A 128,351-nucleotide genomic window follows, 5' to 3' on the forward strand; every position below is an offset into this window, starting at 1 on the left:
AAAATGGTAGAAACCTCAGGAAGAGCAACTGAGGAAGGATCCCTCTTCAAGGATGGACAGACAAGCAAGGAATGACGAGCATGAGACAAACAGGGATTTTTGTTTACAGAGCTCTGGTTTTTCCTGAAGTCCATATACAAAATACAAAGTCCCACATCTCTAACCAAACATGTGGCAGACTGCAGGGTGACAAATAACATTTAACAGCCTTTGTTAGTCCCTTTCCTCAACTTTTTGTTTGTGTTTTAGCAGCTTGAAGCTCTTCTGGAGGTATCTATCTATCTACCTCTTCTTCAGTTTCTGGTGCTTCTTGGGTGTTGATCTGCATTTGAAGAATTTATGGACTTCCTGTGAAAGCACAGTCTTTCTTTAGGGTACAATAAATCCTTACAAGCCTTCGGTTCCTCAGCAAAACCCCAAAAAATAATATTGAGAACAAAATTCAACCAGATTGTCACCTCCTGTTGTGAAAGGTTGCAGGATGAGTTTGTTCTTTCCAACTTCTAACACGTTTATGATCATGTGCTGTGTTTTCATGTTATTCTATTATTCTGCAGGCTCAGTGGGCTTGTGTTTGAAGCCTGTAAATTTCTGCCAAACATTATCTAACAGACTGTAAATGCCAGAGGAATGCTCTCAAAAGATCCATAATCCTCAACTTCACATGTATACAAATTGTTGACCTTGAAGGGAAAGACATTTTTTGGAAAACAATGCTATAATGAGGCAATATAAAAAGCTAGTAAAAACATCCCCACAGACAAAACAACTACAAATGGGACACAAAATTACCACAAGGAGACACAAAAACACTACAAAGGGGCACACAGCAACTTCAGAAAGATGCAAAACAACTTCGAAGAGAAGAGGATATTGTTTGATAAAGATGGGTAGAGAAATAATTCTTATACCTCCATATCCTGACGTGGTTCCTCATGATCCTCATATGAATCTTTACTAGAAACATCCAGGTGTTCAAAAGAGGACTCCTGTGCAGCTGTGGACCAGTTGGGGTAAAAAGATCACCAAATTTTCACCTGTGGGTCAAAATCAGCTGATTCCTCCTTTTGACCAGAAGATGGCGACAGATCCCTGTAAAGCACAGGTAAGAGTTGTTGAAAGTTTTAACTTCAGATAACACATTGCTCATGTTATACCCTCTCCTCACACTTTAAATTCTTTTTCATTTTACAAAACACTATGATTGCTTTTAACTAAAGCCACTGTTTCCCATGATTCTTTTAAGTTTGGAGGCTTGGAGCCTCCATGGATGAGGTTGCATCTGGACTTTTGTGGCCACATGTTTGGGACGATGTTTCTGATTGTCACTGATGCTTACTCAAAGTGGATTAAGGCACATCTGATGCAGTCCATTACTGAATCTACAACGGCAGAGAAATTGAGAAGCATTTGCCACCCATGGACTCCCAGCTGTGCTGGTCAGTGATAATGGACCAAGTCTGGTCAGTGCAGAGTTCAAACAGTTCCTGAAAAAGAATGGCATTAAGCATGTTACCACAGCACCATACCACCCACCCTCCAATGGCTGTGCAGAACGTGCTGTGCGAGTGTTCAAGGAGGGCATCAAGAAGATGGGGGAGGGTAGCGTGGAGACAAAGCTGTCCAGGTTCTTGTTCAAGTACCAATCAACCCCTCAAACCACAACTGGAGCCACGCCTGCTTAGCTGCTCATAAACTGAAGGATCAGGACCCAGCTGGATCTTATGTGTCCATCACTAGCCAGAAGGGCTGGACAAGACCAGGGCAAAGAAAAGGCGCATCATGACAAACATGCCTGGGACTGGATGTTCATAGAGGCTGACCCAGTGTACGTGAGGGGATGTTCAGGACAGAAGTGGATCCAACTCTCCTCAAGAGGACAGGCCGAACATCTTTCCCAATCTTCAGTACATCTTCCCTGACCAACCTAACAGAAAACATCTCTCTTCCACCTTCAACCCACACTTACACCCATTCATCGTGACTTCAGCAAATTACACAACGACATATTGTTGTGGTGTAGTCCTTACTAGTGAAAAGCCCTGTATAGTCCTCTCCCTACTCCTAAGAGTTCTTCACCTTCGGAGCTTCCTTAAGGACTGAGATGTTTTGTGAATAAATGTTATCTTTACCAGGACCTAGTCTAAACTTAAAGGGGAAATTCTTAGAAAACATCATAAAAGTTTTCTTAGAATTTTGTCACTGGGAGCAACTCAACCCCTGACCTTTTGTACAAAGAATGTAAGGTCGTCACTGCCAGAAATTTGCTAAAATTTGCTAGCTGACCTGAAATGGTGCAGCATTTTAAACATTTCGTCTTCGTTTTACATACCGTCTTGTGTTTGTAAATGTTTCATAATCCTGACTTTTTAACTGAATTAAACAGATTACAGATTTTCAATTTGGTATATTGATGCGTTGGAAACTGAGCAATGGAACCATTTCAAATATTAAGAATTGCTATGTATGCTATTTTGGACAACACTAGTGCAAAGACACAACAACAGCACAGGAAGACGTGGTGATTTCAAAATAAAGGATGGGTTTTATCAGCTGTATAAGAGCAAATGACAGGATTCTTAAAAACGTCAAGAGGTAAGTAAGAGTAAAAAGTATAAAAATGTTGACTTTTAATGTCTATGTTTCTTGCAAGTAGCATCGGTAAGCAGAAATATAGGCAGGGGGGCATGATATCATATCATATCACAATGCAAAATGTTATGCTTCCTGCAATTATAATCCAATTAATCCACACCCTCCAATGAATGATGAGGGAAAAGTAAAGTCAAACACTGATAAGAAATCACTGCAATTTATTACATCACAAGTCAAATCATGATCTGACCCCTCTGTCAGATGGATCGCACCATTTCACAATACCTGCTGGGGGTGGGACTATCAGATGGCATGTTGAAATGTGTTTTAATGATAAAAAATACATTTATTTATCATGTAAATATATATAAACTGTATTGTCGGTGATATATTGAATACTTTAGAATGATTAAACCTCATAATACTATGACATGCTACAGGTGGAAAGGAGGAACTGGGGATTGTACTGCCAACCTTGTGAATAGTAGACAACCTGGTCGACCAACTCATATGAGTTTAGTACTCCACTAGTCAGCTTAATATTTCAGCCACGATTGCTTTTAAATAATTGTCTCTTATTGTTAATAACGTCTTGTTTTAATACTGTTTTGTATGAAATTAGTGTGTTAATTATCTCTGTGGCTTCCTGTTGTGCGCATGCGCCCTCTAGCGGAGCCCCTGCAGACGTGAGTGGGGCGCCCCGTGATTGAATGCTAGTCTGCTGCCAAGGCTAATCTCGTCTAGCTAGCTAGCCTGCTGCTAACGTCATGGAAGTTACAGTTGGCCTGTTAGAACACTGTAAAAATAGTTTTTATCGGAATAAATGTTTTAAGCGGGACTTCAGGTACCACAGCAAATATCTCTGTACCCATGTTGGCTGTGAGTAATTTGTTGTAATTTGTAACGCACATGATATCGGTGACTTGGCTATCTAGCTTGTTTCCGTTAGTGGCGCAGTTTTCAAAATGGATTCTCTGTGGTGAAGCTCGGCAGCTAACAAACAGTTTCTCTGTAATTTACACCGCAGTCGTCATAAACGTAATGTTATTAGAATTTTGTTGCTTATTTTAGTTGTAAAACATGCAATGGCTTAATATAGTCACACAATCCGAGTTTTATTTTGAAGGTTGTAACCGGAAGTTGGGTATGTTATTCCTAAACTGACTTAACATCTGCCCCTTCCTGCTCTCAAGCATCACTCACCGGCTCTCAGCTCTCCGCAGAGCCGAGAAGGAGTGCACCGCCGCGGGGAAGATGGCCTCAGTTTTCACTAATAAGCCGAGCAGAGTGCGGTGGTGGTGAATCCTGGCGGGTTTCGGGTTTCCTCTCGGTGTTTCCCCTTCCTGAGCATGAGAAGACAGCCTGCAGCAGCGGTCGCCCTCAGACTACTACAGGACAGACTGCACTGCGTGATGCAGATCAGAGTCCAAGAGTTGACATCCTGCTGCCAGGAGGTGATGGTCTCCTCCTCCTCTCTGCTCTGCTCACCTGCTCCTCTGTCGAACCTCCAAACGACAAGATGTTAACAAGTTATTCATTTGATTTTTGTGCATCTCGGTACATCAGACTGCGCCTTCACTGGGACTGCTGAGTGGTTTTAGCTTTTTTTTACAGGACACCCAACACTGGACTGTTTGTATTTAATCACCGGAGGAGTTCAGCTATAATTCAACGATGATCTGACGGCTGTGAAGTGAGACAAACATCAGCAGGAGTCACCTGGCGTCTGCGCAGCACACGATGGCCAATAACAACGAGCTACAAGTGAGTTTCCCAACTTTGTGTTCGTCATTACTTACTGCGTTAACGCTGCTGTATTAATGTGCATATTAGAGCTGAAAACCTACACACGGAAACATCTGGAGGTGTTTTTAATTGACCCCTGTTGATATCTACAGTGGTGGAAGGAGATCTGTGATGGAAATACTCTGAAGAGACTCTAAAAGGCTGTTCCTGTGATTTAGTATTACATCTCCATAAGGTTGAGGCATTTGCAAAAGACAGCTTTCAAGACAGCCTGACTTTTAATCTTTAGAATGAAAAAATGCAGGATCCTACAGCTCCCATAATGCAACTTGATAGTAACTTTCATTAGACTTTCCATACGTGGTAAATGCCCACCTCACTGACAGTCCCTTCACTAAATTTGTACCACAATTGTAGTTTTCAGTGCCACAGACTAAAGGTAGATATGAAGGATTCTCATGTTTATGACTAACTTAGGAGTTGCAGCCCTAATGGACTCTCTGCTTTTGGGCTTTTTTTTTTTCAAATCTTTTCTTCCTTGTTGAAATATTGGAGAGTTTTTCATCTAAGTAAACCACCTGAGAAGTTTTGAGGGGAAAGCTGTCTTTGGTGGAAGATACAGAAACCTGAAACAAGACAAGTAGCACCAGCTGGACACTGCTGTTTTTAAGGGGTGTTTCATTTTTAACAATATGCTTATTATGTTTTAGTGCAAAATATGAATATGAAAAGTAAAATAAAGTATTTCCGTCTGAATGTAGTGGAGTAGAAGTTGAACATAACATGTAATAGGGGCGGCAGTAGCTCAGTCCATAGGGACTTGGGTAGGGAGCCGGAGGGTCGCCAGCTCAAGCCCCCATCCAGCCCAAATATAGAGTGAGGACTGGTAGCTGGAGAGGTGCCAGCTCACCCCCTGGGCACTTCCAAGGTGCCCTTGAGCAAGGCACCAAACCCCTGACCACATGGGGCGCCTGTCCATGGGCAGCCCCCCTCCATTTAATGCATGTATGTTTCCTGTTTGTGCATGTGTGTGTATTTTGGGCCTGTGTGTATAATACACGAGTGAAGTACAAGTGCCTGAAATTGTACTTAAATACAGAACTGGTAAATAAGTAAATGAAGGTAGTTACTTCCACTACTGGACACTGAACACTGTGGAAAGACAGCAGTGAGTTGAAGAGATAGTCAGTGTATTACATACAGTAGATCTCAGTTGGCTGCCCCCAGTTTGGAAAAGCAGGACCACCTGGATGTGGGCAGAAGCAAAACATTTTATGCCAACTAAAACAATCAATAATGATTTAAGTGTTTGCTATATTTAGAATATTTTCTAAGCTTCACCTTAATGTCAGACAGCAATTTCCTACAGGGCACTGATAATGCTTTCTTCAAAGCCAGACCCCAGTGAGAAAACAGTGACTACACATTGTTGGCGTTTAAAAGGGTTGGTCTGGATTCACCAAAGTGATGCAATAACACAAACTAACAATCTGATCAAGGCAGCGGTAGACCAGCAGCTCCTGTGTACAGTGAGACAAAATTGCTGTTTTTGTCAGTGGAGACAGGTGGCTTTGATAAGAGCATAGATGTGAGGGCTGTCCGACATTAAGGCAAAGCAGCAGAAATATTCTCAGTATACCGTGCACTTAAACTGATATTGATGTGGGGTTTTTTTGGGTGGGTTATTTTTTTAGGTAGCTAAAATACATTTTGCCTCTTCCCCCTTCCACAGCAGTGCATTACTTAGCTTCAGTGGTGGTACTCCTGCTGCTTCTCCAAAATGGGGGAGTGCTGACAGACACCTACTGTGGGTAATACACTATGGATAAATATCTTGTATAACCCTACTTCAAAAAATCTGAACTATCCCTTTAAACTTTCTACGACAAATTGGTGACAGTAACTACAGGAAGTGTTTGAAGCAATTGGAGAAAACTGTATAAATGCCTACTGTATTTTGTGTATGAATTGGAAAGTGTAAAACAGTATAATATTGAAGTAAAAGAGGAGTGCTGTTGTCCTGTTAATGTGTGTGCCCCCTCCTCAGTGTACGAACAGCCATTAGACTGTGATGCCTTCAGAACAGAAGACTGTTCTTAGATTACTTGTTTGACCTTATCACATTTTAATTCCACCCACAACAATAAAATCACCACTACTTCCTCTCCAGCCTCGATACAGATTAGATTTCCCAAATTTAAAGCAATGATTTCTCATTTGTGACACAGCAGCTGCCCTCAGGTGGAGTCCAGGGTGAGTCATGGAAGGCGTCGCGGTGTCAGAGCCTCAGGTCTAATTTAGAGGGGTTGGGTTACAGTTACCCTGGTGTCAGCCTAGTTCAGGACACAGCGGAGGGAAATGTTAAAAATTTAAGACTGAGTGCCGGTTCAGCTCAAGCCAGGAGCCAGCACATCACTCTTTAGTTAGAAACCTCTTTCACAAGGTTGAACTGTGGCACAAAGAAAGTGTCGTGGACATTGCAGTTTAGTAAGTAAATTTTAAATATTTTAACAACAGCTGAAATGAATACAGTTACAATAGAGACTTTTGATTGATATATGACATGAAATTAAACCTGTATCTACACATGTTAAGCCACGTGGGTTTGGTTTCACAAGTTGTTCCAGTGACCTGAGAGCAACAAGTGTGAAGATGTAAAAATAAACAGTGAGGCAGATTCCAGTATTTCCCATTTCCTCCCAGCTTACTCACACTCCATCCTTTACACAATCTATTTGACACACACTGCTGAATCATTTGTTGTGACTGAATACTCGCTCCTGTCCTGACATTTAGTTTCCCTGAGTGGGGAACCTGTTTCTTGGAAAGTTGCTCTGCCTATGGGGGCATGGTGATCATCAGTAACAGCTAATATGGGCCATAGTGCACCACTATAGACAGTTTTCTATTTTTTCTACAGCAGGTTGATCCTTGAAAAGCTCTATGTAAATAGGGGCAGTACATTTAAAGCAGTAGTCCAACTATTTAGTGTTGCACTGCCACATTTAAGTTAAGTAGTAAATTGAAGCAACATTTGGGTAGTTATCCTGATTTTAATTTTTTAGACTGGGTCAAGCTCTAAAAATGCTGGATACTGCTTTCGTCATAATGCCACTGAGTAGCATCTTTTGTTCGTTTTATCTGCCTTGTAAATGCCCATGTCTTTCAAAAACTGTGACCCAGTTTGTAATGCAGCCTTTCAGTTATTGATGAATCTGGCGACTGCTTTGTGCGCCATCTAGCTGAGCCGCCATATCTGTGGTGGAAAGTTCTAGTGAGTCATTGTGTGCAGCTCCCTGCTAGCAGTGAACTGATAATCAACTTTGGCATAAAATGTAGACATTACAGGCTCTCTGTCAAATAACAGTTGCGTTTTACAATGTTACAAAAAATCAGTCCTAGAAAAGATCGGGTTCACTGGTTAACTTAATGTGTCTGTTTGGTGAAGATAGACATGTAAGTGTATTTTAGATTAATTGAAGTGAACGTGAAGGCTTTTGAAGGTGTTTTTAACAGCTGCCATCACTACAAGCAACCACAAAGCGTTCAGCTGAGAGTCACCAGTTACTGCCACTCGTTCAACTGAAACAGCAGACGCCATTGTACTTGTTTTGTCTGAAGGATGTTTACTTTGTGGTGATTGCCCTAGTTTGAGCCACCAGCATTGCATTTCACGGTAACGACACAGTTAATTGATTAATTTGGTTTATTCTGTTGGACCACCACAACCTCAAGACAGTGACTTAGCCATGGTTGTATAAAGAGACCTGGGTACAACATTGGAGGGGAGCCCTGTTAATTCCAATGAAAGTTGCCCAGTGGAAAATAAAGTCAAAAATCTCCATTTCTGCTACATGAAAATACCCAGATCTTTCACAAGCTCACTGAAGACTTACGGTAACCAAGAACGGCCTGAGAGGCTAACTTCTGCACTTCTAGACTTTAAAAATGTTGTCAGATTGGATGGCTCAAATCCCGATAGTGAAATGAGTCATTTCATGGGAGTTGTGACGCACACAAAATGTATCAACTGATTTACAGACGTATCTTTCCCAACATAAGTCTATAGACCATTTACACACACATGCATTTTTTGACCGAAAATACGTAGACGACGTGTAAAGCGATTTCCTCTCTCAATTGTGGCAACTAATATCCTATGGAAAATGGTGGAAGTAAGGAACAAGTTTAAAGCTAGCAGTTGTTGTAAGGATCCCCTTTCTCCTTTTGTCTTTATACTTGTTAGCTAGCGCTCACAAATACCTGTCTGTCTAGCACACAAACACGAACGTTATGAGAAAAAATGTTAGCTGATGTTAGCATTTGGCTAATATTATTGAGGACGAATTCCTCATAATTTCTATCCTTTATTCAGTTTGTTCCCTTTCGTGCTACAGTTACGCTCGACAGTTATTACCACACCTGAAAATGCGATTTTGATTTTGGTAAAACCATTAAGCTTGTTGAGAAAACTCTTTCCGTCTCCATTTCTTTCAATATGTGTTTACCACTGACAGGAAGTCACATTACTCATCGTCTACGTATTTCTGGTTAGTGTGTAAATGGTCTATTGCAGTGGTTCCCAACTTGTCTGGCCACGGGGTCCAGATTCCTCCATCGTCATTAGTTTAAGGTCCACACAGTTTAATACATTTGGTGCCATACTTGTGTTTGGCTATGTCGTCAAGCTACTTTGCTGCCTCTGTCAAGTAGCTGTCTGTCAGTCAGTCGCTCCACTCACTCTAAAATAAAAGCTCTGTGCCGGATATTTCCTGAAATTAAAAATAAAATGTGTTTTTTAGAAACTTACAAACATGTTGCATGTTTACATGTTTGTGAGTCACTTGCGGTCCATTCAGAATGGACCCACGACCCACTTTTGGACTGGAACCTACCATTTTGGAACCACTGGTCTATAGGGTGAAGTCTTGCTGGGCCCCATGGCATCACGTAACAGACCCGGTTGTTGTAATTTTATTTTTGGCCACTATGTTAAATTAGCTTCAAAGCCTGGCACTGTTCCTGGGAGCTTGGCCTTAGCCTACTGACGTTAGCTAGCTAAGCAGTGTTAACTTAGTTTATGTTACTTGTTTCACCATGTTAGGCTAGGCTGCTGTATGCTAGTCAGTAACATTACATAAAAAGCTGTCTAATGGTGTGAGTAGAAATTGTACACTTCTGTGGAAAGCCTGCATTCAGATGTGCTGGTATTGTGGAGAGGCCACCGCAGTAATGGTGCCTTGTTTACTGTTGATTTGTAGTCTCCAAAGTACACTAACCTAAGATGGCATCATCAGGGTTATTTTCTCAGATGAAATGTATCCTCTTAAGTCACAGAAGGCATAATGGCCTCACAGACTCTGTTGTACTCCTCATCATAAGTCATCTGAACTTCATGTGTTAAAGTGGTGGAGTGCACCTGTTAATGCCTCATTATCTCCCACTATCTGTAAGCTCACCATTACGTTTCATGACTGGTACACTGCACTATAGTAGATCATGAGTCATACACAGTGCAATTAACCATAGCTTCCTCCTGCCCTGCTGTGTTGATGACACATTTAAACGTCTTTATGGCTCCATGACTGATAACACCGTGATGATTGCCTGAGCTGCTATTGCGCAGTTTCTGCCCGGTCTGATGAATTCAGCCTCCCTCTCTGTGATGATGACAAGGGTTCAGTCATCATTACTCTAGTCCAGCAGACAGGCAGGGAGCGACGGCTGATTGAGATCAAGGGGCCACGTTGGTAATGATGATAGGCTGAGTCTGTCAGAGTGGACCGAGCATGGCGGTGTGGTGATTGAGCTCGCCTGATCGCTCTCTTTCCCTTTATTTCTCCTGAATACCTCATCAGAGCTGTACTGTTGCCGACACTCATCCTATTGGAGGTCACGGCTGTTGGGCTCAGAGGAAAATAACTGAAATGGCCCTCTGTTTGCTCTCTTCCTCCCTCTGTTAAAAACACATTATCCATATATGCACAGATGAGGCTATCAGTGTAAAGTGTAGCTTCACTATTAGTGCTTTTCTGCCCTCTATCTTGCTCGCCACTCCTGCACCGATGTTGGCCCTCCTCCTCCTTTTTAGATAGCTTTAAGGAAAGTAAATCAACTCTCCTGCTGAGGATGTGAGCTCCTGTGCTGAGCTGATAACATACTCTCTGAGGTAGCTGTATATTCTGTGGCCGCTTTCTCATGAATTCTTTATTTCTGCTGGTTTCCTGTAGTTATTATCTGTAAGAGTCAGAGGAGCTGCTGCTTCTTCATTCAGCGGTGAGCAGCAGAGGCAACTCTTTCAATTCCTGACCAAATGACTTTTTTATTGATCATCCAAGAGAGTGGAGGCAACTCGGTCCATTTCTTTAATGGCATCTGAAGACTTTTGAGCACACTCGGGTGAAGAAGCAGCACTGGCTGAGGTCAGTTGATGGCCTCACATGTGTTATAATACACAGTGATATCTTGCATCACGCTCACCATAATGTGTGTCTCCAGCTGCCACTGCTAGGGATAATAGGATTAGGGGAGTGGGCTTCACTGAGTGTCTGACCTCCAAGCAGGGTAGCATTACTGCCCACAATCACCCACACAGACTCACGCACTCATATACGACCCCCCAGTATCCAGGCCCTCCTGCCTGAATCCAGGATTACACCGTGTCTGCAGAAATCTGTCTCTGTCCCAGACACCCCAGTAGACGAGCTTATAACTGCTGCAGTGCAGCATCGATGCATTGATGGCACATCTTAATGGCGTTCATCAATAAACCCAAAAGGTGCATCTCGCCTGGAGCTCGCTCATTAGGGTGCAGTCGAGCAGTCCCAATTAGGGCCAGAGAGGAATGCTGATATCTAAAGTGCCAATGTAGGAAAAATCCCAAAATTATCTACCTATCAAGATAGCATTCATGACTCTCCTTGTTTCCATGCTAGTTTAAAGGGACAGTTAACCCCAAAAAAGTGCTGTTTATCACTCTAGATTGTTTTGGTGTGAGTTGTTGAGTCTTGGAGATATCGTCCATAGAGAAAAAAATATTGCTAAGCTCAACAGCAATGTCTCTTTCCAGAAATCATGACCCAGTTGCTCACGAAAATCCCCAGACCTCGTTGTGCGCAGTTTGATGTAGGAACCATTTTCTTTCTACCAAACTACACCCACCAACTGCTAGCTCACCTCGCACTACTAACCTAGCTAATGTTACACCTCAGCCAAGGGGGACACTATTAAAAGGTCACTGCAGTATTTTTTTCGACCTGACCCTATTTTCACATGTTTTTATGTCACAGTGACAAATGGAACAATATTTTTTTAAATTGGAAAGATCCTTTTTGTTTAATCATGATGCCACGCCCCCTACATGTTGTACATTTTTGTACAGCGCCCGTCTTGCCTCCCTGTCCATTACAAGTGCTACGCAGTACATTCCTGCTAAGTTGTAGTTTAGTTGTTTTCCAGTTGTAAACATCCTCCAGTGACACCTTGGCTAAATGAATCATGCCCTCTCCTCTCCTCTGACCAAAAAGTCCACCGCCAAAGATGTGGGACAAAATATCATCCATCCCAAGGCCATCCCCACCTCCTTCCTGCAAACCTTGTAGATTTTATCATTGTATAACATACTTAATTTAAAGTCAACAGAAGCAAAATGATATTCATGAAACCCATCTTGGTTCCGACAATAATTTACTAATAAAATATAATATAATAATAAATAAACTCTTAATTGACCCAGTTAGATCTGAAAATATACTGGCTTTATACACACTTAAATTACTTTTTGTTTAAATGGAGTCTAGTGTGTTTAGCGAGGGCAATTTCAGGTCTGTTTCTGGTTCAACAAAAAGGATCTTACTCTTTAACAAAAATGTCTGTCTCTGTAGGAATCCTTCCATACATTGTCAGACACTTCTAATAACAGCTGAGCCTGTCAGTGGCAAAAACGGATTACATTGTAGCTGGTTTCGCTTAATACTGGACCGGTTTCAAAAAACACTGAGCACCACCAGCTGAGTGCCATCTAGTTCCATTATATTGGAGAGAAGGCAGACATCTCTACAGCCGATATCTCCAACACGCGGCAACTCACACCAAAACAATCTAGATTGATTAATAGCACTACAGACAAGAGGGAAAATACGCATTTTTGATTTTGGGTTGAACTGTCCCTTTAATGCCTGCTCCTACCGACCCTTCACCAGGGCCATTTTAATTCAGCTGACCAGTCTGCACACCAGCTGTTGTTGCTATACTGTCATCCACCAGGCTTTCAGAGGATTAGTTATCATTGAACCCAGGCCAAGAGAAGGAAGAAAATAAAAAAAGGAATTACTACAGGGAAACTGGTGAAGGATAGACCAACTGCTAGTTATACTTGTGTTCAGCGACATTTTGGTTGTTTCTAAGCTGGTTGTGTGAGTGTTTCAGGGCTTTAAGGGATTGTGGTATTACAGGATTGAAGAATGTGTTGCTGAGAGGGACAAGTTAGAGAAATGGTGTTACGTTGTGGGAGCAACATGTCATAATTTCAAGCCTGATAGTTCTCTCAGTGCGGCTCGGTGATAGGAAGGTCACAAAGGAAGGGAGCCATTTAAGAGCCATGTGCTTGCCTGAGAACCGAGCATTGATAGGCTGTTAAAGTAGTTTTGTAATGCCAGCGGGCACTGAGGCTCAGCAGTGCTTGTGAAACAGCCCGTGGTGTTTGAAATGGGTTTGTCACTGAAAGAACAGTCAGAGGTAAAAAGGACAAACACGAGGAGGCTATATATTGAATCAACAGAATAGAATAAAAGACGAGCTGATTAATACTGACATATCAAACATAATATATTAAATAAGTGCCTTAAACTAACAGTGTGATGATATTTTCTTGGATATTGAATCTTACAAACATTTAACTGCTGTGGTACATGGTGGCCATCCTCCGATCTCCGCCAAGGTTGCCTCTGTGAGTAAGCAGCTTCATTTTGAGCAGTAAAACCCCTTTAGCATTGTTAAGTATGTTAGCATCACTAGCCATGCTGACACTGCTAACAGCACTAACAGAGCTAACAGTTACCAGTGCTAAAGGGCTGAGCAGCTTATTCAGTGGGGTGACCTTGGGGGACAACAGGAGAGTGGGCCCAACGTTTCCATAGCAACGCTTGCTGGGTCGGGACAGAGTCACAAGCATTAATCACTGAATGAACAGTACGGCTAGCTAATTTTAGCTCCCACCAGTGTAGTAAACTGAAGAGTGGAAAAACTAACCTGTGGACCAACATGCATAACTCGTAAAAAAAAACCTCTCGCCGACTGATTAATGGTTAACTGTTGACTTCTCTAACTCAACCTAAGATATTTAAAAGCAGTAGTGTAGTCATGATTGTTTGATTGAAGAAATGTATACATTTATTGTCATGCAGTTTACCACCGAGCCCTACGAGTAGTCACTACATTAGGATTGAGTACATTCTCGGGTCTATTAGAGTTTGTAACACGGTAGCTTAAAGCAGAATGTGTACGAGTGGTGAATAAAAGTCAACGTTAAAACTGTTTGATTAGCCAACAACTGTAGCATCTGGTATGATTGTCAGGATTAAGTGTATAAAAATACCTTTTAAAAATTCTTAACATTTTGTGCTACTCCAAGCAAAGCAAATTGAAATTGTGGCACACGTGATTTTAAAAAACAAAAAATGTCAAAGATTGACATGTCTGCAAAAACACATAGCTCTAGAAGCACATGATAAAAGGCGTCATTTGTCGTCAATTCTGCATCAGTATAATCTTTAAAGATAAACTGTATACAGACTTAACAATTTAGATTTTGTTGTAAGGTGCTGGTTGGTGTATCAGATATACGCCAAATTATACCTCAACTCTTGTTCACTCCACAACTCCAAGAAAACCGAGACTTATTTATGTTCTTGCGCCTCCCGGAGTTCCCCCCCAGTGAATTCCTTTCTGTTTGGTGCTGGAGAGTTGACCATGTTCATGGCATTGAACTTCCCTATTTGCATGAGCCAAGAGTAAGAACTTAAGACAATATTAAACATGTTTGATTTTGTTGGAATGTCGAGACAAGAAAAAGACTGAGCTTTATGACTACCTTATACCAAACAATCGAGATCACCAGAGCGCACCTTAACTCCAGCAAAACTCTCATGACTTTATTCTGACATTGGAAATTTGTCTGCAATAGTGAAATCATTTGAAAACTTGTTTGGGGTAAGGCACGTGGATTCAGTTAGCTGTGACCCTTTTTGGTGTGACCAGGCCTTGGCTTAAAATGCCAGCTACATAGAGATAGCAGCACTCCAAGCTTTTAATGGTCTGGGGCAAAAGATAGAGAAGGTAAAAATCGCTGAGGTTGACACATACTTTTTGAGTCGAAACTGAAGTAGAGAGAAGGAGAGGAACCTGGACGGTGTGACCTGATTGTGGTTACACCTGAGGCACATGAGATGAGTTATCCCGCCAGCGTGCTGGGGTCATGTGATAGCCTGTGTGTTGTGCTGCGGGAGTGGTGTTGGGTTTAAGGGGAGCACAGACCTGAGGCTTCATGGGAGCAGCAGCGCACTCGGCCGTGATGCCTCCTTCAACAGTGGACTGTCTGTTCTGTCAGCCCAGAGGCCGTAAAAGTGAGACGGACAGGGAAGAAATACAGCTATTATTACCTGTTGGAGAGGGAGAGACAGAGGGTAGCCCAGCAACAGGCCTACCCCTCAAAACGTAACCCAAACTGGAGCCATTGTTGTTATTAAAGTCTCTGAGGCAGAACTGCTGGAAAAGTGGGATACTGAGGCACAAACAGCAACCAGGTGCTATTGTGAGTTTGGCTTTTTATTCAGTGTTGACAATGCGCGGGAGATAATGAGATCTGTAACTGGAGGAGTGTACATACTCTTTAATGAATAGGATGCAGTGTCCACAGAGGGAAGTTTAGAGAAGAGACAAAAAGGAGAAAGTTCTGAAGAGATGTGTGACTGGTGGTTTTGGTGCTTGACCAGTTGACTGACTGATCTCTGCAGCTGTTGCCATGTGATTCGTCATGGGTAGTGTAGCAAGGTTATGAACACTGTCCAAATCCTCTTCTTTCACACGACTCTAATTTTGGGCTCATTACAAAATGTAGCTTATCTTTGCTTCCTAAAACAACTCCAAGGCCCCAATCGCACAGAGCTTGAAATTGAACAGTGTATTAACGGGATAGTTTGTTTTTCAGAGGCCGGTTATACGTACACGGTGATTTTGATAAACGGAGACATCTTCCTTTGTTTGTGCCCTTCGTTTACACGTAAACGGAGATTTCTCCTCTGAAAACGAGTCTTTCTAAAAACTCCGGCCAGAGTGGAGATTTTGGAAAACTCCGTTTGCGCGTTTGCATGTAAACTGAGATAAACGGAGATAGACGGAGTTATAGGCAGCCGACGTCACAGTATGTGCCTGTGTCAAAAGTGCGACCCATGAGTGCGACCTATGTTGCTATGGTGACAATGGTTACATGGAAGGCTTGAGCTTCTCGTTACACTGCCACCTACAGGTTTGGCATGCTCTTGTGTATATATATATATATACACGGGTAAGTGTAAACGAAGAATTTTTTGAAAACGGAGACGGTGAAATGTCCGTTTATGAAAATAGCCGGCAACGTGTAAACGGCCTCTAAGTGGGGTTGTATGGGATACTTATCCATAGTCAGTATATTACAATCAGTAGATGTCGATCAGCACAATCCCAGTTTAGAGATGCAGGCTGGAGTCCAACATAGAAGAAATTTACTACTGTGGAGGGGTCAGCAACAAAACATATTTAAGCCACCTAAAACAATTATATCAGTTTAACTGTATACTATATTGAGAATATCTTACCTTAAGGTCAGAAAATGATTTCTAACTTGAAAATGAAACCGTTTTATCGCTCCCTTAAAGCCAGACTCCATTGAGAAAACTATGATTTAACTTTGCTGAGCATCGGAGCTGCTGGTCTACCACTGCCTCGATCAGTTTTTTATGTTTGTGTTATTGTGTGACTTTAGCTTTTAAAAGGGTTAGCTCGGGTTCACCAAAGTCACACAATAACACAAATTAATTAACTGATCAAAGCAGCAGTAGACCAGCAGCTCCTGTGTTCAGGAAGCTTAAATTACTGTTTTTGTCAGTGGAGTCTGGTGGCTTTGATTAGAGCATAGAAAACCATTAATGGCTTCCCCATCGTGACAAGCTGTCTGACAGAAAGGTAAAGCACTGAAAATACTCTCAATATAGCATACACTTAAACTGATATAAATAGTTTTAGGTTGAACTTTTTTAGTTGGCGGAGGTCCGCGCAGACTCAAAGCGGACGTCCACAAGCCCTGTGCGCGCAAAGCTCAGATTTTATGACCGCGCGGACTCCGCTCCAAAACTGTCCCTTTAAATCTTAACAGTTTAAAGTACACTTAAATACTATACAGATATAAATATGAATAGATACAAAACACGGTAGTAGTAATAATAATAAGTAGTAGTTTAATAAAAGCTAGACTAAAATCTAAGTAAAATACATTAACACGAAAAAACCAACACAGATTAGAATATTGGTTACAATGAAATAAAACAAAATAAGATATAACTTAACATCATAAATACAGTGAAGTAAGTGGATATCAGGGTGTCTACAGGTCCTTAAAAATCTGAAAATGTCTTAAATAAGTGTTACAACAATTATGCCTAAACAGTCATTTAACAGTCTTAAATTTGAATTTGTGAGGTACTTAACTGGGTTAGGGTTGCCTACAATGCTTACCTGCAATGCTTAAATAAGTAAAACACGATTTGTCCAAAAATCTGTCCTAAATAATAAACCATTCTTGACCACTAAGAAACATATATAGAATTAATATAATATATACATTCATAAAGAATTATTCCAGCCTTATCCTTTAAATGCTGAAACATACCCAATCCTGTTGCACAGATACACAAACCTAAATTAAAAGCTGAACAAATCAAAAACCTAAAACCTGCTGAGTATGTGCAGATGAGCCACTGCTGTCTGTGGACTACAGTGACCTAAAAGCCCATTGCCTTTACTAATGGAGTCTTGTTTTCATTAGTCATTACATTTTTATTAAAACAACCCAAATCTGTAAACACTTCTGCTGCCTGTGTGGTTCTCCCCTTTCTGTCCTGTGTTTATGAGAGCCACGCTATCGTAATCAACGGCATCAGTAAAGAGGGATAATCATCTGCATTATAGAATGGACCTCTTATCCTCCTCAGCCCTTCTGCCATAATCATTTTTAATCTGCTTTCCATGTCCATTACCATCATGCCTGTTCAACCATTCCATTACACAGCGGGGCTCTTTCCGCTTCCTCTGTCCCCTCCTGACGGCTGTAGGTGACTTACAGGCATATTGCATGTAGAATAAATAAAGCATCTGCCACAAAGCGTGTCAGTCGACCTGATATCTATAGTGGAGAAAATCTTAATAACCACAGATTTGAATGCATGTGTTTAATTTTCTGGTCAAAATCTCCCGTGGACATCCATGCATGTTTTACGCAACATCTGAATCTGGATCTGTCCCAGAGAGCAGGGGATATACTAACGGATCAAATCCGGTGGCAGTGTTATCTCATTCATGTTTTGGGCTGTTGGATTCCAGTGAGATTTCAGGGCTGTAAGTTGCTGAATTATGTAGCATCTATGAGGGAACACAACACTGGAAAAGCTATCTTTAGTGCATCATGGTGTGCGCTTTCTGTCCTTCTACTAAAATTACTCCCCATTACCTGGTGCTGTCTTAGTGTCGTTTGCATGTTTATGTGTCTGTTAACCTATGGAGTGAAAAAGTAAGACAGTCAAGCAGCAGCATGGCTCACAGCCAGAAGCTGTCTCTAACCGTTCCTGATCCCTGTGGGCTCATGTCACTAGTTGGAGGAAGTGTTGGATATTCTGTTAATATGGACCCTGAAATGGCTGGACGGCTGCAGGAAATCCACGCATCAGTGTGTCTCTGCAGCATCCTGCACTCATCAGACACCATGGCCTCGTCACAGAGCACTGTGCAAGCCTCCTGCTTAAGCCTGAAGCAACCAAATATGAAAACACTCCACATCAAACATTTAACAACTTTTTCAAATTACAGTTCTCTGTGTTCTGGTTTCTGTCTTCATGCAGCTCAGATGACTAGGGTGGCCTTCTGATGGGTTCAGTTTCCAGTCACATATACTGAAATGGCTACACTGCAAGATAACGTGTGCCTTTTAGAGCTGTACCACATAGTTGGAAGCTTCAAAGCTTCATTCATTATGTTGACATTAGAATTTTAAATCAATATTTGAATGCTGTGCAGCTTTTTTTCATGTGTATTAATTCTGTTTAAACCTGGTGTTTCTGAACAGTCACAGACAGGTCGAGAGTTAAATAGTGTGTGCAGATGAACAGTGTAGTCCTTAATCCTGTGCAGCTAGTGCCCAAAGCTCCCTGCTCAATTGCAGGTGGAGGTCTGAGAGGTGAACCCAGCAGGCTTTTGCCGGTTGATGGGCAGGGAGCTCTGGGCGGTGAAGATAAATTATGTTAGTGTTTGCTATCACTATCCATGCTAATATCCATACTATCGCTTTGACATGTACGCAAGAATTAGCACAAGCCTATAGCATTTTACATTGTGTAGCCTAGCAGCTAGCAATCTTTTCCTCTTCTCATATAAAACCAGGACAACAGCAACATTTAACAAAGGTAATGTCACAAACTTTGATTCTGTTACAACTTTCAAAACATCTGTCCTATACTTCACAGGTTTTCCAAACAAATACAACATGCTAATGTTATTAGCACAAGCCTATGGCATTTTACATTGTATAAATTAGCCTAGCAGCAAGCGGAGATTTCCTCTGCTCATATGAAGCCAGGATAAATCACACACAAGTACTCAAAGTGCAATTTTTGTGGAGGCTTTATTATCTTCACAATTTATTGTTTCTTATCTGTGAAATTAAAGTAAATAAAAGCTTTGTTTCCTCTGAGGGAAATGGTTTCATCTTACAAAAATAGACAGGTTGTCTGCGTCGCTGCGACGTGTAGTTACATTTCTGAGGAGATGCACATCAGGCGATTTACGTTAATGCGGAGCCTATGCTGTAGGTACAGCGTCGATTCAACGTAGGAGTATAAATTTTGCCTAACACTGGCTGGAGTGGGGCTTTAAAGAAAAGTGATCAGTAAAAAAAGACTAACTCGTTCAGTCTGATGAATCACTTAATTCAGATTGAGGATATTTTGGAGGATTAAAAAAAAAAATTTTAGGATGACGACCTCATAAAATATGATGACAAACATTCAAAGCTTCATTCGTAAACTTAAGAGAAGCTTTGAATGTAGAAAGAAATGATATCGAGTGCCTTTTCTCTGTCGTGAGCGACCCTATAGAACGTTAAGCTTCATCTTGCACCTATATCTTACACTTACACAGATTATTCTCTCCTCTTTCTATTGTATGGTCTCTGCTCTCCTGCATACAGATTTTTTATTGCTTTTGTATTTCCAGCACCCACCTCCCTAATCCGGGAAGAGCATGACACTGGTTATGACTGCAAAGCCATGAAGTGCCTCATTAGTTCTCCTCTGAGTAACACCCTTATCCAGGTTGACTGTTGTAGGTCAACAACTCTGTTTGCTGCCTTTTTTACATGCAGGTGGTGCTCACTGGTGCATTCAGAGAAAAGTGGGCTGTCTGTTGGATTTAAGTCCAGGGACCTTTTTACATCTGAGCTGGTTAGTGCCTGCTCTTAACTGCTGTGTCTTTTATGGAGACAGATTTATATAAGAGTGTAACAGCTTTATTGCTCACTTGAAGAGATTAATATTCAGAAACTCTTTTTCTGCTCAGTGTCCTTCACCTGTCTCATTTCTCTCAAGCTGCTGTTACATGCATGACAGAAGCAGATTAAATATGAGCACTATAGAGCTTTTCTTACGGGGGGGGGGTATGCCGCCTTATTCCTCAGGAGCCTGAACAGAGCTGCTGTTTGTTTCTGTGGAGTTCACAATGGACAAAGCCGGGAACACAAACACATAAGCATTTACCGAAGTCTCTTGAGAAGATCGACCCCTTCACAAAGATGCCATTCATCCTGATCCGCTCCTCCCCAGCTGTGGAGCGGACACTGCTGCCTGCAACACACACTTACACACACAGACACAGACAGATGTGCACTTAAACGCACACAAGACACACTTTCTCACCTAACCTTCTGCACAGTCTCTCATGTTTACTCAGACTGGGAGAATCCTCTCCCTTCATGCACGTGATGTCTTCATCAAGCTCTGGTTGTGCAGTAGATATACATACAGCCTTGTTGCACTGCAAAATGGCAAAAGGAGATTTGGCAACAGAATTTCCTCTGGAATATGAGGGATTTTAGGGATTAACAGGCAACACACACAGTCCAAGGTACATTCTGCTAACTGTTAACTCATTCATAGAGGGCCAGAGAGAGAACTTGTAATATGAGATTAGATATCAGCACGGAATTTGGCTATGGTAATTTTATGATTCTGTTTATTTTGTGTTCTCCTGGTCTTAAAGGAATAGGTCATCCACCAAAATACTATTTGAATAACAATTACTCACCCAGTGTTGTGCAGAATTTGTGAGGAAAACTTGTTTTCTTGCATGCCTCAAACAGACATCGTCACGAGTTGAAGTTATTAGGGCACGTGTTTTTAAAAACAGCAAAACTATATTAAAATGTTAATTTGCAAACACTCACACAACTCATGCAGTATGATTAAAAAAAAGTCTGATTCATCCAGTTGTATGCTCGGTACTTCCCAAACAGACAGCTCTTAACTACAAGGAACTGAACTAAAAGTGAAACTTATCCATGCTGTCTTTAAAGCCAGACTCCAGTGACATAAATAGTCATTTAACCTCTCTGAACACAGTACTTGCCGGTCTACCGCTGCCTCAGTGAGATAGTTTGTAATATTGTGTGACTTTGGTATTTTAAAGAGTTAGGCCCCAGTCACGAGGAAAGCGTTTTGTAGGTTGCAAAACGCACCGCGCTGGCTTTGTTTTTTTTTTTTTTTGTTTTTTTTTAATTTAATGCCACTTGTGGTTAAAAAACAACACAGAATCACCTTCTTACCCAGACCTTCCGGTGTAATCAATCTACCATCTTACTATATAATAATGAAAACTCTGTCTGTGTGTCTGCTCCACGTTTTTCTCCTCACTGACTTGGTCAATCCATGTGAAATTTGGCACAGTGGTAGAGGGTCATGGGAGGATGCCAATGAAGCAATATTACATCAGTTGGCCAAAGGGGGGCGCTATAGCAACCGATTGAAATTGCAAACTTTGAATGGGCATATCTCTTGGCCCGTATGTCGTAGAGACATGAAACTTTGCACAGAGATGCCTCTCCTCATGAGGAACAAATTTGCCTCAAGAACCCATAACTTCCGCTTATATAGATTTTCTGCCATTTTGAATTTTTGAAAAATACTTCAAATTGATCTCTTCCTAGGAAGTTTGAGCGATCTGCATGAAACTGGGTGAACATAATCTAGGGACCAATATCTAAAGTTCCCTCTTGGCAAAAGTTGGAAAACTTACTAAAACTGAGCTTCTATAAGGCAATGAATATTGCGGAGGGCGTGGCTCATCACATAAAGGTGTATAACATCTCAAGGGTTTCACCCATCACCACGCAACTTTGTAGGCATATGACCACACATAATCTGAGGGGACCCCTCCATTATTGACCCCATCAAACAAAATGGGGGCGCTAGAGAGCTCATTTCTTATCTAGGCCTAACAGCCATATGGATTTTTACTAAACTTGGTAGATATGTAGAACAGGACGCCTCAAGGTGACTGGAGAAATTTAACTCTAATTGGCAACTGGGTGGCGCTATAACAACAGAAAAATGCTTAAAAATGGCTAAAATGCGACCGATCACTGTGGCTCCCCCTGTGGACCAATGTTGTTGGTTGTTTTTTTTTCTAATTTTTGGTATGACTAAGTCATGGTATGGTATGCTGTACATAATCACGGAAACTGTCAGTGTGTCATTCTGTCAGTCAGTCATTCTGTCTGTCCCATGTTTTTCTACTCACTGACGTGGTCAATCTATGTGAAACTGCACATAGGCATTGAGGATTGGCATAGGTAGAAGATGACAAAGCTACCAATGGGTATGGACGAGTTTAATTATCTATTTTAGTTATTTGACAGTAGTCAGTATCAAGTTCCTAAATTGTTGAGGCAGAGGGTACTTACTGTAGCTCTGGTTGAGGGTGAGAGGCTGTCAGCAAATAGTTTGATGGGCACAAGGAAACAGAGATCTGTGTGGATACATGAGCCCCTAAAAAGAGGGTGGATCATGGCGAGTACCACCAGTTGATCAATGGCCGTTTTCAGGCATTTTAGGCAGTTTAGGGTGACTCGGGGGCAGTTTGACAACCTGCTGTCTATCGTTGGGCCGTATAGCTCTGGGTATCCAGCAACCGCTACCACCAGTTTCTCCTCCATTGTTTACCAATTGTAAACTTTTTGTTGTGACCACTACAGAAGGCCCGCCGCGTCTCAAATCATCCGAATGGACAATGGGGAAAAACATGAGGATGAGATACTTTGAGTGTAAGTTTTTTTCAACTTGAGGCGTTCAGAGCGCATGTCCCAATGCAAAAACCGCTAGCATAAAGCTTCATTCTCATTAAAAACATTTACAAAATGGCACCTCCAGCTGCTAAAACGCTTTCTGTGTGATCAGGGCCTAAGTTTGGATTCACTGAAGTCACACAGTATCACAAACACAACTGTTTATGGCAGCAGTAGTAGACCAGCAGCTTCCATTTTCAGGAAGGTAAAATTACTGTTTCTGTCAGTGGAGTCTGGCTTTGAAGAGCACATTGATAGATAATTTCACTTTTAGTTAAGTTTCCAGTTGGAGAGGGACGTCTGTTTGGGAAGTACTGAGCATTTGACTGGATAAATGACACTTGGATTATACTATCTGAGTGTGTAAATAGTTAAAGTTTTGCTGTTGTTAAATTCATAACCCCATGACTTCACTTCATCAAGAATTTTTGGTTTCTTCATTCACCGTGGAGGCATGTGAGACAATCGATGAGGCCAAGATATCCGGATGTTTCCTCCCCTGACCCCTCAATCAGCCCAAAATACAAACCACCCAAACACACCAAATCGTTGTTGCTGAGGAGTGCTGGCAACCAGCATCATACTTAACCCTGCTGCTCTACAGTCAAATTGGCCCACTTACCCACATAAGAGTCAGCTTGGCCTGCTCACTGAGTGTAACAGTGTCCTGAAGTGTACTCTGCAGCCCGTCGTGCACACGTTTCCCTCTGATCTGCTGTGTTGACATTATGAAGAGCAACATTTCCTCTTGATAGTACTCTCAGCATCTAGCTGACATTGCCTTACTGTGCTGTTTTATTCATTACCAGCCAGTTACAGTACATTAGTCCTGTGTGTGTATGTGTGTGTACGGTATGAGTGTTAATGTGTCTTGGTGCTCAAGCTTTTTCTCCGACAAAGTGTATTATTTATGTTATTCATTTGATATCCATCGCTTTGTTTTAGCCACTCTGCACTGGCATGAAGACACGATTGTGTTTGTGTATCTTAAGAGAGATTAATTAGAATTCACTGTTCACCCAAGCCCCCCCCCCCCCCCCCCCCCCCCCACCACCACCACCACCACCACCACCCCTCCCAGCTTCCAAGCAACCCCCACCACCACCCCCTCTTAACCCAAATCCCATCCACTGTCTGCTGAATGAGGCTTTGTGCAGACATCAGGATGTGAGGAGAATTTAAAGTTTCTCCCAAATTCTGTCCGTCTCACTCTCTCTTTCACATGCAGTGTTTTAGTGTATGACTTACCAAACACACACACACAACATTGAAATGATGAATGGCGCCATTAACACTTTCCCCGCCAGCTAACACTTTAATTGTTACATTTTCATGAAAAAAACATTTTGGACAAAAAGCTGAGAAAAACGCATTATTGTCAAAGAATGTAATTTTCAAGTACAAAATCAATTTCACATTTACATTTTTTAATTTATTTTTTTTTCTTATTTCCTTACGTCAGTTTGAATTGTATAAATGAAAATAACGGTGTTTTTCTACCGAGCAGCACGGTATAGTTCAGTTCAGTACCTTTTTTTCCGTTTCCACTGTAAAAGTTGTGGATGGTACCAATAGAACCGTTCCTTAGCGTCCCCATGTTTGGTCCCCCCTCTGTTGGGGTACCTAGCACACAGATCTGGTACTAAAAGGTGGAGCTGTGAACACTGCAGTCTGATTGGTCAGTAGAGGACGGTCACTCTGCTCAGGGCTGAGTTGTGTCTGGTTTTGAGGCTCATGTAACCACTGTTCATACTGTGGAGAGTTTTATTAGTAAACTGTAACTATAAAATGAAAGGATGTTTTGCTGCCTCTCACAGCAGCTGGAGTCTGAGAAAAAATAACTTCATTCACTGGGCCGACTGCCGGCAACTTTTAAGGCTCTCTTAACATTAACTTGTGATGTTACTCAATGCATGAGTTGATGATGTGAATCCATCAGCACACCTTATATTTTAATATGACCTTTCAACTTTGATTATTCTTTTGGTTTTTATATGACAGACACTTTTAGTAATGAGTGGATCTTCGAGAGTTTATATATATTTGACCATGTTATGTGAACAGCGTATCCGATCCTCACTCTGAGGAAAAAAAGAGTCACGGAGTGTTGTTCCTGTGGGCTCCAGCAACACTAAACCCCTGAGCTTGCCTGAGAAGGACTAAATGCACAAAGCTGCTATTTTAAATATCCCATGGAGAGAGACTCTCACTGCAGCCTGTTCTGTTTTGTTCTGAAAATGTGGGCGTGCAGCCTCGTTCTGTGGATGATAAACCAGGTGCAGACTGATAAAGGAGGAAATACAGTGAGTGCTGGACGGAGCAGTGAGTGACAACAACCCCGCCCACATTTAAGAGTACATGTTGTCACATTCAGTGTCAATGCTGTTGTCTCCCTCTACTCTGTGGTCATCTTGTCCACGTGTCACTGGTACCGTCATGGAGATTTCGTTTCTTCTCACTGCTTGCTTTTTCATCCAAATCGGATTCGGAACATTGATCTAAACAGGAACTGCCGGAGTCTGAGTCCATCAACATCTCCATGGCTTGCGCATCCGTAAACTTTTTTCTGTAAACAACATCTGCTTCCGGTTTTGAGCGGATCTTCTTCTTTGTTTGTTTTTGGACACAGCAGTGCTGCTCTACTTCACAAGATATGTAGCAGCGCCCCCGTCTTATAACAGTGAAATCATGGATTGCCAGAATATCTTGTCAGTCGCAGGGAATCTGTCATAAATGACGGAAAATCTCAGCAATGGTGGGGATAGCGTTAAGATAAATCTGACCTCTTATCTGTACTCTTTCTCTTTTTGTTTCTCCTTTCTGATCATCTTTTGATGTAGTAACAACAGTCCAGTTTGGACCATGTTTTCCTCTCTTCTGCCTTTTCTATCCCGGCAGCTTCCAACAACTGACACTCACAGCATCTTCAAGGCCACACATTGCTAAACAGTAAGGTCCACATCCACCCACATAAAAGCTTGCGTCATCATGACCTTGTGTTACACTGTTTTAATCCACATCTTCCTAATAATAATAAACAACATTTTCATCATCGGTAACTTCCTGATAAACCCCAGTCCCGACTTTCCCCTATAAAAACATCCCTCCATGCAATATCTAGCTTAGGGTACATTTATTAAATTACTAGTATTTTTGGCAACACTACACTGTAACAATTAGGTTGAAAGTCCGGTCCCAAGCCCCATCATTATTATTGCTGCGTGTGAAATGCAGGTGTTGGTGAGATAAGTGAATGAATGAGTAATAAAATGGCAGAGTAAGGGCTGGAGAATTCTTGCACGGCCTCTACCCCCAACAAAATGGACTTAATCTCTATTTATAGAAACAGATGAGCCAAGTTGAGCTGACGGGCCATTAAAACTTAATCAAAGGGATGGTTTTCTGTCACCCATTGGCAGCACCAGGCAGAGGTCTGCTAACCACGATGTGTGACAGAGGACAAAGCATGACGGATTGGCAATTAGATGAAGAAAAATAGGAAAGAGGAAGCAACATGAAAAAGGTGTGAAGAGAAAAATACAGGCAGGAGAAGATGGAAGGGGTTGTAGAGAAGAGGAGAATCCAGACAGTGTGACAGACAGAAAATTGATTTGGTTCATTTTGGTCTAAAATGGCAGACCACAATGTGTTAAAAACCATATTATATTTCACACAGGATTGTATGCTTCTATTGACAGGTCTTCACCAAACATACTGTGACGAATATGGGGGGTGCAGCTGTATCAGTAGTACAAGTGCTAGCTTCCCTGCTAGCATCCTATGGACAGAGCGCAAAGGGTCATACTCTGAAAACCACGTCTACCGGAGGGGAAAACTATCAGCGCCATGATATGTAACTGAAGGCTTGAAACACGAACAAAGCTAGTTAGCCTAAAACAATTCGATTTTAGCAACTTAATGGATTGTTTTAGCATCATATGTCTACCAGAGACCAAAAGTTACAAACGATATTGTCGGTCTGTCACAGTGTCCACTTCTTCTTACCTTCCTTATCTTGGAAAAATGATCCTGCTGAGTAGCCAGTAGTGACTTTGATATTTACAACTGTTTGATGTAATTACCAGGTAAGATCTTCATTTAGCTTCAGTTAGCTTCAACCACTACAGTTTGTCAAGTCAAACTACCAAAGTGCTTGCTGCACATAGGCATAGGGAGCGTCAAGCTGTGGGTTCAATTCCATCTCATGGCCTCTCAGATATTTTGGCTTGATTTGTAACCGTTTCGGGCAGTCAGCATCTACCTGTCTTTGTTTTTTCGGGAACGTGCTATTATTGCACGTAACATAAGTTATCATCAACTGGAGTCTATAAAGTCTTTCACACTGAGCCAGAATGAAACAAGAGCATATACATGTAACTCAGGTTTTCGGTGTGCCACACACAGGCCCCTACAAACGCAAGTCACTGATAGGCGTTATTTAGGAGAAACACTGTTTTAGCATGTCTAACTTTACCATTAGTATTAGTATTAGTAGGCCAGTAATACAGGTTTTATAGATTCATAGACTATTTATCACTTTCCTTTGCATATCTACTTTAATTAATAGTGACATAAGCCCTATTCGGACAGGATTAGTTTAACGTGGAGACGTGGGGTAAAGTAATTATTACCAGGGATTTTAGTCCCGTCCGAACGCGCCATGTCTGTAATCATTACAGATAATGTCAGTAAAAATTACGGCAATTTTTACCTTCTGTAAAACGGTCCGGAGAAAATACCTTGGGTAGTATTAATCCCGTGCGAACGCGATCCTATGTAACAAAATGCATGTAAATATTTTGTCACGTCCTGTTTACAACCATTTTTCCACATTTACAACTAGTTTTCCATGTTTTCTGATGATGGAGGCGCTAGAAGAAGCATTCGGTGTTGTCAGCAGTCGTGATAGTAGACATTCTTCTAATGATCGCATAGCCCTACGTGAGAGACCAATCAAAAAGGTTGAGAAGAAAGCACTTCAGAGTCACGAGACTTCTGGTTGTGTTAGGTAAGCCTAATATAAATCCATATTGCTAATCGTTGTGTACACACAAGCCTGATCATGGGCAATATTTCATATTGAGCTAATCATTAATTATTATTTGCACACACATGCCTACAGGGAGGTGACGTGACAGACACAGACATCCTGTGGTAAACTGACATTAGTCCACATCCCTATGTAAAACTAATCCCATCCGAATAGTACTATAGAGAGACAAGGAAGGCAGGGAAGAGAGAGGTGATGACATGCAGCAAACGGCCGAGGTCCTCTCAAAGCCAGGCTGCTGGGGTAAAGGTTTGCACTCTACCGGGTGAGCTACCAGTGCGGCTCTCATTTTACATTTTAATAATGTTCCAACACATTTAAACAAAACAAAAAGAAACCGTTTTTTTTAATATCAAAGTGACTTTAATGAACATTTTATCACCCAATTCTGCAGTTCCTCTCAACGCTTATCTCAACTTTTGAATGCTTTGCTAAAAGTGTCACAACAGAGGGGTGTCTTGGTTTAAAACACTACTGAGGCCACTGGTGTAAACCCCTTAGCTGTCACTTTCTAAAATAATTTCAGTCCTTTAAAAAACTGGTATTGTGTAACTGACGGGAAGTCAGTCGTTAAAAATTCAAGCTATGCAGCCAAACAAAACCACAGAGCTTCATTTTTTTGATTTTGGGGTTTTGTTTATGTAGAATGATTCAGGAAATGTTTAATTAATTTCCAATAATTAATATGTCACTTTTCAAACATTACGTAGCTTCAATGAAGATGATACTGTCAGACAGTGTGGAATAAGGTGTTTTAACTGGTCTTACAGCTACTTGAGGGGAAATAAAAGAATGTAAAAAGATAATTGGATGTTAAGGGGTTAATCACACACTGTTTTTTCCAGCGATTTATCGATACATTTTAATTCTGAATATTTGAAACCGTTTCAGTACACATTTCTCACAGTATTGATACACCAATATCTGCTGTGCTTTCTTGCTGTCTCTTATTGTTAGTGATTGCTAGTCAGTTATTTGGCAATTCTTTCCTTTTACCGAGAAAAATAGTGGTTGTATGCTTATTATATTTATCCCTATGGTATCAAAAATGTTAGCCATTGTCGATATTTTTATTGACTTCAGAATTTTTAGTATGTTGACAACACTAGTCCCAAATAAGTCCTAGCCAGGTGAAGAGGGTGAGACTGTAACTTTAAGAGCTGTACGTATAAACTGATGTGCTCTTAGTTCCTTATACTGTGGTCGGCACAGTTTTAGTAACTGCATCTATTTCACAGACACAATGAGAGAGACAGTTTGGTGCCACTGGCATCTCAGCAGCTCATCTTCAGGTTTAAAGTTTGAGCTTTTTAGTTTAGTCACAGAAGAGTTGATAATGACAGCTCAGCCATATTTGTAAAGGTGAAAGACAGTATGGATGCATGGGGGCTGCTATCTCTGCAGCCACCAGTCCACATCACAGAAGAAGCTCTGAGAGTCACAGCTGCTCGGTAAGGAAATAAACAGTTGCATGTAATATCAGTATAACATTTTTGTCTTTTATAAGAATTGTGCTAAGCAACAGTAGCTGCCTGTGTTTTGCATGCATTGGCTTAACTTCACGTTATTTCACTTCCTATTCCCCTACAGCAGCGTAGGAGAATAAGAAGAACTAGACATGGTGTGTGTGTGTGTGTGTTTGTCCTTTTTGCTTGCTGTCTATGTGCCTGTACCCTTTGTGTGAGTGTGTGTGTTACGACAGATAGAGATTGTGCACCAACTAGAGCCATCTGCCACACAGTGAGGGCTCGGAGGGTCAGTGACCTCGCGCTGCGGAGTGTCTGAGTCAGATAAACCCATGACCGTGTGTGTCGCTCACTGACAGGAAGAGGACAGAAGTCAGACAGCGATGGGTACCGTCACAAACAGGCCATGGTCTGTGATCACTCAGTGCTGCTGGTGTGTGATCTCTGCTCGTTCATGTCTCTGAGGTGACGACTCAGCTCGCTGCCCCGCTTTTCCTGTGAATTTAGATTTTGTAGGAGCTTCCAAAAAGTCAGCCTCCAGTCGACTCGGCACACAGCAGGCAAATGTCCATCTCTCCCTCGTGTGTGCAGTTTGTCTCCATATGGCGTGCGGAGAGAGTTTTTCATTTTCTGTTAAAAAAGTAGAGACTCCCTCTGAAATGTTTTAAAAGATTTTTGCTATTGGTGTCTCAGGGTCATATTTAAACGGTCTGTAGAAGTTCCTGGCACTGGGGTTCGACAGAGCAAAATAAGGGTACTGTTACACGAGCAAAATTAAACCTGACTGCCTGATCACTTCCATTCAGTGCGAACAGAGCGACGGATTAAACATCCGCTTCTGGGGGCAAAGCAAATTTACATCTTTGCACTCTGTGGAGTTCAACTTTGGTGAGATGCTACCTGGCTGGCAGTGAGTCGGGAGACAAACATGGAACGTAAGAAACTGGAAGCTGTACCAATAACGTCATATTACGTGGTATTTATTAGCAAGCGAGCTAACATTAGCTCACGATGGTCTTTTGTGCATTTAGGAGGGGCAAAATGGTTGTAATTAGTACCTTAACTTATCATGAGTGTGTTTGGCTGTGACATGAATTCAGCCAATGTGAGTGTCATCTCCCATTCCCTTTAAAAGCCGGTTGCGCCTGCACCTGGTGCACAGCGATTTAAATGGCAGGTTCAGCAAATTGGTGAAACAAGCAATATTGTGCTGAGAGTAATGCAGTAAGAGCAGTAATTTCACTGCAGCAAATACGGTAGGATATTTAAGCAGCAAACTGTAGTTACAGGGTGCTTTCACACCTGCCCTGTTTGGTTTGATTCAATCGAACACAAGTTCGTTTGCCCCCTCAGTGTGGTTTTCGTTTGGGCAGGTGTGAACACAGCAATCACACTCAGGTGCGCACCAAAACAACCAGACTGAGACCTTCTTGACTGCAACTGCAGTCACATGACACATTGTTTGGGTTAAACATGAGCATGTTACAGTCCTGGAGGATTATTAATGTGCACCTCCTCCTGTACTGCCTTAATATGCACATTCAGCACATCCAATGCATCAAAACATTGTTTTCTAGTTGGAGCCGCGCCTCGTTTTCAAACTGTATGGTTTGACTAAAATGAACAATGACAGCAATATAGTCCACGATGAGCAGCGCTAAAATCAACCTGCGTAGTTGTCCCTCCATTGTGACATTAGAAAGTGTCACATTTATCTTGCAAGTGTACTCTTCTTCAACGTTTGCTTAACTTCCTGGATTTTTCCCACATGGAAATTCTGACCAATCAAGAGCAGCTTTCTCACACAACATGGGTAAAATGACAACTGTGTTGGCATTGCGCCGGGTGTAAGATGAGGCCCTCAGTGTTTTGTGTCCTTTTAACAGCTCTTCGTGAATTGTGGGAAAGTTTTGTCCCTTGACCTTTTCTGTCAGTGTGGTTAATTTTCTAAATTCACCGTCATGTGAGTAATAGAAATAGTACTGCTGATCTATGCAGACATGTACTGTACTGTGCTTCCACATGCACACACACATACACACACAGACACACGGTCTGATAGTCCATTTAACACAACCACAATCTATCACAACAGCTTTGGAGACCCAGTAGCAGGAAGCAGAGTGGCTGTGAGCTCTCTCACTTACAAAACCACCCGATGTGTGTGTCCTCGTGTGTGTGTGTGTGTGTGTGTGTTTGTACAAAGTGCATGACGCCTCAGTCTCTATCTGGCAATGAGCAGAACAGGAAGCAGCGAGGTGGGGCTCGGTCTGTGCTGTTCTCTCTTCCTCTCCTCCGCCTCGTTCACTTGCTCCTGTTTTAGACTGGCTTTTGATTCCCGGCGGGAAGGACATCCTGGACTTTTGAGGAGGCAGGAATAGCACTCGGTGTTGTCTGATTGGCGCTACTGTCAGTGCTGTGACAGAGGGTAGGGAGGGGTCCCGGGAGCAAAGCCAGAAGGAGGCCAAACATGGCCAGTGAGGACGCACTGGAGGACCTGCCAGGAGATCAACTGGTTGACTCCCTGGTACAAACTGAGCAGAGTGACACAGAGTCTTCGGTAGGCAACTGTTGCCACAGCAGGCCTCAGCATGGCCGCCTTTTCTCTTTTCACCCATTGCTGTGGCCCTTCTCTTTTCTGTCGGCTTCCTCGTTCACTTCCTGTAAAAACATCTCCTATCTGACAGCGAATCACTTGTGAGTTTTCATTCCTGTCTGCTGTGGTGATTTCGCTCCGCTGTGTGAGCTGTCTTACACCTCGCTTCAGAGGTTCTTTGTTGTAAAACACCAGGGATAAAGTTGTATTGTGCTGAACAGGAGTGCGTCACGGCACAAACTCTCCCTTCCTGTCGTTCATGGTGTGTTACTGCCTCTGCTTTCTCTTCTGCCTCGTATAGCTGTGGCCCCTGCTGCTGCTCACACTGAGAGCTTCTCAGGCCTGCCACATAGAGCAGGATACATGTTCATGTCTGTATGCTTCTCTGTAATGCCAGTGTCTGTATTGGTTTACATCTTTCAGCACAAGTACTTTGACAAAATAACACATTTTCCCAGTGCTGTAAATCTTCATGACTTTGTTCTACAACCATGTTTGTGGTACATGCTCGATTACATTGCCTCAGTGTTGTGCAATGACATAACATTGCATTAAAGCAGCAGTTAAAACCCAGCAAGCACTCATGGCCAGTGCCATGTGGTTCAGTTGGCTGCTCGGGCAGTGCCTGACTGTTGTACTGCATTGTGTTGCAGATGGATTATGGCTTTAATGAGAGCAGAGCTGTAGCCCCGGCCTGCATGTAGCTGGATGGACACAGAGACCTAAGAAGTTGTAATCAGATCTGCTAAGCTGGGTGGTTGGCTGCATGGTGCAGTGAAAGGCCCCAAGCAGCCCGTCATTATACTCTGGCAGAGGGGAGGGGACAGTCCTCAGTGTCCGAGTGTGTGTGTGTGTGTGTGTGTGTGTGTGTATGTGATCTGATGAGATCTAATGTCACAACATTGAATTAATGGATGGCATCTTCAGGCTCTGAAGCCCCTTTGTAATAGGTTTATGAAGAATATGTGAGGTTTTTTGTACGTAGAAACATATACAAGGGTGTGTTTTGAAGTACACTTATTATTGTAAATGGTTGAACACCGGCAAAAGTGTTCTGAGGTGTGTAAAGCTGCTTTGACGCCTCTGCTTTGTCCTTGTTTCGATTATACAGCATCCAATGAGGACCCAGCAACCAACATCAGATAGGCAGAGAGTGTGTAGCCAGAGCGATTTTAGGCAGCAGCTGATGTTTGCTCAGTTAGCTGAGCTTATAACGTTATGAACAATACAGTTGTAATTCTGCAATGCTAAACAAAAACGACTGCCAGCAGCTGCTACCATCGATCTTAACTGTTGTGTTGTCTCGTCTTATACTAAAAATGATAGAAATAAAAGCTTAGATCCTGGGTAGTTAGCGAAACGTACCCACCCCGTATCATCTGTCATCAGCGTTTTCTGACACCAACTGTGCATAAAGCTATTAATTAGCATAGTACTGAGTTATGATTAGCTGTGCTTTATATCACTTTCACCCACCTGTATTTGAGCCTTTAAATGCTGCTGCTCTGTTACATACAGTATGTTCCTTGTGCAGAGCTTATAGTGTTCCGTTAAGACTGTGTCGAAGAGGTGTTGACTCACCTGTTGTATTTTTAGACCTTCAGTGTGGTGGTGGTGTTGGGGTTGTTAAGGTGTTAACAATATTTTGTCTCCTGTCGTGGGTTTTATTGCGAGTATTGGGTCCAATTTGAGGGATTTGTTTGTTGTTTTTAATTCATGTCGACTTAATTTGTTTGATATGGAGAAAAATTGGATTTTATAGTAAAAAAGAAACTGGTATTATCCTCACTTCTTGTGTAAGGAAATATAAACAAGATATAATATATAATGATACTGCAGCTGTTGCACATATTTTTACATTTACAAAACGATCAAACCGTTTTTGGATTTGTTCGTGGAAACAGTGGCTGCATGCTTATGACTTTTTCATTGCAGCAGTTGACTGACATTTGAAGGCCGGCATTGCTAGGAGACAAGACACGTGCATCTGTCCCTTTATAACATTTAACAGGTGGGAAAAGCCATCACACTGTTAAGTTTGTATTCCACCCAGAAAGTGGACGCTAGTTAGCCTAGCTCGCCAAAGTTAGCACTGATTCCCACTCGTTCATGTTGTATCTGCTGAGTCACGGGCAGCTCCAGCATTATACCAAGGATAATTTAGGAAGCTAGTGTGAACCAAAAAAGTCACACTCCCTCAATATCACAAAGGGCCTGTCCCAATACCCACACTCCCCCTAGAAATACCCACTTGCACTTGGTTGTGCGCATTCACGTTTAGGCTTGTGGTGTCCCAAAACAGAATCGAGGTAGTGGAAGTGGTTTCCAACAATTAAAAGCTGCCCTAGATTCCAAGGGAGCCCCGACCCACACTTTCAACAAAGTGGAAGATGAAATTTCCCAGAACCCTTTGCGACACCCATCAAAAGCAGATATAGGCTACAATTTGTTACTGTACGATCAGAATGTAGGCTATACAAACAACAGATGGTTGGACTAGCGTAAACTCATCAGCAACTCGGTTGAACACAGCATTAGAATATTTAAACAAATCGACTTACCCGAACAAAATCAATCAGAACTAAAAGACGTCATAGGCACCTCCTGTTTCCAGCATTTCTTCTCCATTGATTCATCAGACGGAGAAGAATAAACATAGCACAGGCCACAACACAAGCGCTGGAGCCGGCACTTTCAAACCTGAATGACTACTGGTATCTTGCGTCGCTACTACGCGTGACGTATGCCTGCACGTTGGCCACACAGATTTGCATGAAGTGGTGTGTCATTCCTTAGGGAAAGATCTCTACCCTGATATTTCTCAATTCCCTCATCAAGGGTTATCTCGCAAACGTGGACACTCAAGTGGAAGATTTAAGGGGTAGAAATGGGATTGGGCCTAATTCAATCCAGTCCAAGTTTATGCTTATAGCACATTTCACTCACAAGGAAATTCGAAGTGCTATACATAAGCATAAATATACAAAAGGAATAAAACAGAAAATAATAAGAATGATAAAATATTGCAAAAACGAACGAAAACAGCAGATTTAAGAGACATGTCAGTGTCAATGTCAGTTTTATTTATATAGCACAATTCATTACAAGTAAACTCAAAGTGTTTTACATTAAAAAAACAAAATATCACACAACATTAAAATCCAGAAAAACATCAACACAATGATATAGAGAAGCATAACATAGAAGCTTAACACTAGGTGCGATTCATCCACATTTTCAATTTGCACATTAAAAAAAACCTGCGATTAAACGCCCAAAAATCTAATCGCTAGATATCGTAAAAACGTTTCTACACTTGGAGGAGGTAAAAAATTGGTGTATTGTTAAAAGGGATAAAACTTAGGCTATTTTGAGGGAGTTCAATGGAAACGGTGAATAAATGATGACGCACAGTCATGGTGGTATCGTCATTTCACAAGCCGTGCAAGCTCTCTTCGTCATTCTGGGTGGATAATAAATGCTCACAGAGCTGCTGCCAGGGCTCTTCCAAAAGCTCAAAGCTTTGATATCAGTTGTTCAAAACTCTCGATATCGATTGTCTATTGTGCTCTCTGTTAATATACATCTATTTTTCCTTTGTTTGAGGTTTGATAATTACATCATCTTGTTTTGAACTCTTCTGCAGACGTCTGACTGGAGGATTAACACCACCCACTGCTAATCCTGATGAACTAACTCCCAATATTCACGTAACAGTAGTGGATGGAAAAACACAAGTAAATAAAAGTTTTAAGCGTTGATTTGGTAATTATAGTTTGGACCAAATAAGAAAACAAGTACTTCCATAATCAATGACTTGGTTGCGTACTCTCTTCTTCCTCTTCCTAACCGGTGTTACTGGAAGCTTTACTGAGCTGTATTTGGTGTTTTACTTTGAACTACAGATGATCTTCTCATCCTAAAAATCACGACGATGTTGGGATGAGTGGTGATTTGAAATCTGGGTGAAAATCAAATGATAATTCAAACTTCTCCATATGAGAATTGGGTGAAAACCGCAAACAGTGCATGCAGAAGTTTTTGTCATTCGCTTTAGGATTTTGCGATAAAGGAATTTCCCCTGCAGTGATTAAGTGTAGCTCAACAGCGCAACGTGCTTTTGTGATTGCATATTATTTTACCATGAATCAGCTTTATTGTTGGGCCATTATTAGGTATATTATTACTTTTTAAATTACTAAGATGACATAGTTTTAAAACAAATTAAATACGCGTTTATTGATAAATGCAGATCACAGAAGGGCAATGAGGTGTAATAAGGAGCGCAGTATTTTTTCAGTCTTGACACTTTGGTTGTGTCTGGTTGCGATGATACAGAATATCCACAGAAGGAAAAATATCAGCTCAAGGTATATTTAGCGCCTCGTCATGCTGCTGGATACTTGCAACATGGTGTGAATATGTGGTGCTCCCATAAAATAATTTTGCCATCCCCTGCAGTAAGCTTATATAGCACAGTATTGTAATATTGTGGTTATCATGACAGCCCTGATTGTCTTTAAACAGATATGTTTCATGTTTTTATACATGTGCACTCTGTGTTTGTGTTTTCTTGTCACCCGTCCAGAAGCAGACAAGACACTGATTGATTTTGGTTTGTTTTAATGCTGTTCTGATCTGCTGTAATCTGGTTAGTGTTGATCAGTAGGAGAGCTGATGTGAGCACTCAGCTCTTTACACACTAAAGCGCTGCCTCTGCTTTGATGCTGCCTCACCGTCTGAGCTCGGCAGGTTTCACATGTTGAGGATTCACTCGGGAGTTGCTCTTTTTTTTCTCTCCTTTCATCCCACAGTGCTCCACTTCGTCAGAACTGCACAGGGTGACTGTTACCAGCTTTGTCTGTTGTAGCCTCGGCTCAGTAGCTCTCAGCTGGAGATGTCACCTTTTGAAACTGTTGCGCTTTCAACTCAAATTGAATAATCCCCCACGTATGCAGTGGGCTAAATATAGTTTAACTTTCTGTTTCATATTGTGATTTTTTTCTGCAAACGTCACAACACCTCCACTTCATATTTGGCTGTTACCTCCTTCTCCTTTTGTGCCTTCTCCTTAACCTTCTTACCCTCCTCCTTTTCTCTCACAGAGCGATCCAGGTGGGCTGTCGGTGCTCCAGCAGCTCGGTCTGGACCAAAACTCTGACTTCTCCGACTCCAGCGTGCAGCAGCGCCTGGACGAGCACCGCGAGAGGATCCGCAGAGAGATCCGCAAGGAGCTGAAGATCAAGGAGGGTGCGGAGAATCTGCGCAGGGCCACAACAGACAAGAGGAATGCCCAGCAGGTGGACTCGCAGCTCCGCAGCTCCAAGCGCAAGCTGGAGTCCCTCCATGCTCAGCTGCAGGAGCTGGACGCACACATCGTGGTCAAAGGACCTGATGACAACAAAGGTAAAGTATCCGCCATGGAGAGGTGGTTTATAAACCCCTGTGCCACTGAGGGATGTGAAACAGTTCGAGAAAACTTTTGAGGATTCATCCTCTGGGGAACATACAGTACAGGCCAAAAGTTTGGACACACCTTCTCATTCAATGCGTTTTCTTTATTTTCATGACTATTTACATTGTAGATTCTCACTGAAGGCATCAGAACTATGAATGAACACATGTGGAGTTATGTACTTAACAAAAAAAGGTGAAATAACTGAAAACATGTTTTATATTCTAGTTTCTTCAAAATAGCCACCCTTTGCTCTGATTACTGCTTTGCACACTCTTGGCATTCTCTCCATGAGCTTCAAGAGGTAGTCACCTGAAATGGTTTCCACTTCACAGGTGTGCCTTATCAGGGTTAATTAGTGGAATTTCTTGCTTTATCAATGGGGTTGGGACCATCAGTTGTGTTGTGCAGAAGTCAGGTTAATACACAGCCGACAGCCCTATTGGACAACTGTTAAAATTCATATTATGGCAAGAACCAATCAGCTAACTAAAGAAAAACGAGTGGCCATCATTACTTTAAGAAATGAAGGTCAGTCAGTCTGGAAAATTGCAAAAACTTTAAATGTGTCCCCAAGTGGAGTCGCAAAAACCATCAAGCGCTACAACGAAACTGGCACACATGAGGACCGACCCAGGAAAGGAAGACCAAGAGTCACCTCTGCTTCTGAGGATAAGTTCATCTGAGTCACCAGCCTCAGAAATCGCAAGTTAACAGCAGCTCAGATCAGAGACCAGATGAATGCCACACAGAGTTCTAGCAGCAGACCCATCTCTAGAACAACTGTTAAGAGGAGACTGCGCCAATCAGGCCTTCATGGTCAAATAGCTGCTAGGAAACCACTGCTAAGGAGAGGCAACAAGCAGAAGAGATTTGTTTGGGCCAAGAAACACAAGGAATGGACATTAGACCAGTGGAAATCTGTGCTTTGGTCTGATGAGTCCAAATTTGAGATCTTTGGTTCCAACCGCCGTGTCTTTGTGAGACGCAGAAAAGGTGAACGGATGGATTCCACATGCCTGGTTCCCACTGTGAAGTATGGAGGAGGAGGTGTGATGGTGTGGGGGTGTTTTGCTGGTGACACTGTTGGGGATTTATTCAAAATTGAAGGCACACTGAACCAGCATGGCTACCACAGCATCCTGCAGCGACATGCCATCCCATCCGGTTTGCGTTTAGTTGGACGATCATTTATTTTTCAACAGGACAATGACCCCAAACACACCTCCAGGCTGTGTAAGGGCTATTTGACCAAGAAGGAGAGTGATGGAGTGCTGCGGCAGATGACCTGGCCTCCACAGTCACCGGACCTGAACCCAATCGAGATGGTTTGGGGTGAGCTGGACCGCAGAGTGAAGGCAAGGGGGCCAACAAGTGCTAAACACCTCTGGGAACTCCTTCAAGACTGTTGGAAAACCATTTCAGGTGACTACCTCTTGAAGCTCATGGAGAGAATGCCAAGAGTGTGCAAAGCAGTAATCAGAGCAAAGGGTGGCTATTTTGAAGAAACTAGAATATAAAACATGTTTTCAGTTATTTCACCTTTTTTTGTTAAGTACATAACTCCATATGTGTTCATTCATAGTTTTGATGCCTTCAGTGAGAATCTACAATGTAAATAGTCATGAAAATAAAGAAAACGCATTGAATGAGAAGGTGTGTCCAAACTTTTGGCCTGTACTGTAGATGTTTTGCAAAAAGCTTTCTACAAGTCTTTACTCCAGCAACACTTGTATACAGAACAACTTTGCAACTTTCAGCTTGTAGTCGAAAGGAGCTGGTCTTGGAAAAACGTTGATTTATATACTACAAGTGTTGCTGGAGGTTCTGCGTCTCTGGTCTCCTTTCCCTTCCCTAAAGATTGGAAACCTCTACCCTGCTTCTGGGTTAAGGTTCTGGCAATATTTTATGACAGTAATGGAGCTAGTCCATGGAGCCAGGCTGCTAGCATAGCTACAAATCTCAGTCACATCATCCACATTACTACTTGTTTGTCTTTCATATTTGGTATTATGCTTCTCAAGGCACCAACAAATTTTGATTTTCAGAACTGTACCTATTAGCTACTATTTTTTTGCAGCTGAGAATACATCCACACTAATACACTTTGGTTTTAAAATGCGCAACCCTGATCACACAGAAAGCGTTTTAGCACCTGGAGGCACCTTTTTGTCATTTTTTTAATGAGAACGAAGTTGTTTGCTCACTGTTTTTGCATTGCGATGCGCCTGGTGTTTCTGCACTCTAAGTGTCTGTGCTTGTAGCACCTGGCATTTTTGCCAGAGTGCTCTGAACTCCTCGAGTTGAAAAAACCTCAATTCAAAGTGGAAAAACGCCCCAAGCCATCACTTAGTCATCTTTTTTTCCCCATTGTCCAATCATTTAATTTGAGAGGCGGGTCTTCTGTGGTGGTCACGATGACAAGTTTACAGTTGGTAAATAATGGAGGTGGCGGTGGTTGCTGGATACACAGAGCTATACGGCCTGATGATAGACAGCAGGTTGTCAAACTGCCCCAGATTTTTCCTAAAATATGCCTGGAAACGTCCATCACTTATTACTTAAAAATTGATTTTCAAAATTGTACCCAGGGCTGTACATTAACTTTTTTAACCCATAGCACTGGTGCTACAGAGGGTGATAATTTTGTAGCACAGGCCAGAAAGTTTGTAGCACCTGTCACGATAAAAAATTTTGCTAGGCGATTAATTGCGTCAGAAATGATTGCGATAAGCGATAATATTGCGTAATATTGTTCTTTTAAGACCATTTTTATTATTGTTGTAATTTTGCTGTTTTTAGACCATTTTTTAAACTTATATAATGATAATAAAGGCATATTGATGCAAGTACATGCTTTTAAAGAGAAATAAACATTTATTAACAATAATTTTTAGGAATGCAAAAAAGAAAATTTAAATATCTTAAATAACGCGTAAAAATATCGAAATAAATAAATAAAGACCTTATAAATACAAAAAAAATAGACTGTCAGTCTCTCACTCTCAGGTGTGCAGTTAAGTTGGTCGTATTCGCTCTTTTTGTTGAGATGGTTTTAGAACAAACCCGGCACACCGGCTCGTCCAAATAACTGGGCTCCCCTCTGTCTTTTGGTTTAAATCCAAAATACTCCCACACAGGGGCCGTGGTGTTTGGTTTAGGAACAAGTTCCATGTCTTTCTCTTACGCTCAACTGTTTTGTTTTTCTCCGCCTCGTCTCCCCCTCATGAAGATCGCACTGTTTGTGTGGCCCATAGCCCCGCCTCCCCCACAGAGACAAAGACACTCGATGACCAGAGCTTTCCCTCCGTTCGTTACACTAATCAACCAACTCACCTGGCCGCCAGACGATGCACAAAAAACGAGAAAAAAAACAGACCACACACACACACACACACACACAAGCGGCTCGCAAGCAGTGTCGCACGCGTGCTACTAGGCAAATAAATTCAGCGCACAAACTTTTTTTTCCATCGCACGTGCGACATATGTCACACTGTACAGCCGTGCTGTACCTATTAGCTACTATTTATTTGCAGCTGAGGCTACATCCACACTAATACACTTTTGCTTTAAAATGCATAACTTAAGTTTGCGCCTAGCATCTACACCGCTCTGGCGTACCCTTAAAACAGAGAGCTTTGACAATGCTGCTGACACCGGTTTAGCTGAAAACTCCAGGGTTGCCTCTTTGTCTGGACAGGCAGAAATGGAGACTTTTGGAAACAATGACGCAGACCCCTGCATTCACTTCCTGATTGGGTCTTGTTATTCACGATGTGTCAGGTCAAAACATTACTTATAGTAATGTTACTCAGTGCATGAGTTGATGACGTGAATCCATCAACACACCTTAAATTTCACTGTGACAACTTTGACCATCACTTTAGTTTTTATATGACACACACTTTTAGTAATGAGTGGATCTTCAAGCATTTATATAAATTAATTTTAACCGGATTATGTGAACTGCATATATTCTAATCCTCACCCTGAAAAAAAAAGTCACGGAGCGTCGTTCCTGTGGGCTCCAGCAACACTAAACCCCTGAGCTTGCCTGAGAAGGACTAAATGCACAAAGCTGCTATTTTTAAATATCCCATGGAGAGAGACTCTCACTGCAGCCTGTTCTGTTTTCTTCTGAAAATGTGGGCGTGCAGCCTCGTTCTGTGGACAATAAGCAGTGAGTGACAACAACCCCGCCCACATTTAAGAGGACTGTTTGTGGTGGAAACACTAGGGTCTAGGTACCATGTCTGAGGGGTTACTGTTGGTTCCAGAGGTACTGTACCGAAAGTGTTTGATGGAAACGAGGCTTTACAGTTGTATCACTTCCATGTTGGGCTTTCATATAGTGTTTGTCCACTGGATAATTCAAGTTTCCAGTATGAATGACCTACAAATTTCTAGCCACTCTGTCCCTCAGGCTTCTTTTGGTGAGACCTAGCTGATGCACATTGGTGTATTTTTAATGTTTCTAGCCTGTTGAAATAAAGGCCTTTTATAATTTTAAACTGCTTGGACATGGAACATTTAAGTTTTCCTCTCTTTTTGTGAAGCAAACCTAATTTTATCCTTCTTGTGTGGGTAACGTCACCCATTTCCCATTGCCATGGAGGAAGTCTCCCTGTGCTGCTCTACTGTGTCGCTGTATTTGCTTTGCAACAACTCCCAATCTGTTTTCGCCGCCTTGACTGCCTTATACTCATGTGTTACTTTCACTAACAGTTCCACCTCGTTGTTGGTCCAAGCCAAGAAATCTCTGGTCTCACTTTTCAGCATCTCTGTTGTATATTCTGTATCTAAGCAACCAACTGCAGAGCAGACAATCTACCTTCTGTTTACACCGGTACATGCATGCCTAGTGTACGTAATGGTCATGTGATATGCGTTTTCAGTGTGTTCGCATGGATTGGGATTATTTATGAAATGCTGCTAAAATGCTTTCTCTACAGAGATCTTTTCTTTTAAAATGAAAAATGTATTAGTGAGGATGTGGCCTGAATAACCACCTGAGAAATAAAAAACAATTTAAAAAAGCTGCTGCTCCAACAGTAACCTGACCTCTTACCATCCAACCGCTCTTCTTGCTCAGATACCCCAAAGTCTCCCGGGTCGCTCAATCGGACGTCGGCCAACCAGCACCGCATTGCAGCTTTGGAGCGGCAGCTAAACATTGAACTGAAGGTCAAACAGGGAGCAGAGAATATGATTCCAATCTATGTCAATGGAGGTACCAAGGTATGTGGCTCTTACTTGCCCTTACTCCATGTGTTCACTTCAACTTCCACTGCCGATTCTGTCACATTCAGTCTGAGCTCCTTTACTCTCTCCATGATCTCCTCCTGTGTTTTCTGTCCCTCCACAGGACAAGAAGCTTCTCCAGACGGCTCAGCAGATGCTGCAGGACAGCAAGACGAAGATCGACATCATCCGCATGCAGATCCGAAAGGCCATGCAGGCCACGGAGCAATCTGAGGACAGCCAATGTACCTATCATGCTTTTTGTTTTTCATCCTCGCTCTCATCTTTCAATTGCTCTTTCATCCCACCTGTCACTCTTTCAGCTTATAAACACTGCATATTTTATGATGCGGGTGGTAATGGATCAATTCGTTGCTTTAGAACTTCGCAGTGCACGGTCTTCCAGTCAAACGCACACACTCACACACACATAGTCCATTACAGCCCTCTCGCTCTCCCAGGTTAGAGCCTTATTGATGTTCCTGCATCCCCTTGATGTTGCCCAACAACTAAAAGCCATGCCTCATTTAACAGAGGTTAGAGACGAGGCAGGACAGATGCAGGGAGCCAGGAAGGGAGGGAGACTGAAATAACTGAGTCAGAGATGACGACAGAGTGAAATGGAGGGAAGGAAGGAGTCCGAGATGAAAGAGAGAATAAGCAGGGAAGGGGAACAAAGCAGCAGAAAGAGCAACAGTGGTCCTGGAAAGGGCAGCGAGCCTCTAACGGGAGTCTCTCCGTTCTCCTTTATTTTTCTTCACATGCTCTCTTCAGCCCCGTGCTGTAAAGCTGCTATGACTAGTATACTTATATTAAGAAAGGATTACATGACTACTCGTATGTGAAAGTTGTTGCTGGTAGTGACAGACCTCACAGAGGATTATCACCCGACTCTGCAGTTCCCCTCAATTTTACGAGGCTTTACAGCATTTCTTCAGCTCATTGATTCAGTGTTCAGGCCCACAACTTTACTGTTTGGTTTCTTCTCACAGGTCTCAGTAGGGTTGTTTTCAGCCACAGCAGGCAGCTGTTATAAAGGGCCAGTCCTTTATTTATTTATTTATTTATTTATTTATTTATCATGTTTCTTATCATTCTGTAGCTTCCCAGTAGTATTTATAATGTTTTAAAATCCAAACATTCAATTTTGGTGCTCTGTTTTAGCATCAAGATGCCATTTTCTCAAGCCCTTCTAAAATCATTGTTCGGCAGCAGGCGTCGGCACGTGTGCACCATTATCAAACCTAACTTAAAGCTAATTCTCTTGTCGTGCCCATTGTTAACGTACATCATCTGTGCATGCTGCTGTACACCCTGTTGTTCACATAATGTTGACTAAACCTGACTTTGTGTCCCAGCTAAGCCGGACATGTGTGGAGTGGAGCTGCGCGTGGAGGAGCTGTGGCATCACTACCGAGTGGAGCACGCCATGGCCGAGGGAGCCAAGAACATGCTGCGACTGCTGGGTGCAGGAAAGGTCCAAGACAAGAAGGCCATGGCTGAGGTCAGAGAGCCAGAGTTGTTATTAAATCATACTGAGTTCCGTTTGTTGTTAGTGTTAAATCAGTGATGCTCTGATCAGTGCTTGTAAACACGGAATGATGTCTGCAGGCTCAGTGTGGTCTGAGCGAGTCGTCGCAGCGCCTGGACCTGCTCAGGTGTTCTCTGGAGCAGAGGCTGCAGGAGCTCCCCGAGGATCATCCCAAGGCCTGCCTCATCAAGGAGGAGTTAGTGCTGGCCTCCTCCTCGGCTTTCAGCTCCCGCCACAGCACCCCTTATGTTCATAACCAGTACAGCACCCTGAGTAAACCATCGCCACTCACAGGTAGACACACAAACTATCCTGTATTTTTCATTTTTAGTTCACTGTTACTTTACAAAAGGAAGACGCTGTGTTGCGCATGTTCTTACCTGCAGAGGTCGCTCTTTCGCAAAAATTTTATTAATCAAAGTGATTTTTATTAAAGGGACGTTTTATCTTTCTAGGTACTCTTCAGGTGCATCTTCTGGGCTGTGTGGGGCTGCTGGAGGTCGTCCCAGGGCGGAGTAGAGGGACCCCGGTGGTTCTTCCTTCTTACTCTCAGGCAGATGGACGCTCCTCATTCAAACTGAGCGGCCTCTACAGCCGCAGCACCAGCAGCATGAGCCTTAAAATCCCCAGCAAGAACGAGGACCCCTCCTGTAAGTGTTTCAGTTCTTATCTTCAACAGATCTTCACAGTTTATAATGTTGATTTATCTGCTGTACGCATGATGTTTAACAGTTCCTATGTGTGTTGTACAGCGGAGGTGAGCGCAGTGCTGAAGCTGGAGAACACAGTGGTGGGTCAGACAGGATGGAGAACAGTTGGAGAGCAGGCCTGGGACCAGACCTTCACTGTGGAGCTGGAGAGAGTAAGACACAGCACACACGCAGTCCTTTGCAGTGGGATTTATCCTGACCAGCGAACAATCCTTCATGTTACATCCCTGGTATGTTTTCTGTGTGATTAGTCCAGGGAGATGGAGATTGCGGTGTACTGGAGAGATTTCCGCTCCCTGTGCGCTCTGAAGTACCTGAAGCTGGAAGAGTTCCTGGACAACCAAAGACACAGAGTCCAACTGGAGCTGGAGCCACAGGGGCTGCTGCTGGCAGAGGTACAGGACACACACAACAAACAGTAAACACAGCAGGGCTGCAACAATTAAATCCATTTGAATCGATTATTAAAAATAGCTGGCAACGAAATTCATCAGTTAGTTGGGTCTGTGTCATGACGGCACTCACTGTGGCAATGTCTCCACGGTGTCCAAACAGGAAGCGAGTGGCTGACTATCATGTCGTATGCAACCGCTCTTTGTCTGCACTGAGGCCTTGTGCACATGTACATGGATATATTTGAAAATGCAGCTTTTTCTATGTGTAAACCAACATCGATCATCTGTATCGATATGTGACAGGTAAAATGTGATAACTATTAGCCTTTGCAGCTCCTTACAGCCTGTATTTGCATGCACAGGTACTACAAGGAGACAGGAAATCTGCTTTTGACCTCAGACATACACTCACTGTAGATTTGTTTGTTAACATGTTGTTTTTGTTTCAGGTGACTTTCTTCAACCCAGTGATAGAGAGAGGCCGAAGACTCCAGAGGCAGAAGAAAGTCTTCTCTAAACAGCATGGTACGTTCAAGTGCACACACAGAGGATCCCTTTAAAGCAGTGGTTCGCCACCAAAAGTGGCTCACAAGTCCATTCAAGTCCAAGTCCAGTGAATTTCTGGCACAGAGCTTTTATTTTGAAGTGCTTTAGAGTGAGTGACTAACGGACAGCTACAGCTTGACAACATGGCCAAATGCAAGTATGACACTCAGTATAGTAACCTGTGTGGAGCTTGAACCAATGACTAAGTAGAAATCTGGATGCCGCTGCTGCACCAGTTGGGAACCATTGCTTTAAAGAATAAAATGTGTAAATTCAAAATCTATATTTTGAATTTACACTGGTGAAATTGTTTCCAGAGCCCTGAGTGTCATTCAGGAGTCCTGCAGGTCTCACTCAACTCAGAATTAAAAATACATGCAGCAAAACTCAGGCGTGTGAACTGTGGTTCCACATGACGTGTGACCCCTGTACTGTGATGATACATGAGCCGTTACATCAACTGTTTCTACCATAAATAATAAGGGAAAAAGTTATGATAATAGATGTGATGCCTGCCTTGTTTAAAGGACTAAGACACCAAAGAGGTAGAGAGACACTGCTGCAGATAACGCGTTAATGGCTTGTAGTATTTTCTGGAACTGGGATTATAAACCTTTACAGGAAATGCAAACCCAGGTAATGCACCAGCTCAGCTGTTTTACATGATTAAAGCTACAGGAGACCACACTCCATCAGACGCTGACGTTAGCATTAACAGATCTTTATCTTCTTACAGTAGTGAGACGTAGTTTTACCTTTCATGTTTTGAGTTATATCCCACTCTTTGTGTTTCAGGTAAAGCCTTCCTGCGTGCTCGTCAGATGAATGTGGACATTGCTACCTGGGTCCGCCTGCTGAGGAACGCCATCCCCAGCGGAAGCAACACACCTGCATACACACCCAGCTTCACGAGCAACACACTCTCACACAACTCAGGGTACGTGACCAGTACACCTGCTACTCTGCATTCTCTCGATTACTTTGTAGATTTGAAGGACATGCAAGTATTTTAGATTAAACATTCAGTGACATTTGTCTGTTGAGAAATGAGGCATGAAAGGGGAACTTCTGTATTTCCCAAACTGGACCCTGTTTTCGTACGTTTTGTGTCTAAGTGATGGGAACAACTTTTGAAGAACAGCAGCAATGCCAGGCTGCAGTGTAGTCCACTAAAAGTGTTTGTTTTTGCCACGTACACTTATTGTTTTTATAAGTGTCTGACAACTTATGGAGCAGATCCCGACAGAGGTAGACCTTTCTGTTAAAGAGTATCATCCTTGTTGTTTAACCAGAAACAGCCCCAAAGTTACCGTCAACAAACCCACCAGACATTCAAATAAACAGTAATTTTAACATACATAGAGCCAGTATATTTTCACATCTAACTCCACTTAATCAGTTAGACATAAAAACTCTGAAAAATAAAATCTGGGTTGAAAAATACCAAAGTTACCTGTAAGTTGACAAGGACGTTTCATTTGAGTGCAGAAATGAACCACAGCAGCATACTCTTATCATTCATCATTGATCAGTGAAGCTCAGTAATGAAGCCTACAAACCTAAAGCGTGAACCAATGAAGTAGCAACCCATTTTGGGGAAAAGTTGATTCACCAGTTTCTCCACCTCATTCTCCACACTTTTTAGAAAGTAGTTTGTCTTTTGTTTTGTTTGTTTTTTTCTTGTGTAGCATAAAGGGACTGAACAATGTTTCATTCTGCAATCCTGTGTTTTATAATTACAATAAATGAATCTTGAGCCATGAAACAATTGAATATCTACAGTCTAATTAAACTGCCTCTTGCTTTTAAAGCCTTGAGACCTCCTGGGTAAAGTATTCATGCATTTGAGCTTCTTGTTTGTGAAGAATTAATTAATTTTACTGCATATTAATCATCTTTGTCCACAGCATGGAATTACAGTTTCAGCAAAGGGCTTTTTTATGCTGTTGCAACAGAAAACCTGATCTGTTTTTTTATGCGTGTGCAGAGAAATCTCGGTGGAGAAGCTGAATCTGGGCAGCGACTCACCTCCCAAAGCTGAAACCAGGAGAGACGTGGTGGACGCACCGGCTCCCTTGGTGAGTGAGAGGGGGAGAGAGGGATGAAAGCCAATGAGGAAGAGAGGCAGACAGGGGATTTTCAGATGAGGGGAAAGATGGGCATCTTTACACTATCATGTTACTATTTTGCTCACTTCCTACCTGCAGCCTTTGGCTCAGAAACAGTGCTCCAGTCACAGGCCGCTGCGCTGTGTGCTGCAGTGAAATCTAAGACAGGCATGGCAGCGGGAGGATGAATAATGAGAGGAATGGGGAACCGAAAACTTAGGGAGACAGCTTTAATGAGACATAATTGGATGGAGGGGAGCTTTAATTTGGTAGATGCCAAATCCGCGTGAGTTTCCCAGTGTGAAGAACACAAACTGTAGAGGGCGATAATGTGGGGGAGAGGACTGGAGAGGTGACATGAAGAGAAACATGAAGACTAAGTAGAGAGAGAAAGAGGAGGGGACAGAGAAATCTTGACAAAGTTGCTCCCGGCATTTAGTTCAGTGGAAAACAGTGCAACTTACAAGATTTTTTAATCTGCCGACCTAAAAGTTGTCAAGAATTAGCTGTAACTTATTGCTCCTAACCTTGTTAACGAAACACAGAAAACATTTTACACTGCACTGCACTATGTTTGTCTGTTAAATAATTTTGAACATTCTTTAAACTTTCAAAGTGTGCATTTTCAGTTCCTTGCTAAAATTGACCTTTTGCTAAGCCCTGCCTCTTTGTGGTGGTCCGACAAGCTGTCGCAGTAAGCATGGAGCCCACACTGTAACCAACTGCACTCCCTGAAGAAATATTACCATACTTTTGGAAAAATTAAAGAGTGATGTCAGAGAGAAGCAGACAGAGGGGTCTACAGTCTGTGTTTGAAGGATATATCCAGGATGTCAAACTGACTCACCAGCAACAACAGGTTAAAAAGACAAAGATAGTTAGAAGCTAAAGCCGAACTATAGGCTACAGATCACAGTGTAAAAGTGAACCACCACATCACTGCTGATCGCCACACAAGACGATGAATATAAAGGGAAACTTTGCTCATATTGAACCAGCTGTGTGGCATCACAGTGTGTGCACATGAACAGTGTTTGGCTTCACACCGTACTCTGCCTCTGCGCACACTGTGATGACACACAGCTGGTTGAATATAAGCAAAGTGTCCCTGCTGCCCTTCGCTGGTTCCTGTACAGCAGGGTCGGTCTTTGTTTCACTGTTATAATCATTAAAAAGCAAAAGCAGCATGTGTATACATTCAGTAGGCTATATCTTCAGTAGCTAGCTAGCTAACCCTACACTTTTCAGGGTTTGATTTTGGTTTTGGAACAGGGAAGAAACGTATATCTTTTTCCAACCTCTCCAGGTAACGAGTATCATTAATACACGACGTGCCCCAGGCACAACATTTAGCTCCAAATCCACAACACCAGCCTGAAAATGAAGGAAATCTGAAACGATTGCATTAGAGTCAATGGAGCACAGCTGTGTTGTTGTCGGACCCTGGTCTGAGCCGGCCGGATGCTATGTTATGATTGGCCAGTCTGCATCCAGGGGCGGGACTTAGCAAAGGGTTAATTACTATTTTTCTTCAAGTTAGTCTTGAATCCAGACTCAACATTTCTGGCAGTTGAATATTCCTTTCAAATGATTTCTTTACTTTCAAACACATTTTAGGCCACATACAGATCCCACTCAATACTGGACCAGTTTTTAAAAACTGCTGTTAATTATACACGTCGACACAAAAACATGTGAAAACAGGGTTCAGGTTGAAACATACTGAAGTTACACTTTAAATACAGAGACAGATTGTTCAAATCAAACCAAATATTTTGAAACTTTGAATCAGATTCCAAAATATCCGGTGGTTGTTTCAAATTTTTAGCTGTGGAAACCTTACATTTATTATTTCTGTACAAAACAAACAATAACTAATAATGGGCCTTCAAGAACTTCACACATAACCTTAAAACATTTTAGTTTATTTTTACATAATAATACTATGATAACTTAAAGAAAGACAATAAATGCCATCTTATCACATATATTCTTATACTTTATTTTAGACTTCTTTTCTACATTCTGCATTTTTACACATTATTTGTGGACCTTATGAAACATGGTTTGGTAACGCAGTGCTCAGTTCTGGTGACGACAATAAAACAGATTTGAATTTTGGAGTCCAGAGTGGCAGACACACAGAATTAGACAGAGAGTCAGAGGAGCGGAGGGCCTGTGGCAGATGGTGTGTTCAACGGGGTTGAAGTATTATGGGATTAATTACTCTGATGTTTTTTAGAGAACTAATTAGTAGCGAGGAAGGAGTGGAGTGGACAGGAAGAGGGGAGGAGTGAGGCTGTCAGCCAGCAGGGGATCTGGCAACCGGTCATGATGTGCTTCAGTGACTAACTGTCTGTTTGTGCTGTGACTGAAGGTCATTACAGATGTTAGCAAATCATTTTGTCCTAATTCCTCCCTCGTTTTCTGTCACTCCCCTTCTGTCATTGTCCCTCTACATACACACTTTTTACTGATTCTCACGTTTATCCCCTGCTTTCTTCTTCTCCTTCGTCTCTGTGGTGTTTCACAGGAACAGACGCCAGTCATCGAGCCCCCGTCCACGCCGGATGTCCCTGCTCACGAGCAGCCAACCAGATCCCTCTCCCAGAACTCTTTACGCAGGTGCGAACACAAAGGGGACCTCTCTCTGTCGCACACACACACATAGAAGCCACACCTGAGCATGTCTTTTTGCATTATGGCCAACACAGTTTGACATCAGAAACACACCCACACCCACAATATGGTCCGGTGCTGTAACCTCTTTTTTTTTTTTTTTCTTAAACACGTGGTAATAAAGCCAAGTCATCATTAATGTGGATTACAGCATATGCCGCTCCAAATGAGAAATACTTGGCTGTGCTGAATACCCAAACATAGAATAAACACTTAAAGAGTCACATACTGGACAGTTTGAGCCTTTTTTCATAGCAACATGGCTGCTGTGGTTGTTTTTCAGTGTTGCTGACACTTTTAAATATCACATCATGTTATGTTTTGCTGCACACAGTTCCTATAATCTGCCTTTAATCTCTCTCTCAGACCCAGCAGAGGCCCCCTTTGCCTTCAGGACTTCAAACTGATGGCAGTGCTCGGAAGGGGCCACTTTGGGAAGGTACTCAATCTTTATTATGCCTCATAGGAAGAACAAAACTCTTGGGATTTTGTTGTTTGTAATGAATTAATGAATTATTACAGTAATCTTCCGGGGATAACCTCCCACGTAATGTAACATAACAGCTGTGATTCAGACCAGTTCTTTGCAACAAGACAAAACCGTTGCAGAGAAAAGTTGCAGCGGTGTGAACTGGTTGGCCTGAGCTCATCTCAAGCTGGCTGATGGTATCACCTGCAACTCTGGTAGTCAAAGTCGAACTTGTTAGTTTTCATGAGATTTGTTAAAAATAACTAAAACCCAAATCTCTCCAGGTGTTGCTGTCAGAGTACAAAAGGACCGGCAGCCTGTACGCCATCAAAGCCCTGAAGAAGGGAGACATTGTAGCGAGGGATGAGGTGGAAAGGTAATTGTGTTTGACAACACAGCACCCGGTGACCTTAACAGAAGTGTCAGCTACACGACGAAGCTCATTCACCTCATGATTACACCTCGCACAGTAATTACTGTCTCATACGCCCCTCCATCTCCCCTCTGTCTGTCTCCAGTCTGATGTGTGAGAAGCGGATCTTTGAGACCGTCAACGGCTCCCACCACCCCTTCTTGGTCAACCTGTTTGCATGTTTCCAGACGCCAGAACATGTGTGTTTTGTCATGGAGTACACGGCAGGAGGAGACCTCATGATGCACATACATGCCGACGTCTTTTCTGAGCCACGTGCTGTGTGAGTTCTGCTGTGTGTTTGTGTGTGTGTTAAAGAGAAGAAACAGGATGAGTGTGTCTTTTTGGACAGCTCCATGCTCTGTGTGTCTACGTCTGTGCACCCATTGATATATGAAGTGTCAGTATATGGTAGAGAAAATGTTGAGCTCTTTCTGCTTGTTGTTTGTCCGACAGGTTCTACTCAGCTTGTGTTGTGTTGGGTCTGCAGTTCCTTCATGACCATAAGATTGTGTATCGGTGAGTACTTGGATGCTAGGTACATGTAATGATACACAAGGTCACAGCTTGGTTCATACATCAGTTTGGGAGTCGGTGTCAAAGACAGACACAGTCCTCCTGCTGGGGACGGAGGTAACATTCTGTCCTCCAGCAACTTTGGTTCATTAAAAAAGATCAGAAACATTTCAAACACTTGTGTGTTACGCTCCACCAACACTTAAATACCATTTGGAACGTCTTCTATTACATTGATTAGTTTCATTCATCAGTTTCAGAGGTGTTTAAACCATAACTTCAACAGATACCAGCTCTTACACCTTTTACCTTCCATAATGTCAAACATTGTATTTATGCTGTTTGTTTTCATTCAAAGACACAGAAACATTGAATTCCAATTTGTTGTCATTTTATTAGGACTAATGATGGTTTAGTCTAATGTGATTGACATTGGCGGGAAAAACCTGAGTACCAGGAGAAAACCCAAGGAGATGTAATCATCTCTGCCAGTGCTATATCGTAGGCAAATGAATTTGCCTGTGTCCCTTTGCCTACGATATAGCACTTATGAGTACCATTACCTGGGACACAGACATCTCTGGGAGGCAATTGTTGCCCAGCATGAGCTGAGCAACAATTGCCTCCTCTTTGTCTGCTCTAGTTTGTTCTAACCTCTAGAGCATTTTTTTTCCAATGTCATTGACATTGGTGGGAAAAACCTGAGTACCAGGAAAAAACCCGAGGAGATGTAATCATCTCTGTCAGTGCTATATCGTAGGCAAATGGATTTGCCTGTGTCCCTTTGCCTACGATATAGCACTTATCAGTACCATTACCTTGATGACTGGGACACAGACATCTCTGGGAGGCAATTGTTGCCCAGCCTGAGCTGAGCAACAATTGCCTCCTCCTTCTTGTCTGCTCTAGTTTGTTCTTCTAGAGCATTTTTTTTTTTTTTGAATGTGATTAACACAAACGGGCGAACCTGAGCACCAGGAGAAAACCCCACATAAATGGAAGAAGCTATGGGAGCTACTGTTGCCCAGCCTGAGCTGAACAATCAGCAGTCTCCATTTCTTCCTCCATCTTCTCAGCTCCTCTTGCTCCTTTTGCTGCCTTCTGCTGCATCTTGGTTTTCAGTTGTTGCAGCAGGGTCTCTCTGTCGTCAGACGACCTCCGTGGAAACAGCAAGAAGCGTTTCCTCTTGCTGTTAATATACAAGCAGAGGTCCTCCAGTTCCACCTTCTCATCCATCAGCTGTGCCATCTCTCTTTCCCAGCTCAGCTGTTTCTCAGCCAGGTGCCTTGTGATGTTCTCCAGAGCGGTGTTCGTATCCTGACAGGCTGTCTGGCTCTGGAGGAGTTTGCCGATACATCCACTCAGCTCTTCTGCTGTCTTCGAGAGCTGCTGAATGAGGCTAGCGTTGTCCTCTGTGAGATGCAGGATCTCAGCGTCTCTTTTGCTGATTTCCGCCTCAACCTTGACCCTAACTTCAGTCTGCTGTAACTGCCAGCTCTGCTCTTTTTCTTCAGCTTCTTTGTTGAGGTTGTCCTTGAGAGCCTGGAGTTTCTCCTCCCAGGCTGTCTGGCTCTGGGGGAGTTCAGCAGCTCTACAAGTCAGCTCTTGTTCTGTCTCTGCAAGTTTTTTAGCGAGACGGTCTTTGTCCTCGGTGAGACGGCTGATCTCAAGGTCTCTCTGATGAATTTGCTCTTCCATCGGAGAGACCTTGATGTTGAATTCTTTCTCCTGCGTCTCACATCTGTCGGTCTTGTCCTCCATTTTCTTACTCAGAGCCTGGAGTTTCTCCTCCCAGGCTGTCTGGCTCTGGGGGAGTTCAGCAGCTCTACAAGTCAGCTCTTGTTCTGTCTCCGCAAGTTTTTTAGCGAGACAGTCGTTGTCCTCGGTGAGACGGCTGATGTCAAGGTCTCTCTGATGAATTTGCTCTTCCATCAGAGAGACCTTGATGGTCAGCTCTTTCTCCTGCGTCTCACATCTCGTGGTGTTTTCCTCCATTTTCTTACTCAGAGCCTCATATTTCTCCTGCCAGTCTTCTTCGCTCTGCTGGACAGCAGCTGCGTGTGCGTCTGCCAGCGTTAGAAGGAGTCTGTGTTGCTCCTCTTGCATTTTCAGCAGGTCAGCGCTCATCTGATGGATTTTCTTTTCCATCAGGGCTTCCTTCTGCTGGTACTCACTTTGTACCTGGCTCTGGATGACGTGGTTTGAGGCCTCATACTTTGCGACCATTTCCTCATATCGCTGCTTGCTCTCCTTCTCCTGGCGCTGGAGAGCCAATGTGAGCTGGTGGTTCTCTTTTTCCAGCTGACCGACTCTCTCAGCTTGTTTGTTGGAGCCAGAGCTAGACCACTTGTCTTTGGTCTCGAGCTGCTCCTCGAGACGCTTGATGTGGTCTGTCTTCTCCTTTATGATCATGAGGAAATTATGGCGTTCCTCGTCCTCAAGGTTTCCCCAAGCACCATCGTTGTGCTGATGGTGGCGGCGTTGGGGAGGGCGTTGGGGAGGGCGTTGTGGAGGTCCACGACGGCCGGCAGCTTCTCCCACTGGTCCACGACGGCCCGCAGCTTCACCCGCTGGTCCACGACGGCCCGCAGCTTCACCCGCTGGTCTACGGCGGCCTGTCGCTTCACCCGCTGGTCCACGACGGCCAGCAGCTTCACCAGCTGGTCCACGACGGCCCGGAGCTTCACCCACTGGTCCACGACGGCCGACAGCTTCACCAGCTGGTCTCTGTCTGTTGTTAGTTTTTCTATCCATCGCTATCTGTATTGATGGCCAACAAGACTGCTTCTCTCAGGAAATATCACTGTGTGTGTAAGTTCGTCTGTGTAAAAGACTCAATACGCAACACTAATGACGTGACTGTAATTATGTGATCTCGTGGGCTGTTTCAGAGTTTGTGTTCCCTGCGCCAAAGTGTCATAAAGGCTTTAGAACACTGATGGTCCCGCCCCCCCAGAATATAGAATTTAAAAGTGGGCAGGGCTATTCCAGAGAGGGTTCCCACAGGTCCTGACAGTTCTTTCAAGTTTTTTAATTTGTGGAGAAAGAAATTAAGGTCTTGAAAGGTTTATAAAAATAAACACAAACAGACATTTGATTGAGTGAATGCGTGAATCCTATTAAATCCAATGGAACAAAAACGGTTGGACGGCTACAAGTTCCACAGACTTCAACCAATTCAAACCATTCAAACATGAAAACATTCAGCTGAATTAGGACAAGACCGGAACGACTCTTCACGTTCCTAACATTCTTACTTTCCCAGATATTCCCCATTTTTCCCAAATCCCTTTCCCATTGGGAATGCATTACGGAATCCTCAAAAATCTAAAAATTTCACCTTTTTTCAAACTGTAACTACCGATTCATACTTTCAGCTAGAAACTTCATTCCAAATGGAAAATATTCATGATTTTGCTGACTTTTTACATATGATTCAACTTTTCAATCCCATTCAAACTTTCAAAAATATTCAGCGTTTTCTGAAACTTTGTTATAGTGGAAGTCAATGAGAAAATCCTTCAAACTCAGTCATCTTCACCCACACATCACAAATTCATACATTGACGTAGAAACTCCATTCCAACTCTCAAACGTTCACGCTGCCGTCGACTTTCAGGAACTAATTCAAATTTTCAACATCTCTTTTAGTTTTTCTACAAAGTCAGTTTAAAATACATGAAGTTTTCAGCCCTTCTCAGACTTTATAATGGGTGTGTATTGCGTGAGCTAGAGTGGGTGATGTCATCGCTAGAGTGGAGAGCAGCTGTAAACTCATCAAGAAATTTTCTCGTCAACTCGCTCATACGGCCACAATTTTCACTGAACAGACACAATTTATACCAAAAAACGTAGGAAAATTTGTCCTGGTCACAGATATGTTGACATGGAATCTCTCACACTTACACATTTTTGCTGAGTGGCTCCAAAGCAAAGGGAGCGCCGATTTTTTTCTCATTCACTCCCATGTAAGCTGAGAGGAGAAATTTCTGGAAACAGCTGAGGTGCAACACATTTGTAACTCACTCTGGTGACCACATTTTTGACTCTAGAAATATAAAACATGACACGTGCGTTAACGAGAAGTTTATCTCTCTCACCATCACTTTATTTTCATTATTCCCAACGGTTTGGGAATCAGAAGAACTTGTTCGAGGAGTTCAATCCCATTATAAACAGCCTTTGCTGATCTGCTCTCTCATGAGCTCTCTGTGTGCACCTCAGGTGCAGGCAAGTCATTAATCGCCATGACAACGGCTACACACACAGACACGCACACACAGTCCTCTGTGTGTGTCTCACAATCTTTAAAGGACAGATTACAGCAGCAGAATCTTCATTTGAAACAGCAAATACACATTATTAACCCCTAAAGTGCCAAAATGGGCTCTCTAGCGCCACCTAGGTGCACTAAAATGAACTTGTTTGAGGAGTTAAATCTCCACTAAAAGAAGTCTCTTCTCTGTGTTCTGTCTGTCTCTCTCTGCTCTTCTGCCAGGTGCACCTACTTATTTACCATGGCAACCGCTGTGCCACACAAACTCACAGAAACATGATGTGTGTGCGTGTCTACATCTTACATGCAGACATGACAGGGGCAGAATCTCCATTTTAACCCTTTAGGTGCCAGAGTTTATTGAGGAAAATATTCCATTTTCATTTCAACATTTCAAAAGCGGTGAGAGATAAAGGCATACTGTAAATTAGAAATCTATTCATCATGACCCAAATTTTGTGATGGGAGTAAATTAACTCTAGGCGGCGGCCATATTGGATTTCGTAAATCTCAGTAAAACAGCATACTGGACACAGTAGATTTCTTTTGTTTTGTGCTGTTTTTGTCGTCTCGTCCTCAAAATAAAGGAAGAGGAATCTGATGGGAGTAAATTAATTCATCTAATTTCCATATTGTGGCGTCACTAGCCGGCAGCCATATTGGATTTCATAAATCTCAGTAAAACGTTCAAACATTCAAATCATTCAAACTTTATTTTATTAAAGGCAGCTATTCAGTGTGGCGTCAGCTTTTCAACAAACGTTCAAACATTCAAATTATTCAAACTTTACTGTATTCAAGGCAGCATTGCAGCGTGGCTTCAGCTTGCAGCATTCACACCCGTAGTTTCTTCAGAAATTGCTTCTCTAGTTGGTTATACAATTTTGCTGCAATACTTACTTTAGAAAATGTGCTTTTTGGAGAATCTTCAAAAATATACAATAACTTCATTCTTTAACAGCCCAGTGTCCCCAAATATTCAATAACTTTACTCGTAGAGAATTGTTTTTTATGTGCCCAGTGTTCTGAATATTAAAAGGCAGAGACTTGAAAACTGTTCAACTGCTGTCAGTGAGTTTAGTTGTGGATTTTTTTTTTTTTTTTTTTTCAAAACAAAAGAAAATGTTCATAATTTCGAAAGCTTCGTCAATATTCAATAATTATTCTGTTGCACTTTCACCATTTAAATGAATCATTTGCCGTACATGATGTCAAGCGATGAAGGCCTAAGTAGAACTTAGATTCTCTGGCCAACCCGAACCCGGGCCGTAATTTCCCTCCCCGCGATCCTCGGGCTCAGACGGGTTGGGCTCCTCATAATAGACCTAGGCTGTGGAACCAACTACTTATCACATCTGGGGGAGTGCAGCACCATGCTGGTATATGACAGCAAAAAGACGGGGACCTCGACACTTAAGAGGCACATGACGAAGGCTTGCCATGGAAAGAAAGACAAGAGTCAGCCTTCAATGTCCACTTTCGTATCCTAAAAAAAATGTCGGGTTTAAACCGGGCTCAGGCTCATAATTACAGATAAAGGGACAGGCCGGGACGGGCTCGGACAGAACATGCACAGGCTCGGGTGGGGTCGGGCTGGACTTTTTGGGCCCGATCTAAGCTCTAGAGTTTGGGTAGTAGTACAGTCAAGAACTTAAGTCTACATTTACCCCTGTCAGGACATGTTGCTATTGGCGCATGGCTTAAAGTGTCTGGGTGGAACTGGCGCTTGTGAACTTTGGTTCAACTGTACGTGCATAAATATACATACCATTTATTCTTTGTTCAGTCATGTGCACCGGACCATGACAGTTTACCGTTTACAGACCAGTTAGATAACTAGCATATTCAGTCTGTACTGCATAAGTATTTTTTTCACAACACTCGGTGTTTGTTATAAATTGTTTCTTTTTCTTTGTCAGGGATCTTAAGTTGGACAACCTGCTGCTCGACACAGAAGGTTTTGTGAAGATAGCAGACTTTGGGCTCTGTAAAGAAGGTGAGTGTCAATACTTTATTCATCATACCAGCCCTCTACAAAAGCAGATGAGGAAAGGTTCCATACATTAGGGGAAATGACTTTCTGACTTCCCATAGTTTGTTGTACTAACGTTGATGAGTCTCTCATCACTTCCACAGTCAATATTTCTCTGTCTTCACCCCTGAAATCTGCTCTACTCACATACTGTCTTCTCTCTGATCTCATGTCTCTTGAGGTATGGGTTATGGGGACAGGACCAGTACGTTCTGCGGGACTCCTGAGTTTCTGGCCCCAGAGGTGCTGACAGACACATCATACACCAGAGCAGTCGACTGGTGGGGGCTCGGGGTGCTCATCTATGAGATGTTGGTCGGTGAGGTAAGAATACAGACTCACCCCTTGGACGTCTCTGCATGCTTGGATTTTTAACATCTCCCCGATTAACGTAAAGAAATACTTGCCGTTTTGGGTAATATGCTTATTCAGTTTCTTGCCATGAGTTAGGTGAGAAGATTGATGCCACTCTCACATCTGCATGATGAATATAAAACTACACCCAGCAAGCACTTAGCTTAGCATAGAGAGTGGAAATAGAGAATGACCACTTAATGTTTTACGTCTTGTTTGTTTAATCCATACAGAAAGTGATCAGTCTTTGTGCTCAGCTAAACTACCTGGCTGCCAAAATGAAATGTTTGCACCGTACGTTTCTGCAGACTAATACATTACATTTGTATGTTTCATCTGTATTAAATCAGTGTTTCGAAAGTGATATAGTATATGAGCTGACTTGAGGTGGAGGGGATGGTGGATGTCGTGGTACCCAGGCAGGACACCTGCCAAGCAGCAGACCACAGTTCCAGACCAACAGACAACAAAACCAGTTGTTTTATTAGTGAGTCTGTGCGTTTCCAGCGGCTTTTCACGCTACGAAAAGCGGTTGTTTTTTTGCTGAGACATCACTGCGCTTCCCGCCAGGATTGTGCCCCCAAAAATGATCTTTTCCTGACCATAACCCAGTGGCTTTTGTGCCTAACCCTAAACACACATTAACCACAGGGGAACTGCCCATTGGTCCAACAGCCCATTGGTCCAACCATATTAAACCCATTGTTCCGAAGTCTGTTCCGAAATCATCATGACGCCCTGTGGTTAAGGTCTAGTTAGGTTTAGGCACAAAAACCACTTGGTTAGGGTCAGGAAAAGATCATGGTGTGGGTTAAAATGAAAAAGAAAATGACAAACACATAAGCTGTGAGCCTGCTTCGCTTCAAGCCTTTCCCAGATGACCCAGAGCCAGTCACGGCGCACCATCAAGGTAGAAATATGCCCGCCGGGAGCCGTTCAGCACCGCCGACCGTCGGACCAATGGGCTGTCGGACCAATGACATGGACCCAACCACAGTACTGTTTCAACACATGTGCTACATGATCACATGCAAATGTAAGGTATCGGTGGTTTGCAAAAACATACAAAGCCAAGTTTTCTTCTGGCGACTGGGCTGGCTGGTGATAGCTTTATATTTACTGGACGGACATGAGAGTGGTATCGATCCTCTCATAAGACTCGAAGAAAGTAAATAAGTGTATTTCCCAAAATGTCAAACAGTTCCTTCAAGGCAGAAAGAGAATTCACTTTCTGGCTCCAAACAGGAAGTGAACTATTGATCTTGAGTTGGAGATTCAGGAACAAAGTCTTGAGAGTGAAAAGTGGAGTGAACAGCTGATAGATGGAAAATCTGCAGAGCATGTTTATTTATTCTGTGAGAGATAAGGAGAAGATAGACGTGGAAAAATATGTGGTGAGGAAGGGTGCACAGCATCCTCTGTGGACCTGGATATGATGGGCTTCATGGGAAACCTTGTCTTAATTACAGAAACACTGGTGCTAATTATACGACTGGTGAGGGACGACTGACAGTCTTCTCATCTCATTTGTTTACAGTAATTCTACCTGGATGTGATGAATGTAGCTGTAGCCCCGTCCACGCTGCACATGCACATAAAGTACACAAACAGATATTAAAAATATTTAACTTACAAGAGAATAAAAAACAATAAATTAGAACAAATTATTAGATGCGCTAAAGGAAGAAATAAAAAGGAAAACAGGAATATTTACAGTTCTGTATATTTACAAACTAACGTGTGTTGGCTTCTTTCAGTCTCCGTTCCCAGGTGACGATGAGGAGGAGGTATTCGACAGCATAGTGAACGATGAAGTGCGCTACCCTCGCTTCCTCTCCACCGAAGCCATCGGCATCATGAGACGGGTCAGACCCCAGTCGCTGTTTCTCCTGTCACTTCCTGCTCCTGACTCACTTATTTTAATTTACTTTTTTGCTTGTGATGTTGAAACTTTGCAGATTTAAACTAAGACTCAAGCTAAGTCACTTTCACTCAGGCAGCAGAGAACGAATGAATGAATGATGATGTTTAAATGATGAAATATTTGTAACGCTTTGTTGTTTGTCGGTTTCTAGTTGTTGAGGAGGAATCCTGAAAGACGTCTGGGCTCTGGAGAGAAGGATGCCGAAGATGTCAAAAAGCAACCGTTCTTCAGGGTGAGTGTCGAGTTTTAATTTTAAAGGGATAGTTTGGAGTTTTTGAAGTGGTGTCATTTTCAGTATTTATCCATAGTCAGTGTTTTATCTACAGTAGATGGCGGACTGCATGTCCTCAGTTTGGAGAAGCAGGCAAAAGTACCGACACAGAAGCTGAGCAAATGTACTGCTGCAGCAAAGCGTATATTTTAGCCACCTACAAAAAATCAATATCAGTTTAAGTGTATGCTGTATTTAGAATATTTTCACCACTTTAATTTATTCATGACCAGTTTAAAGATGTAATATATTACTCGTTACTCTTTTCAAAAGTTATTATATTACTTATTACTCCCGGCTAACAGTGATTTCTTACACTACTCGTTATATTACTTTTCCGTTACACCCCATAAAATTGGTGTTTGCGTATCTCCCCAAAATTCAGATGTGTGCCTCTGTGTGAATGTCAGGGTAATCGCCGTTAAGTGTAGTTAATGATAGATGACTCCTATTTACCTGGAGGTCTTCAGTTGTCAGTGACCGGTGTTTTCCCAGGGCTGTGCCCAAAAAAATAGGGTTCCTGCAGATCCTTAACATGTCTTAAAAAGTTTTATTTTTACTTATGAGAAGTCTTCAATTTTGAGATGAAACTTAGACTAACGGAGACATGTCTGAATACCTAATCAATAGGGCTGTAGTCTCCTGGTCAACTAGTCGATTATTTGGTCGCTATGCTCTCGTCCGACCAAATTCTCATTAGTCAAATAATCGCCGTGTTACTTTCATAAGGAGAAAAATGCTACATCAACAGCTTTCCAGGATTAATCCATTATTTCCTGCGGCGGGGGGACAGGCTAAGTTAGCTGTGAAAATGGGGGTGTTTTCAAAACACCCCTGTTGACAGAAAGCTGGACTCACCCATCCTCATGCTCAGCGTCGCGGTGACGCAGACCTCCTGTTTATTTCTGTAAGCTGAAACCATTTCCCTCAGTGGAAACGAAGCTTTTATTTACTTTAATTTCACAGATAAGAAACAATAAATTGTGAAGACAATAAAGCTTCCACAAAAATAGCATTTTAAGTCTTGTGTGTGATTTATCCTGGCTTCATATGAGCAGAGGAAATCTCCGCTCGTCGCTAGGCTAATGTATACCATGTAAAATGCCATAGGCTTGTGCTAATAACGTTAGCATGTTGTATTTGTGGGGAAATGTGTCCAGATAAAGACAAGTGTTTGTGAATGCTGCGAGTTACAGTGACGCTGATTTGCTTACTTGTGTTTGAAATTGTCTCTATTAAGCCATGTTTAACGTGTGTTTAATGTGTGTTTTGAATCAACTATATAAATAAATTTTGTTTTGCACTAAACTGTACAGCACTTAACACAATCCTCCACTGCCGACTAGTGTTTTGGAGGTGTAACTGCAGAGTGACACAGACACACCACCGCAGAAGTAAAAATAACGTGCAGATTTTTTTTCCCACGACTAAATGATTAGTTGAAGATTATGTGAGACTTTAGTCGACCAAGATTTTCTTAGGTTGACTACAGCCCTACTAATCAAGTCTACTTATTACTGTATCTTGTTACATGATTAGTTATATGATTTTATTACTTTATTACTTGTAACGCAATCACAAGACATCGAGGCGACTTAGAAGATATGCTGACAAACTTGGGTTGGTGGGAGTTAAAGCATCAAGCACAGGAGCACCGATGAGATGTGAACATGATGTTAACTGCCATGTATTAATGCCGTTTGTTGGTGTTAAATGGTATTGATTTTCCTTTGTTGAGGTCTTAAAACGTCTTAAATTTGACTTTAAAAAGTCTGCAGGAACCCTGAAAGCAGTGAGACAGTCATGGGGCAACATTTCATCACCACATATCCAACCACATGCTTCATCACTTCTTTGTAGTTGGGTCACTATATGAAAACGTGCCATTTCCCATTCTTAATGTTTGATTTTTAAAGTACTGTTTTAAAACTATTTATGACCCTTTTTGGATTAAATAGATCCTTACCTATCAGAAACAGGTGCTGTGCCATCTCATCTTATTTTTTATTTTTTCCACATTTAATCAACATGCATATGTGTGTTTTGTCAACCCTGTTATGATACACCAATTAATGTTTGAAAATGTTTTAAATGCATATTTACAACAAATCTGATATACTTTGAAGGATAAATCTCCCCTTGTTACACTGAGTGTGTTTGTACAGTGGGAATATTGAGGTGTTTATGTTTTATCCATGGATGAATATGCTCATATGCAATTCACACTTGCACAGCATCTTTATTTTTAAGAACAGAATATGGAAACAAAACAATAATACCCACATTTCGTTCTGTAGATTACTGGTTTCTTTTACTTAACATATAAAATGAGTTGATTTGACATTTGTCTTTTCATTTTTTTAATTATACTAGAATATTATAAAAGTAACAGGGCTGACACCTCAGTAACAGGGTTGACAACAGTTACCATACTGATAGTTTAAGTTGCAGCTTTGGGTCTAATGAAGATAATGGGACATTCATAAACCTTTAATTCAACATGACTAATCAAAGAATATTTTGGAGACATATTTATTGAGAGGTTTTAGCATTTTTCAAAACATGAAGGATATTGAAAGGACAGTCACAATGAATTTGATCCATTGAACATGTTTGGCCTGCTCCGAAAGTTGCATCATTTCCTGGGAGTGAGATCAGCTTCCTTTTGTGAACATGCTGGTGAAAATACAAATAAGTGTCCTCTTCTTTTCATGATTTTTCTTATAGTTATATAATGTTTGACAGAGGGGGGCAAGCTCAGCCCTGTTTCCAGAAAAGGACACGTTAAAAAGATATTTGTTAGAAATTTTTAATGTACATAAATAACATGATATAAGCCTCTAATTAATGCACACCATGTGGTCTCATGACCTTCACCACATGGCTAGTAATGGCTGCCAAGAACATTTTTCGTCAACCCTGTTACCGTCAACCCTGTTACCATTCTAGCGTAACAGGGTTAACAAAATTATGGTTTTGCGAATACATGAAAATATACTTTCCTTACCAATAGCATTTACATGATATACATGGTTTTACAAGTTTGATCGCTAGCTGAGAGGGAAGTTGAAAAAATTGTGCACTTGGTGACAAGTTTTTGAAATTTGGCATAGTGTAAGGTATGGGTATAAGGTTTTCAAAAACCAAGTTAGGATAGCCACAAATTTCAATATGCTTTTTTTTTCTGGCCCTCACCGGAGATTTGGATCTGCTCCAAATTGTAATGGGTTCCATGTTGGACCATGTTGTACCTCTCCACGAAGTTTAACACTATGACAAATTTTAAAAAATTGCCACCAAGTGCACAGTTTTTTCAATTTCCCTCTCAGCTAGCGATGAAACTTGTAAAACCATGTATATCATGTAAATACTATTGGTAAGGAAAGTATACTTTCATGTACTCGCAAAACCATACTTTTGTCAACCCTGTTACCATCAACCCTTTTACGCTAGAATGGTAACAGGGTTGACGGTAACAGGGTTGACGAAAAATGTGCTTGGCAGCCATTACTAGCCATGTGGTGAAGGTCATGAGACCACATGGTGTGCATTCATTAGAGGATTATATCATGTTATTTATGTACATTAAAAATTTCTAACAAATATCTTTTTAACGTGTCCTTTTGTGGAAACAAGGCTGACACAATGAGCTTGTCCCTCTCTGTCAAACATTATATAACTCGAAGAAAAATCATGAAAAGAAGAGGACACTTATTTGTCTTTTCACCAGCATGTTCACAAAAGGAAGCTGATTTCACTCCCAGGAAATGATGCAACTTTCGGAGCAGTCCATTATGTTAGAAGAGGTGTTTTCTTTAAAAGTAACAGGGTTGACGACTACCTGGCGACTCGAATAAAAATTGATGTTTTTTACAACATTTTACACATATTAAGAATAAAACCCATTCATGAGTAATGGAAGGACACTTGAGGCTTTATATATAAGTTTATGTTTTTATGATAGTTTGACTTTTTGGGGCCTTAATAGCTAGTAAAAGTAGAACAATCATATTGAGCGACAGGCCATTTTTACAGCTTTTGAATGATGCTTCATACAAAAAGGTGTTTAAAACTCTTTGAAAACAAAATAAATACAATTTTACATTGTTTTAATATTACAAGAGATATCATGGAAAATTAATTCTAAAATGATTATAGTGTATTTATTGTTTATTGACATTTATAGCACAGTTTTGTTCGAGAGACACAAAATGGAACGTTTTCGTATAATGACCCAGGTGCAGCAGTCCATGATTAAAATCCAGTTTTGATTGTTTAGCCAGTGTAACGCTAGAGCTGACCTCCGCGGGCGTGGATGGCTCACCTTTGGTGGGGTGTATTTCCTGGAGCTTCATGTCGTTGTGCTGTGGGTCGTAGTAGCCGTGGTGTTTCAGACCGAAGGTTTGAGGACGTGTTTTTGCAGTGGAAGAGTTTTAGTCTACCTAAAAAAGTTTTACTACTACCTGCAGCAGCAGTGTTCTTGTCATGTTTCCTCCCGACAAGACCAAAGTAATGGGAATATTTCCAGCCGCTAAGGTGAACGTTTCCAACTATCTTGCGCAGCATGACGATTACTAAAATGAGTCCGCTGATGTGACTGTTGTATTTCATGTCAGTAGTGATGTGATAACAAAAGTAACACCGTGCTGAGTTGTTTGGTTTTGGAGAAATTGTAATATAGTTATAGTTATATATGTAGTATGTTATTACTGTAACACATTACTGCCCAACACTGTTCATGACAACTGTACGGGGTGAATATTTATAAAACATGACCGTTTACATTTTACTGAGGCCTAAAGTTACATATATTTAAGAAGGGGGCCACAACAGTGACAGGGTGTCTGCAAGGCTCCGCTGCACTCTGTGAGTCAGGTCCTCCACAGCTTTAGCCTCTTGTCCAGTTATGGTCACTTCTTGCTCTAAAAACCAAAATGCTGAATTTGAAGTTTTAAAACGGTAGCAATGGGGGCCAACGGGGCAATTTGATTTGCAGCCAGTAGTCAACAACAACAAGACCAATAAACAACACTCACAGCTAGGGATGGGTATCGTTAAGATTTTAACGGTACTACTGCTCTTATCGGTACTGCTCATCGATCCGGTATTTTAACGGTACTCTTATTGATACTTTTTGAGGAAGAAAAAAACAAATTAAGAACATAAATTGCTTTATTTTCTCAATTCTCATTATGCAACAAAATAGTTATTTAACAAAACATTTTATTTTTTACAACTTGAAATGTAAAATACATAAAATAATAGTCTTGTCACAGTACCAAAATTGGGACCCACAGTACGATACCAGTGAAAGTATCACGGTTCTGAGTAGTATCACAATACCACAGCAAAAATGAGGCAGATGTGCCTTTTGTCATTTATAAAAAGATAAATCACTTCTATAATACATCAATGATATTTCAATGGAATAAATTACTTATTGACTTATTCATACTTCAAAAACAGCATCAATAAGTGATTAACATAGGGGGGATCAAAATAAAATAAATAAATAAAATAAAAATCAACCAGCCACCCTCCTCCCCTGACAAGTAAAGAACAGTCCCTTCATAAGTAAAGAACAGTCCCTAAAGTGCGGTGAGGCCACAAAGAGAGAAATGTGAACGGCACGTTGCGCCACGGAGCACTATGGCTGCCGTATTTGACAGGAATACATATTCTTGCGAAAATTATGATACAATGACGGATAATTGATGGAGTTGGTGAGACAAATGTGCAAGACAAGGTTGATCTTGTAAAAAAAAAAAAAAAGAAGAAAAAAAAACGCGACTGCTCCAGTACCGATAGCAGAACCGTTAAGATCAGAGCTTATCAATACTGCGGTCTTGAAGAATGTAGCCCCGGGGCTCGTTCAATACCGGAGTTCGGTACCCATCCCTACTCACAGCACAAGCCACAATGCATTCGAAGAACAAACAAACAAATAACCTGATCAGTGCTTATTAAGAGCAACTATTGCAGATGGGACAAAGGAAAGTCTATACCTATTGGTATGACATTTCGGAACGCTAAACCTTCGCCCTGAGGGGAGCTGCTGAAACTCAGTGTGCAAAGGGTGAAGAGGGTCCAAAACAATGGACCGAGCCTTTGAAATTAGTCTTTCCTCATATGTCTGTTCTAGATTTCTAAGGTTAACACCAGCAATCTTGCAACACAGCCTGACCATTTTTTCCAGTTTCTTTTTGTTCTGAAGACCTAAGTGACTAAACCAACAGATTACATTAAAGGAGAGGACAGATTCAATAAAAGCAGAGTAAAACATTTTCATTATTGTCTTGTCCACATTAAAGCTACGCAGCTTCCTTAAAAAGAACAAACGTTGGTTCACCTTTTTACAAAGGGCATCTGTGTTTGCATCAGATTTTAGCCTGTCATCCAAAACAGTGCCCAAGTATTTATACTGCTGCACTACTGTTACTGTCGCTCCTTTAATCACACAAGGAGCAGGAGGACAGGGTTTTCTCCGAAAATCAATAAACATTTCCTTTGTTTTGGCCACATTTATCTGGAGGAAAGACTGGTCACACCAATTAACAAATTCATCCAGAACAGGGCCATGGTTATGTTCAGGACCATCAAGGAGACTAACAATAACAGAGTCATCTGCATACTTAAGGATGAGGCCAGATGTTTGATCACTCTGGCAATCATAAGTGTAAAGGACAAATAAAAGAGGAGACAGAACGCAGCCTTGTGGGGATCCAGTGGAAGAGAAACGGTTACTGGACAGATTCTTGCTGACGGGGACCCTCTGAGATCTGTTAGTTAAAAAAATCAATGAGCCAACACACCATGCTAAAATCCAAATTAAAATGGGATAAAAGCCTATGTGCTAAAACGTGTGGCTGAATACAATTAAAAGCAGATGAAAAATCAACAAAGAGAAGGCGTGCATGATTCTTGCTTCCCTCCACATGCCTCAATACAAGATTAATCAGTGTAGCAGTAGCATCCTCTACTGCACTGTTGGCCTTGTAAGCGAATTGAAAAGGGTCCAACATATCCTGTACTGAGTTTAAAAGATCAACTTTGACAATGTGCTCAAATGTTTTCATAGCGAGGGAGGTCAAAGCTATAGGGCGATAGTCATTCAAAGTTTTAGGAGACGGGACTTTTGCAACTGGCACCACTATGGATTCCTTCCAGATCCTTGGTACTTTCTGTATCTCAAGGGAGGATTGGAAATGTGTGTAAGGATACCACTTAGTTGCCTGGCACACTTCTTTAGCAATTTTCCTCCCAAGCCATCGGGACCAGGACTTTTACTCTCATTGATATGACTGAGAAATTTACACACAGTCGCCTGGTCAGTTATAGTCTTGCAACCTGAAGGCCCATTTCTAAAGTGAGACAGTTCATCATTAAAATCAACAGAATCAAATCTGGTGTAAAATGTGTTTAACTGCTCAGCTAAGTCGGCTTCAGACATGTTGGGAAGGAAAACTCCTTTATCACTGTTTTGCATCCCCACCATGGACTTAATTTCTTTCCAAGCTGCCCTAGAACAACCTGAAGCCAGCTCATTTTCAACTTTAATTTTATATTTGTTTTTGGCTCTCTTTATCTCCTTCTTACCTCGTTTCAGAGCATCCTTCCTGTCAACCAAATCACCCTTATAATAAGACAGCTTCTTCAGATTAAGAGCATGTTTAAGTGATTTGCTGAAAAAGTCCAAACTATCCCTTTAACTTTCCTGAGAGTGCATCTTGATTAGAAACTAAATGTGAATGTTGTTTTTAGGGTGTGGACTGGGAGGCTCTTCTTCAGAGGAAGGTCCCGCCCCCGTTCATCCCGACCATCACAGGAAAAGAGGACGTCAGCAACTTCGACATGGAGTTCACAGCCGAGGCTCCTGCCCTCACGCCGCCCCGCGAGCGCCGCACCCTTTCCCGCAAGGAACAGGACCACTTCAAGGATTTTGACTATGTCTCTGACCTCTGCTAGGGTCAGAGGTCAGAGGTCACAGGGTTATTAGCTGCCCACTGCCAGCCACAGACTCTTAAAGGAGACTGAGAAGAGAAGGCTGACTCTGTGTCCCGCACAGGGAGAGAGGAACTTGATGGTGATGAGAGTCAAAGAGCTCTTTCTCTCTGTTTGCAATGGGATGGAGAACTGGCTGGGCCCATCAGTGGAGTCTGATCGCGTGTTGGACACGCACACAGTGTCACGCATCTCCTGACCTCGACAGGTCTGCAGCTCCGTGACACTGCGTGGCTTTTAGAGGAGGAAGTGGTGGTGAAGATAATCCAGATTATGTAACAAACAGAAGATGAGATGATGGACTCCTGCTGTTTGTCCAACGCGTCAGTGACCGTACTGAAACGCTCAGAGAGCCTTTAAATCAGAGTCAAACAGTCAAACGTGATTATTCTGACAGGAAGCAGTTTGTCTCTTTCCTTGCTGCACTCACTCTCGTCTCTTGTCCCTTTATCTCTGCTGTTTGTTGCTGCTATGTGTGTGTGTGTGTGTTTCGTTGTGTTACAGCATCCCTGCCTCAGTCATGAATGTATCCACATCAGCTGCAATCATGCACCACCTGTACATTAACACAAGGGGGAGCCAGAGGAAAGAGAGAACTCAGAGCTGCTGCTGTTGACTGTGTCACAGAGAAGTAAAGTGAGTGGGGGTTTCAACGGGTGGGGGGGGGGGGGGGGGGGGGTCACATGCTGTTAATGTGTCTGTGCTCAATCTTCTCTTTCCACTGTCTCTCAGTACAACACAGATTTTTAACTACAATCATTTTTAAATGACAAGAAGCTTTTACAGATTTTGTTCTTTTTGTGATTTATTGATTTTTTTTTCCCATCTGTGTTTCCTCTGTCATTTGCTGGTGAAATGTGTTGGAACTGTGACTCAGTAAAGATGTGAACCCAACACAGAGGAAGTGATCGATTTATTGTCATCAGCAGTTTTCCTCTCAGTCGACCAGTGTGTTTTGAGAGAAAAGGAGAAGTCATTTCATTTTTAGCTCACTAATACCCAGTTTCCACCGAGCAGTACAGCAGAGTTGAGTTCGGTTCACATTTTTTCAGTTCCCACTGTGAAAAGTTGTGGATGGTACCAGTGGAACCGTTCCTTAGCGTCCCCATGTTTGGTCCCCCCTCTGTTGGGGTACCTAGCACACAGATCTGGTACTAAAAGGTGGAGCTGTGAACACTGCAGTCTGTTGAAAGGATGTTTTGCTGCCTCTCACAGCAGCTGGAGTCTGAGAAAAAATAACTTCATTCACTGGGCCGACTGCCGGCAACTTTTAAGGTGGAACGTTAACTTGTAATGTTACTCAATGCATGAGTTGATGACGTGAATCCATCAACACACCTTAAATTTCACTGTGACAACTTTGACCATCACTTTAGTTTTTATATGACACACACTTTTAGTAATGAGTGGATCTTCAAGAGTTTATATATGTTATTTTCGACGGGGTTATGTGAACTGTATATTAGGGCTGTTAAAAGCACCATGAAATTGTGTTTGAATATTTTCTAATTAATTTAGTAGAGTTCGAATAATATTTGAATTTATTTATTTATTTTTTTTTTTTTTTTTTTTTACAAAAAAATAAAATAAAAAAAAAAAAGATGCTAATTGCTGACGCAATATGAACGTGACACTCGGATGAAAACACCCATTCTGACCTCACTGAACTGCCAGGTATGATCAATGTCTGCCTCGCTATCTGAGCAATGTTTGGATACTTCAGTGCGTAGTTTTCCACCACGAGAGTGGATCCTGGTCGGCTCGTTGTGGTGTCTCATTCTGGTAACGTTTCATCTCTTCTTCAAAAAGGGTAGGCAGGGAGGCAGCAGGTGCAACACTCTCCCTGTACGTCTCCCCAAACAGGTCACACATCGCGGACAGCGCAGTGGGTGGTGTTGGCACAGCGGGCTCCTCCGTCGGCGCCTCTCCCTCCATCGCTGCGTCCCTCTCTGGCCCGGCTTGTGTGTGAGCCATCTCCACCCGAATAGGATTCACCAAGATATACAACATTATTGATAGTATTAATTAATTATTAATGATATTCGAATTATCAAATTTAGGTTCGAACTAATAAAAAATATATGTATTTGAATATATTTCGAACTTCGAATTTTTTTGACAGCCCTACTGCATATATTCTAATCCTCACTCTGAGGCCTCATTTACACCGCAAGCAATGTGTTCGTGTAGCGTTTGCCAACGGTCATTTCAGCGAGCATGTTATCAGGTTAGAGCATTAACACCGCATCTGTTCTATTTTTGCGCGAGTCGCTAGCGAATGGTCGCTGTATTCAACAAAAAAATCTCTCTCAGCCACCGTAGACATCTCCCCCTTGACCAAACGAGACCTGACAGCCACATGTTTCATGTTTTGGAGATGGACGACTACAGATTAATCGAGGAGGTCAAAAAGCATGACTACTTACCCATTTGTAGTGCTAAATATTAATTCTCCGAGCATTGGAATAATCACTGGCATGCAGACCTGTCCACCCTGGGCTTTGGGTCCAAACTCACTTCTTCTTCTTCTTTGGGGTTTATTGGAGATTTGCAAACACGGTGCACTACCGCCACCAACTGTTAGGGTGTGGTTTGTATTTTGACGGGACAGCAGCAGCTGCTGCGCGACGCGTCTGTTCAGTTTTGGTGTGAATGCACGTGTGCTGCCACTAAGCTTGTGGACCACTTAGCGAATACATCACTTGCGGTGTAAATGGGGCCTGAGAGGGAAAAAAAAGCGCTGTGGAGCGTCGTTCCTGTGGGCTCCAGCAACACTAAACCCCTGAGCTTGCCTGAGAAGGACTAAATGCACAAAGCTGCTATTTTTAAATATCCCATGGAGAGAGACTCTCACTGCAGCCTGTTCTATTTTGTTGTGAAAATGTGGGCGTGCAGCCTCGTTCTGTGGACGATAAACCAGGTGCAGACTGATAAAGGAGGAAATACAGTGAGTGCTGGACGGAGCAGTGAGTGACAACAACCCCGCCCACATTTAAGAGGACTGTCTGTGGTGGAAACACTAGGGTCTAGGTACCATGTCTGAAGGGTTACTGTTGGGTCCAAAGGTACCATACTGAAAGTGTTTGGTGGAAACGGGGCTTATAACTCCCTTATAATCCTCAATATATCTCAACAACCACATGATGGTTAGTTATCCCCTTAAATTTGTCTGAGGTCACCATGAGGTTGATATATGTTGTGTGGATATTTGTCAAATGTGACATTTATATTCCCTTCAGGATGAATTGTAATAGCGACACTCATCCATTAACTGTTTCTCAAGCTGCATCATCAGATCAAATATTTAATCTGTCCAGTGGTTTGAATTATGACCAAATATCCTGCAAAACTAAAGACGTTCCCATCAACCTCAACCACAGAGATGTTACATTTGTACGTGTCATACTTATATCAGTGTTTTTAAAGTGATGTAATATGTAAGATGTCATTGTCAGTGGGCGCTGGAGGGGATGGTGGATAGTGTGACACCTTGGTGAGATGCCTGCCAAGCTGCAGACCACTGTTCAAGACCAACAAACAACAAAACCTTGTTGTCTTTGAGCAGCACTTCGTGGTGTTACCCAGTGGCGTTCAAGCCAGCGAACCTGGGTGTTTTTCTCCTACTCGTCCCTGCATTTCCAGCAGCTTTTCTGCCACCAGACGTGTTAAAGCCAAAATATCATCTGTTCCTGACCATGTGGTTTTTGTGCCTAGATGTTTACACCAGACACAGTGATCTAGACGTACTGCAGACTTTAAAAACCAACATAGAAAAACACTGATGACCGAATGTAAAAAGCATTTCTTTGAATATATTAATTGAACAGAGACAGAATTACGTGTACAGCTGCTTCATGTGTTCAGCCAACACGGAGGGTCACTTTGACACCAGAACGGTGAACTCAGCTTTAAGCCGCCACAGCTGATGTCTGCATCATTTCTCCGAAATGCTCAGATGTTTTGCTCGGGTGTTTTTTTTTTTGTCAGGTCAGATAAACTGGTAAAATGTAATCTGAGTGCTAACAACATCCAGGCAGCTTCACGGCAGTTTGGCAAAATATTTTCCATCTCTGAGTGGGTTGATTTTAGATGGAGTTAATGTTATGAATCAAGACTGATGCACAGCCGGGCCGGGTCCCAGCTGTGCTTGTTAATGCTGTCCTGAAACGGTCATCAATGAAAACATTCTTATATTATGAGTGTAAACAAAGAGTGCAACACACACACACACACACACACACACACACACTGTGAAAACATCTCAAAAGGTAATTTGAGGTAATATTCCTGCTGCACCAGTACGAACCCAGGGCCCACTGCACCAGGAGGAACCCAGGGCCCACTGCACCAGGAGGAACCCAGGGCCCACTGCACCAGGAGGAACCCAGGGCCCTCTGCACCAGGAGGAACCCAGGGCCTGCTGCACCAGGACGAACCCAGGGCCCACTGCACCAGGACAAACCCAGGGCCCACTGCACCAGGAGTAACCCAGGGCCCGCTGCACCAGGACGAACCCAGGGCCCACTGCACCAGGAGTAACCCAGGGCCCGCTGCACCAGGACGAACCCAGGGCCCACTGCACCAGGAGGAACTCAGGGCCCACTGCACCAGGAGGAACTCAGGGCCCGCTGCACCAGGACGAACCCAGGGCCCACTGCACCAGGACGAACCCAGAGCCCACTGCACCAGGAGGAACCCAGGGCCCGCTGCACCAGGACGAACTCAGGGCCCGCTGCACCAGGACGAACCCAGGGCCCACTGCACCAGGAGGAACTCAGGGCCCACTGCACCAGGAGGAACCCAGGGCCCACTGCACCAGGACGAACCCAGAGCCCACTGCACCAGGAGGAACCCAGGGCATGCTGCACCAGGACGAACTCAGGGCCCGCTGCACCAGGACGAACCCAGGGCCCACTGCACCAGGAGGAACCCAGGGCCCACTGCACCAGGAGGAACCCAGGGCCCGCTGCACCAGGAGGAACCCAGGGCCCTCTGCACCAGGAGGAACCCAGGGTCCGCTGCACCAGGAGGAACCCAGGGCCCGCTGCACCAGGAGGAACCCAGGGCCCGCTGCACCAGGAGGAACCCAGGGCCCGCTGCACCAGGAGGAACCCAGGGCCCACTGCACCAGGAGGAACCCAGGGCTCTCTGCACCAGGAGGAACCCAGGGCTCTCTGCACCAGGAGGAACCCAGGGCCCGCTGCACCAGGAGGAACCCAGGGCCCACTGCACCAGGAGGAACCCAGGGCCCTCTGCACCAGGACGAACCCAGGGCCCACTGCACCAGGACGAACCCAGAGCCCACTGCACCAGGAGGAACCCAGGGCATGCTGCACCAGGACGAACTCAGGGCCCGCTGCACCAGGACGAACCCAGGGCCCGCTGCACCAGGAGGAACTCAGGGCCCACTGCACCAGGAGGAACCCAGGGCCCACTGCACCAGGAGGAACCCAGGGCCCACTGCACCAGGAGGAACCCAGGGCCCACTGCACCAGGAGGAACCCAGGGCCTGCTGTACCAGGACGAACCCAGGGCCTGCTGGACTACCTGTGCAACCTGATTGGGCTGCAGGTACGGCCTCATGCTACCAGTAGTGACGAGGACACTGGCATGAAAAATGTTGTCATAATTCTGAGGTAAGTATCTCCTTAAATTCAGAAAACAATCAAATCATTTTTTGTAGGAATGAATCAAACAAAAAAGAAGCACTGCCAGTCTATGACATGCTATTTAAGAGAACCTGAATGTGGTTGCACCAAAATGGAGGCATGGCTGCAGTGTGTTTGGGCACTGTTATCCGTATTTATTCCTCAGGGAAATGTAAAGAGAGAAAATAAAACTTCAAAACTCAAAAGCAGAAATATAAAAACAGGATCCATGTCATTAATGTGTCAGAGGATCCGAGGACACATGTGATTGTGTGTTTACTCCCCTCCCCTCCTAAACCTTTCACCTGCCAGTCAAACCCCTGAGCTCCACCCTCCTCCTCCTCCATCCCTCCCACCTCCCCTCCTCCTCTCCTCCAGGCCTCCTTCCTGTTGCCATCTATGTTTGGAGACGCGTCCAAAGCCTTTTATTCCTCTCCATCTCGCCATCTCTCTCTCCACTCTGTCACACCATCCTGCAGTCCCTCCCATTGCCCCTTTAATTGTGTCTTTGCTCCTTCCCCCTGCTCGGTCCCGCTCGGTCCCACTCGTTCCCGCTCGGTGCGTAAAATGAATTTCCACTGAGAAATATTTCTCGCAGGTCTCACCTCAGCTGGAGAGCAGACGCTTGACGCGACACGCAGCTGAGAGCCGAGTATTTTGAAGATGTGGAGGGTGTGTGTGACTGCGTGGTTGTGTGTTGAGGAAATGAGGGGGGCGTGTGTTGAGTTTTTTGGGAACAGCCCTCACAGTGAAGTCTGGAGCAACAGCTGGATCAGCAGTCCGTCTGTCTGTCCGTCTGTCCCTCCGCGCAGCGCCGCAGGTGAGTCCAGCTCTTCTCCTCATGTTTACTCCTGCTGCACGTGCTTGGAACAAAGTTTTGGGGATCCTGAGATGAACTTTAGACACAGCAGATAGACGCTAACACAAGCTGGAATGATTTATAGATATATATGACAATGATATGATCAGCATAGAAACGTTATGGTGGATTTTTGTTAGTTGGAAAATGATCTTTTCTTATTTATATAAGTTGTAAGATTTGTTTTAGTGGGTTTGATCATCACTTATTGATATTCATTGCTTGAATTTTCTCCTTTTTGGATATAATATACTAATTATTCATTAATCTACTCGTGCAATAACAGAAGAATCGCTTTTTAATGTATTGCTTGTTGCTTTCCTGGATTCTCAGAAGGCTCACAACACTGTGCTTATTATAATTATTTTTAGTTTTATTTTTGACATTCATACTTTGTACATTTTGACAGAAAAAAAATGTAAAATCAGAACAAAGTGCATTGATGTTCTTTGCCAAACTATGGAAGCCCATTTGTGCCAGTTAAAGGGAAAAGAAAGGATCAAATCAAACAATTTACAGAGCACCTTTATACAATAATGCAGCCTGGAGTGTTTCACAGAGCAGACGTACAACAGCACAGATAAAGTAACAAGTGATTAGGGAGGCATTATAACAATGAACGATAAAATATTTTAAATAAATAACATTTAAAAGCTGCACGTTAATTCTGAGAATTTACAAAATTATCTTGTTAAAAAACAGCAGAATATTTTTATTACGAAAACATTTCTCTGAGACTGTTTTTGTTAATTTCAGGAAAATAAAGCAAATATTTTTTCCAAAAAAGTTATCTAATTTTTTTCATGACAACTTTTTTCCATTTAAAACAAAAAAGATATGCCTTGTTTTTTTTAATTAACAAGATTATAATCTCAGAATTATGGGAAAAGTTTTCATAACAGGAAAAAAAACTCTATTTTTATGACTTAACATCAATGATTATTATCTCTGAATTATCAGCAGTGAAAGCAGCAAATGATATAATTTTGTTGAATTTTTGATGTAAGAAAAAATATTTGCCTTATTTTTCTGAAATTAACAAAAACAGTCTCAGAAGTATTAGTTGAATATATATGAATGTTTTCATAATAAAAAAATACTTTTATTATTTCAGAATTATGAGCAAAGGTTTGTTGCCAAGCCAAAATTCTTAGAGTACATCAAAAATCTAACAAAATTATATCATTTGCTGCTTTCAGTGCTGATAATTCTGAGATAATAATCTTGATGTTAAGTCATAAAAAATAGATTTTTTTTCTCTTATGAAAACCTGTCCCATAAGTAATCTTGTTAATTCAGAAAAACAAGGCAAATATTTTTTTTAAAAAATGGATAAAATTTGTCATGATAGAAATTAAATAACTGAGAGTAAATCAAACATTTTACAAAATTATTTAATTTTTTTAAAAAAATGAGCAGAATATTTATATTAAAACTTTGCTCATAACAATAGATAATCATATTATGTCAGAAAGAACAGATTTTTTTTCTTATGAAAACTTGCCTCATAATTAATCATTTTGATTAATAATTAATAATAATACTATTTGTTCAGAAAATGATCAGTTTCGTCATGATGAAAATGATTGTGCCAAGCCAAAATTCTGAGAGTAAATCAAAAGTTGTACTTTTATCTCATCATTTTTAATCAGATCTAATAGATCTGACTCTGACTTTATATTACAGCATTGACTTACAGTTTTGGAATTTAATTTCACAAGTTTGAGTCACTGCCTCATAATTTTGACTTGGTAAGTAAAAATATTTATTGTTTTATATCATAGTTTTTAAATCAACTTTTTGACTTTTTAATCTAATAATTGTGACCAGCTATTTCATAATTACGACTTTTTATTATGACTAACCACATTTTTTTTCATGGTACAAATGGACTTCCACAGAAACCAAGACAGTTGGCTGAGGATAAGACAAGACACGACAAGACACGACAAGACTTGATTAATCCCACACTGGGGAAATTCATGTTACATCAGCTCGACAGTCAGAAGTAGAAGAACATTTTAAAAAGTGAGACAAACCTGAGACATGAAAAAAATGAAAATAAATTAAAAGATCAAATATGAAATCTAAATACACTTTTAACCAGATACTTTGTGTCCATGATTCATAGTTGCACGGGATAATTGTTGCACCTCTCGTCATATTTCCTCTCACAGACCTGCATATTGTGATAACACAGTCATAGACAGCACTGAATACTACAGCTAATTTATTGCATAATGTGTTGTGCACTGTCTGACCTATGGCCTGTCTCTGTTCACCAGGATGTTGCAAGAGGGGTCGTCACATTAGGTCAGTAGTGAAATGTTCATGATGCCTTCACCGTCAGGGGTCGGATGGACTGCTCTCTGTCTCCTTCTGCTCTGGAAGAGAACGGCAGGTGAAAATATCTGTAGCAACACTGCAGCCGTTTATCTTCAGACCAACAGGAATGATTTCTGTGCTGTGAAGACGTTTAAAGCATCAAATGTGATGTTTCCTCATCTGAATGCAGCCACAAGTCAAAGGTCTTTATTTTTAGTGTCAGAACGAAAGTTAAAATTGTTGCTTCTTGGAGACGTTCCAGTCCCCTCCAGCAGGGATTTAAACTCAGCATGCACACATCAGACTGATACAGCGACAGAAGAAGGCAGAACAAAGAGAAGGAGTTACGAGACCTGGCTTTGGACCAGTGTGTCTGCATGTAGACGGAGCAGAGCATCGATCTCACTCATAACTCATGTTATTTGTGTTTTTTTTTACATAGAGACTGCAGGTTAATTCTCATCACACCCCATAGCCATGTATCTGCTGTTTCTCCTCAGCTCACAGTGTGGAGGTGCGATGCTCTGTGGCACCAGTGGGGGCGCTACACCCAGTTCAAGGTCTGCTGGAGAGGTTTGAGGCTGGCCCGGGCTGTGCTGCGAGAGAACGAGGGGACAAAGAAACTCATGTCATCGCAGTGGGGAGAGTGACGCACAGCCCCGAGAACAAGGTAACGAGCTCACTTAAACTGTAAAATGTTGTTACATTAAAACTCAAAAATATGTTAATAGAAACTATATATATATATAAAAAATGTTGTTAGTTAAATCATTTAAAGGGATAGTGCATCCAAACATGAAAATTCAGCCATTATCTACTCACCCATATGCCGAGGGAGGCTCAGGTGAAGTTTTAGAGTCCTCACATCACTTGTGGAGATCCAAGGGGAGAGTGGGTAGCAACACAACTCCACCTAATGCAGGCTGACGGCGCCCCAGATTCAAACGTCCAAAAACACATAACTGAAACCACAAAGTATCTCCATACTGCTCGTCTGTAGTGATCAAAGTGTCCTGAAGCCCCGACATAAAAAGTTGTTTGGAAAAATGTCATTTGAACTCTGTTTTTAGCCTCATTGTAGGCTAATCCCACCAGAACACTGCGCTCTGAGAACGCAGGGTTACTCGTGGTCCCTAAAGTCTCCAAAAGCAGATCAGGAGCCAGAGCCTTCAGCTATCAGACTCCTCTCCTGTGGAATCATCTTCCTGTTACGGTCCGGGAGGCAGACACCGTCTCCACATTTAAGACTAGACTTAAGACTTTCCTCTTTGATAAAGCTTATAGTTAGGGCTGGCTCAGGCTTGCCCTGTACCAGCCCCTAGTTAGGCTGACTTAGGCCTAGTCTGCCGGAGGACCCCCTATAATACACCGGGCACCTTCTCTCCTTCTCTCTCGTATTCTATTACTGCATCTTGCTAACTCAGCCATTCTGGATGTCACTAACTCGGCTTCTTCTCCGGAGCCTTTGTGCTCCACTGTCTCTCAGATTAACTCATATCACAGCGGTGCCTGGACAGCGTGACGTGTGTGGTTGTGCTGCTGCCGTGGTCCTGCCAGATGCCTCCTGCTGCTGCTGCCATCATTAGTCATTAGTCATACTTCTACTGTTATTATACACATATGACTATTGTCACACATGTATACTGCCAGATATTAATATATACTTTCAACATATTGTACCACAGTAGCCAGAACTATAACTATAATATTATTACTTTCATTAATGTTGTTGTAACCTACTGTCATTACCTGCATCTCTCTCTCTCTCTCTCTCTCTCTCTCTCTCTGTCTCATTGTGTCATACGGATTACTGTTAATTTATTATGCTGATCTGTTCTGTACGACATCTATTGCACGTCTGTCCGTCCTGGAAGAGGGATCCCTCCTCAGTTGTTCCTCCTGAGGTTTCTACCATTTTTTCCCCGTTAAAGGGTTTTTTTGGGGAGTTTTTCCTTATCCGCTGTGAGGGTCCAAAGGACAGAGGGATGTCGTATGCTGTAAAGCCCTGTGAGGCAAATTGTGATTTGAGATATTGGGCTTTATAAATAAAATTGATTGATTGATTGATTGTAGCTCTAACTGCCTCTCTGTGCACCGCGTTCACGTGTGCGCACTCGCGCTAGACCGTGAGACATGGGCACCGCCTTCGTGTGTGTGCTCGCTTACCTGTACATCCATGTTTGCATCACGTGACACGTGCACCACAGGGAGAAACAACAGTAACCACAGTAAAAGATCATTTGCACTTCGATCTTTTAGCAAAAGATAGACCAACATGTCTGAAGACTTTGAAATTGAGGAGGAACAGCATTTCTTTGCTGAGCCGTATTTGTTTAAGCCCGAGTATACGGACGTAGAACTCAGGCTACTGGACGAAGCAGCCGCCGCAGCTGAATAGAGGCCCAGAGAGGCAGTTAGAGCTACAGGCTACAATGAGGCTAAAAACAGAGTTCAAATGACGTTTTTCCAAACAACTTTTTATGTCGGGGCTGCAGGACACTTGGATCACTACGGACGAGCAGTATGGAGATACTTTGTGGTTTCAATTATGTGTTTTTGGACCTTTGAATCTGGGGCGCCGTCAGCCTCCATTAGGTAGAATTGTGTTGCTACCTCCTCTCTCCTTGATTCTCCGTAAGTGTTGTGAGGACTCTAAAACTTCACCTGAGCCTCCCTCGGCATATGGGTGAGTAGATAATGGCTGAATTTTCATGTTTGGGTGCACTATCCCTTTAAGTTGACTGTAAAAAGAAATGTATCGTTAAAGACATGGAGTGAAGTGATGAGGAAATGCCTTAAACCTGCATTCTTTCTAACAGCCAGCAGGGGGCGACTCTACTGGTTGCAAAATGTAATTTCATCTCAATTATTTTTTTTTTTTATAAGGCCAACACACATTAATTAACATCTCTGTAAATGTGCCAGTGTTAGCCAGCTGGCTAATTTTCAACTGCAATTCTTTGGCAAGATGTTAGCAAAACAGTCAAGAAGTTGAGTGTGGAACTATGGACACTTCTCGTCCTCAATGGTCGCCATCTTGGCTACGTAGTGGAAGGGGAGGGAGGTGTTTTTTGCACTAAGCACCACTATACTGTTGTCGGGTATAAGCCAGCTGTATGTTTATTGGATTAATTTAGCAGTCTGTAATGATTTGGTACCACGAACGATAACGTCCTAGTTTGCTAACTAGCTAATTTGCGGTCGTCATTTCCAGTGAGTACACAACAGCCGTGTTTGGTTTGAGACAGCACTACCCTGTTGAAATTTGCGCACTACGCCACTATATAGTGCACATAGTGTACTACATGGAAGTATAAGTTACTAATGGAAGTATGTGATTTAAGACACAGCAAGTGTCCTTGGGTTCTCAGTCTCAGTCTCAGCTCCACCTTCTTGTCCAAATGATAAGTATTTATAAATCTTTCACCAGCTCAGTTTACTTTTAACTTCTTTCCTATTATTTTTGTTTCTTGACACATAAATTTACTCTTTCCCTCAAGCATTTAGCCAGCATGCTAACACCGACAAATTTAGCTAGCTAATGCTAGCAGTTTGCAGGTACCATTCTTCTTTCTTCATAACATTGACTATAGCTCATTTCCTTGTCTTGTTTAAGGACCATTGACTCGTATTTCCTTGATGTTTTTTACATGTGCATGATTTAACGTGCATGTGCATGATTTATTTCAAATAAATGAAACAGAAAAACTTCTGAGCAGTGTTATGTAGCTAACTTTGAGGTAAGAGTTTATTCAGTGATGCTACAGTAAGGCAGGGCAGGTTTTATTTATATGGAACATTTCAGCAACAGTGTGCTCGACATAAAACATGACAGGCATCAAGACAAGATGTAGACGATACACATTGTAAAAACAAAAAGATTTCATTAAAGAATTTAAAATTAAAGGTTTGAAATATACTAAGACAGATTAAAGGTACAGTGCAAATAAAATCAATAAAAATATTTGGATAATGAAAATTACAGTGCAGTGTAAGTAAATATTTGATTCATAAAAAGGCAGCAGCAAACAGTCTTCAACCTTGATTTAACAGAAATGAGAGATGGTGATATGCAGCCACTCAATGGTGACAGTAGCTCAGTCCATAGGGACTTGGCTTGGGAACCGGAGGGTCACCAGTTCAAGTGCCTGTTGAGACCAAACACTGAGTATTGGCTGGCAGGTGGAGAGGTGCCAGTTCATGCTCCTGGGCGCTGCTTAGGTTCCCTTGAGCAAGGCACTGAACTCCCAACTGCTTGGGGTGCCTATCCTTGGGCAGCTCCCTCACTCTGACATCATCCATTAATGCATGTGTCTGTATTTCAGAGCTCTGTGTGCGTGTGAAAAAATTGGATTTCCCATTTAGAGATTAATAAAGGAATGCTGTGTTTCTCACTACATATGAATGATTAACCTTGTGAACAACTCACATTTGATCAGTTTCAGGGCTTTATACATGTAAGTAGAGTTGGCCTATAACTGTCCTCGTTCATACACACTGAACATGCATGAAGTTAGAACGCCATATACACTGGCTTTATAACTGTACCACACCCTTTCCTCCGCCGTCTGCAGGTGACGGTGTTGCTGAAGCCTTTATCTGCGTCCCCCTCACCTCTCAGAACACTCCACCTGCTGCTCAGCTCCAAGCTCCCAGTCACCTGGTGGCTGGAGGCTGAGAGACTGCCCCCTGACCTCCCAGTGCTGGTGCAGGTCAGTGAGGGTCATCACATCTGTGTGATATGACACTACCCACTACCAATTCTCATTTGATCTGAATGCACGTTTAAATCATTTTAATATTTCCCCTGATACGTTCTTCTTATCTGCCAGGTGTCCTCAAACTCCAGCGTGCAGTCCCGCTCCCTGCGCTTGATCGTCCAAACGGTGCATTCGCTGCCTTTTCGTCCACATGCGCTGCACCGCTGGGCTCTGAAACACCACGGCAACCTGTCCTCTCTGACACACTCCACACACGGCAATCGAGTCTACGTCCCACTGGGAGAGGGTGAGCCGCCAAGAAACCAAATATTATAGTGATGATGAATGATTTTCAACCATCATGCTGTTCGTAGTAGTTTGTATGTAGGTTTAAAGTCTATTCATGATACAGTTTTTACAGCTTCTATAGTTTATCATAGTGTTATTTGTATAGCACTTAAAGATATGTTTTAAGCAATGATTTAAAAACAGGTGATGTGTAAGCCAGCCTCATCTCCTCAGGCAGAGAATTCCAGTCCCTCAGGGCCTTGATGGCAAAAACACATCCACCTTTAGTTACCAACCTCCATCTAGGGACGACTAGCGAGGGCAGGCTGGAGGACCTCAGGTCAGGACTTGGAGCATAGGCAGTCAGAAGCTCAGCCATATAACTGGCTGCTAAACCATGTTGAGCTGTAAACGTCTTTAAAATAATCTTAAAATCAGCTCTGAAGTTAACTGGCAACCAACCGAAACATACGTGCACTGGCTCTATCGGCCCCAGACATAACGCAGGCTCAGGTGATTCAGATTGTGGAGAGCAATCCTTTAAAACCTACTTCCCTCTTGCTCTGTCTCCATTTTACAGATCCCACCCTGCCTGCCGTGTGCCAGCTGCAGTCCATGTTCCTTTCCCACAACTACATGACCTCTGAGCTGCAGCCACAGGAAGTGCAGGGCTGCGCTGACGCACCAGCAGGTGGGATCAGCCCGGAAGTACATGTGATCAAGCTCCATTCGGCAGGCTCGGGGCTCTGTGGGTGAGGACATGACGCTTCGGAAAATCATCGCAAGAGCATAAATGACATGCAAAGTTAAATCTTGTCTCTCTCTGTCTCTGTCAGCTCTCTCCAGGTGGAGGTGATCGTTTCTCTGGTGCCACTGGTGGCCAACTCAAAGACCCAGGCGGTTGTGCTTATTCTCAGCAGCTCTGTGCCAGTCAACTGGGCCATCATTGCTAGTGGTGTCCAGGGTCATATTTCTATTCATGTAAGGGCCCTGTCTCTTCTTTGTGTCTGAATTTTTAATTGAGTTCATGTGTCTAACGACTGCTGGAGAGTTGCTTTTTTAAATATATAATACAATACAATAGGCCTACACACTTATAAACAGCTCCTGGAAGAAGATCAGCTCTGCACTCAGGATTTCTGGTAAACAGGCTATGATGCTTGTTAAGTTTGCCTAGCAACCTCAGGCACGACCTACTGCTGTGCTCTTGAAAGCTGGCACAGAAAAGGCACAGGAGTAGCACCCAGCGCTCGACCTCGCGTTTTCCAGGTGGTTAAAGATGAGGCACGTGTGCGGCCCCTTAGCCTGCAGTGAGCTACACGACAACAGCCAAACTGAGCAAAGTCACGTTCTTTTTATTTTCACGTTGCACATCATATTTATTTGATTGCACTTCGATGACATACTTGTCATGATGTCTATGTATCTGTCTCTCTCCGTAGTCGTCCAACAGTGTGTCCCCGCCCTACCCACCTGAGCCTGACCTGACCCTGTCCAGTGCAGTTAACCCCGACCTGTCCACCATATCTGACCTTCTTGTGTGGGCCACTGAGAGCGGCTACACCAAGGTGACCTCATACACTGAGGCTGACCTGGCCAATCGCTTTGTGATCCAGCTGGCTGAGAGCGGGACAGGTCAGGACCCCTGTGTGTCTCTTGTTTCCATCACTGTGTGAGTGACCTGGACGCTTTAGTTCCTGATTTCCTGTACGTAAAGGAAAACCATTTCCTCACTCTTCTGTGTCCCTTTTAAGATGGAGGATGGGAAATGAAAGCAGAATATTTCAATCGTATATGTTGAATGAACGGTATTGAAGTGTATGTGTGAGTATTTAATGTCTCCGCGTGACCGTCTCTGTGTCTCCTCTCTGTCTGTGCCACAGACGCGGTTGCAGTGATGAATCCTCTGGTTGTGAGGCCTCCCTGGGCCGAGGAGCGTCGGCTGAGGCAGTGGCTCAACGGTGGAGGCAGAGCAGGAGGAGGCCGAGAGAGTTTCACGGTGCAGTGTGAGGACGGACGCCTCAGCGTGACTGTGGACCAACACATCCTGCAGGTCTTCATACCTCAGTATTAGATGTAAACAAATCATAAAGAGAGAAGCTAGCTGCCACAACTTAAAGGAACACTTCACCCACAAAATGACCGTTTATGTGACAATTAACTCGTTTACAAACTCTTACACAACTCGAACAATATAATCCAAGTCTTATTTATCCAGTCGTGTGAGGAAATACCTCCCAAACACAGGCATTTTTGCTAAAACGGACGAGTAGCGTACCTCGGCATGTGCATTTGTTTGACGTCTGAGCTCACGTGGGCATATGCCCTCGGTGGAAGTGTTTTATAATGTCCTGTTTTAGCAAAACTACATGTATAACTGAATAAATTAGAATTGTATTATACTGCATGATTAATGTGAGACTTTGTAAACAGATGTTTTGATATAGATGATGTTATGTTAAATAAGGACCCTGATTAATTCAATTCATGAAGCAGGGGTGCAACAATCTACAAAATTCATGTTTCAGTTTGATGCAACACTGTGGCGTCACTATTGGGTATGTTTTCAATGCAGCAAAAAGTTGGTATTAAGGTCTGACCAGAAAGGGCTCTTGAAAGAATAATGTAACAGGGTAGCCGGAGTGTCAGACTGAAGCTCCCAGAACCTTCAGTCTGGCATTGCCTCCATTGAAGGCGATTTACAAGGGGGAGGGAATTTGATTTTTCCCTAACCAATCAGTAGAGATCAACAACTCACCCAGAATCTGATGTCATTAGTATCCATGCCTCGGGGGTGCCGAAAACAAGCGAGCATTACCCGTTTAAAATGTCTCCGTCGTCGTGCACGCCCAGCTGCATCGCCGTTAAATCCAGTTTAGCAGCATCCTTAATTTGGTCCTCCATTAACTCCAGTAGTGGCGAAATACCTCGATAGCATCGTTAATGTGGTCTGTAGGATCTGTAGCGGTCGCCATTGTTACTATCCTCACCAGTTACCCACCGGCGTACAGCTTGACATCAGCATGGCGCTGATTGGCTTATCGCTAGACCCGCCCCCACCCCCGGCGTTCATTGGTCCGTCCATCGTTTGGACGAGATAAATCGCAAATTCATTGCAGTATGCCAGACCAGAGATGCAAGCCTACTCATTTGAGTGGGCGGGGTCTATGGTCTGGAACCAGGCTAGTAACAGGGCTCACTTTCATTGAACATGTTCGTAAAGCCTGTGTTTTAGACTACAGCGAAGGGTCTCATATCCACAGCTATAAGTGCGACGTTACCAATCGCCGCAGTGATTGCTCTTGCTCTGTTTGGTTCAGTTTGGAATGGCTGCCTTGTTTACATCTACAGTTCCACCTATTAACACACTGGGGTGATGTTGGCATAAATGAGTTGACGTGTTTTAAGTAGTCCCACTGACTTAACCGACTGTCACATAGCAGATATAACATACCGTTGTTGTTTTATCCACCACTCTCTCGTCATCATCCTTATTATTCACAACGAAACCAAAGTGGCTCCAAATGTGAGACCTTTAGGTTAATGGCGGTTCTATTTCTGGTATGGTTATGGCCTTACTAACCATATTGCAATAGGTAGGGTAACAGGGCTGGAGGCTACATAGGAGTCTTAAAATGTGATTGTCTTGTTGTGTTATTGGGAGCCAGAATAGAAGGAGTCATGGCTCAAAACCAGCCACCACTGCCCGTCAACAAAAACAAAGACAGCTATGGTTAAATGTGATAAGACCAAAGGACTGGACGGAGGCCATCATCAAAAATGCTCACATGTGCAGCGCACACTTCATATCAGGTTAGGGAAAAAGTATTTCCTGTTGTAGGGATGAATAAGGTTATGTGTATTAAGGGTTATCATGTCCACCTCATCAGAAACTGGGGAGGGATTAAGAGGAATATTGGATTTCTCTGGAACGCTAACTTTTTAGCACATTAGCTAACGTTAGCTTCCATAGCAAAACAAACAAGTGTGGTCCTCCTTTGTAAGATTGGCTTCCTGTGACATCATCCATCCACTGAGTGAGAGCATAAGTGAGTGACCTGACATGGTGCGTTGGTAAATTCAGTCTGACGCTCTACACTAAAATGAGAGCCCTGTTGGTGGAAGAAACGCAGCGTTATATTTCTACATGAATTAACGAGCGGTTAAGTTAATCACACATTCACTTCAAGCAAAGTCCGGGGTCTTGTCACAAGGAGTGCGCTCTGCCACTGCCAGAGTTTGGTGCTCTGGATAACCGAACGGTACATTCAGACACTGTCCAGTTTGTGCCAGACTGCGCTCATATCATCCTCCTCCATTGGTCAAAACAAGCCAACAGAAGCTGCAGGGAGTAAGGCAGAGGGCCCGTGGGGTGGCTAGCAGCTAATTCTTGTCTAATTGGTGGTCTGATAAACAGAGAGAGCTCTACAATAAAATAAATCAGTGTTTGGGAAACACTGGGTTACTGTATGAAGCATGTGTATCCGTGCCCATGGTCATGTTCAAATGATCATGATGAAACGATGACTGTTAAACCAGCTGTGTGTATAGAAACATTTTTACATTTGAAAGTTACGTCGTCTCACACCAGTTCTCTTCTTCAGAGCCTGTCTGTCCCAGTGGCTGCCGTGACTCTACGAGACTCGACATGCCAGGCTCAGTCCAATGGGAGTCATTTCCTGTTGGTGTTCCCAGTCATTTCCTGTGGGACTGAGGGTCTTCTCCTGGGACAGCCTAGAGGGGTGCAGTACAAAAACATGGTGAGACAAGAATGTCGGACAGACATGGTTTAGAGATTTACAAAATGATGTATCTTAAATACTGTGTTGTCTTTTAAACCCTGTGTTACGTTAATTTTTACCAAATTAAATTTGTTTATTTTATTCCAGAAATAATCTATATTTTCTTTTTCACTTAACATTTATAGAATTCTCTGGTATTTTAAAAGTACAATGTTATAGTTGTTAAAAATAATTTACATTCGCCAACAGAGGCAGAGGAAATTAGAGATGAGGTTTAGGGAGGAGAAAACAGCAGAGACAGACAAAGTGAAGCTTTAAGAGCACAGAGTGAAGATCATCTAGATTCAAAATGAGGTTAAAGTTTATCAGATGTGGCAGAAACAAAAACAAGAGGTGCATAATGGACACTTGACACAGTGGTTAGAGGAAGTTGTCCCTTGTGAGACCTGTGTGACCCAGGTCATCTTGACCAGAACGGTGCTGAGTTAAAGCGTAACTACAGGATGCTGCATGAGGGCAAATTAAGTGAGAGAAAGTCTTGATTCAGAGGCAGGAAAATGGAAGGAGGGAGGACACAGAGTGATTTAGAGAAAGGTAAAGAGGCGAACAACAGAGACAGAAGTTGTGATGATACACTCAAGCAAAAGTGTGTCTATAACGTGTAAAAATAAATGCTTCTTTCAGTCTTGATGACATAATAACCATGTTTTAAGGCACATAAAAAAACTGCCATCAAGAAAGACAAATTTAACATGAATAACTGCAGTTCTCTAAATAGGGATGAAATAAAAGTGTGGCTAACTTCTTCCAGGTTAGCAGAGGATAGAAAAGATCTGATTTTAATTTTTGGACTGGACAAGACTGCCCAATCTGTCTTTCTTCAGCATTGGCAGTATAAAAACAAAATCGGGGAGTGCAGCAAAATGCCACCTACCTACTTTTGTTGATACAGAATGTGCCTTTTTCGGGGCAATGGGGGGCGTGAGCAAGTAACAAAACGTGTAGCTCAGCGTGTGACATAAACAGTGACGTGGGAGGGAAGCCGCGGCTGGTCAGTCCTTCGGCGATTCTCTCATAAGTCGGATTCTCAGTCATCCAGGTCATGGTAATCATACGTACTAGTATTGTAGACAACTGGACTTGCTTGCTTTTCTTGAAGACGTTTCACCTCTCATAAAAGAAGCATCTTCAGTTCTAAATGACTGGTACGAAGTTGCTCCTTCTTTGAGGACAGCAATGTGCACATCTTGGCCAGGGAGGAAAGATAGTTTGAAAGAGGAGTGAAAGAAGCCACCTACGTCAAGCTGGAACGACCACCGTTAAACAGAGCGGGTGGCTCACGACACTACTTATCCCCCACCTGCAATGCAGTCTTGGGATCCCTCCCCAGACGACCTCACACCCATTCACCCCTGTTCCCACCTAACAACTCACATGGTGGCCAGGTGGGTCAACGACTCACATTGTGACCTTAACGACTCTGAAACTAAGAGCTCACGTGACCCCTATGACTCTGCAAGGGTTCCCACCCACACAGGGTTTAAAGCCTGCAACTTCGTACCAGTCATTTAGAACTGAAGAAGCTTCTTGGATGAGAGGCGAAACGTCTTCAAGAGACGCAAACAAGTCAAGTTGCCTACGATACTAGCACCTACGAGTCATAGTTCACAAGAATCTGAGCACGTGACTCCAGGGGAATGTCCTGGGCAAAAGTCAATTTTTTTTGTGACCCATCCACCACCCCAACCTGCCTCAAGTGCTCAGGACTGCATCCTTGTTTACTGCCATTGGCGCATTGATCACGTGATCGCAGCCTTTCAAAATATGTGGGATATGTAGGAATTTGGGTGGATTGTTTATCGTAGGAAAACATATGAAATATTTGTGAGAACAGCCTGGAGTATACCATGTTTAGGGTGAGAGGCAATGTGGAAAACTGGGCTTACATAGTTGCAATGAATTATCCCATACATGTCTCCCTCTTCTCTGGCCAGGTGTTATTATGGAGAGACGAGCCTCAGACCATTCTGGCACGCAATGAGACGGAAAGGAGGTCCAAAACTCCACTCGGCATACATGTGAGATATCTGTATATCTTCATACCTTCATTTTTGGTACAATAAATCTTACCCATCATTCATTTAAGGGAACCTATTATATATTTCTTTATTTTTTCTGTTGTATAGAATGTTACAGTGTCGAATGTTCATATTAAACATGGCCAAAGTTTCAAATAATGAGGTAAACATATATAAAAGTAATCTTGTAAGCTTCAAATTGTTCTGAGAACTCTTTTTCCAAGGTTTTATTTTACTTACGGATTACGGATTTCTTTATATGGTCATCTGCTTCAGGCATGCTACTGCAAGTGTTTACATTACATACACTGCTACATGTAGCTACATGCTAATGTCAGGGAAACCTGTAATCTTGGTTGGGGATGTTGTTAATTTCATGCTAATTTAGGATCATATTTCTGCTGAAGCATGTCCGGTTGTCTTTGAAAACTTATATCGGTGAATTTTTCACGGGAGAAAGTGCCGCTATACACAGTCATTCCCCAGCTGCAAGTACACTGCTACATGTAGCTAATAATCTTGGTTGCCGATGTTAATTCCTCATGATTTAAGATCATATTCAAGATTTTGGTTAAGAAGCTTTTATTGGTGACTTTTCATGGTAGAAAGTTCTGCTACACACAGCCATCCCCTGGCTGCAAGTACACTGCTACATGTAGCTACATGCTAACGTCAGGAAAATATGTAATCTTAGTTGCTGATGTTCTCCCAGTTTCAGATTATATTCCTGCTGGAATGTGTCTGTTGTTAGGATTTTGGTTTAGAAGCTTATATAGGTGACTTTATTTTTGGCTGCAATGACGATGCAGAGACACTGACATGCAGGAGCCTGGAAACACTGACCAATCAGAGCACGGGGGCTTAAAGAGACGCTAAAACGGAGCATCTCAGACAGAGGTTGAATACAAGTGTTCCAACACAGACAGTAGCTGTGTCTCCATTCTTGGGGCGTGGGACGTGGCCTTCACGGTCAACGTCTGCCGCATCCTTTGAAGACTGTATTAGCCAAGCCATCGAAGGCTGCAGCCCCTGAATTGAGACACAGTTATTATGAGGAAAATAAGATGTTGCAAACATGTTCTAGTAGAAACCCAAAATACAATGATGAACCTGAAAATGAGCATAATAGGCCCTCTGAATATTTTTAACCTGTAATCTCCTGTTTCTCTTTTCAGTTCAGCTGTTTGGCTGCAGTCCCCACCCTCCCCAGATCTGCTGACGATGATGATGATGATGATGTAAAAACTCCTCAGGCAGAGCTGGTCCCCTGGGCACCCGAGGATCCAGTGCCTGATAGAGGACTGAGCCAACTACTGACACCCAGACACAGATCTGGGCCTGTTCTTACTTTGAAGCTGTTTGTCACTGAGAGCTACGAGCAGAGGCGGATTGGCCCCTGTGTCATAACTGCAGACCACCGTGTCTATGTTGAGGTGTGTGTGTGTGTGTGTGTGTGTGTGTGTGTGTGTGTGTGTGTCGGATATTTTCTGTTCTTTTGATTTTAAAAACAAAGAACACTAAATTCTTTGAAGTTAAGACCTTCGTTGGTGTTGATTTTTCATTATTCTAAACTCTAATAAACATTTTGATCACTGCAAATTATATGTTTGTTACCAACTGACTTCATAGTGCATTATTACATTCTCGTATCAAACATCTTGTCCAAACATTCAACTGCAGTTTGTCTTCTTCATCGCTGTTTCATTATCTGTCCTACTGCAGATTTCAGCCAAAGGCTCCTTCATAGATGTCTTGGAGGTGCAGTCATGTGTGGTCTCTCCTCAGTCAGACCCAAAAAAGTCTCATTTCTGGACTGTCATCAGCGACAGCTGTTCCTCAGACCCCTCACTGGCCCTCGGTGCAAAGACAAAAGATGAAGAGGAAAAAGAAGAGGTCGGAGATGATGGTGAACTGGAAGAGGAAAAGGAAGAGACAGATGGACCAGAAGAAGGCAGAGATGGAGATGGAGATGTCCGGCTCCGACGCAAATTTGACAGAAGGGGGAGAGAAGCGTCAGAAAGGAAAGAACGGAGCAGCAGAAACGTGGGAGCAGAGGAGGAGATGCAGCCCCTGAGATTTAGTTTCATCCTGCGACCTGTTTATAATGACTCTATGCAGTTCCTCCACTGCAGCCTCCGCCTCTGTGTCTCTGACTTAAAAAGGGGGAAACCCAGGAAGGAAACTGTAAAGAATGACTGTGAGGGTGGGCTGCATATCCCCCCACTTGTATCTAGATCACCCAGACATCAGGTACACAAACAATCAACACATCAGAGCTACGTTTCATAGCACAGAACAGGTGCAAAATAAAGCATCCTGTTAAATGCAGTAACATAGTTTGATACTTTGAGAAATCATCGTCTTGTTAAGAGTACGATGAGAGCACTGATACTATGCTCATGTGTGAATGCTAAGGCTAAAGCATAGGTGACAGATAGCAGCTGTTAGAGTACAAGTGGTACAAAGACTGGAAATATCTGCCAATCAGCAGCTCTGATTGGTTGGGAGCCATGACACCAAACTGACGTCAGTTGACTTCACAGACAGCAAATGTGCAGGGACTCGCTGAGTGAGTAATAATGTTCAGTGATTCATTCACTCATCGCACCACGGAGTGAACATGAATCCTGAGTGACAGACGATGAGTCGCTCAAACCACCCCCTCTCCCTCCCATCTGTGTCTTGAAGTTTCAGTAGTAAAAAACATTTTATTGAACAATTAGGGTTTGTGAAAATATAAGTGCTGCAGGGGAGGATTCAGCTTCCAGTTTGCAAATGATATATTTATTAAACTAAATTCTCTGCTCTCAGTTGACTAGTCACCGAGCTGAACTGAATGTTTAGCTGTGTTTCAGTTTGGTTAGTGGGAACACCGAAAGATTCAGTGGATCTTTGAAACGAATCTTTTTAACTTAAAATGATTGCTTTGCCCATCACTAACACACAGGCCTTCTCCTGTGTCTCCATCTCAGTGTGAGATCAGAAACCTCTCCAGGCCGATGGTCATCACCCAGCCTATAAGCTCCCTGGCCCCCAAACTGCTGAGGCCCCCTGCTGGCCAAAGGACCAAGAGACTGAGTGTCTCCCCAGTGGCCAGTCCAGACCCAGAGCACAGCAGTGAGTATCTTTTATCTTTATGTTACTGTGAGACTGTTTAACCTATCGTCATGAACACTGTGTGTGTCTCCAGGCTCTGTGGTGCAGACGGGACCAGTGATGGGAATCGTCTTCGCTGCCTTTGTGATGGGTGTCAGTCTGATGGGGGGGCTGTGGTGCATCTATTATTACACAGGTAATGAGATCAGCTTCCTTCAACCACTGGAAACGTAAGCCATGTTTCCACTGAGCAGTACGGTTCAGTTCAGTTCAGTTCGCCTTTTTTTTTTTTCGTTTCCACAGTGAAAAGTTGTGGATGGTACCAACAGAAGCGTTCCTTAGCGTCCCCATGTTTGGTCCCCCCTCTGTTGGGGTACCTAGCACACAGATCTGGTACTAAAAGGTGGAGCTGTGAACACTGCAGTCTGATTGGTCAGTAGAGGACGGTCACTCTGCTCAGGGCTGAGTTGTGTCTTGTTTTGAGGCTCATGTAACCACTGTTCATACTGTGGAGAGTTTTATTAGTAAACTGTAACTATAAAATGAAAGGATGTTTTGCTGCAAAAAGTTAAAGGAGCTATATGTAAGAAATCTAAAGCAAACAGTCGTAAAATCCTCCTAATATGTCACAGAGACTAAGGAATAATGTTCATATAACATACTGATCTTACCAACAACAATAGTACAGCCAGAATATTCACATTTAAAAAAAAAATTTTATGGTACGCAAATCACGTTTATGTTTTGAATTTGTGTTTTGGCCTGTTGCTCCACCCACCGCCGTCTACCAGTCACGCAGTCAGTAGAGTCTCAGCATCCGGGTTGCCGGTAGTTACGACTGAGCTACAGTGGCTGACGGTGCGACTAAACCCAAACAACCTCGTTATGATTCCCAAAAACGCCAAGACAAAACTCGAGGCAAAGCGAGGGTCTATATAGGAGATGCTTGTGAACGGTGGAGACGGTTGAAAGCGGAGAAGAATTTGAAATTGGATGTTGAAGTGGCCACTCTTCTCCTCGACAGGTAAGCTTTAGCCAAAGTTGGCTAACTAGCATCATAGCTAGACAGGGATGGACATTTCGAATACTTTAAACTGTTATTCATTTTCGATCATACATTGTAGCCCATGTGCAGGTGGGTCATCGACCCAACTGATTTTTTTTGAGAAACAAACGTTAGCAGCACAGCAAGCAGCATTAGCAGTGTCCCGGTACATAGCATTAGCAGCCGGCTCCTCCTCAGCTGTATCCTGGCAGCAGTGTTAGCAGCAGAGAGGCCGGACTTGCTCGAACGGTCCGCTGGAAAACCGAAGATCAAGGACGCGGCGATGCGGCCCTGCCACGGCAGCCGCCTGTGGGCAAACAAATCAGTCTCCAGCGTGCCGCTGTCCAGCAACCTCGAATCTGTAGGGGAGGGGGGGCGGACACGACTCGCCGTAGTATTTTGAATTTGGGTGCAGTAACCGTTTTTGGCCACATTCTTACATACGGTGCCTTTTAAATGAAATATTTCTAACATGATGAGCACAAGCTTTGTGACATGCTGCTCAAAACTTAAATTACTGTCAAACCAGACTCTGAGATTTCTTGCAACAGGTTGGATATTTTCCAACAGGAGTAATGTGCTGCGGCCCGATGACAACAATCTCTGTTTTTTCTGAGTTCAGATGAAGAAAATTTTTGACATCCAGGTTTTAACATCAGTACGACAGTCACTAAGTGAACACATCATTCCAGGGTCTGTGGATCTAACAGGCAGGTACATCTGTGTATCATCAGCATAACAACGAAGAGACACCATGTCACTGAATAATGAGTTATTTTCTAAGGGGATTTTTTTTTACACATACTTTCATTAACAAAATGGTTTCAAGTTTTAGTTGTAGTGATAAAACATTTGTTCCACTAACAATAAACCTTCTGTTTTCATTCATGTATGGGTCCTTCTGACTGATATTAATATAGATTCTGTAATACCATGATATGAGACAGTTATCGTACCTAGGTGACACATTGAACGTTATTAAATATTCTCTTTTGAAGGTGCACGTCAAACATCACTCAGAGGAGAAAGTCATTTAACAGACCACACTCAGGAAGGCCACAACATCTGGAATCCATCGTCACTGTCTGACCAGTCCTCCAGCTTGGTGTAGAGGTAAGATCTAGAGTTAAAAATTGCTGGCTTACATGATCCCAAACCTACTACGTTTACATGCCAACTAATATTCTGAGTAGGACAATATCCTGAATTTAATACGTCACAGCATATTCCTCTGAACTAGGCCTTTTTTGGAATGTAGCAGTTACCTGTTACTAACCTAACCTGTTACATTGAGTGATAGGCCTACACTAGAAGGATGCAGTCGAGCACGGATGCAAAATACATCCATGAGCAGGAGTCACATGCAGGTGCCAGGTGGGAGCTTCTCACGAGATTTTGAAGTATCTCGTCTCCTCGTTCAGGAAAAAAAATTACCATGAAAAACAGAAAAAAATACCTCAAAAAACAGGGAAAAAAATACTCCGAAAAACAGAAAAAAATTACACAAAAAAAAACAGAAAAATAAATAAATTACTCCGAAAAACAGAAAAAATTGCACACAAAAAAAAACAGAAAAATAAATAAATTACTCAGAAAAACAGAAAAAATTGCACACACAAAAAACAGAAAAATAAATAAATTACTCCGAAAAACAGAAAAAATTACTCCGAAAAACAGGGCTTTTTTATTTGTCAAGTGAATGCAATACGCTTCCGTACTGTATGTGTCCATATGTTCCACAAATTTTGCGGTTGTTTAAACTCCAGAAAGAAAAATTGATCTATTGTCTGACCCTTCCCTCCCGTCCCCACCCCGGCTGGTCTAGGATCCTTATCCTAAGAAATCCTATTTTGATTCAAAAAAGCAAAACGGCACAAGCGACTCAGCAGTTTCAGTTTGACGTTATAAACGACATGTTCGAACACGTTAATGGGAGTATGCACTGCTGCATGTAAACAGGAATACTAGTGAAACATTAATTTTCATTTGTCATTTAACAGCATAGTAGGAATATTTGGGATAAGGGCAAAATATAGAATATTATGTGCTTGTAAATGTACTCAGTGATTAAGAGGATTTTGATCCCTAGCTGCCTTTCCCTCCTTCACCCATCCACACACCTGCTGTGTATCAGCCTCGTTAGTCTTTCCCTGCTCCCAGAGTTTTCCAATCAGCTCCCTGCCTCTTCTCCTGCCTAATCAGCTAATTCCCCACACCTGAGCTTCTCCACCAATCTCTCCACCTGCACTTCATCCCTTCGTTAGTTTGTATTTAATACCTACCACACGAGAAGACTCTGAAAAGACTTCAGTCTGACACCCTCTCACATCTAAAGACAATGTGACTTTTTAGTTACACGCTATAAGATTTTACAAAGACCAGGGATCTTGCAGGGTCACTATTTTCAAGACGACAACTAGATTTTGAGGTTATGTCCCGTCCTGCTGCTGGTGGAAAATATTACGCCAGACTCCCTTTAAGAAATATGACATTTGAACAATTCCCTACATATCTGCAAAAACACATAACTCTAGAAACACAAGACCAAAGGCATCACAGGTCAACAGTGTTCTTGACAATTCGGCATCAATATAATCTATAAAGAAACTGTATTTGTGCACAAACTTTACATTTTGTTGCCTCAACTTGCCAGCTGTTTCAAAAATTAAGATTTGTCATGAAAATAAGTGGCGGTTGGTGGATCAAACACCAAATTAAACGCACGCTTGATCACCCCATAGCTCCACTAGTTTCTCCTCCTTTCCCACAGTACAAGAGAACTGAGACTTGTTCACGTCCTCCCCATGTTAACTGTCTACCTAGTTTTCTGCTTCCTGTTTGGTGCTGGAGAGAGCGCAGCCATTGCTGACAATGTTCACTTCATTGAAAGTCACTATTTTGCTTTAACTGAGACCAAAAACTTTTTTGTGGAAATGTCAAGACGAGAAGAAGGCTTACTGAAGAAGCTCAGATTAAGTTTTATGACCAACACCACCTGATGTGAAACTGTCAAGATTTTTCCGACATTGGTATTAAGTTCATTGATGAAAACTATGACTCAAATTTTTCGTCAACGATCTTTTTTCCATGAAGAAAATGAGACACTGACGAGCTAAAAATAGATCTTGATAACAAATCACTAAGACAACATCTGTGTTTCATTTTTGTTGACGAGACGAGATGTGATAAAAATGCTAATGGTCGACTATCGGACAGTGAAAGTCGACAAATGCCGTGCTTATAAGAGGCCGTTTACACGTACACGGTGATTTTGATAAACGGAGACATCTTCCTTCGTTTGTGCCCTTTGTTTACACGCAAACGGAGATTTCTCCTCTGAAAACGAGTCTTTCTAAAAACGGAGTTATAGGCAGCCGACGTCACAGTATGCGCTGGAACTTGCGCCTGTGTCAAAAGTGCGACCTATGTTGCTATGGTGACAATGGATACATGGAAGGCTTGAGCTTCTCGTTACACTGCCACCTACAGGTTTGGCATGCTCTTGTGTATATATACACGGGTAAGTGTAAACGAAGATCTTTTTGAAAACGGAGATGGTGAAATGTCCGTTTATGAAAATAGCCGGCAACGTGTAAACGGCCTCTAATTATCTTCAAATGCAGCATGGCAGCTGCCCCTCAGCCGCTGAATGGCAGCAGAGCAAGCGGCCACCTAGTGCCGGACTTAACAGCTGATCCCCGTGGGACTCAGTCCGGACTGTTTGGGGAGGTTTAAGGTTTGATTTACAACAAACCTGGGGACAAGTCCTAGTTGTCTCACATTAGTTATTTGTTGAGAGCATAAATAGAGAGATGTTGAGCTTTTCAAATGATGATCAGGAAGTGTGTGCTCGTAAATCAGCCCTTAAACCTGTCACACACTGCTGGAGACATGACAGTTTGGAAGTGTGCGTCATCATGTCTTTATCAGGATGCTTCCTAGATTCCTGATTATCAGACAAATATACAACAAACAGAGCTTTTAAATTCAAAAACACAAAGAGGATGAAATAACGTTCTTACATGATAAATCAAGTTTATTTCTAAGCATGCAAGGTGTTACATGATGCATATTCTTCTGACTTTTACAAATACAAATGATTGAAAATTATTTACAAATGCCACTTCACACAGCTCTGCCATCTCTCATCTTACTATATAATAATGAAAACTCTGTCTGTGTGTCTGTTCCACGTTTTTCTCCTCACTGACTTGGTCAATCCATGTGAAATTTGGCACAGTGGTAGAGGGTCATGGGAGGATGCCAATGAAGCAATATTACATCAATTGGCCAAAGGGGGGCGCTATAGCAACCGATTGAAATTGCAAACTTTGAATGGGCATATCTCATGCCCCGTATGTCGTAGAGACATGAAACTTTGCACAGAGATGCCTCTCCTCATGAGGAACACATTTGCCTCAAGAACCCATAACTTCCGCTTATATAGATTTTCCGCCATTTTGAATTTTTTGAAAAACACTTCAAATGAATCTCTTCCTAGGAAGTTTGAGCGATCTGCATGAAACTGGGTGAACATAATCTAGGGACCAATATCTAAAGTTCCCTCTTGGCAAAAGTTGGAAAACTTACTAAAACTGAGCTTCTATAAGGCAATGAATATTGCGGAGGGCGTGGCTCATCACATAAAGGTGTATAACATCTCAAGGGTTTCACCCATCACCACGCAACTTTGTAGGCATATGACCACACATAATCTGAGGGGACCCCTCCATTATTGACCCCATCAAACAAAATGGGGGCGCTAGAGAGCTCATTTCTTATCTAGGCCTAACCGCCATATGGATTTTTACTAAACTTGGTAGATATGTAGAACAGGACGCCTCAAAGTGACTGGAGAAATTTAACTCTAATTGGCAGCTGGGTGGCGCTATAACAACAGAAAAATGCTTACAAATGGCTAAAATGCAACCGATCGCTGTGGCTGCAATCGTACTATCAAATTCACAAAAACTCTGTCTGAATACATTGCTCTTCTTAATGGGTTCAGTTGACTATTTAATCTGCATCTCTATGACCTGTATCCCAAACACACACCATGTGAAACTGCACGTGGGCAACTGTGCACTCAATGGGTATGGACTAGTTATTTGTATTTGTTGAAAAAATTGTCTAAATGTAATTTTAATACAGCCTGTCACCTTGATTCTGATTTCTGGTGCATGAATTAGCCTCACTGGATTAGTTTAGAGATAAAAAAAAAAAACATAGAAAAAATAATGATTAAAATGATTAAAATGTCATGAATTTTTGTTGACTAAAATTAGACTTAAACTATAAAAGATAAAAAATGACTAAAATGTGACTAACACCAATAAACATTTTCATCTCAAGACTAAGACTCACATAGCTGTCAAGATTAACACTGGAGATTGGAAATTTGTCTGACAGGGAAATTGCTTCTAAAGTTGTTTAGTGTGAGGCCAGTGTTCGTCCTGGTTTTCAGTTCAGTCTTTGTTGGATCCCTGGTTTTACAGTTTTCCATTGCTCACACAAACCTTGAATAAAGAGTTATTTCCTCACGTTCCTGCCTCCTGCAGTCTGCTGCGTTTGGATGCACCTGCTCCACTCTTCACAAAGATTAAACTGAAATGCCAGCAGCACATTGCATCACATCACACAGACAAATGCCTGTAATCGTTGTTATCATTGTCAGTCAGTCAGAAGTGAATCTACCACAATCTCCCTTTGTCCCAGTTAAATACCTTTACAAGCTTACAGAGTAAACCTGTACAAGTTTCTTCAGCTGGGCGACACCGAGTGAATGTCAGAGTAGAGTCTTTAAAATAAACTGTAGTGGTTAGAACACTCCAGAAAATATACCAGCATTAACACCTGCAGATTTCACCCTGATAGGTCTGAACAGTTTTATTCTTTTATCTCCTTCGCAGGATTTCCTGCAAATCTGAGAAAGGAGAACTGGGACAGAGGTTTCTAACAGCTTGTGTGTTGGTGAGAGCACAGCTGCCATGTTGGTACACTTCTCCTCCATCATTCATCGCCGTGCAGCCGAAATGCGAGACGACTGAAACCATGTGAATACAGTCGCACTTTTTCATCTCCACACCGTCAGATGTTTGATTCAAAGTGAAACGTTGTTTGTTAGATGCTGCGGGCCACTCTGCACCAAGTCATTTCAAGAGTGGCAGCGAGCTGTAGCATGGAGAGACGCTTATCTGGATTCAACAGGATCTGAGGTTGGTTGGAGTGACTCAGACGGAAACCACATCATCATCTCCGCCTTCAGAGACGGAGCACAAGGTCAAAGATAAATTGAGAGGCCTCTGTGTGCGCCTGTGTAAAGAGTCGGTGTGTTTTACAGAGTCATTTTCACTCTTTGTGTTGTAACTGTGAATCAGCTGGAAACTGCATTTATCTGTATGTGAATTCCTTTGTGTTTATGATGTATTAAACAAGCCGAGATCTGTGTCAACTCGCTGTTTCACTCTCAGATCACATGCAACACTAAACCCAAAGAAAACAATAAAGCAAGAAATCTGTGAACACAAAGCTGGCATACATGTGTTGTCACATATGAACATTCATTGTGAGTCATGTTTTGTTGTTTTAGCTTCTGTTTCGTTTTTGCCCCGACGATTGTGTTCTCACACCACAAGTTTTACATTTCGTTGTATAAATGTATGTTTATTATTAGTGCAACAATCCAAAACAACGACAAACACTGTCCAGAATGTACTGCATGCTCACAAAATCATTGAAAGCACACCACGGCAAACAACAGTTGGATGTATTGACCTGGATGTAACATGACTTCGTATGTAGTTCAATGTAGTGCCGACTTTACACTTGAAAAGATTAACTGAACATCCTGTTTTTTAAGCAGCTCGACATAACCTGGAGGTAATTCACATGAACAATAAATGCAAATAACTTCGGTCTTGCCGAGAGAATCGCGTGGCAGGGCTTTGAAGTTGAACTTGTTATGCAGAAGACAACTTTCTTTATCCGTTTATCAGCTCACGTAGGTTTGTTTCTGCTCGCCAAGGGTCATAATTACAGAGGATAAGTGCGTTAATCGTGCATCAAAGAAATTAGTGACGTTAAAAGGAATTTGCGTTAACTTTGACAGCACTCGTAATTATAAAATTAAACTCAGGGCATTGGTACAATTGATTCATACCTCGCCCAGGTAAGATTGCCCCACTCCCTCACCGCTCAGCCTTCACATTAGTAATGTTGCTCCGTACCTGAGCACACTTGCGTCATCAACGTGACACTTTTGTTGTGCTACAGTGTAGAAAAAGGCGTCGCAGATGCACACTGCTGCTCAGCTCTCTGCTTCCTGCTGGAGCTCCAATTGCAGGTCAAATGCGGCAGCAAAGCCGGATCTCGGTCTGTCTGCAGCGTCTGATATAGTCACCACGACAAAACTGAAACCATTTCATAACAGGTTAATAATGTATTGATTCTCTGTTTTGGCGCTAGGGCTGCAACCATATGAGATTTTCACAAAAATATTGCTGTGTTACGGTATTACTAAATTTATATTATTAACAATTAGAATGAGCCTTAAAGGAATAAAAACAGAAGGGTTATTGTTGGTTGGACAAATATTTTATTACTATAACTGAGATGCTATTTTCCCAGAACTCTGCCTAAAAGATGGAGAGGCTTCATTAAGTCTTTTTAGCTGCAGTTGTCCATGATTAAAATCCGGTTTTGGTTTAGCCAGTGTAGGGTTACAGCTGACCTCCACAGCCGGGGAAGGCTGACCTTTGGTGGGGTGTATTTTCTGGAGCTTGTGCTGTTGGTCATAAGCCATGTTTCCATCAGCCTGTTTAGATGCGCATCGGAAAATTATGATGGAAACGCCAAAATTCGAATTAAAATCCCCTGATTCGCACAAACTAAAATACGCTCGCTTTAGCTGGGTTTTGGTTGATTCGAAAAAATGTGGATACGCAAAACGGGGGATGGAAACAGTTATGTTCGAATTAAGTCTGACGTAGCGCACCTCTCTCCATGGTGATATCCACACTCCGGGTCAGGAAGGCGGTAATGCATTTACAAGCTGGTTGCCAACCGCCAGAAAACGTAGAAGAAGAAGAATGCGAGACTTGTTTTGTTTCCGGTTCTGCGGAAAACTGGCGCGAGTTCGTAGTTTTCACCAAAGTCCGTACATTTAATGGAAACACACAGGATTCGTATTTCTTTTAATGCGCATTTCCCAATGATTCAAATCACTTTTGGATGGAAACATAGCTATAGTAGTCGAGGTGTTTCAGACTGGAAGTTTGAGGACGTGTTTTTCGCAGTGGAAAGAGTTTTAGTCCGACTACCTGCGGCCTGTTCTTGTCATCGTTCCTCCCAGCAAATCAAAGTAATGTGAATATTTCCAGTGACTTAATTTAAGTGTTCCCATCTTCCAAACTCGTTTGCTGCTTTGTGGCATGCCTGTGCAGCTTAACAATTACTAAAATGAGTCCACTGATGTGATGTTGTATTTCGAGTCAGTAGTGAGGTGATAGCAAAAGTAACGTTGTAATGAGTTATTTGGTTTTGGGGTAACTGAAATTTAATTAGTGACAAGATACCCTACTCCTTACTGGAAAAAGTAATATTACTGTAACTGATCAGGAGACACTTATATTTGGCTGAATTTAGGTTGTGACGTTGGGTGACCAAATGTCAATGTCAGGACCGTGTCTAACGTAGAATGTGACGAAGAACACAGGTGACAGATTTTTGTTGGTGTTGTTAAGTTACCAAAATCCAACATCTTCCAAACATCTCGTGAACACTGTCTTGACGTAGAGTAAAAACATGTAGTCGAAAGGAATGGAGAACAAAACCCAACGTCTGCACAACGTCTTAATGTTAACGTCTACCGTTGTTAGACATTAAAGATATCAACAAACCTTTTTTCAAATGAACAAAGTTTAGCGTCTGTCCAACTTAAGAGTCCAATGTCTTTCTAACATCATATTGATGTCCGGTGCCAGATGGGTCGTCTTCTGATCTTTGTTAACTGAAGCTATCGATCTGTGCAGCTTTGAATCTGAGTACTTTGATTCAGCGTTCTGGATGTGCAGTGGAGATGGTAGTGCTGAGAATTCACGTGTATGATTTTTTTTTACTTTTTTTATTTCTAGAAAGTAATTTCCAAATGGTCCTCCAGATGATGTTGAGGTACATCCTGTGAATGCATCATCAGTCCTCGCTGTCGGGAGCCCAGCTGCAGCCTGCCTTGTTCACTAATGGGAAAATCACACACACACAGGCTACAGTCACATTCACACGACTTTCTCGACGAGGAAGATAATTCCTGAAAATTACACAACCTGATTGGATGATGGTCCTCTAAGAACACTGTTGCGTGGCACATCCTGGGAAAAAAATAACCCAAATTATTTTTTGACTTCTGCCGATGTGTTTCCTAAGAGATGCGTCATCATGTTTGTGTCAGGATGTTTGCTAGATTCCTGATTATCACACAAATCTACAACAAACAGCAGAGCTTTTAAATTCAAAAACACAAACAAAAAGGATGAAACAACTCTTACACAATCAATTAAGTTTATTTTTAAGCATGCAAAGTGTAACATGATGCATATTCTTCTGACTTTTACAGTTACAGATAATTTAAAATTATTTACAAATGCCACTTCACAGTCTTGCCATCTCTTCTTTGCTTCAAGGACTCAGGTTTGAGTGAACATGTCTCCATATCCACACTGCGTCTCTCGGTGGCGCTGTAGGTCAACCCTGCGCTGGAAGCTGAGCTGACAGCGGGGGCAGCTGAACGGCCGGTAGCCGCTGTGCTTTCGGCTGTGGGTGATGAGGTTGGAGCTTTGACTGAATCCTTTACCGCACACCTTGCACACATGTGGTTTCTCACCTACGGGAGAAAGTGCACAATGTTTCAGAGTCTGAGCATTTCGCAGCTCAGCTTATTCACCGGTGTGTTCTGGGCCCTGTGCATGAGTCGTCTCTGTGGGCCACACACCCTTCCTCTCTTGACCCATGTCTCTCTCACACATCTTTTAACTTTAAGGTCAGTTTGCTTTCTTTCCATTTCCTTTTGTTCTTTCTTTTCAGACATGACAGTGTACATAAGCAGTCACTTGGCTCTAGCTTTATTCAAAGGCCCAGACACACCAAACCGACTTCAGAGACCTAACTGACAACGAAAGCCAACAGTTGCATCACCTCACGTCACCTGTGTCTCAGCTGTTTATCCATCTGTTATTTTTTGGCATATAAAGCAACATTTGGAAAAAGGTATACAATATGCACACTTGCCAACTGAAGGGAAAGTAAAAGCCCACCCCAGATTTACTTTCCTGTGACGTTTAACCTCGCTGTATTTGCGTTTTTGTCCGTGCTGTGTCTCTTGGATCTCGCACACAAATATCCTGAACACAGAAAATAAGAAACAACAGGCTGAGAGTAGAGTCTCTGCAGAAAAATACACCACCACACCAACCCAGTCTCAATCCCAACTCGTCAAGTACGGACTCTTGGTCGATGGCCTACGGCATCAGACAATGATGCACCAAGGCACCCTTAGTGGCGGAATGAGACGCACCGAACAGTGGCATATTTTGACACTCTCAGCAACTACTGTAGTATAAAGAGTGGGAATGTCTGCAGAGTGGGCGGGGTGGGAGGTGGATGGGTCAAACAAACTCCAGACTTTCACCCAGGACCCCACTGTTCATGTCCCATGTGAAACCAAGAGTAAATTGCGGTATTTTAGGCTCTGTGTGCTCCGTGGCCTGACGTGCGCCTCCCCTGAAATGTAACTACACGTCACAGCGACGCAGACCTCCTGTCTATTTCTGTAAGCTGAAACCATTTCCCTCAGTGGAAACAAAACTTTTTTTTACTTTAACTCATAGACTGCGGAACCGGGGGGGGCCAGGGGGGCCCGCGGGTCCCCATTAAACAGTAGAAGAAGAAGAAAAAGAAGAAGAAGAAGATGTAGCCTAGTGGCAGGATGTCAACACAGGAACTTGGTGCACATGCATGAGCGTTTCCACTCCATATTTATTCATAAATGGACGAATATGCCCTGAACCAGCTTTCATACCAATTTGCCACTTGCTCCACCTGTCTGTCTGTCTGTCTGCTCCATCTGTCATGAGACAAACATGAAAGAAGACGTGCAGTTTATTGTGTTTCACTGGCGACGAGCTGTCATTACACGTGACTATTACGCACGTCTGCGCGCTCGTTATAACTCCCTGTGTGAACCTATGTCGCATAATAACAATTTGCCCCCTCATAATTTTTAACCGCTCCCTCAGTAACTTCATCCTGGCGCCGGGCTTGCCTTAACCTCAATCACTGCATGATTATATAAAGGTAGAAAAATAAATAAATACAGAGGAGGAGAATAGAATATGAAACAGCCTTTATTTCATTAAAAACTAAATGAAAACAATGAAATAGGAGCGCTATTCCTGACCAGTGCGTCAAAAGACATGCAGACCAGGGAAACGAAACAAACAATCCCATGAATCTCTTTATTAATAGCCTATAAAATGACGTGTTTTCTCCTGCGGGACGGGAGAAGACACAAAATCAATGCATCTCTATTATTGTGCGGGCATAAATTCTCAGAGTTTTGCGGTTGCGGGCGGTAATGGTCAGAAGTTCAGCGTTCTGGTTATTTTTCAGTAACTGCGCAGCTGCACTTGTTTTGTGTGTGTGTGTGTGTGTGTGTGTGTGTGTGTGTGTGCGGCTCTGCACATCAGTCTGATATGAGTGCTGACTTGTGATGATAATGAATATGATGTTGATTTAGATTCAAGGCAGCAAGATGAGTTTTGGTTGTGGTTGTGGACTGGATGTACTTTGTTGTTTGCTATAGTTTCATCTGTGCGTTTATGTGTAACTAGGCTTGGCCTGTTGTGTGTGAATGTTAGAGTGGGATCAGAGGGGTTAATCTGAGCAAGCATGTGTTCGTGTTCATGCCTGTATACTGTAGATGTGACGGTGTGGCGTCAGAATAAAAAAAGTGCTCCGCAGCGTTATTTAATACATCAGTAATATTGTCTGTTTCAATGCATATGCCCCCCCACCCCCTCCGCATGACTTGAAATTATGGCCCCCCCTTGTTCAGATGCGTTCCGCGGTCCATGCTTTAACTTCACAGATAAGAAACAATAAATTGTGAAGACAATAAAGCCTCCACAAAAATAGCATTTTAAGTCTTGTGTGTGATTTATCCTGGCTTCATATGAGCAGAGGAAAAGCCTGCTAGCCGCCAGGCTAATTTATACAATGTAAAATGCCATAGGCTTGTGCTAATAACGTTAGCATGTTGTATTTGTTTGGAAAACGTGTTTAGTATAAGACAGTTGTTTTGTCAGTGAACCTTGTGAGTTGTAATGGAGCCAAATTATGTGCCGTTACCTTTGTTAAATGTTGCTGTTGATCCTGGTTTCATATGAGGAGAGGAAAAGCCTGCTAGCCACTGGGCTAATGTATACAATGTGAAATGCCTTAGGCTTGTGCTAATAACGTTAGCATGTTGTATTTGTGGGGAAAATGTGTCCAGATAAAGACAAGTGTTTGTCTGTGAATGCTGCGAGTTATAGTGAAGCTGATTTGTGTACTTGTGTTTGAAATTGTCTCTATTAAGCCATGTTTAATGTGTGTTTAATGTGTGTTTTGAATTGACTAAACTTTACAGCACTTCACAGAAACCTCCACCGCCGACTAGTGTTTTGGAGGTGTAACTGCAGAGTGACACAGACACACCACCGCACAAGTATAAATGCTCACAGCGGCGTAGGCCACATGCCTAGGCTCTGCATAGAGCTGACACACAAGTATAAATCCCGCTTAAGGCAACAGATGCTAACGACAGCCAACTGTTCACCAATGGCTGACCGTCAGTTTGGTGTGTCAGGGCCTTAAAGACATTGGTAGACTAAACCATTTTGCGCCTTTAAGAGGTAAGAGGGGCCTCAGAGCTTCCACTATTATTTTAGAAGTTCAGTCTTACAACTGATTCATTCAGCCACTTTTAATTTAGTTATGACACTTGTTACTGAGAAATAAAAACCTGTGTTATATTACGTTCATTCCCGGCCTGCCGTTGGGCCCGTTGGAAATCAGTTAAACTTTCCCCTCCTCTATGACGCCCCTGGTCGTGTTCACTCACCTGTGTGTATGAAGGTGTGTTTCTTCATGTCTGACTTCTGGTGGAACCTTTTGCCGCAGTACTGGCAGGGGTAGGGCCGCGTGTCTGAGTGGATGAGGAGGTGTGTGGACAGGGTGGACGAGCGCTTGAACACCTTCCCACACACCTTGCAGCCAAAGCTACGCTCCTGGGTACACATTTGCACAGACACACATGAGGACAAACCAGGGTTTCCTTTTGAACTCATGATGTGTTTGTACTGAAAACTATTTCTCATATAAACATTCTCACAGTGTGCTGTACCTTCGCTCTATAGCTGCCTATCGCTCTGAAGCCAAAGGGCACATGGGACACGTCTGTGGCAGTGGGTGATCTCATCAATGGGACAGAGAGGGTCTTGTGAAGATGAGCCTGCAGGCCACCTCCTGATAATGAGGCCTCCGAGAAAGACTGAGGGAGACAGAAAAGAAGAACAACAATGTCAAGTCTGTACTTCAAAAATGAAGCTACAGCCAGCAAATGAGCAGTAACACAGGAAATGGCAAAATAAGATTTTTAGGCGATTTTGAGGGTTTAGGCAAAAAAAGAACAGGGTTTGGCTTTAGAATCTTATGGGACACGAAAACTGCTCTCTTGGTTGAAAGTTGGTGTTTGTTGGACACATCCACCACCACTTCCACCCGCCCCAGTCGGACTTTCGCCACCTTAACTTTCGTCCTTGTCCTGCCATGTTTCCCACTGACGCGGCCAGACGCCGTTAAACTATAATGGCAACCAGCTGCATATCATGCCAATGTTAAAGGACAGCGGCTACATCTGAGATAACTTGGCTTCATTTTTGTAGAGTGGGAGGAAGTGAAGACGCATTGTCCATCTTTACATACAGTCATTGGTCACGTCACTGTTACTGCCCAATGCCCAGGTGCTCATTCAAACCTAAAGCAAGGTTTATGCTTCTGCGCACCAACGACGCAGAGGGCTTTGCGGAGGCATTGCGTCCCTCTGATTAGTCCTTCAAACTACATAATTTCCGGCATTTTGCAAGGTTTCACTTCCTGCTGCAGTACAGTATTCACCCGTAGTCTGCCTCGAGCCATTCAACGGGCGTACAGACCATCTGCGCAGTGGGTCCATGTCATTGGTCCAACAGCCCATTGGTCCGACATCCCATTAGTCCGACGGTCCGCGGTGCTGAACGGCTCCCGGCGGGCGTATTTCTACCATGATGGTGCACTGCGACCGGCTCTGGGTCAGCTGGGAAAGGCTTGAGGCAAAGCAGGCTCACGGCTTATGTGTTTGTCACTTTCTTTTTCATTTTAACCCACACCATGATCTTTTCCTGACCCTAACCAAGTGGTTTTTGTGCCTAAACCTAACCAGACCTTAACCACAGGGCATCATGATGATTTCGGAACAACGGGACTTCGGAACAATGGGTTTAATATGGTCGGAACAATGGGCTGTCGGACCAATGGGCTGTCGGACCAATGGGCAGTTCCCAGCGCAGTCGCCTCTCTCTTTGTTGTCGTCGTAACATTTGTAATGAGAGCATTTGTTGTTCAATGTTGATCATCCTTCTCTCCCGGTCGCCATCTTCACTGTGACTAGAGCAAAGCCGGAAGATAAACAAACAGTGAACAAGCAACGACCACAGACGCCACAGGGTCTAGGCAGGTATATAAAAGAACACCGTGCCCCAAGAGCTTTGGTGGGGAATTGCATAGCGACAGACCAACAGGAAGCAGAACTATGATAGGCACGCAGCAACTGCGTGCACGCCGGTCGAGTGTACGCAGAAGCGTAAAGAAACTTTAAGGAGTGTGAGCGCAAGCAACAGCCTGCTGACTGCATATCAAGCTCAGTCTCAATCCAAAGTTGTCGAAATCAGGTGCTTGGGCAGTGACTTGCAGCATCAGCAACCAACAAAAAAAAGACGTCCTTTGAAGTTGGCATGATTCGCGTCCGGTTGCCATTATAGTTTAATGGCACCCGGTGGCGTCAGGGAGAAACATGGAGGGACAAGGATGAAAGTTAAGGTGGCAAAAGTCCGAGTGGGGCGGAAGAGGGATTGTGGATGGGTCCAACAAAGACCGACTTTCACCTGAGAGAGTGATAAAGCCAAACTCTGTTCTTTTTTCCTAAACCTAGCCATGTGTTTTTGTTGTTGAAGGAAAAAAATGTCAATTTGCGGTGTTGTACCAACGTAGTGCTTTTATTTTTAAAAAAGACAACAACCAGCACACCCAGGCTACCTTGCACAACGTATGTAGACGTAGAAAGTCCATGACCAGACGTCACAAAAATCTCCACAAGAAGAAGAACTGCAGCCATTTTCCCACAGACTGCACTAACAGACTTTATTTTACAGTGTGAACCTTTCTGCTGTGTCACCCTGACAATCTGCCAGCGTCTGTGTCACACCAGTTACTCTTATCGTTCTTCACTCTGGTTTCCTCTTTTGTTCTAACAGCTGATGAAGATGGAGATATTACAGACATGTGGTAACTCTCACAAGGCGGAGGCCATCCTACCTTGTCACAGAGCGGACACTCGCTGACAGGGGATTTAAGGTCAGTGTGAGATGTGTGGTTGAGCAACATGAAGACGAGTCCCTCCAGTTGTCTCTCTCTGGCGGATGCCTGGTGTCTGTCGACCGTCCAAGGTGAGACTGGCAGAGGAGCGTCTCTGTTCTCTGTGGGGGCTTTTGGTGGAACATGAAAGGTTGATGTTAGAGCCATTTCTAGCAAGTTCTAGTTTCCCATTATTGTTTGAGTCACTTCAATGCGCCACCTGACCTGGCATCTCAGGAACCTTTGATTAAAGGCAGGTGTGCTGAAGTCCTTTAATACCCTATTTATTTGAACGTTGTTTTTGTAAAGGTCTGTTCATTTGGGGAATGTTTGTTTTCATTTTTTAAATGCGAAAGTCAAGAGACTCAGCTCACAGCGTCATCCTGCAACTCTGCATACATCCTGCAAATCATTCAACTTTTAACCAACTGAGACACCTGGATCAACAGAGTGAAATTAAACCAAAGACAGCAAGTTTATCATTTCTCTCTTTATGGCATCCGCAATCGGCTATTTTCGAACTTATTTGGAGGCCGCAATAGTTCATGATAATGATGATGATGAGAACATGTTTAGATTAGAGATAATGGCTGAGACTGAGAATCTCTAGCTTTTTTAAGGTCTTTGTTTCACATTTTGTGGCCTTGAGTCTACACAAAGATCCTAAATATTAAGTTTCTTTTAAAATATTAATGTCTTAAAGGATCTGTGTGTAAGATTAAGGGGGATTTAGTGGCATCCAGTGGTGAGGATTGCAAATTGCAATCAGCTGAAACGTCTCCCGGTTAGAATTCCTTTAGTGTTTATTGTTTAGGAGGTTTTTACTGGGGGTCAGATTATTCACAGAGGTCTCTTCCTCTCCGAAACAAACAGACCCGGGGATTAAAACAGGTAAAACGCTGAATAAAGAAGTTTCACAATAAATAAAAGCTGCCTTTTTTCCGACACTGCTAGTCGTGGAGGGGCTGCCAACTGTGGTAGCCAATGCTAACATGTTAACGGTCCTATCTAGAGCCAGTATTTGGTTTGGCCCAGGAAGCACGTCGCACTTTGAAGCCAATTTTCATAGTGGCCAAACAGTGGTACTACAATTTCTGGGGTTTGTCACTTTTTCCCATTGATTTACTTGGCGATAAAGATGTCTGTAAATCAGTGGGTATATTTTTTTTCAGCATCACAACTTCCACGAAATGATTCGTTTTACTATCAGGATTCAACCCATTCAGTTTTGCAAGTCTAGAAGAACCACATGATGAAATCATTTTATCCCCATTCAAGTTAGCGGAGCGCTAAACTGGAAGTTAACCATTCAGCCGACGGAAGTAAGACGCTCCGTTACACTAAGTCGACTGTAAGTCTCTTGTGAATCTGCTCTATGGGCGGCAAAGTGTGGAAGTAGTGATGATCATCCCTGGATCCAAATAATGTCTTCATACATGGCAGTTGAACAAGTTTGACTTGATGTGCCATTGAGCAACTCTTATGATAGGAGCCCTGTTTTCAACCCTGCACCCAGTTCTCCTAATACAGTGGTTCCCAACTGGTGGGTCACGGTCCAAAAGTGTGGCGCAGGTCCATTCTGAATGGACTGTAAGTGACTTAAGTTTGTAAAAACAGACTTTACTTTTAAATACAGTGAATTTCTGGCACAGAGCTTTTATTTTGAAGTGCCGTTTCCTGCTGTAGGGTGAGTGACTGATGACAAGCTACTTGGCAGAGATGGCAAATGAGTTCAACAACATGGCCAAACACAAGTATGACGCTGAATGTATAAAAACTGTGTGGACCTTGAGGAGAAGTTTGGACCCGTGGCTGGACCATGTTACCTCTCTGACAGCTGACCAGCTCCAAACCGTAGTTAGGAACACGCTGGCTAATAACATTAAATTAGACCACTCTGCAGAAAGAAGGATGGCGAAGCGTTCAGGTGACGTTCACAACTATGGTTTTATTTCAGTCTTCACCACAAAACAAAAATGGAAAAGATGTAGCCTTGAGCTTAGACACTTAATTCTGACTATCATCACTCTTTGCCACCTGCTGTCTTCACCATGGCACCCTAAGAGAGAGCTGCTTCCCTCCACACACCATGAAGTACACCTCGCAACCTCACAGGTTACCCACAAGGCCACCACCCTTGAAGGGGCAAAAGGGTGAGCCGGTAACAACCAGTTGGAAACCACTGTCCTTATACATCTATGGTTTGTCCATTCTGGGCTACTGTAGAAACATGTTTGACTCCATGGAGGAGGACCCGCTCCCTATGCAGATATAAATCGCTCATTTTAAGGTAGCAAAAACACGACAATTATTATTTTCAGGTGATTATAAACTGAAGAAAACATACTTGTTATATTATGTTCCATTTCTGCCAATAGACGCCCCTAAATCCTCCACACTGAACCTTTATGACTGAGTTCAACAACACTGTTACATGCCATCAAAAAAACATTGTATACTTAATGTAGTCTCTCAGAGTCACAAAATATTTGGGTACCTGAAGGCCGAGAATCATCTGTGGGGGCCCTGAGGGACTGGACTGCCATCCCATCCCAGGGTGAGACGCCTTCACCCAGAAGGTCTTTGACCCCAAACATGGGGGCCAAAGGCTGCACAGCATCTTCAGGACACCTCCTGACCTGTCCCATCACATGCTGCACAGGCTGGTGGGCATCTGTGTGGTCCTGGGAATGCTGCCTGTAGCTGTCCTTAGCTGGGCCGAGCAGATGGGTCCTTTTACTCCTGACGAGGAACGAGCGAGGCATGGCAGACCGGGTGGTGTCTGAGGGAGATGATTTTAAAAAATCATGCAGAGTAAACCTGCAGGAGTCTGAAAAATCAGCTCCTGAATGCCTCTTTTAGAGCCTCACACACACTCAGATGTCGCACACCTGCTGCTGTTCAGTTACAATGCCAAAGCTTGAGGTTTCCTCAGCAAATACAGCCCGACACCTGCACAAAGGTTTCAGGGCTTTCACTGAGGATAACCCGGCTGTGGTGTTGTCATAAAACTGACACTGCGGTGCACCTTTTATACTTATATTTAAGATGCATTGACTTTATTTAGACACTTAGAATAACAGCAGAAGGACTCTGAAATTGGGAATTTTATTCCTACAGTACCAAAATTAAGAAATCAATAAAGTGTATTTACCAAAGTTTACATTTATGAATTCATCAAGAGATATGTTGCAAATAAATTCTTAAAACTACTTTAGTATTAGTTGATTTTATCATGATGTGAGCTCATACAGTAAACAAAAAGAGGAAAGCCTGAACGAGAAGAGACGATTCAAGAAAACGAGGCTACACTAATTTTCACAAACTTTTTTTGGCAGTAAATCTTCATGAAGATTTTCATTTGAGCCTCTGTATTAACGATGATTCATTTAGCAATCTGATCGTATTATGCTATAAAATAACACCGTTCACACCCTTAAAGCTGCATGTGTTCATGTGCTCGCAGATTAAATTTGCTGTGCAATAAGTACATAAAAAATGTCTAATAAGTTGAATATATAATATGATGTAATAACAGTGAGATTCCAGCTGAATTGCTGATCTTACCTCTGTATTGCGCAGCTGAATGTTGAGAGTGTTCCTTGTGTCTTCGCTGTTGGCAACGTCCCCTTTTCTCTTTCTCACACCCATCAACTGATGACATGACACAATGAGATTTGATTTGATTTTGAGAGGCTGCTGACAATTGTCGGACTTAAGGCATTGGAGGGGGAAAAAATGCCCCAAAAGTTAATTGAAATTATGAAACAAATAAATTTAATTTGAAGTTTTCGCCTCGTTTCAGTTACTTCTTGTGTTTTTATCTCTGTTGCTACTTTAACCTGATCTCCATTCTGTCTTTTCTAAAGGTCTGGTTGGTCGGATGGATAGAGGTGTTGTCATACCAAAGTCAAGATGAAACTTTATTTACTGTGGGACAATATGCTTGTGTCACAGCTGGATTTTACACTGTAGTGACTGTTCGTGTGGGCGGCTCATAAATACACTGGAAAGTTTGAATATCTCATCGTTCTCATGTGAACAAGTGGACCTTTACTACTGAGGTGCAAATTACACATTACACTTTTTACCTGTGTGTTTGTGTGTGTGTGTGGTCTTGTATGGTACCCAGCCATCCCACACAGGTTTTTTCTCTTTCCACCACCTTCATCTGAAGCCGTGAGCTATATCCTGCCTAACCTTTTTGTCTGGAGGACACTGAAACTTTTAACCTTCAGGATATTTGATTTAAGATGTTAAGCCGATTACTGCAATGCCTCCCAAAAACACCACTGAGAGCTGAGTGAAGACTCTGCAGCTCGGCTATGAACCAGAACCGAGAGGGGAGAGCACATCAGATCAGTCTGAGCTGCTCTGCACTGACTTCCTGTTACATTTACAATTGATTTTAAGCTCCTGCTGTGCTGGTTTATTGGAGGTTTCCTGAAACAGCTGGAAGAAAATCTGGGATGCAGCCTTTGTCAGTGACGCCCCAAATCTATGGAACACACGACCTGTAGATATCAGAGAAGCTAGCTCGTTAGATATTTTTAATAGAAAGCTAAAAACATATCTGTTCACTTTAGTGTTTAACTCACTCTGGCTTTCTTGATACAGGTCTGAAACTCTTTCTTTTTGCGCATTAAAATCTCACTTGATTTTCTGAATTACAGTTTTACAATTCTATGATTTTATGATGTCTGTTTTATGTTCATTATATCTGTTTTCATGTGAAGCAGTCAGTGCTTATACTACCCTTATTGTAACACTTAGTGCTGCATTTCCTGTATGAAAGGTGCTGCATAAATAAAATAAATATATTATTAATATTATAAATGACCATTGATAAGCTCTGTAATGATAAACTGACCATTATCAAATTGACTGATTAAAAAGTTATTACTGTTTATCTGCCATATAATTAGCAAGACATTAAATGTGATAAATAACTAACAAATTACGAAACCATAATTAATTGTGTGCTGAAAATATTTCACAGTAATTTCAAATATTTATGGCACGTTAACTTGCTGCTAATATAATTTCTGTCAGTACCTCAGAGAAGAGTGCAGTCATGTGAGCACAGTGTGTAAAGTTTGACACTCACGGTGCAGAAGAGACACACTGAGTCATCGTGCCGTGTGGGGCTTGTTAATACAAATTGCAAAGTTCCTCCTTCATCTTCCCAACAACACACGAGGCGTCGCCCCCTGAACACATTTACTAGAGCAGAGCATTAGTAGCAGCTAAACACACTGTGCCCACGTGCCCAACAAGACAACAAGATGTGTTCAGGGACGCACACACGGTTTTAGAGACACCAGGGGACAAACATTTAGCTGGTTGGGGAGTTATGGGGGGTTGGGGCCACGAAAGGAAAGGAATGTTTCTTATTTGTTTGTTTTTGCCGACTGCTTCTCATGTTTTGAACCTCCTTTGACCACAGTTATGCCCTATTCGGACGGGATTAGTTTTACATAGGTATGTGGAGTAAAGTAATAATTACCAGAGATTTTAGTCCTGTCCGAATGTGCCATGTCAGTAAAGATTACCGCGACTTTTACCTTCTGTAAAAGGGTCCAGGACAATTACCTCAGGTAATACTAATCCTAGACCAGCAGTAAATATGTGTGTTGGGGCTGTCAAAAAAAAAAAATCAAAGTTCAACATATATTCGAATATATATATTTTTTTATTAGTTAGAACCTAAATTTGATAATTCGAATATCATTAATAATTAATTAATACTATCAACAATGTTGTATATCACGGTGAATCCCATTCGGGCGGAGATGGCTCGCGCACAAGCCGGGCCAGAGAGGGACACAGCGATGGATGGGGAGGTGCCGACGGAGGAGCCCGCTGCGCCAACACCACCCACTGCGCTGTCCGCGATGTGTGACCTGTTCGGGGAGACGTACAGGGAGAGTGTTGCACCTGCTGCCTCCCTGCCTACCCTTTCTGAAGAAGAGATGAAACGTTACCAGAATGAGACACCACAACGAGCCGACCAGGATCCACTCTTGTGGTGGAAAACTACGCACTGAAGTATCCAAACATTGCTCAGATAGCGAGACAGAAGCTGGTCACGTTCATATTGCGTCAGCAATAAGCATCTTATTTTTTGTGTTTGTTTTTTTTTTTGTAAAAAAAAATAAAATAATACTACTACTAATAATAATAATAAATTTTAATATTATTCGAACTCTACTAAATTAATTTGAAAATATTCAAACTCAATTTCATGGTGCTTTTGATAGTCCTGTCATACGCACATGACGACAGGAGGGGGCGGTGGTGCGTGAATGGATTTACCCCTCCCACTTGTGGTAGTTTTACTGATATTTCTTGACCCGTGCGAATCGGCCATTAATATTACCTACGTCCTGTGGTAAAGTGACATTACCCCACGTGCCCATGTAAAACTAATCCCGTCCGAATAGTGCTTTAGTCACATTTAGGCGTTTGATTATTGCTAATTATTAACAAATGTTCAAAGAAGTTGTTGTGTGCTTTGTTATCAGGCCAACTGGGAAACAAACCTTAACTCAGAGCAGAAAAGCGCCCCATGTCATCTCTCTTTTCGTCATCTTTTTTCCCATTGTCCAATCGGATGATTTGAGAGGCGGGCCCTCTGTGGAGGTCACAACAACAGGTTTGCAGTTGGTAAACAACGGAGGAGAAACTGAGGCCCGGGCTATAGCCATGTTTCCATCAGCCTGTTTAGATGCGCATCTAGAAGTATCGCATCGGAAAATTATGATGGAAACGACAAAATTCGAATTAAAACCCCCTGATTCACACAAACTGAAATACGCTCGCTATAGCTGGGTTTTGGTTGATTCGAAAAAATGTTGATTTGCAAAACGGGGGATGGAAACAGTTATGTTTGAATTAAGTCTGACGTAGCTCTCTACATGGTGATATCCACACTCCGGGTCGGGAAGGCGGTAATGCATTTACAAGCTGGTTGCCAACCGCCAGGAAACGTAGAAGAAGAAGAATGCGAGACTTGTTTTGTTTCCGGTTCTGCGGAAAACACGCACGAGTTCGTAGTTTTCACCAAAGTCCGTACATTTAATGGAAACACACAGGATTCATATTTCTTTTAATGCACATTTCCCAATGATTCAAATCACTTTTGGATGGAAACATAGCTTATGACACAGGATTTGGAGTTAGCAACGTAACCTCGGGGTTAACTCAGGGTTTTTAAGTCCATGGTGATAATGTTGCTATTTTCACAGTCTGATTCACTGCAGCTCAAAATAACACGAGACACCTGTGTGATGGGAACTGGGAATAAAGATATTATTTTATTAGGAAAAATAATCCGCACAGTTAATTGGTTCCCATTAATATAAATGCAACATTTCGGTCAAACAGACGTCATCAGTCATTAACTAGGCTACCGAAATGGGAAATTGTTGCATTACAGCAGCAAGTAAACAAATAGTATGTGATCAGATCAAAATAAAAATATATGAGAATATAGAAATATAAAATATATGCAAAAATAAGTAGTGCTAAAACTTAAAATATACAAGAGAAATACACAGGAATAAAATAAAGAAGATCAATTTTGTGACAGATTCAGAGTAGTGTTATCATCATCCAACTAAATGGCAGAAAGTACTCCATCCATCCTTGTGATACCTGCATGTAATTTAAGTCTCGGCTGAAATTTCCAGGTGCCATTTACTGTTTCATCTTATGTGATATCAAGTAGCCTCCTTCATTTGTGGTTCTGATGATGTCGCTTGTAATCCACAGCCTCACCTCTTTCACATGTTCGTGGCTGGATAGGAAAACCCAGAGTTGACTGAACCAGTTGACAACCAGCTTTGTAGTGCCAGTGATCCAGACAGCCAATGTGACGGGTTAGTCAAGCCAGATAATGAGAAGATATCCTGGGTAAATTGGATTATCTTCGTAGCGTACTGTAGGTGTAGTACTGGAGGGCAGGTGTCGGACTGATGGACATTAACCAAAGCTGAAATTTCTGCACTTTCCCATGAATGGTAGGATATTTTAATTTTTTGGCTCATGTATGACCTGTGAAAATGTATTTTATTTTCTATTCCTGCAGGCGCTTAACCGGTCCGTTGTGGTGAAAAGGGAGCTTAGCCAGAAAGCGAAGCTCTCGATTTACCGGTCGATCTACGTTCCAACCCTCACCTATGGTCACGAGCTCTGGGTAGTGACCGAAAGAACGAGATCGCGAGTACAAGCAGCCGAAATGAGTTTCCTCCGTGGGGTGGCTGGGCTCAGCCTTAGAGATAGGGGGAGGAGCTCGGACATCCGGAGGGAGCTCGGAGTAGAGCTGCTGCTCCTCCACATTGAGAGGAGCCAGTTGAGGTGGTTCGGGCATCTGGTAAGGATGCCTTCCGGACGCCTCCCTTGGGAGGTGTTTCGGGCATGTCCAACCGGGAGGAGACCTCGGGGCCGCCCCAGGACACGCTGGAGGGACTACATCGCCCGGCTGGCCTGGGAACGCCTCGGGGTTCCTTCGGAAGAGCTGACAGAAGTGGCTGGGGAGAGGACTGTCTGGGCTTCTTTGCTGAGGCTGCTGCCCCCGCGACCCGGACCCGGATAAGCGGAGGACGACGAGTACGAGTATTCCTGAGCTACTTTCTTCAGGTAGCCTTAGTTAACCAAAGTGGATTTCTCCCAGGGTAGGTTCGCTATAGTTAAACTTCTTCCAGTGTGAAGTGAAGGAAGCCTCCCAACACAAGGGGGCGGCTGTGGCTCAGAGGCAGAGCGGGTCGTCCACCAATTGGAAGATCCCCGGTGGTTGGTCGAGGTCGGAGGACTAGAAAGGCGCCAGTCCATTTACTGACAGTAATATATTTATACAATAATACTTTATTATAACACCGTACTTTTTTAGATGTTTGTGTTGACTCCACTGTTACTACCAAGGAACATTTATATCTCTGTGGTAATGACATGGTTTGAATCGGATTAGGTTTGAACAGCACTGGGACGTAATGCTAATCTCATCCTTTGTACAGTGGGCAGCACCTGCTCTTCCTCTCTCATCTTCATCACCTTCTCTCTTTCTGTTTCTCTCAGTCTCCTCGTCTTGTTATGACCCATCAAGCTACCTGATTCATGTTTATTTGTCATCCCTGTGTGTCCTGTTTTACCTTGGTGACCATTGTCCTGTCCCATTTCAGATCCCACGTCCTGTCAAGTTTCCCTCCTTTGTGATTACTTGCCCCGCCCTCATGTGTTTCACCTCATGTGTTTTTTAAGGCCCTGTCTGCCCCTCATTTGTTGCCAGGTCATCTTTACCTTTGAGTGAGAGTTCCAGCGTTTCCCTAGTGTTATTTGTAAGTGTGTTTTTGCCTTGTGACCACTTTTTTTGTTTGACGATTTAGATTTAAGAATCTGTGAGTCTGCTTTGTGAGTCCTACTCCAGTTTGAGTCTTTTCACTTTCATCTGTCTCAGTGAAGAAGGTAAACCCAGAGAAAAATAAATATAAAGGGGTACCTAATTCTGACATAAATTTAAACTCTTTACACAAACTGATTTTAAAAAAAAGCATTTCATTTTCTGTTGGAAGTTTATCAGTCTATTGGCTGGATGGAATTAACCAGTGGTGTACAGTTGTTAGGATGGACCCCAGTGCACACTAGTATGATGGGTTCTTGTGCCAGATTTTGCATCAAAACAGTTACTGTGTATTTTATAGTACTGTCACATGATCTACATGCCTACACCGTGGAAACAGCGTACTCCGTTTATTCCTCTCCTGACAACAGGTGGCTAAAACAAAATCCTCTGTCATACACAACCACACAGAGTATCAAATGTTCCACACATTGAGTACGGAGGCCTAAGTGTGTCAGGTAATCAAATTTTGTGGAATTATAGTACTTAATATTACAAATGTACATTTGATTTTGTCATGCATATTGCTGCTGTATAATTGACCCTGTTACACAAATACAGACTTGACGTTGGAAAACATCAACACACGTGTTACCAATCATCACTGCAAATCTGTAAAAATACCAAATAAAATGAGAGATTATTCATTAAATGGATTTTATATATATATATGTATAGATATAGTTTATGTAAAATGAACATATACTTTTTTTAAAAAAGATTTCTTCTGCCTATTTCACAAAAGAAAAGCCAAAGAAACATTGTCGGAGATGGATTTGCCTTCTCGAGGTTATATATAGCAGATAACTGTCTATACTTTAACGTGTTCTTTGAACACAGGGGTTTTTCAGAGGTGGCAAACTGAATCACTCACTCCCACCCCATGGGCCCCAGTGACACCGCACTGCTTACACTGTCTATATTTACACCCCTGGAATTAATATTAAACTGGTCATGTCACTGTTTGAGTGTGAATGTTTCAATAAATTAATTGTGTTAGTTACATTATTCCAATGGGAGAATAAGCCTAGTAAACCACGCTGAAGACAAAAATCCTTTGAGGGAATTTCTATTTTAATATTTTATCCCACTGCAGTAGAATAAGATCATAAAAAACACAAGTCTCCACTAAAAAAAAAATCTGATTTATTAAGCTATTTTTTACCAGACCATAACAGAACACCCCTGCTTCAACAATCATCATAAAAGCTTTTCTTTACTAATTAAAAACAGTATTCTGTGAATGTGTAGGCCGATCTGTTGAGGAGTAATGTCAGATAATGAGGTCTGAATCTGACCTCAGATTGAAATCAAATCATCGAGGGCTGCACATAAACTGAAACTGAAGCATCTCTCAGTGTGGCTGTATTTCTGCAAACATCTCATTTGACTCCTGGTGTCAGCAGCATAAAATGGAGCCGAGCTCGCCTTGATGTGCACAAAGAGAGGCATGGCAGAGCACTGTGGTTGATGTGGCGGGGGGCTCGTAACCTTCTCTCAGGGGCTGCCAGGAGAGCAGACGAGAGTCGTACAGGGAGCTGAGACGGGCTGGTGGGTTCGGTGGGTTTCTGCCTCATTTGTTCTGAGGGGATCGGGGGCTTCTTGTTCCCCTGATGGTGGCAGAGAAGTGCCTTTCTAGGAACCTGAAACTCTGGTAGGAGGAGGGGAAGAAGGGAGCGAGGCTGTCGTCTAAAGTTCATTTTTCCATTGATGTTCACCATGTTATGGGTTTTTACATAGTAATCATGTAGGAGGAACGTGGTACATGTGTGATATTGACTCACATCATGTGTTGAATAAATACACGATTAAACGCTACTTATAATTTACCGTATTACTTTTTTGTTTTAAATTACTTTTTCAAAACCTTTTCAAGTGTGGAGCAAAGCTACCAGCCACCCTCCAGCTTCCCATAAATGTCATCTCTCCTCACAACTGTCTCTAACACTTTGAACTATAGGTTTCCTTTTTAGAACTAACACCTTGAAAACACACACTAGAGTGTGAACTATATGAACATTTGATTTTAAATCAGTAATCCAAACATTAAATAAATAGCGTCTTACAACCCTGTCTCTTTAAAGAGACCAGTTTTACACATTAAAGTGAGACTGTGTTACAAAACATTTCTAAAAATTAAAGTTTAATTCAGAAGCAATAAAATTCAATCTTGCTCAATTCAATGCATTCTGGGGTGTTGGTGCTACAACATGTGGCCTGGTATGAGCAGTAGTTTAGGGCGTATAAAGTCAACCAGATCTCACTCCGCAGTTGTTGAAAACCGTCGCTTGGTCAGTGACTTCTAGCGTCAGACACTGACGAAAAAAGCCGTCTTTTCACGTCAGCATGATACGCAGCCAGTCACCGTTATTGTTTAACGGTGCCTGGTGGTGTCAGGAGGAAATGCGGCAGGACAACAACAAAAGTGAAGGCAGTGAAAGTCTGTACGGGAGGGGTGGCCTATATTTTATCTCCAAGTGCACGTCACACACTGAGCGAGCCGCCTGTTAATGACGCTGTGGGCTAATGGGCATGTAGCTACTTCCATGTTTCAGATGATACGTCATGTTTGTAGTCGACCAATGAAGATGAGTTTACATATCACCTTGGGTTCGTCCTTCACCTTCTCAAAATGATCCCACACTTTGGATTTCCTGCCCGACATGTTATTAACTAGCCTGTGGAATAACCGCATGTACCAGCCCTGGAAATTAACCTGACTCCTGTCTGACTGCTGAGCGTGGACACTTCCTGTGTCTGTCCTTTCAAATTAAAGTCCCACATGGTCCAGTCATATAGGTTTGGATTTATTTTGACAAGGAGCAGCTCCTAATAGAGTTTCACGTTTGGTTTTTCTTTGTCTTCTGTGACTAAGGGACCAATGAAATCTTGCCAACTAATGACCTTTCTGGCTGAAAAACATTTGGTCGACTATCAGGGGGCAGCCCTAGAAAGATTAGTTTTCTAGGGATTAGTTTTAGATGACAGTGAGAGTACTCAGGGGACTGTTCTGAGTATATGGGTACATTTTCTGTTTTAGAACTGAGAACACTACAATAGAATAAAGCTCTTTCAGGGATAAAAAAAAGAAACAAACATTCTGTGGGTCCACACAATCAGGCTCCCATTCACTGTCTATGGTGCAGCTAGACTTTCTTCTCTGGTTTCTGGCTTTGACAGAGAGTAGCTCATGTTTGCAAATTGTAATTGAGCTTTCCTTGACCATGGAAATAACCTATCAGAAGTCTTAATATAGGTGGCGTTCCCCTTTAATGTCAAGTCATGCTACTAAGCCTGTGCAAACAGTTGTATATGTCATCTGTGGCTCCTGAGAGAGCTGTGTAAAGTCTGAGGAAATAAACCTGATGATGTCATCAGGTAAAACTGAGTTGAACAATACATCATTGAAGTGCCCTTTTAAGTTGAGCTGCTCAGTGATGCAAGAGGTTAACCTATTGCGAGGCATTGTAGCAAAGTAGAACATAATTTAAAATAAGAACATACTGCAGTGTAGAAAGAAGACATTTTTGTGCATCTTCATCACACACATCGCAGATCTTTACATAAGATGGAGCCACACTGGGTCAGGATGCACACCTACATGTATGAATGCTGGGAAGAGTTTTGCTAATGATAACAGATATTAGATATAAACCGTGTAACAAACATCAAACAGAAATGACACACACATGATACTTATTCAATCTGAAATGATTTTTATTGTTGATGTCAAGTGAGCAACAAAGCACCTCTTGGTGACTGGTATTTGTGTACCCAGTCACGTATATTCTCAATATGCCGCTCATGAAAACAGCGTAGGTGTTCTGTAGTACATTAAATGACATCATTAGGTCAAATGAATTGTTGTCAAAGATCACAGACTGAGAAGCATCAGATTATCAGGCAGTGTCAGAGTCGTGCCGCAGTCTCAGCTCTTTGGTGTTTATCTGTGCTGCTGCGGCTGGCGGCTTAGGTGGTTTCAGTCAGAGGACTTGACGAAAGAAGTGTTGTGCCACTTTCTCACGGCCAACAGCTTCTCTATCTTGCTGTCACCAGTTTGCCCCCACCCACCCACTTTACACTCATTTCCTCACAACTTTTCAAATTTCTCTCACTTTGGTTGGTGAAAGAGCGAAGGTTACGGACAGTGCAGGACTTTCTTTTCTTGGTTAGGTGAGGGAAGGGAAATAAAAAAGCCTTGGTGAGATGTTGAGTGAAAATTTACTGGAAATTAGACTTCTTATACGTAAATAATATGTAAATAAAAGATAGGCGGTGGTGACCAAAAAAAGAGGAATTGCTTTGCAGTACATGACGCTTAAACAGCAAATCTACATTTACTAGTAATGGGAACTGTGGACTGCACCCACTCTCAATATCACACCATATCACAGGGTCATGTTCAAGAGCAAAGCCACAACACTGACAACTGCGCCTCTCACTGAACAGGAAACAAGTTTTTGCTGAGGTATTTTTTCTTTGTATGTTACAGCTTATCACACCCTCCTACTGTTTTCAATCAATTGCTGTCAGATTGAAAACTTCACAGATTCAGATTAAAACCCTTTGTTGTGTTTTCCATCAGTCACTGTGGAAAGCATTTTGTGGTCAGGTGAAGCACTCTCCCAGTGGCGTCTGTGAGAATGGATTAGCTGCTTAAATATGTTCCATCTGTAAGAACAGTCAAAACACGGTGAATGACAGTGATGTTGGTGGTGATACTAAGGGTGATAATCATAGTGATGTCATCTTCTCAAATTCAGTCAAGCAATGGGCATCCCCACTCCCACACACGCAGCCAGCTCTCGGAGACTGGTATCATAATGCAGGGTTACAGAGAGGTAAGGGGGTGTGAGAACTCCAAAGTGACATGGTACCCAAGGGAGTCACTGCCTACATCTGTAAAACTGGTGGTGTTCAGAGAAAGCCTAAATATATAACCCCAAGTCTGAATAGTAAATACATATGACTATATGTTTGTGTACTGTCATATTTACCTTGATGTCAAGGCATTTAGGATGTCAGTAGCACTGGTTAAAAAAAGACTTTTTGAGTTTTTTGATCACATGTCTAAGTAAGCAAGTCAGTAAGTTGTTTTTGTAGGTATTTTAGGATAGATATTGATTGATTATTTTTATTTACGTGTCATGCACAAAGTGCCCAACCCTCATGGGTTTATAAGACACCAAAAAAGTACAGTTCCAGTGTACATTATTATTATTATTATTTTTTTTCATTTCATACATAATTACAGCCCCTTTTACGGCTCAGACTTTAAACAGAATATTCTGCCTTCTCTCCCAAGCTTTACAAATAAAATCTGCAACAAAAAAGATTCCCTTTCTAAAACACAACTCAGGTTTCTCATACTTGTCCAGCCAAAAGAAATCAGCATAAATAGAGGACATTTTAATAAAAAGTACACCCCTCAAGTCCTCATAAACAAGACAGTAAAACAGAAAATGGACCTCACTCTCAATTTCACCGAGCTCACACACCTGACAAAGTCTGTCCTCCTCTGGAATGGCATTAAACCTGCCGGTCTCTAAAGCCAAGGGTAATGTTCCTGAACGTAACTGTGCACATAATGATCTTTGTCTTTTGTTTAAATTATACTTCACATACATTTCAACATCATAACAGTTTTTTATGAGACAGTAAGTTCATAATTTTGGTTTATACCATATGTTGACAGACCGTTTTTCCTTACACTTGAGAAAGATAGAGTGGCACATAAAGATAAAAAAAGGTCAACTTCCTGTGTTTAAAATTACCTGGATCTTCCAACTGATGGGCCCATAGAGCAAATGCACTACAGACTTCCATTGACTGAGCCGATTAGATCGAATGGATCAAATGCCGGTAGTGAAAGGAATCACTTCGAGGCAGTTGTCAAGCTCAAAAAAATGTATCCAGATGTCTCTTTCACAGTAAGTGCGTTTCCATTAACCCTAGAAATGCAAAAAACCTAAATATCGCAATAAGAAACTGGTAATGGAAACACCTACATTTCGAAAAAAAACTCTCACTTATCATGAAGAAGTTTTTATATTCTCATAAGGTGGTTTTTCCAGACGTGTCAATAAAGAAGTATACCGCAAAAGTGTAATGGAAATACTTTTTTCGCAAGTATACGTCACCGGACATTCAAGTCCTGTGAATTCCTCGTTCACGATCCTCTTCCTTTATCCGTGGTCGCTGCCACACATAAGGACTTTGCCTTTGCAATACCATTTGCTCTCTTTGTCTTCAGTTGTAGACTACTGCAACAGTGGCAACCGAGATGATTGTTCCAGCTCGCAAGAGATTTGGAATGTCCATCTGTCTCACAGGACGAAATTTTATGAGAATTATGGCTCATACGCAAAACACCTTTTAATGGAAACACCTGCAAGTTGCAATTGTACTTGTCGAAACTTTAGAAATATTACATTTATTTTGCACAAAACTGTAATGGAAACGCGACTAGTGTTAGTCTATGGTATACAGTCTTTTGGGCCCCACGGCATCATGTGAAAGACCACAAAGTTGTCGGCCAATGGATAGAGAGACCTGGATACAGCGTTGAAGGTAGCGTACCTATGAAAGTTATTCAGTGGCACATGAAGCCAAAATTGCCACATATAAAACTACCGGGATGATCCGCGAATTATCGGCACTGCTTCCACACTTAGCAGTCCATAGAGCAGGCATGTTAGCGACTTCCTCTGGCCGAGCTGGCTGCTTCCAGTTTACGGCTCCGTTAACTTGAATGGTGGTAAAATGATTCAATCATGTGTCTCTTCTAGACTTCCTAATTTTACTCCAACAATAACTTCATCATGGTTGTGTTCTGCCTCCATTTCAACCTTGTCCAATTTGTCGGTAAAATCTGCAGGCGTAGGCCAGGGTGGTGCTAAGAAGTCCTTGACAACAGAGAGCAGGCTGTCCTCATGGCTATTCTACATGTCAAGGTAGTAGCTACTGTCAGTCAGCACTACTAGCTTACTGTAAACGACAATCAATATCAACAACAAGCGTCTCCCCATAGCTTCCTGTTTTTACAGGATAGGGCTAGGGTTAATGAGTCAGACTTTTGGCCCGTCCCACTAGCCCTTCGGAGCGAGGGATTTCAGATGCTGACTTGCCAGCGAGGGGTAGATGTTGCCATGGCTACCACCAAGCAAGAGACAGGGAGAAAAGTTCATACATTGCTAACGTTACCGATGTCAGGTTGCTTGTCAGCTAGCTAGTGTAGTGTAATGTACTGATTTACTGAAGACATATACTGTACCTTTTAGCTGACCTTTAAAAGATATGTGTTGAAGCAATATAATCTGTGCAACTGACAAATTACACACTGGTTTAATATTTCATGTATTCTTATGACACACACACACACTCATTGAGCACTTAAGCATTGTGGTGGAGAAGCACCTAGGACTCACTGTGAATCATTTCTAAAAATAGCATGAGGATGGGTTCAGAAAACACTAGTGGAAAATTAGGGGAATTACAGCTTGTCCTGAGAATGACCCTAGAGGGGGAAGGACTAAAAAGTGCTGAGTCAGCAGAAATATGACACCATTATGGTGGAGAAAAAGTGACTCAGCAGAGGTGGGATATGTTACGATCAGAGCCAAGTGAGAAGGATTAAGGGAAAGAGATGACTCAGCAGAAATTCTACGATAAAAGAGCGAGCGCAAACAAAGAAATTCCGGCCTTGCTCCGGAGCTTGGCTCATTTGGGTTGTGATGTGTTTGTTGCCTGCGAGCACATTAAACTCAGTTGCATCTGATTCTACGTGTCTCCAGTGATTTTTTTTTGACCTCTGAGTATTTGAGTTTTTGATATCTAATGGAAGATAAAGAAAGTCCGTTTGAGAGGAGAAGAGCGAGGTCGCGAGCTAACTGGCCCGGCTCGGGACCTTGACTTTTTTGCTTCTACACTAGCTAGCTCGCACTATCTGGCGTCTGTAGTCTGTCCTGTTCTGCAAAATTGTCTTTTCACATTACGATAACACACCAGCTAGTATAACTATGCTGCCTCGTAATGTTAGCTTAGCTAGCTAGCTAGCAGAAGTCCCCTGTCATCTGTCATTCATCAGACGAAGCATGATGAATGTGGCAAACGCGATCGGTAGGGTGAATGAGACTCCACTGTAGATGCCAGTTGGAAATGTAGTTGGCTCGCAGCTTCCTGTTTAAAATAGTTACGTATGCGTCAACGTAACCGGCCCGGTGACGTAGTGAGTGGTGTCCCAATTCCTAGGGAAAGATTTCAACCCCTACCCCTCGTTGCTTCATTTCAAGGGCCAAGGGCAGTGGCGATTGCTCTAAGACTGCAAGGGAAGCTCAGCTTCCCCTAAAATTTAAAAAAATAAGTGGTCAAATATGTACTGTTGTGTTTACATTTCATTGACTAAATATGCACTAGAACGCGTTCAACTTTTGTTCAGAATCAGCTACTTATCACAGGTCACTGACGCGAGTTTCTTCTCATTCATTCCCGTAGCATCACAGTGCATTAAACAGTGGAAGCTCAGCGTCCAAAGACTTCCATGGGGAAGCATAGAGTGGGTTGTTCCACTGCAGCGAAACTAGACAGCCCTTGGATAAATGCTCGGTTTTGTCCCGCCCATCGGACGCTCAGCATCTCTGGGGGTCTATGGGGCAGTGGGCTGGCCTCGGCTGGCCTGGACGCTGGGCTTCTGCATGATGATTGGATGATCTGTCTGAGGCTGAATCCCTTTTTGATTGACAGCGAAATGAGCGAATCAGCGATCTTGAAATATAAACTACCACCGGAGCATTTTTCAAGTTTCATTCCGTTGTTCCAAGTTGATCTGGAGACTTTTCCAATCCTCTTAGTGACTTTTTCTTTGTTAAAAACGACTAGCGACAAATCTAGCATCTTTTTCTGGTGTTATTGGAGACTGTACTCGTGTTTGGAGACTCTGACTTCTGTCGCTCTGCAGTTACTGTCCCCAACGAGCAGCGGGTGCTGCTGTGAGCCGCTCCACCGTCCCAAAGCACTCACAGACGGTCACACTAGCCTCGCGCAGCAGCCCCAGAGGGTAGAATTTACGTATAAATAAACGGACACATTTTATGATGTAGGCCGAAATGAGCTTCCCCTCCTTGAAAGACCAGCAGCCGCCACTGGCTAAGGGGTAGTGGACAAGGGGGGGGGGGGTATTGGGATTGGGACTTTGAATGACTGGTGGGCACCACTGGTTAGATAACATAGACATAACCATGGTGTAACAAGAGAGTATAGGCCTAAGTGTAGCCGCAGCTGTCACTATTTCAGTGTATTTTCAGTTCTTGAAAGTTAACTGTAATATTTTGGCTGCCTAAAAAAGTCTTGTTTAGCATTTGGTTGCACCAAAAGACCCTCCAAGAAGTCAGATATTCAGTGTTTCCGGTACATTTGCTGATGGTTTTGAACCTGTTCTTCGCTAGCAAAAATGAGCATTC

At 42.6% G+C, this 128,351-nt stretch overlaps 3 protein-coding genes across 7 annotated transcripts; 2 read left to right on the plus strand and 1 right to left on the minus strand.

Annotated features, from left to right (window-relative positions):
* The first annotated feature begins 4,116 nt into the window (after window positions 1–4,116).
* On the plus strand, window positions 4,117–69,907 carry pkn1b (protein kinase N1b). Of its 3 annotated transcripts, none has more exons than XM_033645042.2 (22): window positions 4,117–4,359; window positions 37,196–37,496; window positions 42,641–42,786; window positions 42,914–43,034; window positions 44,148–44,293; window positions 44,401–44,614; window positions 44,776–44,970; window positions 45,073–45,182; window positions 45,282–45,425; window positions 45,875–45,950; window positions 46,767–46,908; window positions 47,959–48,049; window positions 50,613–50,704; window positions 51,125–51,197; window positions 51,512–51,603; window positions 51,746–51,922; window positions 52,096–52,158; window positions 58,351–58,427; window positions 58,645–58,787; window positions 60,575–60,682; window positions 60,893–60,973; window positions 68,774–69,907. In XM_033645042.2, exons 1-22 carry the CDS (start codon window positions 4,336–4,338, stop codon window positions 68,975–68,977), a joined length of 2,820 nt encoding a protein of 939 aa, XP_033500933.2. In that variant the 5' UTR covers window positions 4,117–4,335; the 3' UTR covers window positions 68,978–69,907. The 3 variants fall into 3 exon arrangements, with proteins under 3 accessions (XP_033500933.2, XP_033500932.2, XP_033500931.2); XM_033645041.2 differs by lacking the exon at window positions 4,117–4,359 and adding an exon at window positions 29,272–29,479; XM_033645040.2 differs by lacking the exon at window positions 4,117–4,359 and adding an exon at window positions 31,827–32,054.
* A 4,113-nt stretch (window positions 69,908–74,020) lies between these two features.
* Window positions 74,021–100,245, plus strand: engl (endoglin, like). 3 transcript variants are annotated; one of them, XM_033644176.2, is made up of 18 exons: window positions 77,256–77,271; window positions 77,422–77,548; window positions 77,806–77,921; window positions 78,346–78,515; window positions 82,420–82,557; window positions 82,678–82,852; window positions 83,414–83,585; window positions 83,670–83,814; window positions 84,276–84,468; window positions 84,717–84,886; window positions 87,438–87,593; window positions 89,570–89,653; window positions 90,829–91,086; window positions 91,376–91,903; window positions 92,626–92,770; window positions 92,844–92,945; window positions 94,793–94,907; window positions 99,704–100,245. In XM_033644176.2, exons 3-17 carry the CDS (start codon window positions 77,846–77,848, stop codon window positions 94,903–94,905), a joined length of 2,625 nt encoding a protein of 874 aa, XP_033500067.2. In that variant the 5' UTR covers window positions 77,256–77,271; window positions 77,422–77,548; window positions 77,806–77,845; the 3' UTR covers window positions 94,906–94,907; window positions 99,704–100,245. The 3 variants fall into 3 exon arrangements, with proteins under 3 accessions (XP_033500066.2, XP_078017935.1, XP_033500067.2); XM_033644175.2 differs by lacking the exons at window positions 77,256–77,271; window positions 77,422–77,548 and adding an exon at window positions 74,021–75,481; XM_078161809.1 differs by having other exon boundaries at window positions 77,095–77,548.
* Window positions 100,246–103,340: 3,095 nt separating this feature from the next.
* Window positions 103,341–113,219, minus strand: LOC117269038 (uncharacterized). The gene is made up of 6 exons (XM_033645854.2): window positions 113,064–113,219; window positions 111,994–112,278; window positions 109,458–109,627; window positions 107,230–107,376; window positions 106,948–107,113; window positions 103,341–103,671 (listed from the first exon to the last, which is right to left on the minus strand). The coding sequence occupies exons 1-6, from the start codon at window positions 113,158–113,160 to the stop codon at window positions 103,475–103,477; spliced, it is 1,062 nt and encodes a 353-aa protein (XP_033501745.2). The 5' UTR covers window positions 113,161–113,219; the 3' UTR covers window positions 103,341–103,474.
* Between the last annotated feature and the right edge of the window lie 15,132 nt (window positions 113,220–128,351).

The sequence above is a fragment of the Epinephelus lanceolatus genome, chromosome 18 (genome assembly GCF_041903045.1).
Source record: "Epinephelus lanceolatus isolate andai-2023 chromosome 18, ASM4190304v1, whole genome shotgun sequence".
NCBI classification, from domain to species: Eukaryota; Metazoa; Chordata; class Actinopteri; order Perciformes; family Serranidae; genus Epinephelus; species Epinephelus lanceolatus.

Excerpts from the sequence above, each read along its gene's own strand:
- pkn1b (XM_033645040.2), top strand. The coding sequence starts at position 31,965 with ATGGCCAGTGAGGACGCACTGGAGGACCTGCCAGGAGATCAACTGGTT. Across the intron at positions 48,050-50,612 it reads TGGACGCACCGGCTCCCTTG|GAACAGACGCCAGTCATCGA; the intron begins GTGAGTGAGAGG and ends GGTGTTTCACAG. Across the intron at positions 58,788-60,574 it reads ATGAGATGTTGGTCGGTGAG|TCTCCGTTCCCAGGTGACGA; the intron begins GTAAGAATACAG and ends GGCTTCTTTCAG.
- engl (XM_033644175.2), top strand. The coding sequence starts at position 77,846 with ATGTTCATGATGCCTTCACCGTCAGGGGTCGGATGGACTGCTCTCTGT. Across the intron at positions 84,887-87,437 it reads TGGACCAACACATCCTGCAG|AGCCTGTCTGTCCCAGTGGC; the intron begins GTCTTCATACCT and ends TCTCTTCTTCAG. Across the intron at positions 91,904-92,625 it reads CTAGATCACCCAGACATCAG|TGTGAGATCAGAAACCTCTC; the intron begins GTACACAAACAA and ends TCTCCATCTCAG.
- LOC117269038 (XM_033645854.2), bottom strand. The coding sequence starts at position 113,160 with ATGTCATCAGTTGATGGGTGTGAGAAAGAGAAAAGGGGACGTTGCCAA. Across the intron at positions 107,377-109,457 it reads AGTGTCCGCTCTGTGACAAG|TCTTTCTCGGAGGCCTCATT; the intron begins GTAGGATGGCCT and ends TGTCTCCCTCAG. Across the intron at positions 103,672-106,947 it reads ACACACCTTCATACACACAG|GTGAGAAACCACATGTGTGC; the intron begins GTGAGTGAACAC and ends TTTCTCCCGTAG.